At 57.0% G+C, this 137,982-nt stretch overlaps 3 protein-coding genes across 3 annotated transcripts in view; 1 reads left to right on the forward strand and 2 right to left on the reverse strand.

The window, feature by feature from the left end:
* Positions 1–7,130, reverse strand: part of LOC113425179 (putative cation-transporting ATPase 13A5) — a 30,324-nt gene extending 23,194 nt beyond the window's left edge. The window contains exon 1 of the mRNA XM_087965694.1: positions 7,083–7,130. Within this exon, the coding sequence (XP_087821820.1) occupies positions 7,083–7,130 (48 nt within the window). The remainder of the gene's footprint in view (positions 1–7,082) is intronic.
* A 4,313-nt stretch (positions 7,131–11,443) lies between these two features.
* On the reverse strand, positions 11,444–51,427 carry LOC113425180 (putative cation-transporting ATPase 13A4). The gene is given in 34 exon segments (XM_087965640.1): positions 11,444–12,653; positions 13,322–13,386; positions 13,389–13,401; positions 14,180–14,268; positions 14,867–14,896; positions 14,899–15,041; positions 15,807–15,978; positions 16,388–16,460; positions 16,844–16,940; positions 17,463–17,514; positions 17,517–17,571; positions 17,912–17,954; positions 18,056–18,135; positions 18,247–18,333; positions 18,714–18,880; positions 19,381–19,505; positions 19,784–19,889; positions 19,892–19,894; positions 20,470–20,623; positions 21,370–21,447; positions 22,044–22,194; positions 23,005–23,066; positions 24,779–24,967; positions 25,981–26,138; positions 26,595–26,768; positions 27,612–27,743; positions 40,802–40,874; positions 41,643–41,777; positions 43,074–43,143; positions 44,045–44,125; positions 44,223–44,293; positions 45,157–45,288; positions 46,306–46,479; positions 51,297–51,427. Coding segments are annotated over 34 exon segments (3,528 nt in total). The 5' UTR covers positions 51,360–51,427; the 3' UTR covers positions 11,444–12,422.
* A 2,554-nt stretch (positions 51,428–53,981) lies between these two features.
* On the forward strand, positions 53,982–109,158 carry OPA1 (OPA1 mitochondrial dynamin like GTPase). The gene is made up of 31 exons (XM_087965641.1): positions 53,982–54,101; positions 56,014–56,332; positions 59,043–59,139; positions 61,110–61,217; positions 62,340–62,390; positions 69,299–69,366; positions 72,500–72,625; positions 77,596–77,649; positions 79,160–79,264; positions 79,567–79,653; positions 80,465–80,578; positions 80,695–80,775; positions 81,819–81,893; positions 81,988–82,059; positions 83,807–83,906; positions 84,075–84,205; positions 85,477–85,549; positions 85,846–85,918; positions 87,767–87,885; positions 89,868–89,932; positions 91,265–91,341; positions 95,068–95,233; positions 95,612–95,764; positions 95,844–95,952; positions 99,406–99,485; positions 99,875–100,015; positions 100,715–100,831; positions 101,938–102,031; positions 102,722–102,832; positions 107,797–107,876; positions 108,786–109,158. Exons 1-30 carry the CDS (start codon positions 54,067–54,069, stop codon positions 107,862–107,864), a joined length of 3,069 nt encoding a protein of 1,022 aa, XP_087821767.1. The 5' UTR covers positions 53,982–54,066; the 3' UTR covers positions 107,865–107,876; positions 108,786–109,158.
* Positions 109,159–137,982: the final 28,824 nt, after the last annotated feature.

Below are 137,982 nucleotides of genomic sequence, written 5' to 3' on the forward strand. Positions count from 1 at the left end.
AGGAAACTTTCAAGACACTCTGCAAAAATGGGGAGAATTTTCATGTGGAAATCACAGAATTCACTTAAAACCGGCCATTGGACTGGATTCGTACAATACACGACAGCACCAAACCTAATCTTAACCAGGGTTAAGATTAATCCAGCATTGCATGAGAAAGCCAGAGGGGGCCACGGTCCGAGAATGTGACTCCAACTCTGTTATTTTGTTATTCTATTCTTCAGGTGCAAGATTGTTGGACGGGTTGTTCTCAGAAACCAAATTCTTTCCCTTGGGGTGCGAAAATTACCCGGTGTCCTACTTTCCATCTCTACTGTTCTGCCATTATGTCTACCAAAGGTCAAGGCTGGGATTACCACAGCTCCCCCCTCCGCTGGGACAATCCGGGCTAGTGGCCCCTGGCTTGTTCCCAGGGCCCCCTGAAATCTCTGCATCACAAGCAGTTCCAGGTGGACAATATGAAGCTGTTTTGGCCTTGGCTGCTGTCCAGTAAATGACCCTGGAGCCGCCTCTTTCCTGCCTGAGCTGAATCCCAGGTGAAACTGCTCCGATTGGCACCTGGGGTGCGCTGGCCACGGTATTTGCTAACAAGGATTGCCAAGGACAGCAGTTAAGCTGAGATTCCTTTGGGTGACTGTGATTAGCCAACCGACCGTGAGTCTGAACTCAGATACCACTCAGCAGCTTAATTCACTCCGGGAACCTGGGAGAGGAAGTGAAGATCAAGCTAGCAATGGATACGGCCACCCAACCGGCTTGGCCAGGTGAGTGAAACCGCAAACTTCAAGTCAGGCTTTTATGGGGCTTAATCAATTAATCAGCCTTTCATTACGGTCACAGACCAGAATTAGAGGTTTAGTGTTTTGTGCAAATCCTGCCTGGTTGGTTAGTTTTGGATTTCTGCGTCCCGGAAAGTTATCAGCACAGCAACTCCCAAATGTGCTTTTTCAAAAGGCAATTAGACTTTGTTTTTCCTTGAAGATATTTCGCTTCTTCAGTTCAGCTTCTTCAGAATAGCAATAGCCCTTAAATGCTGCTTCACACTGCTGGCCAGTCCTCTCTGGGCGGTTTACAGAGTCAGCCTTTTGCCCCCCAACCATCTGGGTCCTCGTTTTATCGACCTCAGAAAGAGGGAAGGCTGAGTCAACCTTGAGTCTGGTGAGATTCGAACTGCAGGCAGTCAACAGAATTCACCTGCAATACTGCAATGTAACCACTGCGCCACCATGGCTCTCAGGTGGCTTTCGCTGCATATTTGAGATGGGTTTGTGGGGTAGGGGTCGCCTCCAGAAGGAAAACACCCAAGAAAGTCCAGTTTTCTTTGGGGGGGGGAAGTACCTTTGGGACAACCCTGATCTTGGAGGATGGACAATCTCCACAGACATGAGGACAAATTGGCACCAGGTCAAGGAAGGGCGCAGCGCCACCGATGGGTAATCGGGAGGGAGAAACGCAGGATCCCCTGGAGACCTGGATGGGATCCACTCCCCCCCACAGCAGAAAGAGGCGGAGAGGGTTCGCCTGCCAGCCCCAGAGGCTCCAAGGAACCCGAACTCCCCACTTCAGCATCTCAGAGGAGCCAGGAAGAGAGGGAGGAGGTGGCTCCCTAAACCAGGGGACTGTGGACGAGATCGGGGCTCCCATTTAAGAGCACATTGTCCTCCGTGAAGCTAAGAGGTGGGGTGGGCTTTGAGCCAAACTTTTATGGTGGCAGGAAAGGCAGGACCTGAGACTTTCCCCACCAGGCCACAACCGGATCTCAATCAAGCCAGTTGAGAAGCAGAGGGAAGCTCGATGACCCCTGACCCGTTGGGTCCTCATTTCAGAGGCAGCTCCTTACCAAAACAGATCGACAGGGTGGCCACGGGCAACGGAAGCAGGAAAGGGAAGCCTCCCCGTGGAGTTTCCTTGGGGGAAGCTGGCAGACGGAAAGTCCATGGGGAAACTGGCGAGGGGGGGGGGCACAAGTTGCTCTAGTAACGTCTGTGCACTTTCATTTGCACACTCCTGAGCAGCCTCACTCACTCACTCAATCAGACTCGAGCTGGAAGGGAGCTCGGAGGTCTTCTAGTCCAGCCCAATGCTCAAACAGGAGACCCTGTCCCATCCCAGACCAGAGGCCGTCCAGCCTCTTCTTCAGAGCCTCCGGGGTTGATGAAGCCCCCACAACTTCTGAAGGCAAAGCCGTCCCACTGATGGACGGTTCTCCCTGTCAGGAAACTCCTCCTAAATTCCCAGCTGCTTCTCTCCTTGATCAGTTTCCACCCGTTGCTTCTTGCCCTGCCCTCAGGTGCTTTGGGGAACAGGTGGACCCCCTCCTCCTCTCTGGGGCAGCCCCTCAAACACTGGAAGGTGCTATCACGTCGCCCCGGCCCTTCTTTTCATGAAACTGGACATACGCAGTTCCTGCAACCCTTCTTCTTCGTATCCTTTAGTCTCCAGGCCCTTCATTGTCCTAGTTGCCCTCCTCCGCCCTTTTCCCCTCCCTGGCCCCCATCCTGACACTCCCTGGGCAGCCCCCTCATGAGCCTCCTGTGACCCTCCCCACCTCCTTCAGGGACCCCCCTCCCCCCCCTCGTACTCTCTCCCTGCCCTACGCCCTGCCTCCTGCACACCCTTCCCAACCCTCATCACGGCTCATGCGCCTCCTTGCTCTCCGCCCCTTCGACCCAGCAGCAGCCGCTCATTCACCTGGGGGCTTCGGGGCGTGCAACTCCTGCCAGTTTCCATGCTGATTTTGCTGGGGGGAAGCTGTCAGCGAGCATGGAAGTGACAACCCATGGCCAGAGCTGACGGGGGCAGTGCAGGGACACAGCGGCACTGAAGAGCCACCATCTTCCCAAATTTCAGTCCCAAGGAAATAAGAAGTCCCGAATTTTTGGCACCTTCTGAAAATTAGCCCCCTTGAAGGACTTTGGTTCAGACGTTGCTGCCCTGTTTATGCACCATTTTGCTCGGCTGAAGACGACAGACGGACAAGCGAGAGTTTCAGCAGCAAGTGGCCCACAAGGCAGGAGGAACAGGAGCTCCTTCCAGAAAGCGGACAGAAGTCGCCAGGAAGGGGAATATTTGAGAGTCACTGTGGGAGGGATGGCAGCGAGGCAAAGGAGGAGAAAGGAAAGGTTTCTTTTAAAGGAGTGGAATCTTTTACAAACAGGATTGTAGGCTGGCAAACTTTTCTGGGGAAAATCATATTTAAGAACAATTTCAATCAACTGAAAGGGAAACAAAACACGTCAGCCCTGGCTAAACTAAGAAGAGCCAACAGACGCCAGCCTAGAGATTCTAGCCCTTGGTGACTTACAGACGATCAGAGTTGGAAGGGACCTGGGAGATCATCTAGTCCAATCCCCACCCACCCAAACGGGAGACCCCACACCATTTCTGACAGATGGGAGTCCAGCCTCTTCTTGAAAGCCTCCAGGGATGAAGCTCCCACAACTTCCGAAGGCAACTTCTCTTCCATGGGTTGATTGCTTTCACTGTCAGAAAGTTTCTCCTTATTTCCAGGTTGAATCTCTCCTTGTCTGGTTTCCATCCATCGTTCCTTGTCTGGCCTTCAGTTGCCTTGGAGAATAGCCTGACCCCCCCCCCCCTCCTCTCTGGGGCAGCCCCTCCTCAAATATTGGCACTGTGCCTGTGCTGCAGACCCAGGATGCACAAAGGGCCACAGGAAAGCAGCTTCTAAAGCATGTGCTGACTGGGGAATTCTGGGGGCTGAAGTCCGCATGCCTTCAAGGGGCCACAGTTGGTGACCCCGGTTCTAAAGGAAGCCAAGATCTGGCTCCTCCCACTCGCATTTCTGGGGCAGCCCACATCCTCCCCTCCCAGGCAGGGGGCTGCGTTCTGAGTGAGGCTTGAAGGAGCAAAACCAGCCAAGACCTCCAAGCTGGCAAAGCCTCTGAACCAGTGCTGGGATTCCAATGGTTCTAGCCCTGGTTTGGTGGGCGTGGCTTGCCGGCTTGCCTCAAACTGGGGAGGGAAAAGAAAATATGGAATAGAATGGAATTGAATAGAGAATAAATAGAATAGAGAATAGAGAATAGAATAGAAAATGGAATTGAAAATAAGGAATAGAATGGAATAGAACAGAGAACAGAATAAAGATTAGAATAGAATCTGGAAGGGACCTTGGAGGTCTTCTAGTCCAACCCCCTTCTATACCATTTCAGACACGTGGCTGTCCAGCCTCTTCTTAAGAGCCTCCAGTGTTGGAGCAACCAGGATTCCCTGGATCGTGGCTGCCTCTGGGCTGTGATCCAGGCATGGCACCCGGTGGGCAGAATACAGACAGTCCTCGACTTACAACCGTTCATTTAGCAACAGCTCTGAAGAAAGGGACTTATGACCGGTTTTCACACTTACGACTGCAGCAGCCTCCCTGTGATCCCGTGATCAAAATTCAGACCCTCAACAACTGGCTCCTAGTTAGGACGGTGGCTGTGTCCCGGGGTCACATGACCCCCTTTTGCGGCCTTCCAACAAGCAATGGGGAAGCCAGATTCACTTAACGACCGTGGCAAGCAAGACTGTAAACTGGCTTCCTGTCCATCCCCCTTTCTTCTCCCTTCCCTCCCGGAGGGACCAGGCGGGTTCAAGGCCTCCACCCAAGGGGGGCAGCGCAGCCTTGCGATGGGCTTGGGAGGCCAGGCACTCGGGACCCGTCCAGTCGCATTCCAGCCAGGACAGGACCTCCAGGGGAAGAGCAGCGGCCGGCCTGTCATTAAGGGCCACGGAGCTCAGGGCCAAAAGGGAGATTGCAGGCAAAGCGAAATGGGAAAACTTTCCACTGGGCTCTTGGCCTGGCAGCCTCCCCAGCCGCCCTCATCACAACGGAAAGGAAGGTTTCCCCGGAAGCCCTCCTGCTCGCCGAGGCCCTGCTGCTACGCTTTGCACTCTCCCTATGCTCAGGAGCTCCGTTCTAAGGCGTGTGATAAGAGTCAGACTGCTTCCTTTCTGCCCTGGGACACCATGCAAAAGTGGAGTTCTTCCGCAACAAGAAGAGACCAGTTTTTGTGCAACAGAAATCAAAATCCTCAGGGTGGGGCCTGGGGGGAGGGGAGAGCTGGAGAGCAGCCCCTGGTTGAAGGAGGAGGGGCAGAGATCACCTGGACTGCAGAGAGAAGCGAGCCAGTCCTTCACAGAGGGCATCGAATTGCAGGAACTGCCAACGGCTTACTCGATGAGTAAAGGAAGGGTGTAAATCCTGACAGACACACTGTCCTGATGCCAGATGGGCTTATTCAGCAAAGGAGATTTTATCCATTTTTAAATACAAAGCGCAACAGAGAACCAACAACTTGATTCACACGACCCAATTCCTGCAGCCGTAGAGCCTGGCCAATCCAAACCACCCAACGCAAACTCTGTTCTAAACTTAGCAAGACGGCCCGAAAAGAAAAATAGAAAAATGTGGGATAGTAAATAGCATCACCACCAGGTGGACTCGCAACTGGCTGGCAAGCCGTACTCAAGGACTCTTCCACATCTTCATCAATGACTCAGGTGAGGGAATAGAAGGGGAACGCATCGAGTTTGCGGGTGACGCTAAGCTGGCAGGGATAAATGGTTGGTTGGCGCTTCCTTGTTGAGACTGTTCCTTAGTGCTTAAATTGTGTGTCTGGGTTGGCAACTCCCAGATTAGCAGGAATCAACATCTGGCAAACAATCAAACGATAAACATAATGACCTAATCCAGGAATTACCAACTCAAACGACCCAGGAACCAGCCAGGAGCCTCCCACCAATTCTGACGGGGCAAATGACGACGGAAGCAACAGGTCGTCCTCAACCTATGACCACAACTGGGATCGGAATTTCCATTGCTAAGCAAGGCAGTCGTTAGGTGAGTCACGCCGGATTTTGGAACCTTCTTTTGCCATGCTTGTTAAGCCACCCCCTGCTGTTGTGAAGTGTACCCCAAGGTCGTTAAGTGAATCCAGCTTCCCCTGGATAGACGTTGCTTGACAGAAGCCGCCCAGGAAGGTTTGCAAAGGGTGCAGGACGCAGGGAGCCCGGAAGCGGCAGCCGTCGCAAAGAGACACCGGCTGCCAAGCGCCCACCTCGTGATCGCGTGACCCGGGGGCTGCTGCCATGATCAGGGCCGGGGGGAACTGCGCTGGGGGTCTTTTTTTCCAGGGCCTTTGAAGGGTTACGAAGCAAATGAGAAGCTCCCTGTAAACCCCTCTTCTTTCTAGCATTGGTGATGTTATCTGGTTGGGTCATGAAACGTCTGCAAGAAAACCATCCAGCTCAGAGAGCACCAGGGACCCCCAAGTCCTCTTCCTCTTCCTCTCTGCAAATCTCACTCCCTTCTAGCCCTGATGATGTTACCTAGAAGGGTCAGAAAATGTCTGCAAGAGAACAGTCCTGTCCAGGGAGCCCTGAAGCCCCCCCTCGTTCATCCCTGAGCTGCTGAGGTTCCCTTCCCCTGCTCCAATCGACCCGTCTGGGCCTTCGTACGCAGAGGCTCCAGAATGAGCCTCTTTTCCATCCCAATGATGCCCTCCCTGTCACCGACCTAGAAGAGGGAGAACTTGTGCTGTGGGAACTCACCTCCAGCTGCAGAAAAGCCACCATCCCCCCCCATGGACTCAGGCACGGACCACCCCAGGGGCAGAATCTCCCCCCCCCCCAAAAGTTGCTTCCGGCAGCTGCAAGGGGGCAGGAAGGGGTTTTCAAGAACCCAAAAGAGCCTTGGTGTAGCTGATCGGCAGCAAATGGGGATTTGGGGGGGGGGGGGATTTTTGAAGGATTTGCCCCAACGCTGAGCAGCCTGAAGCAGTGAAACGAAGGGAAGAGGCCCGGGGTGGGATTTGCTTGGAGAGGAGGCCAGGCCTGGATGGTGCCAACTTCTCCCATCCCTCCCCATCGCCATCCCCACCCAACCCCTGACAAAGAGACCTGCCAGCCTTCCTGCTGTGGAGGGGGGGGGGGAGAGGGGGGTGCCCACGCGTCCCTTAACAGAGGCCCCTGACCTTGAGCTGCTTTCCTCAAGGGGGGTCCAGTGGGCTGTGGGGTGGCCGGCGTCAGGCTAGCAGAAGCCAGGGGGCAGCTTCGGGGGTGACCCTCCCTGCCCTTACCATCTCATCGTCCTCTCCCTCGTTGAGCAGGGCGTGTTGGGAGTCCATTGGAGGCTTCCTCCCCATCAAAGCTGGCCTTCCTTCCTGCCTCAGGGGGAGGAAAGCCGGCGGCCACTTCAGGTGCCAAAACTTGATCTCCGGACAGGATCACCTCCTCGCACCAAATGTGGCTCCCGGAGTTGTGGAATGCACACTTTCTATTTTTGCAATCACCTGAGCTGAGAAAACCTGTTCCGATCAGCCGGCCTCCAGATGTTATATAAGCCCTTAAATGTTTGTGTGTGGGTGTGGGTGGGTGTGTGCGTGAGGGCAGGCGCAGACCAGAGTCACATGTGGGAATGGGACTACCAAGTTTCAACAAGTGGATGCCTTTGCCAATCCGCCATTCGGGGCTCCACATGTCCTGCTCCCACTTGGGAAAACTTTACAGAAGAGCAGCTATGACCTCAAATGGACACCTAACATCAAAAACATCATCAAAAAAGCACCACAAAGAATGTTCTTTCTGCGCCAACTCAGGAAGCTCGAACTGCCCAAGGAGCTGCTGATCCAGTTCTACAGAGGAATTATTAAATTTGTCATCTGCACCTCTATAACTGTCTGGTTCGGTTCTGCAACCCAACAGGACAGACACAGACTTCAGAGGATAATTGGGAATGCAGAAAAAGCAATTACTACCCACCTGCCTTCAATCGAGGACCTGTATCTTGCGAGTCAAAAAGAGGGCTGTGAAAATATCTACACACCCCTCACATCCCGGACATAAACTGTTTCAACTCCTGCCCTCAAAATGACGCTATGGAGCCCTGCACACCAGAACCACTAGACACAAGGACAGTTTTTTTCCCCAAAAGCCATCACTCTGCTAAACAAATAATTCCCTCAACACTGTTCAACTATTTACTAAGTCTGCACTACTATTACTATCAATCTTCTCATCACTCCTTATCACCCATCCCCTCCCATTTGTGATTGTAGGACTGTAACTTTGTTGCTTGTATCCATATGATTTATATTGACTGTTTCCTAGTATGATTTGATTGTACCCGATGACTATCATTAAGTGTTGTATGTTATGATTGATTCTTAACAAATGTACCTTTTCTTTATGTACACTGAGAGTATTTGCACCAAGACAAATTCCTTGTGTGTCCAATCACACTTGGCCAATAAAGCTATTCTATTCTATTCTATTCTATTCTATTCTATTCTATTCTATTCTATTCTATTCTAGTCTAGTCTAGTCTAGTCTAAGGGGATCAAAGGCCTGGAGACTAAAACATAGGAAGGACGGCTGCAGGTTTGAGGTTTGGCTGGTCTAAAGAAAAGAAGAATTAGGGGTGACATGGCAGCAGCAGTCCAGTATTTGAGGGGCTGCCCCAAAGAAGAAGAGGGGGGGTCAACTTATTCTCCAAAGCCCCAGAAGGCAGGACAAGAAGCAACGGATGGAAACTCATCCAGGAGAGAAGCAACCCGGAATTAAGGAGAAATTTCCTGCCAGTGAGGACAATGAACCAGTGGAACTGCTTGCCACTAGAAATGCTCCATCACTGGAGGTTTTTAAGAAGAGACTGGACAGTCACTTGTCTGAAATAGTATAGGTTCTCCTGCTTGAGCAGGAGGCTGGACTAGAAGACCTTTAAGGTCCATTCTATTCTATTCTATTTTCTATTCTGGAAAGAAGGGGACGGTGCTGATTGGCTGACCTTCCTTGAACAATGTTACAGCTCAAGGATGTCTAATGCCTAAGACTTACGGATTTCAACTTCCAGAATTCCCCAGCCAGTCATGCTGTCCTGTCAGGTTTCCTGGGTTAATTGAGCTCCCCCCCCCCAAAAAAAAATATTTACATTATCACACCAATAAGGGCAGGTTTCCCGTCTTACTCAACCCAGAACCAGGGCCCAACTCCCGCCTTGTTCCTCCCCTAATGCTGGCAAGGATCAACCCCTGAGTCACCCAGGCTGGGATGGTGCCTGTGTGGGCAGAGGCCCTGCCACCCTTCACGCCCGGCACTCCCTCCCATGATGGGCAGACTCTCCCTCCAGGTGTTGGGCACAGAAGGCCCTTCATCCCACCAAGGCCTCTTCCTCCTCTTTCCCAAGGGTCTCCCCTGCCTGGGCCAACCCCTTGGAATCCACCAGATCATGTACAATTCCAGACAAGCAGCTGTCCAGTCTCTTCTTTAAAACCTCCAGGGACGGAGGTACCCACAACTTCTAGTGGCAGGCTGTTCCACTGGTTAATTGTCCTCCCTGTCAGGGAGTTTCTCCTCCGTTCGAGGCTGCTTCTCTTTCCATCCGTGGCGTCTTATCCCGCCTCCTGGTGCTGTTGGAGGATAAGGGGAGGAGGAGTCTTCCTTTCGTCTGGCGTCTCCATCCCCTGAACGCTGGAGCTGGGCACTCGCCACCTTCAGCTGCCAGCCAACGTGGCCTCAGCAGGTTCTTTCCCCGACGGGAGTAAGAGGGAGGATGCGGCACTTCCCGGGGTGTGGAAAAGGCAGAGCTAGGCCTGCAGGTGTCGAGTGGCTGCCTCCGAAATCTCCCTCTCCGGAGCTGCAGAGCTGGAGACCAGCCCTGGCCTGGAAACCGCCCGGCTTTCCTTCCCTCCGGCTGCCTCAGCCAGGAATTGTCGAGCGGGTTGCAGACGTTGCGCCCTGATAGGTGGGTGTGGCGGAAGCAGCTCTGCCCACCCAGAAAGTGGCTGCGTCAAGCAAGCTGCCTTGCTGTTGCCCAACCGGGTAGCCAAACTGCTCAGAAACTTAACCGGTTCTCCCGAAGTGGTGCAAACTGGCCGAATCCCACCACTGGTCGGGGGTCTCTGCTGGCTGCTTCACGCCTAGGTTCCTGCCACTAGGTTCTCTGAGAAGCCCCCCCTCCTCCTCTGAGGGCCTGGCTCCCCATGGTTCCCCCTTGAGCAGAGCCACCTGGGACCCTCCCCCGTGCCCACCCGGAGTCCTCCGCGTACAAACTGCCCACTAGCCAGGAATTCTTTGGGCTCCTGGCCATTGGAGGGCAGACCCAATCCGGGTTCCTGGGTGGGATTTCAGGTGCAGAGTTTGATCTGTAAAGCTGGTTTGGGGCCCAAATCCCTGCAGAACCAGCCTGGCTGAGTTGGTGGACACGAAGAAACAGCTGGGGACATTCGGGGGAACTGGAGGGGGCTGAGGCTTTTAAGAAGAGATTGGACTGCCATTTGTCAGAACTGGTGTAGGGTCTCCTGCTTGGGCGGGGGGTTGGACTAGATGACCTATAAGGTCCCTTCCAAGTCTGATTATCTGTTAAATCTGTTATCTGACGTGGGCAGGCGCTGCTTTCCTGTTAGAGCGCCCATGTACACACACACACACACACACACACACACACACTGTGAAAGATCCTGGCCGAAGTTTTGAAAACTTGTCTTCCAGGGAGTGTCCTTTCATGCCATGTCGTTAGCTTTTATTCTCCGTTTATTGTTCGTTTCTTGGTGGGGTTTTTATTTCTACTTGTGACATGTGGGGGTATTTTTAGAAGCTACCATGGACGCTTCCATTCTCTGTTTGAATTCCCTCTAAGCTGCCCGAATGTGGTGCACAAGAGATGCGTTTGATAAACGAATGAATGAATAACCCAACCACTTTTATCTCTCCACCCCCTTTTCAAAAAATCTGGTTAGGGGGGTTGCGTAGGGCCTGGCTGTTCCATCCCACCCTTGGTGGCTGTTCCAGGTTCACTTCTTCCTTTGCTAACTGTGACAGGCGTGAATAGAGAGGGTGGGGGGGTCTCCAAAGCCCCCGAGGGCAGGAGAAGAAGCAACGGATGGAAACTCATCAAGGAGAGAAGCAGCCTGGAATTCAGGGGGAATTTCCTAATGATGAGAACCATTAGAAGTTGTGGGTGCTCCAACACTGGAGGTTTTTAAGAAGAGGCCGGACCACCATTGGTCTGAAATGGCATAGGGTCTCTTGATTGAACAGGGGGCTGGACTAGAAGACCTCCAAGGTCCCATCCAATTCCTTATTCTAGCCTATTCTGTTCATTATTCTCTCCTCTTCTATCCTGTTCTACATAAGAAGGTCCTTTTCCGGGATGGCCTTTGAAATGTTGTGTTGCGGGTGATTGCTAAGACTTGTCCTCTGGGTTCTTTGTGGGCTCAGCCTTTTTCCAGCTGCTCAGCTCCAGGCTGGGGAGGACTGGAGTCACACACACACACACACACACACACACACACACACCGAGTTGCCAGTTGGTGCAGCTGAGGTGGTCCTGGGCAAAAGAGCCCCAGGGCGGGCTTCACCCCCACCTTCTCCCGGGGCCCAAAGAGCCTGTGCAAAGGCTACAACTTTCCATAGGATCACGGGGAAAACATGTACGGACTGCAAGGGTCTCCGATGCATTTAATTCAACATCATTTTTCTCTGATGTTCCCGGAACAGGAAATGTTATTGGAAGATGAATTTCTGCCCAAAGGCCAGGATGGCAGCCCCTGAGCTGCTCCTTTAAGCAGACCACTATGCCATTGCCCTCCTCCTCCTCCTCCTCCTCCTCCTCAATGCAGGCCCCCACTGGACCCCAACATTGAACAAAAATCAGTTTAAATAAAAGAGCAGCAGCCCTCCGGATTTCAGCCCCTCCCCTGCAATGCCCAAGGGAGCCACCGGGGTCCCCAGAGCACAGGTAAAGTCTGACCCCTGCTGGCCACCGAAGGGGCCACCCATAAGTGCAGCCTGTGATAGGTGTGGAGGTTCCCGAGACACCCAAGAGGGGAAGGGGGGCCCTTCCTGGCAGGAGAGACGCTTGCTGGGAACAATGAGACGGAGACAAAGGACCCCGGATGGGGAAAGGAGCAGGAAGGTGGGTGAGATCCAAGGAGGGAGGGGCTGGCGGAGGACCTGCCTTCACGCCTGACCCTTTGGCAGCCTCAGCATCTGGGGGGCAGGAGGGCAAGGGTGTCCCAGGGCTGGCAGGGGACCTGGAGCAGCTGCATCCCCTCCTAGCACCAGCTAGAAACGGAGCTCCTTTGGCCCAGGGCTGCCCAACGGAAGCGTCTAGAGACCAGGCCCACCCAGGAGGTGGGGCACCCTTGTGCCTTAGCAGGGAAGACCCCTAGGGACCCTCCCTCCCTCTCACCCCCTGTCCTTTGGCACCATCCCTCCAGCAGGGCAGGTGGATTCGCTGCCTCCCACCCAGGCTCCCACTGGGGCCTCCCTCCCCCCTCCTGCCCCCCCGCTGACCCCCAGGTTAGTCGTCTCCCAGCTGGTCTCCGTTGCCCCCAAGGCCCACAGGGCGGGGGGTGGGAGGGCATCCAGGGCCGGTGCCCCGAGTTCAGGCCCGCCGTGCTGCCAGTTGAGACCCGGCCTCAGCCTTGGTGGCAGGGCTGCTCATGGCTCACGAAGGCCGGGTTGGTGTAGGTGGGGCCTGGCCCTTCGAGGGGGACGGCCAGGGAGCCCGAGAAGTCGGTCCTGTCGCTGGGGGGCCATGCCGGGTCCTGCCGCAGGGCCCGCTGGAGCTGCTTGTAGCGGCTGCTGGACTGGTACCCCATGGCCCCCTTCAGCCACCGCCAGAGCGCCCGGTTCTCTATCACCCATTCCTGCGGGGGGGGGGAAAGGGGGAGGAGGTCAGCAGGGGGCCGAGCAGGGCACAAGGTCCCCATCCCCCACCCCTCTGGGCTGCCAGGCCTGGAGGCAGTGCAGGAGACCACACGCAGGGTGGCCTGTGGAACAGGGGGGGCTGGGGGGCCCCTCAGGAGAGGAACTGCATGACGGTTTGTCCTCGACTTATGAGCCCAACATTTCCACTGCTAAGCAAAGCAGTTGTTAAGTGAGTCACAGCCCACTTCACGACCTTTCTTGCCACCGTTGCTAAGTGAATCGCTGCAGTTGTTAAACCAGTCCCACAGTTGTTAAGTGAATCTGGCTTCCCCATTGATTTTGCTGGTCGCAAAAAGGGATCAGGGGACTCTGCTACCATCGTAAGTCTGTGCCAGTTGCCAAGCCTCTGAGTCTGGGTCACGTGACTTCCGGGGTGGCCGCACTGGCCCAAGTCTGAGATCCGTCCCCCGTCCCTATTTTCGGTGCCCTTGGGACTCTGGGTGGCAACCGGGTCACACTGGTTCAGGAGAACCGGCTGTTAACTGTCTGAGCCATTTGGGGAACTGGTTGTTGGAAGAAACCAGGAGGAGGGAGGGGTGGAATCCCACCAATGAGAGCCCATCCTGGGGGGGCTTCCGGCTGGGGGGCAGAGCAGGACCCCACTCACCTCCACAGCGAAGGAGGCGATGAAGGCCCCCAGCAGCAGCCCCAGCAGCCAAACTCTCCAGAGGGGGGCGTGCACACCAGCTGTGGGCGGGAGAGACGGCAGGGGGTCGTCAGAGGGGGGCTGCACCTTGCTCCCACCCTATCCCACCACCCCCCAGGCCCGGCCAAAGACTCTCTGCCTCCCCTGGGAAGCGACTGACCGGCTATCAGCTCACTCCCTCCACACACCCCCAGCCCCTGCAAGGGGTCAGCCCGGCCCTCTTGGGGTACGTCTCTGCCAACCTGGAGCCCCCCAATGGGCTGGACTGACTCCCATCATGCACTGCCAGCCCCGTCTTGGATCCGGGATTGCAAGCATGCACGAGAGGCCCAGGCTGTGGGGTGGGGGTGGGGGGTCCGAGAGGGATTTGCACCCCCCACTTGACCACAGGTGAAATCCCTGGTCCTTGGAGTAGAAGCATGGACAGGACCCAATACAGGGGGGGCAAGCTTGGCTGCAGGCCGGGGGGGTCAAGCCTGGGAGACGGCAGACAACAGACAAGCGGCTGTTGGAATTCAGCCTACACACACACACACACACACACACACACACACACACACACACACTTTTTTTCCATTGCTGCTGAAAGCTGAGCTACACAACTGACTGGCTGCTGCTGTGAGCCTCCACACCTGCAGCTCCGTCTGGAGGGGCCACGAGAGGATTCGCACACACACCTCATGCGTCCCTCCCAGGCCACCGGTTGCCCCTGAGGGTCAGCGCAAGGCCGGCCCCACCACAGCCAGGCTGAGAAAGGGGTCACCCTCCAGCCCCCTCTGGCCAGTCCTGCCCCCCACCCCCAGCCCCGGTCCTGCTTACATCCATCTGGGCGTAGAGTCCGTCTACGTTGGCAAAGAGGAAGAAGAGGCAGACGGACAGCTGCACCGCCAGGACCACAGCAAAGACGTCTGGAGGGGCAAAAGAGTCAGCCCGGGATGCGAATGGTGCGTGTGAGTGTGCGTGTGTAGATGGGGGAGGGTGCAAGAGGCCCAGGGGGCTCATTTCTCGCCCCCTCCGGAGAGAGCCACGCCCAACCTCTCTCGCCCTGCTGGCTTTGGGGCCTGGCACTTGGGCTTGCCAGGCAGAAGGAGCCCCCTTCCACCAGCCGAGCTGCCTCAGGCCGGCCTCTCGCTCTGGCTCAGGGCAGGAGAAGCCGCAGGGCCAGAGCTGAGCCTGCAGCCGGCGGCCAAACACCAAGCAGACCGAAGGGAAGTCCAGCTCCCCTGGCCAGAAGGCCCAAACCTGAAGGCCGCCCCCCCAGTTGCCTTGGCAAGGGACACAAAGGTGGCCGCCCCCCGCCCCTGGCCAGAGGGGGAGGGGAGGGTGCTCCCCTTTGCAGGAGAAGGGGAGGTGCCCCCTCTGTCCTGGTGGGACAAGCAGAACTTCAGACGGGGGAGGGGGGACAGAGTGGCCTCCAAGCCATCTCTCCAGGCACCCAGTGGGGACTTGTGGTCACCCAGCCCCCGGGAAGGCCCCTCCCCCTCCCTCCGGGCTTGTCCCCCTTACAGTTCTTGTAGAGGGGCTCCCGGAAGGGCCTCCCTTGGAGAAGACCAGGGCCGCCGTCAGGCAGTTGAGGGTGCAGAGGAGCCACACGCTGGTGTTCTCGTAGCTCTGGAAGCCCTCCCTGGGCAGGGGAGTTCGGGGCCCGGGGCCCTGGCTGCTGTTCCCGGGGGAGCAGGCGCTGGAAGGAAGCGGGGAGGGGAGACCCCCAATTGCTTACTGTGGGTGCATAGACTCCTGGGGCTGGAAGCAGGGAGGGGGGGCTGCTGGGGGTTCCCAGGGGTTCGGGGGAGCCCCTAGCTAAGATGCTGCGTGGTTCGGAGAACCCCCCAAATCCCACCTTAGGCTGGCCCCGCCCACCCTGCCCCACCCCTCCCAGGAGTCTCCCTGCTGCCTATTTGGGATGGCAGGTAACTACAGTCCCTGCGAAAAATGGGCCTCCCAGGAGTTCTGGAAGGGCAGAAACAGGCCCGTTTCCGCTTTCATGGAGGCTCGAGGGAAGCCTCCGGAGCCCGGGGAGGGCGAAGGCTGACTAGGCCACACCGAACCCCCCTGCTGTGGTGCAGAAGGCTGACTAGGCCACACCCACCCAGAATCCGGGCAGAGAACCGGTTGCTCACATTTTTGAAGCCCATCCCTGGCTGGAAGGGACCTCAGAGGCCTTCTAGCCCACCCCACTCCTGCTCAAGGCAGGAGACGTGACAGCCTCCTGGTCAAAGGGTCGCCCAACCCAGCAACCAACGCCCCCTCCCGCACTGTCTCCCCGTGTTCCTGGCGTTGGAGCTTTGCCGTTACCTTGAACGCTTTTGAGCCCTTGAAAGCTGCTCGGGGGCTCTGGGTCAAGTGGGGCGGGCGGCCCACACAAAAGGGGCAGCCATCTTGGCCAATGCAGCCCCCCGGCATCCCCTCACTCTATGGGGGGAAGAGGGGTCTCCAGGCCGCCTACCTGTGGATGTCGCTGGGCGAGTACCAGGGCTGCCGCTGCACCAGGAGGAAGCCGCAGAGCTGCACCGCCAGGCTGAAGAGCAGGTTCAGCACCACGGAGAGCAGCAGCGGGGGCGATCAGCTGCGTGGGGGCCGGTAGGGGGCCAGCTTGGGGTGGGGCCCATTCAGGCTCACTGCACCAGGGGGATGGGGGGTGGGGGTCAGATGAGGCAGCCCTGGCCAGGCGCCCCTGGGCCAGAGCAGCTCCAGGGGGCCAAGTGCCCCCTGAACCCCCAACCCGTGCAGGGAGGTTTCTCACAGGGGGTGAAGGGTGCCGGCTTTCCTCCCCTGGAGGCCAGGAGGGAGCAGGGCTGGAGGGTCTGCCTCACCCCGGACCAAGCCAGCTTAGCCCAGGGAGGGTGGCTGGGGCCTCTCTTGAGCCATTCCGCCCGTTGCTTGGCAGACCAGAGGGGGCCCCCCCTCCATGCAGAGCCGGCCCTCAGCTCTGTGTGTGTGGGGGGGGCTCCTTCCTGGGTCTTCCTGGAAGGCCCTGACCAGCTTTCCTGGCAGGAAGGGCCGCCTCTCCTCCCGGGGGCAGCTTACTTGTCATCCCAATCACGGTGGTGATGGCCAGGTCTAGGAAGAGGAACTGGTAATTCCCAAAGGAGTTGAGTTGCTGAAAAGAAGAAGGCCCACTTGAGCCCTTGAGCCCCTGGTCCCTCCTCCCCAGCCCCAGCCCTTCTGGCGGGGGGGGGGGAGGGAGAGGGAAAGGGGTGGGGGCTTCAGCTGCCTCCCCCCAACAGGAGAACCCAGCCGTCTCATGGCAGCAGCTGCCTGGGTCAGGACCCCGAGGCCCCCCAGCGGCCTTCCCTTGCTGAGGCTGGTCTGAACTGCTGGCCCCTTAAGGCCCCCTCCCCCCAGGCCCCTCCCAGGTGCAAAGAGAGAGGCCCAGGCCTGGAGGTCCAGAGGACAGGAGCCCCCAAGGCTGGCCCTGGTGTGGGACCGGTCCCTGCAGCGCCCCCTCCCCCTCAGGTCCCCACAGAGGAAAAGGCCACCTACCCAGTAGAGCAGGAGGACCCCAATGTAGCTGGCCAGGCTGAAGAGGGCCATGTACTTGAACATGCAGAAGGAGGTCACCAGGGCAGCCCGGCCGTGCCTGGGGGGCAGGAGGGGAGCGTTAGAGAGGAGCGTGGGGGGGCTTTGGGGCCCACTCAAGGGACCAGGCTGGTGAGGGAGGGGGAGATGGGGGAATTGCTGCAAGGAGAAGGAGGTAAAAACTGGGGGCCCCACAGAGGTTTCCCCACTCCGCCAAAGACCAAGCCCAGTGGGGGCCGGGGGGGGCCTTGACCCCCACTGGAGATGGCCCTCCCTGCCACAGGCTCCTCCTCCTCTGGAGACCCTCCGGGCTGCTCTGGGGGCACCTGGATGGAGGCTCCTTTCCCACCTGTACCAGCAGGCCCCCAACTTTCAGTGGCCCCTGAGAGGATAAAGGGCCTCGCCCCCCCCGAACGTGTGTGAGGGGTCCATCAGCAGCCCCCTCCCAGTAATGAGGGTTTCCCTCTTTGCAAAACCTGCCCCTCCCCACTTAGTGACCCCAGAGCCCCCGAGGCCTGGGGTGCAGCCGGGCATTGCACCCAGGGCCCCTCTGGCAGCCCCGCCCCACCCCTTCCCTGCCCACCTGATCAGCTCCGGCACACACTCTATGGTGGGCACCTTGGAGGTGAAGGGGAGGCCACCGAGGCGTCCTGCTCCGAGAGGGAGACCCCTGCGTGGGCTTCCTTCAGGGCCTGCAAGGGGAGGGGGTAACGGTGAGAGAGGGGAGGAGGCGGGGGAGGGGAAGGCGGTAGAGGGGCCCCCTCCCCACGGAAGAAAAGCTGGCCTGGACTGGGAGCCGTTCCAAAGAGGGCCAGAAGCTCCTGGCTGGGTCAGCCTGCTTGGCCCGATTCCATGCCAGCCTCGCCCAGCAGCCTCTCCTGTCCTTGTGAAGGTGCCCTCGCCCTGAGCAGGGCAGGGGAGAGCCAGGCCTCTTGGCCCAGCCATGCCCAAAGGGGGCCACCACCCACTGACTCTGCCCTGCCCATCGGCCAGGGGACTCCTGCCACCCCCCAGCCGCGTCGCGAGCCTCACCCCGCAGTCGTTGGCCCCATCTCCGCACATGCCCACATAGTAGCTGGAAGAGAGAGAAGATGGCGCCCTCCGTGAGCCCCAGGCAGCCCAGCGGCTCCTTCCTGCCCAATTCCCTCTTGGGGGTCCCCGGGGCCCCTCACTCACTCCAGACGCTGGAACTGTTGCACCAGGTGGGCCTTCTGGGCCGGAGACATCCGGGCGAAGACCGTGCCGTTTAGCAGCAGCTGCAGGGAGAGACCCCGGCTTCAGACCCCCAGGGGGAGGAGGAGGGGGCCGGGGGAGGCCGGCTGGCCGAACTCCTTCCCCTCCCTCCGGGCTGGGCTCCCTGCACTCACCTGCGGGAGGAGGTGCCCAAAGTGCTGGCTGAGCACCTCGTAGGAGCCCCCAGTGAGGCAGAAGTGGAAGCCACGGCCTCCCCCAGGCTCCCCCAGGACCACCTGCGAAGGAGAAAGGGGGGGCGGGGGGGGCAAACCGGGGGTGGGGGCAGGCTAAGTTTCATCCTCACAACCCCTGAATCTCGTTTTCCCAGGAAGGGCGGGGAGGACGTTGGGACCACCTGAGGTTCTACTGACGGGCCTGGGTGCATCGTTTCCCCTCCTGTCTGCCAGGGAGATTCCTGAGTGCATCTCCTTGTTTATGAGGTGGGGGCGTCTCCCCCCCCCCAGCACTGCTGTCTGGGAAACCCTGCCGGGAGGGGGCCTTGGTCGTTGGCTTCGGCTCCTGTGTTGGGGCGCCCAGAGGGCACAGAGGCAGCCACTGGGGGAGGGGGGTGCCCAGAGCAGCCCCAGCCCCTCCCTCTCACCTCTGGTCGGCTGCCGCCTTCCTGGCTGGGCTCCTCCAGCTCCTCCCAGCTGACGGAGGCCGAGGGCTGGCCTGGCCGGGCAGAGGCTTCCACCAGAATCACCCGGCTGCCCTGGGGGATCATGCCCGCATTTCTGGCCACAGTGATGCCAGTCTGAAGGTTGTCACCTGGGAGGCCGAGAAGGGGCACCGCCAACTGAGCCCGGAGCCTGGGGGGGGGCATGCCGGAGTCCAGGGCCCCACCCCAAGCCTGGCCCTTAGCAGCTGGGCTGGCGAAGCCGGGCAGGAGGGGGGCCCTCGGGGGCCAGAGGGAGGCCTGTTCCCCCCCGTTGCCTTGCACGGAAGGGGAGGCCTCTGACGTGGTTTTCTGGTTTTGCTACCCCGAAGTTCACCATCCCCCGTGCGGCTTCCTTGGTCGTCAGGCAGTCGTGAAGGAAGGGAAGCATGGGATATGTGGTGGTAAAGAAAGAAGCCCGCGAGGAAGGGAAGGGAATCCCTGCGTAGGGGGCCTGGTTTTGCCCAGGACAGCAGCCCCCCCCGCCCCCAGCGTCCCTGGCTCACGGACCGGACTCTGCCCAGGGATGTGGAGGCTGGCTGGGCGGCCTCCCCTGTGGCCCAGCCAGGGGCTCCTCCTGCTCCCGGCTGCCTGGCCAGAAAGGCCGACTCACCTGTGACCATCACGCTCCGGATGCGGGCCTGGCGGAGCTCCTGCAGGACCGGCCGGGTCTCGCTCTTCAGGCGGTTCTCCATGACCAGCAGGCCCAGGAAGGTCAGGCCGGACTCCAGCTCCTCCCTGGACAGAGGGAAGGGACAGGTGGCAAGGCCTTCTGCCCAGGGGATGCCCCCCTGCCTCCGCCCCCAAAGTCCGGGCAAGGCTGCTTGACCTCAGGGGGCTCAGGAGGGACCCCCTCCCTCTCCTCTGGGCTGCTTGACACCCCCCGCAGCTGAAGGGGGCTTCCCTCTAGCACTGCTTGGGAAGCCGGGCAGGGCTGCCTCCAGGGCCAGCTGAGGCCCGTCCCCAGGAGACCCAGCCCCCTCCCACCACCCCTGCTGGGGGCCCCACACCCTTACCTGGTCAGGGAGGCGGCCAGTTGTCCCTCCTGCAGGCGTTTGTGGGCCAGCGCAATCACTCGGAAGCCCTGGGAAGTGCAGCCCTGGAGTTCGCGGGCAAAGCTGGGGGCACTGGGGGAGGGGAGAGGGTTAGCCCCCCAGGGGAAGGACAAGCAGGGAGCCCCCTGCGCAATTGCTCCCAGGCAGGAGAAGGAGCAGGCCCTAAACTGCCTGTAGCCCTCCCTTGGGACCCTCCCACTAATTTAGGGGTCCCACCCAGAAAGACCCCCACTCAGATCCTCCAGAGCCCCCTCTCCTCTCCCAACAGCCGGGCAGGAGCAGAGCCCCAAACAACAGAACGAGGGAGTTGGAAGGGGCCCCGGAGGCCCAGCCCCTGCTCAAGCCGCAGGCCTCAGGCCCCCCAGGACCAGGGGCTGCCCGGCCTCTTCTGGAAGGCCTCCAGGGTTGGTGGAGCCCCCAAAGCTCCTGGAGGGAGGCAGCTCCACTGACCGTCCTCCTTAGGGAAGTTTCCATCCGGTGCCTCCTATCCCGCTGCCTTCGGGGGCTTTGGGGGAGAGGCTGACCCCCCCTCCTCTCTGGGGCAGCCCCTCAGATATTGGACATTGCCATGGTGCCTCCCCTCCGCAGCCCCCACCGCATTCCCAGCGGGCAAAGGGGGTGCTGGGCAAGGCCAGCCGAGGGCTCACCTGTCTCTGGCTGGCAGAAACCGGCCACCATCTCTGGGGCTCCCTTCATGAAGACCTGGCCGTCCCCGGGGAGCTCCTGGGCCACCACCGTCATCCGTTGCAGGGCCGAAGAGAAGGGGAACTGCCGGAGGACAGCCAGGCCCTTCAGGGGCACCTGGGGGGGAGACGGGGGGGCTGAGCTGACTGCCCAGGCACAGCAGGGGGGAGGGAGGGGTTTCCCTGCACCCAGAGCCGTTCCTGGCCTGTTTGTGTTAATGAGGCATTGACAGGCCATGGGAGCCAGTCTGGCACCTCCTTAGCAGGCTCTCCGAACCGGGCCAAGAATCCGAGGGCACCAGTCACAGGAGGCAGCCCCAAAGCGGAGTTGGCATCCCAGCCGCCCAGTTGTGCTCCCCACTTTGCCCCCTGGAAGCAACTGGAGGAACAACCGTCCCTGCTCGGGGGTGGGGGGAGACAGACGGAGGCTTTGCCCCCCCGCTTATTCAGAGGAGGCACCATGAGCACAGTGGGGGGGTCAGTGGGCACAGCAGAAGGCCCCTGCCAGGAGCGCCAGGAGGGGGGCCTAAGCGAAGGCCACCCTCTCGCTCACTCGCTCCACCCCTTGGGCCGCAAGCAAGTCCCGCAGACGCAGCGGGCACCGGTTGCCCTCCCTTGCAGGCGCCCAGAGGGAAGCGGTGCCACTTCGAGGCTTCCTGCTCTGAGCAACTCGTGGGCAGCGCCAGGACCAGGAAGGATGCCCAGGCTCGGTCCCTGAGCTCCGCCCGGGGCCCACCTGACCCCTCCCTGGGATGGGCGCAGGCCAAGGGCTGTGTCGATGCCAGTCTGAGCAGGTGGATGAGCAAAGGCCCAAGGGAAGCGAAGAGAGACCCTTCTCTGCCAGGGGCTGCCCAGGGCACTCACCTCCGCAGCTTCGGGCCCTGGCCGGACCACCAGCACGTCAGCCGGTCCTCCTTCCCCGCCAGCGGAGTCCACCAGGTCCTGTTGTTTCCAACAGAAGGGAAAGTTACCCTGCGCCACGAGGTCTGGGCCCACGTCCCTCGGAAAGGGGGAGGGGAGGGAAAGAGGCGCTCCAAGGAGAGACTGTCCTGCCAAAGGTCAAACCGACGGAGAGGAACCCAGGCCTGTCGGTGGCCGTAGGGCAACCAAGGGCCCTTTTCCATCGGTGGACTTCAACTCCCAGAATTCCTAAGCCGGACAAGGGGGGGATGCATCGTGACATCATCAATATGCAAATGAGGCAACAATGTGATTCGCATCGATTGAGTGATGACATCACCACCTACGTGGCCAGGTGCCCCCTCCCCTCGGGGGTCTCGAACTAACAGGGGGGAAGCAAATGGCATGTTTGGTGGCCTGCCAGGGCTTGGGGAAGAGACTGGGGGGGGCTGCCCGGCTGCCCCAAGGAGGCGAGGTGGATACATTGGCATTTGAGGAAAGGGGGCACCCCAGGGACGTCAGGGCTCCCCTCTCCATCCATTCTCCCAGCGAGACTCCCTCCGGGTGCCACCTGGGGGCATCTGGCAGGGCCAACCCCGGAGTTAGGCGGGTTCCCAGAGGACAAGACGGAGCTTCACCCAGTGAGTCGCCTCAAACATCTTGAGGTCCAGCGGATCCCCCTGCACCTTCCCGTCCAGGACCATCAGGGAGTGGCAGCAGGCCATGGCTGCAGACGCCGGGCCCCAGGGCATGGGGGGGCCAGAGGAGAAGCGATGGGCCTCCTGGAAACTGGGGGAGACAATCATCACACGCTTTGGCACAAGCACCTCAGGTGCCCCACAGGGCAAGACCGACCCCCGGGGGCCCCGTCCAGAGGCTGCCCTGAGTTTGGGGCTCCTGAGCCCCCACCCAGGAACCGTGTTGCAGCTCTGGCTATTCTCCCACGAGACCCGGGACCCCCCTTCTTTGCAAGCATTGTTGGGCAGTCATCCTGAAAGAGATGGCCGGGGGGCAGTCTAGCTGCTCGGAGCCCCTCCAGGAGGCAAGGAGGCCTTGTGACCACCGGATGGGACACAGCAAAGACCCTCCCGGCTTTAGCCGGGGGAAATGGCTCTGGAAGCGGCCCAGAGCTCCTGGGGGAAAGGGGCGAGATCCCCCTTCTGGGAAGACGCAGGTCTTCCTCCGATGGGGTTTCCCACCACTGAACTCCCGAGGGGCAAGGCAGACGCACGCCACTCGGGCTGGACGCCACACAAGCCTCCCTCCAGGTTTTGGCCAGTGACCGTTGCAGCATCCCAGGGTCATCCCAGGGTCACGTGACACCCCCCCCCCATTCTCAGGGGTCAAAGGGGGAAACTGGATTCACTTAACAACCGCTGCAAAGGAGGGTTTTAAAGCTGGACATGGCTCCTTTGGGGGTAAAGGGGGCAGCTGGGCCAGGACTCCCACGCCTAAGCAATGCGATTGTTCGACGGCCTCGCTCAGCCGTGGGAACTCTGGCGCCCACTGTGGCCGTAAGCCAAGGACTGCCTCCGTGCTCCCCTTCTCCAGTGCAGCCGTTCAGGGGACAAGGGTAAGCAGGACCGGAGAGCTGGATACCTCTGTCCTTCAGCCAAGAGGACGCCCCACAGGTCCAGCCCGTCCTCCGTGAGGGTGCCCGTCTGCAGGTGGGTCCACGGTGCCAGAGCCCAGGAGGGAAGAAAACAAGGGGGCACGGTCAGGAAGCAGGCAAAGGGGGAGGGGTGCCTCAAGACACCCCCACCCCCGTCCCTTCCTGACCTTTCTTGGGGTTCAGCGGGCCACAGACCTACCTCGGCCCCTCTTGGCTAAGGAGCTCCTGGGTTACGGAGCAGCCTTTGCAATCCGGGGAGGCTCCATTTGAGGAAGCCATGAGCCCAACGGGAGCAGCAGAAGCCCCTGGGAGGGCTGGAGAGCATGGACCCCCGCCCCCCTCCCCAACTCCACCCCTGGGGTAGAAAGGGGGGGAGGGGAGGTTTGCAAGGTTACTAGAGCCTCCTCCTCTTCCTCCTCCACAGGCCCTCCTCTTCCTCTGAACTCAGTTTCCCGGCCTGCCTCCCTCTGAATGGCTGGCAGGTCTTACCGGCTGGGTGTGATGGGAATTGTAGTTCGACAACCCAGACTGTCCTTGGAAAGCCAGAGCTCAAATACTTTGACTCCCAGGGGAGGAGAGAGAAGGCCCTGATCTTGGGGAAAATGGGAGGCAGGAGGAGGAGAGGAGGGCAGAGGAGGAGATGCGCAGGCAGGGTCAGGGACACAATCAAGGTGGGTGTGGGCAAACTCTGGGCGTCAGTGGAGGATGGGGGGGCTGGCGTGCTGCGGACCATGGGCTTGCGAGGAGTCAGGCAAGACTTAGTGACCGAATAGCTACCAGGAGGACAGCACAGTCCAGGTCAAAATCAGCACCCCGAGGACTCCGGGGGACCCCTTGTTGACTCAACATTTATGGCTGCCTAGCTTCTGCTCTCTCCCAGGTTAGCAAACTCCAAACAGCTCTCCTAAAGTCTTAAAAAGTAATTCCCTAAAAGTGTCGAATTTAAAACAGGTTTTTTAAAAAGACTTCGGCGATTCCTTAAGCCTGAAATACTTGGCCGAAAACTGGGGTACAGAGAGACAACTGGTGCATAATCTGGGGCCCTCCTGGATTCTGGGCTCCTGCCCAGGGACAGTGGGCAGCATTGCGCTGGTCGTTCCTATGCACCTGCTGTGTCCATTCCTGTCCTGGGCTGTCTGCTCACCACCAATCCCACTTGACTGCAAGGCCCTCCACATGGGGCTGCCGTTGAAGACTGCAGAATGGGGCAGAATCAGGGATGGGCTGCTACGGGTTCGCCTCATGTTATGGCCGGTTCAGCAAACCACCAAATCCCACCCCTGGCGGTCCCTGCCCCCCCCACCAGCAGCCTCAAAGGACACCTCCCCTCTTGTCCTTTCCCAAGTGGTTACTCTTCTCCTGTCAAGCACAGGAAATCGGGAGTCCAGGCGGTTCAAATGAATACAGGCTTATGACACGCTAAAGCTCTCGACAAGAATCTGAACTACTAATGGTCAAAGCAAGCAAGCGGCAGACAAGAGCCAAGGGAATTCAAGCTGGGCTGGACTTGTGAGCACGAAGGGACTCAGGGCTGATGGTGCCCTTGACCCCTCAGGCCCAGCCTGGTCATCTCCTCCTTTAGACACGGCCCCTGGGGGACAGAGAGTCTTCCCCGCCAGTCCTCCACCCCTCCGACCACTAAGCCAAGGACAGGAAGAGCTTTGACCCACAAGCCCTCGGCAACCGGTGGCATCAACCGCTTTTGTCTCCCAGCCCCGTCAAACTGAAACTCGTGGCTCCCTCGGGAGTGAAGATGCTCGCCTTGTCGAAGCAGACGAGGTTCAGCTGGCCACACACGTTGATCCTCTGGGGGCTGATGCAGAAAATCCCCTTTTTCTTCAGCCTCCTCTGGGTGTAGATGATCCCCGTGGTCAGGGCAGCGGGCAGAGCTGGAGGCACCGCGATGGTGATGACATCCAGGGCTTTCTTCACCACCTCTCCGGCCTCTTGCTAACGGACAGGAGGAAGGAAGGAGGGAGGCAGTCAGCAGGAACAGGCAGGAGAGCCATGCCAAGAGGCCAACGGATGTGGGCATCCTCACGCCAGGGAACCCCTTGGCCAGAAGGTTCTCCGAAAGGCCAGCTTCCCAGGAAGACCCAGGAGGCCACCAGCTGCCTTCCAGGTGTTTTGGACTGTAACTTTCCTCAGCCCAAGCCAGCATGGCCCTCCGCATGGGATGGTGGGACTGGCCCTTTGACACTCCAAGGGTCCCAGGGGAGGGGAACCAATCAGGATCATCCTTCACATACCAGAATCAGGATGGGAAGATTTTGTCTGTTTGTTAGATTGTTTGTGGGGTGCCTTTGGGTCGATTCCTGGCAATTGCCCAGATCAACCAGCCCTGCAATTTCCTTGGCAACTTTGAATGTGGAGCACAACTCTGGGTAGTTCGTAACAGTATTAAAATCAATCATCAAAACAATATTTAAAAAACCAAGATGAATCAGGCACCTCACACCCACTCATCTGCACAGTCCCCCAGGCATCCACTTCACTGGGGGGGGGAGGGAAGGAGGCCATTTTTGATGGCTTTCCGGAAGATCAAGAGGGCTACTAGATCCCCAGAGGGCAGGGGCTGCTATGGAAAGGGCACCTTCCCAGGCCCCACTCAACGTTTAACTTCGGGTGGACAGACCTTAGCCGTAGTCCAGATCATTCTAAACCAGGGGGCCTCCAACCTGGGCCTCTTTAAGACCCCTGGGCTTCAATTCCAGGGCCAGCTGGGGGATGCTGGGGGTTGAGGTCCACAAGTCTTGCAGTGGCCACGGTTGGAAGCCCCCCGTGCTAGACTAAAGCTATGAGATGGCTGCAGCCCTTATGGATTCCGAACTGCTGCTTGAGCCACAGTGGATTTGTGTGTGGAGCCTCCTGCAGGCCTAACTGAGCAAGGGAGGAGCTTCCCTATTTGCCCCTCCCCCCCACAGGAGCCCCTGGGCAGCCTCTGCCCCTCCCCCATCACTCACCCCATTGATTACAAAGACACAGATGGCGTAGACCATCCCGATGCCAGCCGCCACCACGAGACACAGGAGGAACTGCATGGCGTCCCTGTAGAGCCGGAAGTTCATGGGCTTGGGATACAGAATGGATCTCACCAGGTCTCCCTTGGCCGTGTTGAAGCCTGAGGTGGGGAAGTGGGGGAGGGAGGAGCAGTGACCCTGAGGTGCCTCCCGAGGCTGGGAGGGGAGGGGAGGCAGGTGGGGCTGGCAGGTTGATGGCTGACTCCCTGCAGAGTCCAGCGGGAGGCAAGGTGGAGGAAGAGGAAGGCGGCACACCAGAGTCCAGCCTGAAGGACGGAGACTTCCCACCCCGCCCGGAAGGTGCTTTCTGGACACGACCCAGAGCTGCCTTGGGAGCTGGAATCACTCAGGGCCTCTGAGACTGAAAGCCAGAAGACACCCCGAGGACATCCAGAGGGAGACCTCCTCACCGGCCCTCCCCCCACCCCCCTGACCACAAGGATCCAGGATCAGGCAGCTTAATGAAGGGGGTGAAGAGGAGGCCCCTCCAGGTGTTGGGGGAGAGGGAGAGATCCGCCTTACAACCTTCACACCACGCGAGATGCCCCTTCACCCACCGGTCCGCAGCACGATGGCTCTTGCTGGCCCTGCATTGCCTCCCCTGGCCTGGATGACGTCCGTCCCGCAGAAGAGAAGGTGCCTCCTGCTGTCCTCGGAGGAGCCCAGGTGCCACGGCTGGCTGCTCTTGCACTCCTGGGGCAGGGCGGTCTTGGTGACGGGAAGGCTTTCCCCTAGAGGAGGTGGGAAAGGGAGGCTCAGCCCTGACCCCCCCCCGGGCCCTTTTGACCATGGGGGGGGCTCCAAAGGATGAGGGATGGGCTGCTCTTGGCGTGTCCCCCTCAACCTCGTTATCAGTGAAGTCTGTGTGGCACATTCAGGGCGAGAAAATAACATGGTGAGAAGCGGAGTGAACTCTCCCTGAAGCCGAAGCAGCGAAAGGTGAGCCAGGCCTCGTCATGGGGGCCCGTGACATGCTGCAATTGCAAGGCAAGAATAACTGAGGGGGCCTCAGAGGTCTTCTAGTCCAACCCCTTGCTCAAGCAGGAGACCCTCAAGCATTTCAGACAAATGGCTCTCCGGTCTCCTTTTGAAGGCCTCCAGCGATGCAGCTCCCACAATTGGTCTGGAGGCAACTTCTGCTCCGCTGGATAATCGCGCAGAGGCTTTTAGCAATGAATCCGTTTAGCTGAACCTTCGTTTGTGGGCCTGGTCTTTGGCACCCGACAATTCCTCACAATATCACACACCCAGCACTACAACCACCCTTCGGTTTTGCACGCTGTTTGTGCATGAAATACAAGACAGTTCAAAATGTTCACAGCAACGTTCAGGCTTCTCTGGGCTTAATCCCCAGGGCCTGGCCGGTTTCTTCTGCTTACTCTCCCACTCCCCCCGCCCGGATCCTAACCAAGCAGGCTGCACGTAGCTGCCATGGGGGGGGGGGCTGGTGGTGTAACGCCCTCTCCTGAGCCAGAACTCTCCCCCCTCCCCCCAAAAAACCTGGGAAGCTGCTCCCTCCCTTTGTGTGCTGAGGCTTTGGGCCGAGCAGTGGGAGAGGCCGTCCCGCCACTTACCGGTCAGCATGCCTTCATTCACGACGCACTGGCCGCTGAGCAGGAGGGCATCGCAGGACATCAAGCTTCTGCCCTCGCCCAGGACCAGGATGTCTCCGGGCACCAGATGGCGAGATTCCACCTCCTGGGCTCCTGTGGGGAAGGAGAGCCTTTGAGGGGGGGACTTTCTGCAAGAGGCAACCGTCGCCTTGCAGCCCTTTGGGTCTCTTGGGGGGGGGGGAATGGGACTCCCCAAGGAAGGCCCTGGTTCACCTCCTTTGCCTGCTCTGTGCCCCCCCCCCGTCTAGCTCCTGCCTTTGGGGTGCTGCCTCTCCCAGGCCGGCCCCTCGCCCACAGCTCTGCAGCTACTGAGGGGGTCCAGCAAGTTCCGGTTCTGGCCCCGTGCCTCCTTGCTATCTATTGTATGTTTTATACTATGGATAGGTGACAAATGTGACGCACGATGTATAATGCGCACTAGAATAAGTCATGAGTAGAGTGGGCCCGTGTGACAACCTTAAATAGTCCATTCGTGAACCCACCAGGAAACTCCTGTTGCTGGAATGCGTGTCTCTCTAGTCCTGGGTATGTGCATGGAGGTGGATTATTGCTGAGGAGACCAAGTGGAACATTAGTGGGCACAAGGAATGCCATGGGTGGCATTTTCCACAGAGTCACAGAGCAAGGAGTGGGAAGGTGGGTGTCAGCTTTGGAATCCCTGTTAAAAGCTGCCACACAGCTACGGAGGATGGAAGGGGGCGCTATTGTTGTTTGAGTAGTTTTCAGTAGACATAATAGATATGTAAGACTGCCAAGGTCATTCTCTATGGCGCAGCAAGAATTGTAGTTGAAGGGTGATTGGTTCACGTGATATACAATGTGGAAAAAAAGAGGTGGGTGTTGATTGAGTATTGTGGGAAGGCTGGGAGGAAACTTTAGTTTCAGAATCTCACAGACGTGCCAAGTTTCTGTTTCTACTAAAGCACTTTGAGAATATGTCTGTCTGCTCCCTCCCCCTGTCTCCTCTCCTCCCTTTGTTCCTTCTCCATTTCCACTGCCATTTCTGCTCGTATTTTAAGTTCCTCTTCTCTTGCTCTCTCATCTTCTGATCCTCCAAAGAATTCATCATAGAATAATTCTGCACTCTCCACCGAGTCAATTCTGTGTCTTTGTTCTTGCCAAATAAATGTCAAACCTTCCGGAATCAACCATCTATAGTTAATTTCTTTTTTTATTAACATCTTTGTCAAGAATTGATACTCTCTTCTTAAATCTCTCACTTTTCTTGGTATTTGATACAGATAATCAGAGTTGGAAAGGACCTTGTAGGTCATCTAGTCCAACCCCCCGCCCAAGCAGGAGACCCTACACCATTTCTGACAAATGGCAGTCCAGTCTCTTCTTGAGTCTCAAGCTATAATGTTTTTTCCCTTGTACTTCAATAGATTGTCTCTTGCCTCCTGCAGTATCTCAGTTCTTATTGTTTTCTTGGTAAATCTCACATGTACTTCTCTGGGTAATTTGTTTCTCATTGCATATCTAGTAAATACTTGATATATTTCATCCATTCCATCCATCACCTTTTCTTTGGTCATCTCCAAAGGTTCCGCTAGTATTTCTGTCATCATTTCTTTAAGGTTTTCTCCCTTTTCTTCCTCAATATTTCTTTCCCAAGTGTTACGAGGGAAGAGGAAATTGCCCAGAGGCCAGTTGGAGAGGCCCAGCATGACAGCCCACGGTGACCAGAGGTGCTGGCTACAAGAGGTATGTGGCAACCTCCAAGTCCTCCTCCCCAACACCCTGAAAGACGTTTGCCCCCTGAAGAGAGTATCCCTCCAGGGTGGGGGTTTTATCCAGGCCAGGGGTGGATTCAGTGCCAGTGGACGCCAGCACCAACCAAGCCCTGGTCCAAAGAGGAGTCAGCAATCCTTGACGCACAAGGGGCTCTGCCCATACAGCAGACAGCCGTCACTCCCCCTCCACCCAGGCAGAGAATGAGGCAATACCCACCACCCTCATGGCAACCACCCATTCAACCCCCACTTGGAGCAACCCTGCAGAGGCCCCTCTCACAGAGAGACACACCCCAGCCAGGCCTCAGAAGACCTGCCCAGTCTAGATGCACACCTCGTCAGGTTCCTTTCATTCCAGCTCAACCTGCAGCTGCCAGGCCAGTACCACCACCTCCCCGACCCACGACCCAGACCAGACCAGACCAGATACAGTGGAAGGCCGTTTTTGACAGGCACCGTAAGCATTTTTCTTACTTCCTCACTTGAATCTGGTCCCACATAGACCAATTTGGAGACCAATATGTGACAGAGTGCGATTTGGTTACTGCAATAACAGATGGGATGAATGAAGGGGATGCTTCTGACTGGGTGGCCCAGCTACACGACGAACAAGCCCCAGAATTACATGATGTCAATGGGTTTATTCTATTATTGAGACTCAGATTTGAAAATCCAGACAGGGTGGCAGAAAACGAAGAGAAGTTAATGGAAATGAAACAGGGCAAACGACCCTTATCAGACTTTATTTGGGACTTCAGAACGGTCGCGAGCCATCTCAGGGATTGGCCTGAAAGAACGACCTTACACTAGTTTAAGAACACCATTGACCCAGAAGTAAAGAAGACCTGTAATATTAGGAGAATACCAGAGACTCCGCAAGCATAGTATGCCGCCACGCTCAGACTAGACCACGATATCAACCCCCATAAAAAACCCCTTCCGGAAGGCCTGCCTAAGAGAACAGTGACCAGACGACCACTGACCAAACCTGCTGAAGCTACCCACATCGGACCCAACAGAATAATAAAATGTTACCGTTGTAGCCAAGATGGCCATAGAGCAGCTGACTGTCTGGCTCCCGCACCGGTTCCACAAGCACCACAACCAAAGTCTACCACAGCTGTCAGAGGTCAAAAAATTAAAGGGAAACCTCCTGACACTAGCCGATTTGCTAAGCACATCCTGGAAGGTCCTCTCTATGCAGAAGGGAGAAACAAACTTCCAGACCAACACCACCTCCCCGAGAACCTGACCGACGAAGATGACCCAATGGTGAGTGCTCCCATCATACCTTTTACTGTCAAAGTCAAGTTAGTGGTACCTAACACAGGGAGGCAGGGGAGTTAGAAGCTGTCACTGATACTGGATGCTCTAGATGTCTTATTGGGCTTCCCATCGTTGAACAATTGGGCATAAAGACTAACCCACTAAGACCCCCAATCAGATTTGAACAAGTGGGTGGGACATTAATTGGGGGAACCCCAGCAACCCAATTGACAGAGTTGGTCAAAATGGAAATGGGTCCTCACCGCGAACTCATATGCTTTATAGTGGCTCCGAGAATGTCAGAATCGATCATATTGGGACTTGCTTGGCTAGATAAATGGGCCCCTACCATCAAGTGGGAGGATGGATTCAGGAAAATCATTATTGGGGTGGGCCCACTGCCCCCCCTTCCTCCCACAAAAAACCACCACCCGACTCGAATCCAAAACCTGAAACAGCAGCCACAGCCTCGAACTTTCTCCCAGGTACTCCCCAAATACCCAGAGGATACAGAGACTTGGCTGAAGCATTCGGTGAAGAGGAATGTAGTGTTTTACCTCCACATCGAGCAACTGATTGCGCCATAGAATTAGAACCTGGGGCAAAACTACCCAAACCAAAGATGTATTCTATGACACCAGCTGAAATGACCAAACTGAGGAAATATATCGATAACAATTTGGACAGAGGTTTTATTGAACATGCCAAATCAAGGTTAGCTGCCCCCATGCTGTTCAAGGAAAAGAAAGATGGCGGGTTGATATTATGTGTCGACTTTAGGGGCATAAACGCTGCGTGCATCAAAAACATGTACTCTCTCCCCCTCATGAAAGACTTATTAAACCACCTGTCAAAAGGCAAGATGGAGCTGAGGGAGGCATACTACAGAGTCCATATAAAAGAAGGAGATGAATGGAAAACAGCCTTCAACTGCCCTTTAGATAGTTTCCAATTCGGAGTCATGCCTTTTGGACTCCAAGGAGGCCCCGCAGTATTTATACAACTCATCAATGAAGTGTTACATCCGCACTTGTACAAGGGGGTCCTAGTCTACCTGAGTGACATCCTTATATTCAGCAAAACCATCAAAGAACACATTAAATTGGTCAGGCAAGTGCTGAAAAACCTTCTAGCTGCCAAGTTATTCGTAAAACTATCAAAATGCGAATTCCACAAGGAGTCGTTGGATTACCTGGGTTACCGAATATCCAACCAGAGAATTGAAATGGATCTGGAAAAAGTGAAAGCCGTACTGGATTGGCAACCCCCCAAAACACGCAAGCAACTTCAAAGTTTTTTGGGTTTTGCCAATTTTTATAGATAATTCATTCCTTCTTTTGCTGAGTTTGCTTTCCCTTTGATGGATTTGTTAAAAATGGGGCCTTCCCCCCTCAACCCAAAACCCAGCCAACCCCGTGCTTGGACAATGGACTGTCAGAAAGCTTTTGAAACTCTAAAACGCCTTTTTGCAGCTGAACCCATTCTTCAACACCCAGACCCGACCAAACCTTTTATAGTCCAAGCTGATGCTAGTCATGTGGCAGTAGTGGCCATTCTGCTACAAAAGGACTCTCAGAACCAACTGATGCCTTGAGCTTCTGTGTCCAAAAAGCTAATGGACACAGAGCGAAGATGGGCGGTCTGGGAGAAAGAAGCATTTGTAGTAAGATGGGCTTTGTTGACTGGGAGGCAATTCCTAGAAGGGGTGAAGGAGCTATTTGAGGTATGGGCTGATCACAAAAAACTAGAAGTGCTAAAGACACTTCGGAAACTATCCCCTAAACCAGGGGTTCCCAACCTGGGGTGCGAGACGATATTCCAGGGGGTGTGAGAAAAGTCCAGGTAAATAATAGGATATTGGCTATATGTTGGCATTTTTATTTATTATGCAATGGATTAACTTTGTTTTCATTTTAGAGTTAAGTATCGTTATTTAGTGGCCGTCACATACATAGCTGAAAAGATTCAATCCTACCATATATTTAACGCGTTCAGTAGTTCCTAAAGCCTAAATTTCAGGGGGTGCGAGGTTCGAGTGAAATTTCTTTAGAGGTGCGGGGCGAAAAAAAGGTTGGGAACCACTGCCCTAAACAAATCCGCTGGGCTCAGTATTTCAAACGATTCAACTTCAACCTGAAATATATCCCCAGAGGGAAAAACATATGGGCAGATGCCCTGTCCAGGAAACCCCAGTTTGACAGTTACCGAGATGAAATAGTACAGGCTTTGATATCAGAACCTCAATTGGCAGGCCAAGTAACCACTCGAGGCAACCCCAAACACCTGGAAGACAAACTGACCACAGAATTGAAAGCAGCCCTATTGACCGATCCCTGGTTTGTGGAACATCAACCCGAATTAACAATCAATGAAGAACTGGCTTGGAAAGGGACTAAACTGTATGTACCCACAACCCTAAGACTAATGGTACTAAAACGTAGCCATGACTTGCGGTTGGGGGGACATTTCTGGTTCTTAAAAACCCCACATTTAGTCAGAAGACAGTTCTGGTGGCCAAAAATGAAACCTGACATCGAGGACTATGTAAAAAGTTGCTCAATTTGTCCACGATGGAACACAGAACTGAAAAAAACCCCGGTCTCCTCCAACAAGTAGCTAAACCAACACAGCCATGGGAAGAAATCGCAATGGACTTTATCGTAGAATTACCTGAGAGTGGAGGGAATACAATCATTTGGACTGTGATTGACTTATTCTCTAAGCAGGCCCACTTTATAGCCTGTAAAGGGCTTCCATCTGCAAAAAAGCTTGCAAAACTGTTCATGAAGCATATTTATAGACTACACGGAGTACCTCATAGAATAATATCAGACAGAGGGGTACAATTCATTGCTAAATTTTGGAGGGAGTTTTTAAAAAGTCTATTGGGTCCTCCCAAGGGTTATTCCATCCAGCCTGCAACAGAGCAGCAGAGAGGATGAATGCCATGGTGGAACAAGACATTAGATGCTGTTGTGATTCCGGCATCTGCTACAGGTTTTTTGAATGACAGCTCCAGCGAGGAGGACTTATATGAATCAGCAAGTTCTAACGATGAGGAGGAGATGAATGCATTTGATTTGCAAGATCGGCTTGAACCTTCAAACTCCTCCACCCTTCAATTAGGTGGTCAGCCGGGAACGGGTGATAATGAGGAACAAATGTTATCTTCAGGTGAAGAAGATGATAATTTGGATGATTGCTGGGTAGATGTCAGGACAAGACGTCTCCTGACAAGGAGGAACCAACGAGGATACAGTAGGAGAGCAGACCAGCAATTAGACTAATTAGTTACTCTATAAAGGGAGAGATATGACTTTGCACTTTGTCCGGAACAAAGTGTCTATTTGCAAGAGAGAACTGAAGAGCACAGTTTGGAGGATTTTGATCTGAAATATCTTGTTGGGATTTGGATTTAATTCGTTGGAACTTCTACTTATTGGAATTATTTTGTGAAGGATTTTGATCTGAAGAATCTTGTTGAGTCTTGGATTTAGTTCGTTGGAACTTTTACTTATTGGAGCTATCTGTGAAAATTCCTGTTTGCTGCCTTTCTTTACAAGGACTGCTGCTTTCAGCCTTAACTGTTTATTTTAGAAGGTGGGACATAACATTTTTGTTCCGGACCTAACAGACCATCTTTGCAACGATGGATTCAACTCAAATGCAACAATTGGTGGAGCAGCAACAGATGCAAATAAATCAATTACTCCAGAGCAACGTATCCCTTCAAAATCAGGTAACACAATTATTATCGTTCGTTGCCAATTCTCAAACTGTTTCAGCTGCAGCTGGAGTTCCCCTGCACCCCCTGTGAGAAAAATTCGATAGCTATGCCAGATAAATTTTCTGGGCAAACGGACATGTTTTCAACATTTTTGGGTCAGTGCCAATTGTATTTTTCTGTGAGGCCGGAGGATTTTCCAACCGATCGAGTTAAAATTGGCTTTATTATTAGTTTGTTAACCGGGCAGGCTGCCAAATGGGCTACTCCCTTATTAGTACAAGATAGTCCATTACTGGACGATTTCCAGGGTTTATTCAACAGATGAACGTTATGTTTGAGAATCCAATTAAATCTCAAACTGTGGACAGAAAATTGAGGGATATTATTCAAGGTAAACACTCATTGCAAGAATACGTTGCAGAATTTCGCTTGTTGTGTATGGACTCCACCTGGAATGAACCAGCTCACATGGCAGCATTCCAAGAGGGTTTGTCCGACATTATCAAGGATGAACTAATTCATGCAGAGCGTGCTTCAACTTTGGACACATTGATTACTCAATGCTTACGTATTGAAGCTCGCCTACAACATCGTGGGTGTAAACGGACCGTTGCAGAGCCACCTGTGTTTCCTCGTTCACGCACCCCGTCTATGAGGGTTTTCCAATCCAGAATTCCAGCAGAGGAGCCGATGGAGATAGGCGCACTCCGCCCTCGTTTAACAGTTCAGGAACGATCGAGAAGATTTCAGGAAGGTTTGTGCCTTTATTGCGGGGTTCGGGACATTTTGCAAATTCCTGCACTCGGAAGGGGACTCGTGGACCTGTATCAAAACCCATTGCTGGTCCGTCGGGAAACGGGGTAGGCCCGACCTCAGGGAAAACCCTAGGTCGGGCACAGTATTCACTTTCATCTCAAATTGCTGAAGTTAATTCTGGCCCTCCTCGACATTTACTTTTGGACACTCGCATATTCTTGCAATCTCGGAAGGAGGGAATCCCTGCCGTGGCACTGGTGGATTCAGGGGCTACGACTAGCTTTATGGATTATGATTTCGTAAAACATTTCAAAGTTCCTTTAGTGCCTGTGAATCCCCCCATGCAGGTGGAAACCGTAGATGGGCGCGAACTCAAGTCGGGACCTATTCGCTTTGCCACCCAACCACTGCGTATGCGTATTGGGGATCACGAGGAGGCGATAAGTTTTTATATCACTTCGAACCTCCATCTTCCTTTGGTGCTCGGAGTATCCTGGCTGCGTCTACACGATCCGTTGGTGGCTTGGGCGCAGAACGCTGTTTCTTTTCCAAGCTTGCAATGTGTGGACCACCTGAGACATGTCTGCGCAGGCCAACATATTGTCGCTTCTGCTGCCTCGATTCCTTCAGAGCTGTCGGATTTCCCGATGTTTTCAGTGAACAGGAGGCAGATCAATTACCACCACATCGTGTTTATGACTGTCCCGTGGATTTGATACCGGACGCTCCATTACCAAAGGGGAGGTTGTATTCTTTGTCTGAGCCTGAACTAGTTGCACTTCAAGAATTTTTTGAATAAAAATCTAGCTCGGGGATTTATTCGACCTTCGTCATCCCCTCTTTCAGCACCCGTTCTCTTTGTCAAGAAGAAGTCGGAGAACTTCGTCTTTGTTGTGACTATAGACGCTTAAATGCTATCACTGTGAGAAATAGCTATCCTTTACCGCTCATCTCCGAATTGTTGGAGCGGTTACGGGAAGCTACAATTTTCACGAAACTTGACTTACGTGGAGCTTACAATTTGGTTCGGATGCGTAAGGGAGACGAGTGGAAGACGGCTTTTGGCACTCGTTATGGTCATTTCGAGTACACCGTTATGCCATTTGGTTTGACCAACGCTCCTGCTGTATTTCAACATTTAATGAACGATATCTTTCGAGACATGTTGGATAAGTTTGTTGTCATATATTTGGACGACATTTTGATTTATTCAAAATCTAAAGAGCAACATCTTCAGCAGGTGCGTCAAGTGCTTCAGCGTCTTCGGGAACATAAACTTTATGCTAAATTAGAAAAATGTTTCTTTTTCAGTCGTCTATCGAATTCTTGGGACACATTATTTCTCCTGTGGGCATTGCTATGGACCCCAAAAAGGTTGAGGCGTTGTGTAGTTGGGAAGCTCCTCGTCGGGTTAAAGATGTGCAACGACTTTTAGGATTTGCCAACTATTATCGGACTTTCATTCCAGGTTTTGCGAAGATAATGGATCCCATAACCCAGCTTCTTTGTAAGAAGGTTCCATTTGTGTGGGGGCCTCCACAACAACAGGCTTTTGACACTTTGAAAAAAGCATTTATAACTGAACCCATATTGAAGCATCCTGATCCGAATCGCCCATTTGTGGTCGAGACAGATGCTTCTAATGTCGCTATCGGAGCAGTGCTGTTACAAGCTTCGGAGGATGGCGCTCTTTTGTTTCCTTGCGCTTATTATTCTAGGAAGCTTACAGCTTCGGAACGCAACTATACCATTTGGGAAAAAGAGTTGTTAGCTATTAAGGTTGCTTTTGAGACTTGGAGACATCATTTGGAGGGAGCTCGACACAAGGTGGAGGTTCGGACAGATCATAGGAACCTGGAACATTTGACCACGGCTAGGAAATTGAATCAAAGGCAGATTCGTTGGTCGTTATTTTTTGCCAGATTTAATTTCTCGGTTACTTACGTTCCAAGTGGTCAGAACCGGAGGGCGGATGCATTATCTCGGAAACCGGAGTATACTTATGCCGAAGATCCTCTTCCTTTACGGACAGTGTTACCACCGGAATCTCTAGCCGTACTGCAGGAACCGGTAGATTTACGGGCCCAACTACGAGAGGCGCAACGTTTGGATGTGTGGACGCAGCAGAGACGGGAGGACATTGGCCCAACTTCTCCATGGTCTTTTGAAGACGATCTGCTTCGATATCGGGGTTTATTATATGTGCCTACCAGACCGTTGAGGGCTCTCATCATGACACAATGTCATGATAACCCAGCCGCTGGTCATTTTGGATTACACAAGACCTTGCATTTGGTCACTCGGACTTTTTGGTGGCCTCGAGTTCGTCATGATGTGTCTTCTTACGTCGCTTCTTGCGTTCAATGTAGGCAAGCGAAAGCAGCATCCGGTGCACCTCCTGGACTTTTGCAACCCTTGCCGACTCCAAGTAGACCATGGGGAGCGATCTCTATGGACTTTCTGACACATTTACCGTCTTCATCGGGGTTCACAACAGTGCTTGTGGTAGTGGATATGTTGACTAAAATGGCCCATTTCATTCCCTGTCGGAAATTACCATCGTCCCGCACTACGGCTCAGTTATTTTTGCAACATATCTTCCGTCTACATGGACTGCCTGATAGAGTGGTTTCTGATCGTGGGGTCCAGTTTACGGCAGAATTTTGGAAACAGTTAATGGCGGCTTTGCAAGTGAAAGTATGTTTAGCGTCAGCGCACCATCCGAAACTGATGGCGGGACGGAGAAGGTGATTGGGATTCTTACTCAATATTTGAGATGTTTTGTTAATTTGCGACAAAACGATTGGGTGAAATACCTCCCGTTAGCAGAATTCGCGTTTAACAACTCGCAGCATACCTCCACCCGTGTCACACCATTTTTTGCAAATATGGGTTATCATCCGCGTTTCTTCCCATTAACTATGATGGATTCCCCGGTTCCTGAGACCCGAGAGTTTTTGGAAGAACTACACGCAGTTCGCCGTCTACTGATACAACAATTGAACAAGGCAAAAGAAGATTATAAGCGGTTTGCAGATCGGTCCCGTCGAGATACACCTCCGTTAGTTGTGGGTGATAAAGTGTGGCTATCTACAAAACATCTGAAGGTCGATCGCCCTATTAGAAAACTTGATCATCGGTTTATTGGTCCGTTCCCGATTGAGGCAGTTATTAATCCCGTGGCATACCGCCTCACTTTGCCACGATCCATGCGTATTCACCCGTCTTTCATCGATCTCTTTTGATTCCTGATTCTTCTGTTTGTCGATTACGTGATTCTGCTGAACCGGGTCCGTTATCATTGCCTTCTGAGGAGCCTGCTGTTGACGATACGGTGGTCGGCGTCCTTGATTCCCGTTGGCTCAAAGGTCGCTTCCAGTATTTGGTCAGGAGGAGGGTAGATGACTCGGAGGTTTGTTCCCGGACGGATGCGTCTACACTTCATGCTTCGGATCTGCTTCGAGACTTTCATGCACGCTTCCCTTCGAAACCGCATCCGGATCGCCAGACCCGGGGAAGGGCCCTGCGGTGAGGATAGTGTTGTGATTCCGCCATCTGCTACAGGTTTTTGAATGACAGCTCCAGCGAGGAGGACTTATATGAATCAGCAAGTTCTAACGATGAGGAGGAGATGAATGCATTTGATTTGCAAGATCGGCTTGAACCTTCAAACTCCTCCACCCTTCAATTAGGTGGTCAGCCGGGAACGGGTGATAATGAGGAACAAATGTTATCTTCAGGTGAAGAAGATGATAATTTGGATGATTGCTGGGTAGATGTCAGGACAAGACGTCTCCTGACAAGGAGGAACCAACGAGGATACAGTAGGAGAGCAGACCAGCAATTAGACTAATTAGTTACTCTATAAAGGGAGAGATATGACTTTGCACTTTGTCCGGAACAAAGTGTCTATTTGCAAGAGAGAACTGAAGAGCACAGTTTGGAGGATTTTGATCTGAAATATCTTGTTGGGATTTGGATTTAATTCGTTGGAACTTCTACTTATTGGAATTATTTTGTGAAGGATTTTGATCTGAAGAATCTTGTTGAGTTTTGGATTTAGTTCGTTGGAACTTTTACTTATTGGAGCTATCTGTGAAAATTCCTGTTTGCTGCCTTTCTTTACAAGGACTGCTGCTTTCAGCCTTAACTGTTTATTTTAGAAGGTGGGACATAACAAGATGCTATGTAAATTATCAACAGGAAAACTGGGCTGAATTATTACCATTTGCAGAGGTTGCTTATAATAATGCAGTACATAGCAGCGTAGGGTTGACTCCATTCCAAATCAACACTGGGATGGAATTTGTCAAAAATTACCTGGAGAACCTCCTACATCCATGTCTGTAACAGAATGGATGAACTCATTAAAAAAAGGTTGGGAGAACATGAAAAAAGCTTTGACTGAAGCCACAAAAGATTACAAAAAGCAAGCGGACCTAAATTCTCCCAATTTCGGAAATAATCAATCCGATCACGGTCCAACTAACTCTTCCCCGGCTATTAGGAAAAATTCACCCAGTGTTCCATAGTAGTTTATTAAAACCAGCTAGTACATCAATGATAATATGATGGACTATGATATACGATGTGGAAAAAAAGAGGTGGGTGTTGATTGAGTATTGTGGGAAGGCTGGGAGGAAACTTTAGTTTCAGGATCTCACAGACGTGCCAAGTTTCTGTTTCTAATAAAGCAGTTTGAGAATCTGTTTGTCTCAGAGTTACTGATTGAAACGGACAATTTCTGGAACCCTGACGGTGGGGTCCCTGATGTGGCCCCTACGCGTGAATTCAGAGTAACCAAGCTGGGGACAAAGAGAAGACTGGAAGGAGGAACCCAGGTCCCTGTGAAGTGCAAGGCAACGCTTGTGGGAGCCGGGGAGGCCCCGAGTCAGCGTCCCAGCCCTCTCGAACGCACCCTGATCGCCTGTGTGAGAGTGAAGGTGGGCATTGTAGCTGCCAACCGTCCCTCTGGCCTTTGCAGGAAAAGAAACTCCTGGGACATAATTCTACCAAGAGGGTCACTTTACGGATGGATCCATCGAGGCACAGAAGAACCAAAGCCAATAATTCTAAAGGTTCCCTTGGGAAGCAGCGCAGGTAAATCCCCCTTCCCACCCACCCTGCCCGTTGCCCAACAATCCAACACATGGCTGGTGTTTTGGGAAACCGCCTGCGCCATTGGAAAAGTTCTCCCAACAAGACCTTGAAGTGTAGGAACTTTCTCAGGCTCAGCTGGATCCCTTGGGTCCCTCAGCCCCCCTCCCCCAACTCCCCCAGGAACTCTACCCCTCCCTTCTTTTTCTGTTGCCAAGCTGAGAATCCGAGTCAGCCTTGACAGGGGCCCAGCTGGGCAGCAACACTTAGAGCAACTTGAGTAGCCTTGATGGGTACAACTTCTCAATAGCCTAGTTGGGTGTGGCTTATTGTAGTAAGCTGACTTTGAAATCAGACAAACAATAAACACAGATATATTGTATATGTATAACTATAAAGGAACCAGTTAAGCTTCATTGCACACCTGCCTTGCTTTTTGTTTGAATAACACCCAAGAACTATTGGAAAATTCTGTTATGCGTCGCTTGAACTCAGTTTTGTAACCTCCTCAGGGCTCTCTCTCATCCCTGGCTCAGACACACAGACAAAAGGAACCTCTTGAGCTGCCTTACCTGTCTCTTTCCTGAACACCTTGACCAGGACACTATTATGGGATTCCACCAGCTGGTGCAACTTCACAGATTGCTGTGTTGGGAGGAAAGGAAGAATCGGGTCAGGAAAGAGAAGGACAGGAGGACATGCCAACCAATGGGCAGGTGGGCAAGGCCTCTGCCGGGCAGTTAGAAAGGTGCCAGCAGCTAACAGGTCATGGTCTTTTGGAATATCCTGGAGAGATCAGAGTGGGAAGAGACTCGGCCAGGGCGATGGCCAGATAAGAGAGACCCCAGCCCACAGAAGGAATGGGGTGTGGGAAGAATCTCTGAAGGGATCTTCTCTAGTTCCTGGAAAATAAAGGCAAGGGAATAGAAGGAAGGGGTAGGAGAAGGAAAAAGGAGGGAGGAGGAGGAGGAGGAAGAGGAGAAGAAGGAGAAGAAGAAGGAGAAAGAGGAGAAGGAGAAGGAGAAGGAGGAGAAGTCATCTCTTGGTCTACCCACGATTTGTGCTTTGGAGCCATTTTGTTGAACCCAGATCACCCCCTGTCCCTAGGAGGCCGCCAGAAACTGCCCCACAAATGTTGGGAGACTCCTGAAACAGTTGGCCACATTCATCCAGATGCAGGAGGCACCTGAGGGGCAGCCCAGGGCTCCAACCCAGCAGAAGCCCCACGAATTTGAGCTCTTGCAGGGCTGAGTCAACCCTGGGTGGCAGCATCGGGAGGGGCAGCTGTCCAGGAAGGTGAGACAGAACCTCTTGGGCAGCCACTGAGGAACGACCTGACCGGCTCCTTCTCAACGCCTAAGGCTGGTGGGGAGAAGAGATTTGGTGAACAGAGTAGGACAGGTAGGTGCTCACCTTTCTGAGGTCATACACAGTGAGTGAGATGGAAAGGAGGGACATGATGATTATGGCCACAGCATACTCAGTGTAACTCTCTGCAAACCACAGGCAGACACTGAAGGCCTGGAAGATGTAAAACGGGTGGAGCACCTGGGGAAGAAAGGAAGGCACCCCCGGGGGTTAGGCCAGGCCACCACCATACCCAAAAAGAGGCTGGGAACCCAGAAAGCCCGCAGAGAAGAGCAACCAAGGTGAGTGGGGGACTGGAGACTAACACAATATGAAGAACAGCTGCAGGAATTGGAGAAGTCTAGCTAGAGAAGAGAGGGATCTATCAGGAAAATGGTGAAAATATTAGGAATTATCTGTCAGTGAGAACCATCAGCCAGAGGGACAGAGGTTGCCTCCAGACCACGTTTGAACGGTGCACCGTCCTTGACTCTTTGCCCAGCCAAAAGGCATCTCCCAGCATCTCCCAGTAGAGGCAGCCCCCTCTTGCACCTGCAGCTGTGACCAAGGCACGGGGCCTTCGGACAGCCCCCCCCCCCAAGCATGGCTGAGTGCAGGGCGGTGCCCCTCCCTTCACCTCCTCCCCCCTTTGGTAAGCAGAATTTTAACTAAGATTAAACGCCTTGAGCGGGTTCAGAAAACCGTCACAGGAATTGCTCAGAAACAAGACCGGCTGCTGCAGGGAAGACAGAACATCCTGGGTGAATAAACCCTTTGTTGATTGAGCTGCTAATCTGGCTCTCAGAAAGCAGCAGGAAATGTAGCTTTGCCATGATTACGCCGGGGCTCCTCCACACGGCTGCTCAGGGGGGTTGGCACCTACGCAGGTGGTGCCCATAAGGGAATCTCCTCTGGCTGAGCCGAATGGGTAGGAGCCCCCTGCCCCTCGGGCCCACCCAAGTCCTCCCAGTTCCTCTCGGCCACGAGGTCGCTGGCAAAGGGCATAAAGCGGGATGGGAGACCTCGGGGCAGAGATCACCTGAGCCCCTTCCGGGAAGGTGCATCAATCCCTGCAGGGCTGAAAATTCATTGGCCCCAATGGTGGGGGTGACTGTCCACGGAAGGCTGGAGGTCAAGCTGCTCCCCCAAATGCCCAGAGGCAGCACAAGAAGCAGCGGGTGGAAACTGATCGTGGAGAGGAGCAACCTGGAATTAAGGAGGAATTTCCTAACAGGGAGGACGCATAACCAGTGGAACAGAAGTGGCCCCCAGAAGTTGTGGGAGCTCGATCGCTGGAGGCTCTTAAGAAGAGAATGGACAGCCATTGGTCTGAACTGGTTTCTTGCTTGAGCAGCGGGCTGGACTAGACGACCTCCAAGGTCCCTTCCAGCTCTATTCTATTCGGGTGCAGAAGGACAAGGAGGTCCTTTCTGCGCGGGGATGAAAGGGAGGCCCAAGACAGCCACTCTCTGCCTTGACCCACAGAAAGAGAAGTACCTCCTTGACCAGCAGCTTCCAGACCGGAGTGACTTCGATGTCGATGGCGTTGGGGCCACAGATTTCTCTCCTGTGGATATGGAAGAGGGAGGGGTGACCTCGGGATCCCCTTCAAGGCCAACACCAAAGCCACTTCGGAGCCTGCAGGTGGCCGGAGCCCCTTTGGCTCTGGGAAGACCCCCGAGGTTGCCTAGCGGCTCCTCCCAAAGGGTGGAGTTGGCTTGGGGCAGCTTCTGCTGTCGGGGGTGCAGCTGCTTGGGTTTCCTGGAGCGGAGCCTGGCCTTGGAAGGCCTGGAGGAGGAGAGCACCCGCTCCCTCCCAAATTAGGCCTGCCCTCCCCCGCCCCTGGAAGCAGGGAGCTGCCCCCTCACTTCCTTTACCCGCCCGTGTTTTTATAGCCCAGCCCAAATGCTGCTCCAGGACCTGTCAGCAGGTGACACCTCAAACGCGAGGGGTCCTTGGTGCCCGCGGAGCTTGGGTGGCTTTTTGCAGACGTTTCATGGCCCAGCTGGGTAATATTTTTGGTGAGGTTCCTAGCACCGATGTGGTTCCCTAGTTGGGTCCTGAAACATCTGCAAGAAAACCTCCCAGCTCAGAGGGCGCCAAGGACCCCCCAGTTCAACCCTGAGCTACACCTCGAATGACTTCAACGGGAACCTGCAGATCAAAACACATCAACACGAATCCTCACTAAGTGGAAGACGCCCCCTGGAACGCTCCTTCAACCCAGCAGAGGCTGCAGAAGCTGAGCGGGCGGCTCGGGAAGGGCCCCCGTGTCTGGCCGAGGCCTCGGCCTGGGAGGGGAAGCCCACCGGGATGGTGTTCCCCTAAAGAGCCACGGCAGGCTCCTCCCCTGGCTGGGCCTCGTGTGCAAAGACATTCCCCACACCTGGGGCGCCAGGTGAGTCCTGGACCCCAGCAGGGCTTCCTGCCTGACCAGGTGCGCTGCTGGCCCTGCTGAGCAGGAATACCTGAGCTCCTGCTGGGGGCTCGTCAGCCCTGCCCCAAACCTGGCATGGATCTCCAGGGAGCTGTAGTGGTCCTCCAGGGCCCTGGAAGAGAAGAGGCCCCAGGGGGTGGTGGGGGTGGAGGAGGAGGCCGGCCCCCTTCGGCTGAGCCTCCTTCCCCGGCGGCCAAAGCCGGACTCACCCCACTTTCCGAAACTCTCGAGCAGAGAAGTCCCAGGCGTACCGGATCTTCTGCACCTGGAGGGATCGCACCTGTGGAGCCAACAAGGGCAGCAGGCACGGTGAGGGCGGGGCGGGGGGAACCACAGCAAACTTTGCACTTAAGGGAGAGGTGAAGCAGCTGGGGAGGGGCTGGGAGGGGAAGGAAAACCATGACAGATGCTCCTCACTTAATGACCACTCGAACTCACAACAGACTTGTGGGCAGCTGTACTTCCAAACATGAATAAGCTGTGAAGCCCGCGGGTCACGCGGCCACATTTGGGCCCCGGGCAGCCTGACTGCATTTATGGCTGATTGCAACATCCGGTGGTCACAAGAAGAAGAATTTGAAAGGTCCGTTGGGGAAAAAGAGACCTTTTCCGAAAGGCAACTGGACTTTCTTGGGGGTTCCTCGACAACGTTCCGCTTCTTTCTCGCCCCAGAAGCTTCTCTTAAAGGCCTCCAGGCCCCTTAAAGCCACCCGCTAACCCTGAGAAGCAAGTCAGGCCTCGTCCAGCCCTCCGTGGGGCCAGGTGGGCCCACCTCCTCCAACCGGGCTCCCGCCAAGGGGTGGAACACGAGGGCAGCCTCCCCCCGCTGGGATGCCTGTGGCTGACGGGCGCTGGGGGTCCGAGGGAGGGAGAGCCTCGGGGGAATTTCTGCCCTGCTGTCCTGGCTTCACCTCCCAGAGCTCCCGGGAGAAGCCCGGCCGGGCCCCCCTCCCTCGGCTGAGCCCGCTAAGAGGATTAAAGGCTTGGCTCTGGCCCGCTCCAGCCAGGACCAGCCGCTCTCCAGGCCTGGGAGGGTGGCTGAGTGGGCAGAGCAACCCACCAGCTTTGTATCTCTCGTCCCGTCCTTCGGTCCTTCTTGAAGGCTTCTAGAGCCCCCACAAGACGGCGAGAGTCCAGGATTACCTTGAACCCTGGCTTCTCAAGGACCCTGTTCGGGAGCGACTCCTCGTCCTCCGTGGCAAGAGAGCTGGGCTGCAGGTGGGTGGACAGAGGGATCCAGGTCACCTTTTTCCGGGTGCAAATCTGAAATTCATCCTGAAGAAACAGAGCCGAAATTGTGGAGGAACACAACGCAGGCCAGGAGAGCAGGAGGAACCCCTCCCCAGAGCCCTCCAGCCAGGCCCTCTTCTGAGGCCAGGTGGAGTGGCCCCCTTCCCTGCCAGGTGCGCCAGAGGAGGGCTGCTTGCAGTCGGACCCAGGGCCGGCCTTGCGGACCAGCAGCCACCCACTCTCCTGAGCGTCTTCTTCGCAGGAGCCCCTCCTGGGTGGCATTAACGCCCGTCTAGGCCAGGGGGCCTCAAACATGGCAATTTTAGGGCTCATTCTGGGCGTTGAAGACCACAACTCTTCCAGGGGCCAAGTGTGGGGACCTCTGGTCTAGGTCAGCGCTTCCCAACCTTCTCCATTTTAAGGTGGGTGGACTTCAACTCCCAGACTACTCCAGCCAGTGTGGGCGGCTGGGGTATTCTGGGAGTGGAAGTCCACACACTGTTCTAGATTTTCAGCTCAAGGTTGCGATGAAACTTTCCCTGCCCAAAATCTAATATGCTAATACACAAATGATCCCGGCCCTCCACCCCTCAGTTCTTTGAAGTCCTTTCGGTTCTTTCTATCTTTCTCTCCAACTGGACCCGTTTTTGCTGGAAACCCTTCGTGGGTCTTTTCCTGGACAGCCCTCCGTGGCTGAAAGAAGGCAACGCTGATGGAGTCCGGTGAGGAGAGGAGACTGGATCCAGGAAGAATGAGGTTCCAGATTGAAAGCGAGATCCACCCAGGTTTCAAAACCCCAATAATTTTTCAGGATTGCAAAACTGCAATTCCTTCCTCTGTTTTTCTTTCATTTCCTCCCCCTCTTTGGCAGCTAAGCACGATGAGCACTGATGGCGTCACCTACTTTGGGTAACAAAACGTCTGCAAGGAAACAGCCAAGCTCAGAGAGCACCAGGGACCCCTCACTGTACCCGCACCCCCCACCCCACCCCCCAAGCTACAAATCTTCTCCTTTGGAGAGCAAGAGCCCACGAGGAGGGAGGAAGGGAGGGAGGCACCTACCGTGCTCCTGAGCAGCACCACGTCGGCCTCTTCCAAGCTGCAGGGCTGGCAGTTGGCCCAGACGTCCCACTCGGGCTTCCAGTGGAAGAGAAGTAGGAGGCCTCCGCAGGACAGGATGTAGCCAGCCAGGCACAGGGCCCTCCGGAAGCCCCCGGTCTTGTAGCCAAAGACCTCCTGGGAAGAAAGACTTGGCCGTGAAGGGAGCCCTTCCCCCTCAGTCTGCGCCAAGGCTCAACCCTCCCGAAAACCCGTCTTGTGGCTATTCTCAAAGCAGCCAACAAGCAGCAGGAGAGACGGCGGAACTTGGGGGTGGAGGGAAAAGCGGAATCAGCCTAGAATCCCTACGTAGCCACGAGTGACACACGGCAGATCCCGGATCCAATGTTGGCATCCGCAAGTCAGAGGGAAACGGGGCTGCTGCCTGGGGAAGAAGCTCTGGCTCTGGGGCTCCAGGGAGGTATTTGCCAAGCATCACAGCAGGACGAGCAGGAGGAGCAGGGCTGAGGGGTCCTTGGTGCCCCTGAGCTGGGCGGCTGTCTTGCAGGTGTTTCATGACCGAACTAGGAGACATCATCGGTGCTGGAAGGGAGGAGGAGGAAGGGTGTCCCTATCAATCAAGGAAGTTTTTATGATGCTTCCTCTTGGAAGGAGGTGGCAATCTCTGCTGGATGGAAAAAAATGGGGATCCTTCTGTAGACACCTGTTTGTTGACTTTTGAGCTGCAGCAACTCTTTTGCTGGCTCCCCTGGCAAGAGGTGAGCAGGAAATCCATTTTTGGGAAACCCACGCAGGCTGCGTCCACGAGAGGCGGGGAGCAAGGAGACGTTGGGGTGGGCAGAGTGAGTTTGGGCTCAGGCTGCTTGTGGGGACGGGTTCTTCGGAGACCCCTCGGGGCCGGTCCTCCTAGCCCCCTGGCCAGCTCTGCTTTGGGCACAAGGACATCTGGCAGCCGGGGGCCTGGAGCGCAGAAGGGGGCCTGAAGGGGAGCCGACAACGAAGGGAATTCACGGGGATCCCTGCGGTTCCTTTCCAGGAGATCAGGGGCCCAGGTGGTGTCTGGATGCCTTCAAACCAGCCAAAAAGACCTCGACTATGTATCTGAATGGTCAAACAAATGGCAACTTCAAATCTCAACAAATAAATGCTCTGTCCTACATATTGGCAAAAAAAAAATCAGAAAATAAAATACAGGCTGAATAGTCAAGACCTTGTTGATGATCCAAGCTCTGTAAAGGACCTTGGAGGACTCATCTCTAATGATCTAAGTACTAGAGCCCACTGAAACTACGTAGCCAAAAAGGCATAACCTAATTTTATGTAGGTTTTTCTCTGGTAATATCACACTACTAACAAAGCATACAAAACATTTGCTAGACCAATACTCGAATACAGCTCATCAGTCTGGAAACCACATTACGTATCTGATATTAGTACAGTTGAGAAAGTCCAGAAGTATTTCACAAGAAGAGTTCTCCACTCCTCTACTCGTTGCAGAATACCTTATGCCACCAGACTTGAAATTCTAGAACTAGAAAACCTTGAATTACGCCGTCTTCGGTCTGACTTAAGCATGGTATATAAAATCATACATTGCAATGTCCTACCTGTCAATGAATACTTCAGCTTCAACCACAACAACACAAGAGCAAACAATAGATACAAACTCAAGGTTAACCGCACCAAACTTGATGGCAGGAAATACGACTTCAGCCACAGAGTGGTCAATGTCTGGAATCCTCTACCTGACTCTGTGGTTTCTTCCCCAAACCCCAAAAACTTTAACCTTAGACTGTCTACTATTGACCTCACCCCTTTCCTAAGAGGTCTGTAGGGGTGTGTGCATAAGCGCACCAACGTGCCTACCGTCCCTGTCCTATTGTTTCTTTTATTTTTCTTATATGTATCCATGTATTCATAACTATACCTATTACTTATACCTATACCTATTATTTTACTTATACCTATTATCTTATAATTGCTTGATAAATAAATAAATAAATAAATAAAAAATAAATAAAAAAATTCCACCCAGTTTAGGGAAGGGAAACTTCAGGCAAAGCGGTGGGCAAGGGGCTTCTACAGGCAGTCCTCGACCTCCGACCACAACTGAGCCCCAAACGTATGTTGTTAAGTGAGACAGTTAGGTGATTTGTGCCCCAATTAACGACCTTTCTTGCTGCAGCCATTAAGTTAATCACTGCAGCTGTTAAATTAGTAACACGGCCATTAAGTGAATCCGGCTCTTCCATGGACTCTGCCTGTCAGAAGGTCCCAAAAGGGGATCATGTGACCCTGGGACATGGCGGCCGTCATAAATGCGAGTCAGCTGATAAGCATCCGAATGTAAATCGCATGACTCTGGGGCTGCTGCAACGGTCATAATGTGGAAAACGGTCACAAGTCACTTTCTTCAGTGCCGTCGTGACTTCAAACGGTCACTAAGCGAAGTGCTGTGAGTGGGGCTTCCCCTTCCTGCCCTCTTGCCATCCCAGCTTCACCCGAGGGGTCGCTCCAGAAAAGCTGCAGGTCACCTGCATCCTCCCTCCCTCCCTCCCCCAGGCTGCCCTGGGTGCTACGGGTCCAGGCCCAGGAGGATGGGAATTGAGGTCCAGCCTTGCCGCAGCTCTGAGGAGCCCGAGGTCTGTGCAAGGAATCTGGCAGCCGACGTCAGCCGGCGGCCCAGCGAATTCCCTCCCAGCTAGGCAGGAAGTGACCGGTTCTCCCGGGTGGGGCCTCCTCTCTGGGGCTCTCCCCGGTTTTTCATCTCTGGGGTTTAATTGCTTTAATCGCTGCTGTAATTGCTGGTCCTGCATTTCTTTTAATTGCCGGCTTTTTCTTCTGCCTGGGACGGTGGTGACTCTGGCCTATTTTCTGTCAGGCGTCTCCGAACCCAAAGACCGGCAGGGCCTCAGGGGCGCAGGGCTGGCCTCGGTCTCCAGCCACCAGGGGACTGGGCCGAGGGTGGCAGGAGGTGGCCCATCCCCAGTCCGGGGAGGCTCCAAGTCTGGGCCTCTGGGGGAGGGTGAGCCCAAGTGAAGGCATCCACGGGGGGCAGCTGGATCCTGGAGAGGCTCATCGTAGACCCTGGGCCTGCAAGAGATGTCCCGGGGGGGTCTTGGGACGGTCCACACCCCCGTCTCAGTCTCCCAGAAAGAAGCACCTCCGCAGCAGAGGCTCAGCTGGGAAAGAGGCCCCTCTGGGGGAGGAATGGGGGGTTCTGCAGCTGGGCCGCCCAATGGCCGCCCAGGAGCCCCTTGCGCAACCCTTCAATGGGCTCCTCCTGGGTGTCTTGGCCACAGGTGGCCTCCAGATCCGGAGCCTCCTGGGCTGCTGCTCCTGCCTGCCTTTCTCTGCCGCTTGGCTGCTTCTGTAGCAGGACAACCTCCCAGGAGGAAAGCGAAGGTAGGGCAGGGCTGAGACTTGCAGGGACTGTCCAAGGGGGAAGGGCCAGAAGGGGGCAGGGCGGGCTGGGCATCCAGTCTAAACTTCAGCACTCAGAACAGGGGAGCCCGCAGGGAACCGTCCGAGACCAGGGTGGCTGCAGTGACATACACCTGTTAGTCACACTGTGGCAGCCCTTTTGACCACACCCTGTGGAGACCCTCCCTCATACCTGCACCTTTGCTGGATATCTGACCTGATGAAACAAGCTGCCCTCAGTCCCTTGCCGGCAAGGTGGGTGGCATATAAAATTAGTTAAATTAGTTTCAATTAACCTTAATAACCTTTATCGTATACTAATTAAATTAAATTTTATATTTATTATAAATTAGATTAATTTAATATAAAATTAAATGCAATATGGTGGGTTTCTCTTGAGTCCTTGGCATTGCTAAGTGCTGAAAATGAAAGTGAAATGTATCCCTTTGAAAGTGTGCCTGTCCTCTGGGGCAGGCAGAGAGACTGGGCACCTTCGCCGCCGCCGCCCCCTCCCGAAAAAGGGCCTGCGGTGCCCCCCCGCCTCTGCCCCCCACCCCCCAACAGGGCCCCTGCGCCGCTTCCGAAGGGCCGCGAGGCGGGCTGCCTCCGGGCGGAGAGAAGGCGAGGCGAGCGAGAGGCTGGCGCCGGGCTTCGGCTGGGACGCTCCCCGCTCGGCCCGAACAGAGCAGCCGGAGGCCGGGGAAGCTGGGCTGCGCGCGAGGTTTCCCGACGACGCCGGCCGACCCTTCCTGGCAACTGTTCCGCGGAGCGACTGGCCGGCAGAAGAGGCCGCCGGAAGCCCCCAGCCCAGCCCAGCCAGGCGTTAGGGCAGGGCGGGCCCCGCAGTTGGACCCCCCGCCCCGCGGAGCTCCAGGTAGGACAGAGGCGGCTGGTCGCCCCGGAGGCAAGCGGGCTGCGGGGCTGGCAGGAGATGCTGGCCGGGGCAGCAGAGCAGAGGGGAAGGCGGCGGGCGGGCGGGCGGGCGGGACTGGCCAGGAAGCCGCCTGGCAGCCTCTCCGCTCCAGCCGGGACGGCGAAGGGCAGCGGCTGGGACAGCGCCTCCCTGCCATCCCGGCCGCCCCCACCCCACCCAGCCGGAGCCGGCGGGCAGAAGCGGCGCAGCAGCCGCTGCCGGGCTTCGCGGGTTCAGCCCGGATTGGGCTACAGCTCGGGGGCGCCGCCGTTGCGCCTGCAGGGCACTCTTCGCACCGGGCCGCTTCTTGAGCGCAGGTGGTGATGAAGGCACTAGAGGAGGCCGGGAAGACCCCCGACGGGCCCTCCTGGGTGGGGTGGGGCCCTTCCCAGCGCAGCCCCCTCCCAGCAAGCGCTGCCTCGTGCTCGGCACTGCCAGGGCCACGGAGGGCTTGGCGGTGCAGAGGGAGCTGCTGCTGCCGTTCAGCCCCTTTCCTTGGGGCGCCTTCCCCTCCCCACCGCCCGTCCTCTCTGCCCACATGGCCAGAGCTTCTGCGGCTGCCCAGAGGGCGCTTGGGGGGCAGCCCTGCAGGAACAGCCCTCCCTCAGAGCGGGGGGCTGCCTCCCAGGCAACAGGGGGCAATGTGGGGCAGACTCACCGTTTCAGCCTCCTCTCCCTCGTTGAGCAGGGCCCGGTGGCCCCCGCCATGCTTCTCCTCCATGGTCCCGGTGGGTCTCTGGAGGCTTCCCAACAGCCCTTCCTGGGCCGGCAGGGATGGAGCAGCTTATATACCAGGCTGACCTGGAGGGCCACACCTTCCCCCTGCTAGGCTCCTGCTGCCAAGGGACAGCTCCTCCCTGGAGCTCCAGGTGGAAACACCTTTCCTAGCCCTCCTTTCCCTGGGCTCCTCCTGATGGGGCCACTCCAGAGAGCAGCGGTTCCAGGCAGGTTCCAGGCCTGGCAGGGGGAGGGGAGGGGCTCCCTGCAGAGATTAGGAGATGTATGGGGGGGCCACTGGTTGTGGGAGAGGCACCACTTGGGTCAGAGGAGGCCTGGAGGTGCTTCCTCGCCTCCTTCCTTTTCGTGCCCCGGCGAGGGCCCCCCCCCAAATCCTTCCCTCTTCTGCTTTGCATCCTGGCAGGGCAGAGGAAAGTCTGTGGCGCTCTGGCCTCTGGTTCACGGCAAAACAAACGTTTGTTTTCTGAACTGAAAAGGCTGAGCTATTTTCTGGCTCTTTGGAACTCACTGGGGCCTTTTTCAGAGAAACTCCACCTCAAATGGAGCCGGGCCCCCGGGACACCACAGGAAGGTCCCCGGAAAGCTGGAGTTGCTGCAACCAGGAGCTCCTTTCCCCAAGAACCAGGCAGGCATGAGCCCCTCTCCCTCCAGATGCTCGGCCGATGGCTGCGGGGGGGTTGTAAGCAGGTGGAGGGAAGAGAGGACCCGGCCATCCCCAACCGTGGCTCTCGGCCTGCCACCCTAGTGAGTCAAGGCCACTGCTGACAGCTGCGCTGCCCAGACTCAGTGCTGTTTCTCCTCGGTCTTCTTCGTGGAGCCACTCCTTTCAACATTCAAACATCCATTTTAACAACCACTCCTCCTGGTTAGGTAGAGGAAGCCACCCAGGGATGAGGCCTCCTGCAGCTGTGACTAACACTGGAGGCTCTCCTTAAAGAGGGGGGGGCACGTCACAGATGAAGCAAAACAGCCGATCCTGGGCTTTTCTGGGGGTTCAGCTTCTCCCTCTGCAGAGCAGGAAACTAGGAAGGGGGGCAGAGGCTTTGGAATCCCAATCCCAGGGAACAATCAACCCCTGGAACAGAAGTTGCCCTCAGAAGTTGTGGGAGCTTCATCCCTGGAGGCTTTCAAGAAGAGGCTGGACTGCCCTCTGTCAGGAATGGTGTAGGGTCTCCTGCTTGGGCGGGGGGTTGGACTAGATGACCTACAGAGTCCCTTCCAAGTCTGATTATCTGTTATCTCTTATCTGTTAAATGCAGAATTACCAATATAGCAGGGGAGGGGGTGTTTACTATTTGTGGGCGCCATAAATGCGAAGAATCAACCAGTGGAACAGAAGTTGCCTTCAGGAGTTGTGGATGCTCTGTCACTGGAGTTTTTCAAGAACAGACTGTCAGAAATGGTGTAAGGTCTCCCGCTTGGGCAAGGGGGTTGCACTAGATGACCTCCAAGGTCCCTTCCAGCTCTGTTATTCTAAGTCAAGTCAAGATGCTCGGACCTCAGGTGGTACACATCACAGAAAAAAGAAAAACAACAAACACGATCCACGGAACCAAAGTAAAAGAAGTGTCAGTGCCCCATCCACCATGGATGCAAAGATCTGCCGGGCCAAATTATCTTCATATCCCTTCGAGATAAGACGGGAGTTGGGAGAAAAAGGCCCCTTGGCATCTTCTGCCTCCAAGAGGCCTTTCATTCCGGGAGGGAGGGAGGGAGGGAATGATCACAGCCCCAGAAGCAACTGGATTTCCAAGGGGAGAAGAAAGAAGCCAAATGGACATTGCCTCCAGGAGTTGTGGGTGGAGGATTTTAAGGATGTGGGAAAGCCATTTGTCTGAAGTGGTACAGGATCTCCTGCTTCAGCACGGGGTTGGACTAGAAGACCTCCAAGGCCCCTTCTGTTCATTTAGAGTGCAAATACAAGGCCAGGGGCAAAACAGAAGGGGCACAAGACTTCGGACCAACTATTTACAGGTGGATCCGCTTTTCAGGTGGGATGGAGGTCCAGATGCCATGGGGGGGGGGCACAGGTGTTTCAGAGGCTGCCCTCTGTGGGGCTGGCAGAGAAAGCGCCCCCAGTGCCCTGCTGCCTTTCTGGCTCCGCAGTCGGTGGTGCTTTGCCCTCAAAAGAGGGAGGCAGTGGGGGCCTTGGGGGCAAACAGGCCTGAGCGGCCCCCTTGCCAACTTTTCCCCCTCGTGTCTTGAGTGGCTGAATTGGGCTCTTGGGTGCCGCTGAACGGATAAAAGCAGCAGACCGGCTGGGAGGGAGGAGCTGGGCTTGGCAGGAGATTCTGGGAGTTGGAGTCCGCCCATCTCAGAGTTGCAGAGCTTGAGAAAGGCCGATCTGCGGTCTAGGGCTGCCCGGGCAGGAGCGTCGCGGGGACACCGAGGAAGATCCATTGAGGAGCCCGTCTCCGTCCAGGCAGCGCCGGAGCCTCCCGGGCAGCGACCGAGGGCGGCGGGAGCGAACAAGGGACCCGAGACCGAGCGGGAGCGGCTTAGCGCGACCCCTCTTGAACTTTCGTGAGTCTACGACGCAGGGCGTACGCCCAATCGCGTCCCCGCCCGGAACCTGGCGCGCAGGCGCAGCGCTTCGGCGGACGCTCGGCCGGCGGGCCGGAAGCGGAAGCGGTTGAAGGGCGAGGAGGCGGCGGCGGCGGCGAAGGACCGGCTGGGCCGGGCGGCGAAGGATGTGGAGGGCCCGCGCGGCGGCGGCGGCTGCCTGGTCAGTGCGGGGCGCCTCCACAGACCCGGGGCCGCGATGCCCGGTGGCCGACGGGGCTGTGGGGCCCGGGGCGGGGCGGTGGTTGGCGGGACCGGGATCCGCGTTGCTCCCGGGCGCAGCTCTCCCTCCGGCGGCCAGACTCGCCTGGCTCGGCCCGGAGCGGGGAGTCAGCCGAGGCGCCTCCCGAGGCTGCCTGTCCCGGATCCCCTCCCCGCGGTGTTCCCGCGTGGAAGATCCGAGGCCGGGGCCGCGTCTCCCGCCCGCCCGTTCCTGGCGCTGCCCCTCCCCGCCTTCCAGCTGGGGATTGCCAAGATACCGGGGGAGGGAGGGGAGGAAAGCTCTGCGGGCCGCCGGTCTGTCCCCGTTGTAGGAAGGGAGCGGTGATACCCGCGGGAACCGAGGCCCCAAAGGCCGCCTCCCTCCCTCGGAACTGGAGAAGCTCCTTGGATGGGAAGGGAAACGTTTTCCAGGGAAACCAAAAAAAAAATCCCCAGGAAGCCTTTTGGAAGAAGTTCCTTTGCGACCCCCGGGGCCTCGGAGGAGGACGGAGAACCCCCCATGGACCCCAGGGGAAGAGGAGGAGCATCTCCCTCCAAGAAGGGAGCCGGGTCTGCTGTTCACCTCCATCCTCCGAGGCCCCAGAGGGGGTCCCAAGGGCGCTTCTCCCAAAAGGAATCTGGGCTTTCTTGGTGTGTTTTTCCTTGGGAGCATTTCGCTTCTCATCCTGAACTGAAGAAGCTCCTTGGACGAGAAGCAAAAGGTTTTCAAGGGGGGGAGAAACGAAAGTCCAGTTGCCTCTTGGAAAAAGCGCCTTTGGGGCAACCAGGACCTAGAGGAGGGAGCGCCTCCCAGAGACACCAGGAGAATCTCCCTCCAAGGGATATGGATCCCGTGGGAAACCCAGAGAAGGTCTGATGTTGTGGCTCTAAGGCCCCAGGAGGCCAGGAGTTGAGACTAGCACTCCTCCGAATGTTGGAGCCTCTTGGCTCTTGGTAATAGCAAAGCCCATTTAAGATGCCACTCTCCTTTTTGGATTCATTATTTAGAAGCTTAATGTGCAATCTTATGCAAGGAAATTCTATTCAATAAAAACAAATTAAAACTGACCAAACCCAGAAGAGCGGGTGCCTATATTAAATTGAATTAATATTACTACTACTAGTACGGTAATAACAACCCCCTATAGCCCCAACCACAGCACTGCAACAGGCACTAAACTTTTCTTACTCTTACATTTGCTGGCCTCCCTTCTAGCCTAGCCCAAGATCTTCACAGCAATTTTGAAAGCTAAACAGAGAGGGGATCCAAATGTGGAATGCATAATTCCGTCCCCAAAGGTGCTTTTTAAAAGGCAACTGAAAGCACCTTTGGGACAATCACGACCTGGATGACTGAGAATCTCCATAGACCCAGAGGGATCCATGCTGTGGAAAGCTAGGGCCTAAAGACTGAATCGCTAGGAAATAATGTGTTCTTTTATTCACCAATGATTTAGGAGAGGTACCATTTGCATGCAAGCAAATATTCTCCAGGGGGCCCACAGTCCCTATGGTTGTGTTGGTTGTGATCGTTTTGTGAGACCTCTAACCACAAACCTCTGCCCCCCAAAAGCAAGCAGAGAATGGTTGCAGCACAGATTTGATGTTTTTTTTTAAGTCAGTGACTGTTCCAGGCTGCCTGCAGCTATTTTTCAAGCCTGCCTCAAAGTGCACCACAGAATCCTCCGCTGAAGGTTGCCCACAGCCTCCTGGGAAATAGCGGTTGATGGTGGGGGTGGTTGGGGCAGGGGGGGGGGGGTTAACTGCAAAAACTCCACGTGAAATGTTCCCAGTCAGTGACTTTGAACTGCTGGTACTCACGACTCTGAGAATCCTGCGCGAATAATCCAGAATCCGTGTTTCCTTCCCTCTAGCGCTGCCTGTCAGGACCTGGCCAATGGGACCCCCAGAGCGAGAGGGAAGCTGCCGCTGCAGAAGCTGCATTTTATCTCACAAAAAACTCATCATTCCGGGGCCCCCATGTCCAGGTTACCAAGGCTTCGGTCACGGACCTCGGCCCAGCAGTACTCCACCCTCGGTCGCCTTCCCTTGCGCAACTCCAGGCTGCTGCTTGTAAAGTTCGGCCTCCAGCCCTCCAGGAACTTCTGGCTCGCCCGGGTGGCCTCCAGGCTGCTGCGGCTGCGCTACCTCGTGCTGGGCTCTGCGGTGGGGGGTGGCTACACGGCCCAAAAGGTACTGGCTCCCTGCCCTCGAGGGCGGCTTGGGGTTGAAACGCAGGTAGTCCTGGAAGGGGGAGGGGGAGTGGGCAGAACATGGTTCTCTCAGTTCAGCAGGACGTTTTAGATTTGTTCGTCGGCTGGGGCTGAAGCATCCACTTCATTGGATTGTCCTTTACAAACAGAAGGACTCTAAGCATTAAACCTTTATCGCTTCAAGAACAGCGTTTCTTCCCTAACGAGTTGAACGTAGTTGAACACAGGCAGTCCCCGACTTACAACAGTTTGTTTAGTGACCATTCAAGGTTACAGCGGCACTGAAAAAAGTGACTGATGACCGTTTTTCACAGCTATGGCCTTTGCGGCATCCTCATGGTCACGTGATCAAAATTCAGGCGCTTGGCACCTGGTTCATATGACGGTCACAGTCTCCCGGGGGGGGTGTGTCACCTGATCCAACCTTCTGACCAGGAAGGTCAGAAAAGGGGAAGCCGGATTCACTTTACGACCAGGTTACTAATTTATCCTCTGCAGTGATTCACTTAACAACTGTGGCAAGAAAGGTTGTAAAATGGGGCAAAGCTCACTTAACAATGGAAATTTTGGGCTCAATTGTGGTTGTAAATTGAGGATTATATGTATAAATAAATCATTTCCTCTCATTAAAAAAAAAATCCTCACCAGTTTAAGTCAAATTGTGAACCTCAGTCTCTATTTGGCAGCTCTTTCTTCTGATATGCCTATAGTGAAAGTCCCACCTTGTTACTGGGTCAGTGGCAATTTTTCTCTCTCCGGATACCTTTAATTCACAAGTTTGCAGTGTGAAATAAATTCCTCCTAGATCTTGCTGAAGTTGGTTTGGGTTTTCCTTCCTGCCTGTAAGATCCGTGGCAAAATGAACACTTTTTAGAGCAAGCTGCAGCAAACGCTTGTCTTCCTTGATGGGCACGTGGCATTTTTAAACAATCGTTCGTTTTTCATAAAATGAAAAGCAATACTAGATTATCTCTCGGGTCCATTCCAGTCCCACAGTTCCTTGTCCTGACTTCTATATGAATCTGTGCAAATATTATATTCCCCCACCCCTCAGTCTTCTGTTCTCAGGGCTAAACACATCTGGGTCCTTTAATCTCTCTCTCAGAACTTAATTGGCAAGCATTGCTTGTAAAGTGATATTTTTTTTATCACCGTTGTGTATTTGCAAATGGTCGCTGACCCAGGTAGTTTGCTAAACAAGGAGGGGCTGTGTGAATACCCTCTAAGATGTCCCTGTGTGTTTGATTTTCTAAGTGGTGGGTTTTTCTGCTGTCTCTGTTAAATTTCATCCTGTTAAAGACACGTTAAGCCTGGCGTATCCTAAGCTCCTTAGGGATGCCCTTACAGCTATAATAAGCATTTACCCAGCTCTCAATGGCTGCTGTAATTAGGTTTAATGCAGTTCTGAAGCCTGCCAGGTGGAGTCAGGTGGCCAAACGGCAGCCCACTCCAAACAGCAGCTGGACCCACCCCAGGTCCTCCTCCTGAACCTGAAGCCAGAGCAGAAGCCCCCTCTTGCAGGCCACCCATTGGGAAGGCATCCCAGTTGGGAAAGGGGCCTCTTTCTGTGGAGGTTGCTTCACGCAGGGCAGGTAGTCCTCGCTTAACAGCCACTTAGCAACCATTTGAAATTAACGACAGACCTGCCCAAAATGACGCATGGCCCTGTGGTCACGTGACTATGACTGACCCTTGGGTTTTGTTGGTTTCTGGCAAAAAACGCCCATAGGTTGGATTGATTTGCTTAATGACCACTGCAGAAAAGTCATAAAATCCTCTCCAGTCACGTGAGTGACGTAGGACCATCGTCAATTATGATGGAAATTCTGGATTCCTTTACGGTTGTAAGTCAGGGACTATCTGGATATGAGCTTGACCCTCATCCTGATGTATCAGCCCTTCGTCCAAAACTGAGTTTTGCTTGGTTGTGAGCCACCTGAATTCGCCTCTTGGCAAGACGGGAGGTGCATAACATTTAAAAAATAAAAGCCAACTTTTGCATTTCACCAGCAGCCATTTTCCAGTAGACCGATTGGGCTTCGTAAACTGATTTGTATGGGGGGGGGGATATTTCGTCTTGTGGGTGGCAGTTTGATAGTCAGAAGGCCTCACCTCAGGTGCCGTCCTGCCAGCCCCTTCAGTCTGCCTCTGCCTCTGCCTCTGTGCTGCTGCTGTGCCATCTTTCCAGTCTTGGAGAGGCGTTCAGTGGGTTGAAACTTAAATCAGTGGGTTTATTCACACGTCAGAACTAGCTGATCAGGGCCGGGTTTTCTGGAATACGGGTAAGTCCTCGACTTACAACCCAAAGTGAGCCCAAAATGTCTGTTGTGAAGGGAGACTGAGCTTTGCCCCATTTTTGCAACCTTTCTTGCCACCGTTGTTAAGCAAATTGCTGCAGTTGGTCAGTGACTAACCCGGTCGTTAAGTGAATCCGGCTTCCCCGTTGACTTTGCTTGCCAGAAGGTCACAAAAGGGGATGACATGGACACGGCAGTGGTCATAAGTATGGACCAATTGCCAAGCGCCTGGATTTGGACCATGTGACCATGGGGAGGCTGCAAAGATCGTAACGGTGAAACATGGTCATAAGGCATTTTTTCCCAATGACGTCGTAACTTTGAACTTTGTCAAGACGTTCTGTTTCTGTTATGAATGCCAAAACGTGATGCCCTTTTTCTGGCTTACTCTAGACCTACACCCAATGGAAGGACTCCTTGCCGGACCTGAGTGAATACAAGTGGATCGTTCCTGACTTCCTTTGGGAAATCGACGAGTACATCGACTTCGGTTGGTGCTTCATTCCCCCGTCGCTCCCGGCCAAGTTCTGGCCCAGCCTGATTCCAGGCACTTCTTGTTCACCAAATCCAGCTTTTGGGGTCTTCATGGGTGTTGTGATGGTAACCTGGGGCTCATAGTTATTGCAAACCTTGTTTTCTTCAGGATTTAGTTCTCCTTTTCCGAAGAGTTTGCTTATTGACCTTATGGAGCCCTTGTGACTCTGGGCAGTGTGCACAATTAAAAGGAAGAACCGAACCATCGACATAATTCCCCCATTGCCCTGCTCGCTTTTGGCCCTGTGGCAGTGGAAGCGTGGTAGACAAACGCCCCCGCCCTTTGTATCCTCTTCTGTCTTGTTAGTAACGCACACAAGACACGTAAGCTCCTTTCTTTATGCAGGGAAAGTCTATTTTCTGCTGGCTTTACTCATCTACTTTTCCTGGCTGGAACCCTCCTTCAGAGCCATCAAGGTTTTTGCCTAGTGTGGCTGCACAACCGTTGCGTTCTCTCTCTTTCTGTGGGGATTTTATTTATTACTAAGGAAAGTAATATCCTATTCAACAGGCTGAGTAACTCGGGTATCATTGTCAGCAAACACATAACAGATAAATAAGCCTAAACTAAAGCTACAATTACAGTTACTTTAAAAAAAAATTAAAAACTGGAGCATTAGGGCTTAAAAAAGTAATTCGGTGGATTACTTTCGCTTTTATATTACTGCTTATCGAAGCGTATCTGTATGTCTCAACATTTTACTTTAGGTTCCTTCTTAGCATTTTGTTCTGGTGAAGGCAATAAAACACAAATAACTGAGGGAGGAGGAAACACATCGGAACAGCTGCCACTCCGCTGGGAGCCTGGCTAGATTTTGACTTCATTTTGCTGTAATCTTCTATAAATTTGCTTTTTTTAAATTGTAGGCTGCCTTGCGTACAGGTAGTTCTCGGCTTTCGACCACAATTGGGCCCAGAATTTCGGTTGTTCAGCAGGACGGTCGTTGAGGGAGTTTTGCTCCATTTTACGACCTTCCTTGCCACCGTTGTTCAATGGATCCCTGCAATTGCTAAGTCAGCAGCGCGGTTGTTAAGTGAGTCTGCCTCCCCCACTGACTTGGCTTGCCAGAAGGGGGATCACGTGACCTCCCCCGGGTCGCAGCAACCGTCAAAAACATGAAGCCGCTGCCTGGCGTTTGATCACCTGATCACCAGGAGGCCCCGAACATGGCCGCAAGTCACATTTTTCGGTGCCGTTGTAACTTTGAACAGGTCACTAAATGAATCATTGTAAGTCGAGGACTACCTGTATTTACATTCTTTATCTGTTTATGTATTAAATTGGCCCGCTTCCCGTCTCGCTGTTGGGCCGACTCTCACAGGGGTCATGTGTGACCAAAACGCGATGAGTAAAACATCCCATTTCTGGGGTGGTAATCAGGTTTTGTCAAGCTCCCCCTCCACCCCAAATTCTCACCATTAAAGAGGCGGCCGCTCTTAGCCCCTCTCCTAGGAGCAGAGCCCCGTGGCTGGCAGCGGGATCGGATCCTTCCAGGGCCTCAGCTGCCGCGTTTGCAAGAACTCGGGACCTGCCTGGTTTCAGGGGGTCTTTGGTGGAAAGGCTGGGCGCTTGTCTGCAGCTGGAGGCCAGGCAGCCAGATGCCCCCCCCCTCCCCAGCAGTGACCTTGTGGCAGAGGGCGAGAGTTGCCCTGCCCTCCCATGGGCTGAAGTCTTCCCCGCGTGGGCAGGGGCCGTCCGGAGAACCATGGAGCCGTTTATTCTGGGTCTCCTGGGAGCTCAGGCCTGCCGGTGCTGGTAGACCCCGAGGGTGGAGACCGCAAACAAGGGGGGCTTCTTCACCCCCCGAAGACCCCGTTGGAAGGGAGGGGGAGAGTCAGTCAGAGTTGATAGCGGCACTGCCTGAAAGGCTCTGCAGATGCAGCCAAGGAAACTTGGCTTTGACTCCTTTTCCCGTCTGTTCCTAGAGAGGCTGAAGAAGGCCCTCCCGGATTCCGAAGAGCTGGGCAAGCTCATGCCCGACTTCCACAAGATCAGCGAGACCTTCAGCTCCTTCTCCGGTTTCTTCACACCTGGTAAGGGGGTTGTTTTCTCCCAAAGGGGAGCAAGGAGGAGCTGGGAAGGAAACCCTTGCGCGTTTCTTAGCGTGTCTTTGGATCTGAAACTCTTGGGCGGAGGGGTGAGGCCTGGGCCCCGTAGGCCCCGCGGGAGGCAGCCGGGCCTGCTCTCCCCCTGCAGACAGCCTGACTTCCGAGATCTCCCCCTCCCCCCAGGTCTCTTTAGGCCTAGACAGCCCAGGAAGGGGGTCCCGCCTGGAAGAGGCCACCTGTCCGGGGGAGGTGAGGGTGGGAATAGCAGCAGCACTGAGACTTATAGACCGCTTCACAGTGCTTTTTCAGCCCTCCTCCATTTGGGTCCCCATTTTACCCACCTGGGAAGGACGGAAGACTGAGTCAGTCTCAGGCCGGTCAGGATTGAACTCCCGGCTGTGGGCAGAGTTTGCCTGCAATGCCGCCCTTAACAGTTGTGCCACTTTGGGCTCTTCCGGGTCACAGGCCCGGGGGGTTTCTTTCGTCTGGGAGACCCTGGGAGGGTTGGTTTTTGCTGGGTCCCTGCCACAGTTAATCCCTGGTCTGGCTCTGCCCTGACCTCCTCCTCCTCTTCCAAGAGCTCTGTGTCTGTGGAGGCCGACTCGAGCGCTGGCCTAACAATGCCCGTCAGCAGGTGCTGGGATTCTGGGAAGGGGAGGGCGTGCAGAAGGGAAGGCAGGTGCTGGATTGAGGGAAAGAAAGGCGGCTGCCTCTGCTGGAAATCTTGGGTGCCCTGGCTTTGCAGGCTGGGGGGTTGGCGGGGGGGTGTTTAGGGTTGGGGGGACTGGGACTGAGTGGTGAGAAAGCTCAGGTTTTCGAAGTTTCAAGTTCTGAAACGATGTGGAGAAATTCAGGGCCAGTAGATGAGACCCTCCTATGCACTTCTGATTTTGGAAATTGGACCGGCCCCCTTCCCTTCGTGGCAGTTCATTTATTAACCCCCCCTCCCCCCCTTGTCGATACCTCCTCTTGGTGTGCCATCCCCGAGGAAGTTGTGGTTGTGTCTGTATGGCCCTTGTCGTGGATCCTCCCACGTGGTACTGCCTTTCCTTTGCCATTTGTAAGTGTTTATAATTTTCTTCCCCTCCGTCTGCTGGTTTCTCACAGGTTACAATTTGGTTAATGAAGTCATAGGAGCTTCTGATCTACTCTTGTTAGGTGTGTAAAATGCACTTTTCTTTACTCTCATTTAAATAATCCTCCCTTTTTCAAAAACTGTAATGACAAACTGCTTGCAGGAATCGGAGACCGTTAACGTGGAGTGTTTTGGGTTTGCTCCTGTTTTTAATTCTTAAGACTTGGGGATGCTTAAGAGGGCCAGTCTTGGTTAGCTCCAGTCAGGCTGGTAGAATTGCCTTTCCTCGAGGGTATAAATTGAGTTCCTCAGTTTTAGAAAACAATTTTTAAGAAAAAGTAAAACAAAATCAATGCCTGAAAATTCAGGGCCTTTTGAAAAAAAATATATTTTAATTTGACCCTGGGATAAGTAAAAATGGCCAGTGAAGCAGAAGGGGAAGGTTAGTAAATTTTATACTGACATAATATATAAGATCTCGTGATGAGTCCAGGATGCTCTTTCCTTTCAGATAAACAGAAACAAGCAAAGCAATTTGGGTGAATTTAGTGAAATGTAAATTGCAAGTCTGTGGTTGCTGAAAGCATTTATTTTATAAAAGGTCTTGTTAATCATGGAGAATCTGGGCAGATACTGTATCGTTTAAAATATGTAGATGTTCACTGTTGCCATCTCGAATACTCGATACTTTTCAGATGTGGCTGTAGGTTTACATTACAAACATTGCAGCAATTAGTATTTTGTCATTTCATTATTGGAATATTGAATATCGTGATCAAATTCTTCTGATTTTTAATGAAGGTTAGACCCTCTTAAATCACAATAGAATCATCTTTAACCCCCTTGTTCGCTCACGGAGGGGCTGAAATGATTTCTGACTCTGGGCGCCTGAACCAAAACCCAGCCCTGCACCCCCTCATTTGGCCCCCCCGGATGCCCTGGACCCAGACTTTTGTCAAACTGTGTTTTCCGGTGGTGCCCAGTTTTGTGGCCCCTCCTGTGCTGAGAGTGCACCCCCCTCCCCACTCTGTGGCTGAAGCCGAGGAGCAGTTTGAATTATTCCTGAATCTTCCCTTTGTGGGGTCCCCCCCCCCCAACCCGGTGGTTCTGATTCATAGGCTCAGCAGCTGCCGGCGCTGGGAACGGCCCCTCAGGATGTGCTGAAGATCAATTGGTGCTTCAAGTGCAGATTTCCTTTCTCTGCAGCTCAGTGTCCGCCATTTGCCTTTCTTACCCTTTCGGTCCTAGGTGGTCTTAACAGGGTGAACGTTTCAGATCTCTGAAGCCCAGGCCGTCATCCTTCCTCTTACTCATTTTGCTCACGTTCACTTTTTGTTTATTTGGTTTTATTACGTAAACTGAGCCCTGCCTGTCTGTTATGCCAACGTTAAGACAGCCTACAGCAATAGAACCAGAGCACAAAAGCCAATTAAAATCAGAATTCAGATTAGTCCTGATAGTATAATTTAGCCACTGAAAGCTTGCCAAGTTTGGAGGTGCCTGCTTGAAAGGAACCCAGCCTGGCTGGCAAGAGCCTTTTTCCTCTCGGGAGAGGCTGCCCCGGGGATCCAGGAGAGAAGCAACCGGGAACCGAGGAGAAACTTCCTAACAGTGGAACTGCTCGCCACCAGACGTCGTGGCTGCTCCGTCACTGGAGGCTGTTCAGGAGAGCCTGGGCGGCCCCTTGTCTGGGATGGATCAGGGGGCTGGACTAGGAGGCCCACGGGGTCCCTCCAGCTCTGTTCTGATGCTGATGCGCTAAGCTAGCCGTGGGGGCTCTTCAGAAGGGTCTGTGCAGAGACCTGGGGATTTCCAGTTCCTGGACCAAGGCTCTTGTATCCTTGCTCTCGGGAGGCCGTTGTTCCTCCTGCGTAAGTGGGGCGAGTGTTCGGGAGCAGGCCTGCTAATCCAGTCCCATTCCGATAAGGTCAAGCCTCCTTGTTCAAGAATGTGCGAAGGACAATTTCCAGCAATGACTCCGTCCCCAGTGATAGGTCCCAATGTCCCAGGAAAAGCAAAGCAGGAGCCCATCAGCCTGAGAGAGCAGGCAGTGGTGCTGGTCTGGGGGCAGCTCCCTTCGCTCTGGGTCTCCAGGAGGCAACATCCTGTGTGCGTTTGCACTGTCCGGTGCAAGTAACCTGAACCACTGGTGAATGGTACCAAGCAGAAGCTTCATTGCTTGGCTTCCCACGTTACAAGGATCTCTCCAGGCTATCAGTAAGATGAGGCTTCAGGGTTTCTGGGGGAAGTCAGGCCTTGTGCCGCTTTCTGCACTGCAAGGACTCCAGGCTAGGGCCCCTCTTAACACTCCCCCCCCCCAGCCTCCCTGGAGATTCCCCCACATCCACAAAGATCATATAAGCTGCTCCGTATGCTGACAAGTCTCACTCGAGGTTTCAGCCTTTAAAGGCAACCTGTCCTACCTTCCCTTCCATCTGCTTACTAAGCTCATGGACGCAGTTGTTGATAAATGAGATAATAACACATAGAATTACATCCAAATCCAGCCGCTATTTTATCCCTCAGATCTGTAGGGCAGTGGCCCCCAACCTTTCCGGCTCTGGACCACCAGCAGCAGTGGGGAAGGGGATGGCTTCACGCATGTACCTTCCGCTTGCGTGGCCCAGTTCCCAGCGGGCCACGGACCACGGGGTCGGGGGACTCCTGCTGCAGGGCCTTCCAGGAAGAAGGGCTGGCATGCTCATGAGATTCCGGTGGAGAATCTGACCGGCTCCCTCAATGCAGAGGCCGCTGCATTGGTCTTGGATTCCCTCGGCCCTTTGGCCTATAAAACGGCGTGGCGCAGGTGAGCATACCTGATCTACCTGCGGGGAACGGAGTGGAGAAGCCCATTCATTTTGCTTTTTGCCCAGAGAAAGTACTCTAGATAGCTGTAATGTCACCATTACTAAGCACGATATAATTAGGGCTAAATTGCTCCACAAATAGGCAAGACCAGATAAGAGATAACAGAGCCTTTTTCATTGTTTATTTTAATTGCTGCATTATCTCCCAGAAGGGCGATAAGCCTCTGATCCCGTGTTTCCCTTTCCCAGTCTGGACAGTCATTTGTGGTCCAGAAAGTGTTTTATTTCTTTTTAAATTGGTGCTTCCTGGTCTTCCCCAGAGCATTTCCCTTCGGCTGTGCATAGGAGCTGGGAAAGAGGAAAAGCTCATATGCTCATACTCTCACGCTTTAGCTGATCCCAGAATATACGATCCAGCCCCCAGTCCTTACTCTCTCTCGATTCCCAAGCCCAATTCCTTTGTCTCTGGGCAACTTTCACATCAGGGCAGTGGAGGAGCTGGGTGACCTGTGTTTAGGGAGGAAAAAAATAGGGTCTATTGGTATATTTTTATTGGAGAAATGTTTAGCAAAATAAAAGCAATGCCAATATTAGAAAACAAAGGAAATAAATAAAACTAGTGTAAAATTAAGAAAGAAAATAGAAATATTTATGCATCAAATTTGTATGACTACCCATATCCCAAAAAGCAATTCTGGACAATGTACAACAATGCAGACAAATTTATATCTTATAAAACATCACATATATAAAATAAACTGTAAAAAAAAATACGAATCAGTTTTAAAACAAGTATTAAGCAAAATGCACAAACCTCATTGATAGGAAAAAAAATAGAAGTTAAAGAAGCAGCTTCTGTTCTTTTTACACAGGTTATATTTATATTATATTTATATTTTGCTCTAAAATTGCATCATAAGCTCCGTCTTTCGTAAACTACTCTTTCTAATCATCAGATCCATAAATCACAAATTCCTTCCCCCCCCCCCTTTTTTTAAGCAAAAAGTCCATAGGGGGTTCCTAGTCACTAATAAATGTACCAAGTTACTTTTTGCTGTCTTCTCCTTGCCTTTCCATTTCCGTGCCTATAATAGTCTCGTAGCAATAATCCCATATAAAAATAGCCTTCCGTGGCCCTTTTCTAGGCCTCTGTCCATCCATCCCAAGAAGGAAGGCTGTGGTTTCACTGGAATCAAAGTCTTTGGAATCCTTTGTATTGGCATAAGTATTTCAATCCAGAATGTTCTGGCTTTTTAACAAGTCTGCCAGGCATGATAAAATTATGTTTCCCATGTTTCCAGCATAAATTTGAAGTACCTTTATGCACTCTATAGATGGTTTTTCTGGAGTTGTATAGAAAGGAACATTTTAGACTCTTTTAAATCTTCAATACATACGCTGCAGAGATTCAATGGATAACCAGCCTTAAGCACTACAGTACAATCATACAATTAAGAGAAAGACAATTGGAAAAGGGAATCTCGTCTATGGAGATTCTCCCACCGCCCAAGGTCATGGTTGGCCCAAAGCTTTTTTTCGAAAGGCAGCTGGACTTCCTTGGTTTTTCCCTTGAAAACATTTCACGCCTCACCCAGAACTGATGAAGCTTCTTGTTTGAGAAGCAACATGTTTTCAGAGGGGAAAAAACCAAGAAAAGTCCAGAAAAAGTACTTTTGGAAAAAGGAATTTTGTGATAGATCTCACCCTCTTTTTCCATTCAAGCTGCAAGAAACAAAACAATTGCAGGTAAGTAAAATGTGCATTGCTGGCACATTGATAACGCAATAATAGAAGGTCCCTCAGAGGAGAGGAACTTAAGCTTGTAAGTGGGTGTGTGTGTGTGTGTGTGTGTGTGTGCCTACAGTGTATAAAAAAATGCAGCTCTCTTTAGGCTACCTGAAGGATTTCTGGTTCCTTGTTAGTGGACTCTTGGATTTTAAATGGTTTAAATGAGCTGAGAGGCGCCTTGAGCTGGGGAGGGGGCTGGCCTTTCCCTCTCCTTTGGGCCCTTTTCAGTCCCGGCGAGGCCAGGAGGCAAAGCCAGCTCCCCTTGCACCATCCCAGAGAGAGGGTTTCGCCTTTGTCCTTAGAATCAGAGAATCCTAGGGCTGGAAGGGGCCTCAGAGGTCTCCTAGTCCAGCCCCCAGCCCAAGGCCGGAGTCCTTCTGCTGACTGTCCAGGCTTTCCTTGAAAACCTCCAGCAATGGAGCCCCCCCCCCCCCACTCTGGGAGGCAAGCTAGTCCATTGGCCCATTGCTTCAATTAACCAGGGGAAAAGGGTCTCGATTGCACCCGGAGGCTCTCCCCCCTCCCCACCCCAGTAGCTCTGGTGGGGGTGGGAGGGAGACCCTCCATGGGCAGGAACAGACTTTCTGGGCCTCTGAAATAAACTGCAGCCTCAGGGTAGATTCTGGGGGGCTAATGCAAGTCTGCCTGCCTGCATTTCTCCCCCCTCCCTCCCTCCTCTAGCAAATCCTTTTGTGGTTCTGTCAGCCGCTTTGCAGAGCTAACCTTCCAGATCGGGCCTTCCCGGCTTTCCTCTTGCAGCTTCCTCATCTCCTCCTGCCCTCTGCCCTCCCCAGGAGGATCCCTCTTGGTCTCCACCTCTGCCCCACAGGATCAGGAAGAACTGGAGGTGCTCAGTCACCCAGGTCAAAGGTGCTTTTTCAAGAGGCCCCTGGACTGTTTTTTCCTCAAGGAAGAAGAGGAGGAAGGAGGAAGAGGAGGAGGAGGAGAAGACTCTTCGCTCCTCATCCAAGGAGCTTCGTCAGTTTTGATGGTGGGGAGGCCTTGCATCCCTCACCCCCCTTGCCATCAGAACGGACAGAACTTCTTGGATGAGGAGCGAAACGTTTGAAAAAGCCCCTTGGAGGCCTGTGTGTGGATCAGCCCGATCAGGGGAGTCAGTCCCAAGGGGGCTTCTCCCAAGAGGCAATTGGACTTTCTGGTTTTGCTTTGAAGACGTTTCGCTTCTCATCCAAGAGGCATCTGAAGAGCTGAAGAAGCTTCTTGGATGAGAAGCGAAACGTCTTCAAAGCAAAACCAGAAAGTCCAGTTGCCTCTTGGAAAAAGCACCTTTGGGACAACCAGGACCTGGAGGGCTGAGAGTCTCCATAAGGGAGGTTTGAGGGGAAAGGGTGGTTCAGAAATATAAAATATAAAAGTGAGCGAGTGAATGAATGAATGAAGAAGCGCAATTTCCTCCCTGCCATCTAACCGGAATGGCTTGAGGCCGGTCTGCTCCTTCATGCAAAAAGCCCGCCCTCTACCTTTAAGCTAGCTGGAAAGAGATAAACCGGGCTCGGTTAATACATTTCTAGATTATTAATCTGAGTTTTGCAAGAGCCGCTAATTGTTTTATTATTGCTCTTAAGCAACTGCTCTTTCCACATAATTAGACGAGGGAAATGGATGTCCGCACTGCGACAGCCTTTGTGTAACAGCTACGAACCCAGTTCAGTTCTGATCATATCAAAAACTTGCGGCCTCCCTGGCTGGCCAAAGGTGCCTCTTTCCCAAGTCCCCTTTGGCAGTGCAGCCTCCCCCATTCCGTTCGTTGCTTCAGCAGCCCTTGAACTTGCTCCCATTTTAGTTTGATTTTATTTATTTATTGCACTTATTTGTATGCTGCCCGGCCAACCCTCAAGCGACGCTTCGCGTTGCCCCCGGGCCCGGAAACCGGGTCCGAAAGGCTCCAGGCATTTTAAGGGTCCAGCCAGAGGAGCCTAATCAGGTGGGGTGGCCCCAGACGCCCCCAGCGGCCAGCACTGGCATCTCGGCAGCTCTGCTAGGCCCAGCCTTCTCCTTGGCCTGAGGGGGAATCCAGGGGCAGCCGACGTGGCTGCACTGGAGGGCCCTCAACTACCTGGAGACATTTGCATGAGGGTTTGACCCTCCCCGGGTGCATTTTAAAATGGGGGGGGGTAACAAATAACCCTGGGAGAAGGTCCTGTGGGCGGACTTTTCTTCTACAAGGATGGCCTTTCTCCAAGGAGCTCCCCCACTGCTGCAGAATAGCTCCCCCTCCACACCCCCAGGATTGACCGTCTGGGGAGCAGGGCCCAGGCAGGAACGAAGGAACCAGCCAAGGAGAGCAGACGGGTTCTGAAATGGTGCGGTTTATCTGGTTTCTTCTGCAACGGGCTGCCACGTGACGGGACCCCTTCCTCCCTTTCCCTTCCCAGGTTCTTCAGGGGACTCGGCCTTCAGAGCCACCGACCAGGGAGGCGAGAGTGACAAGCAGCACAAGAAGGTGAGCTGGGAAGGCGCAGAGCCAACTCCGGGGGAGGGAGGGGGGGGGATCTGCAGGCCAGGGCATCCCGGCCACAGGGGCTTTTTCTCAACCAGAGTTGGGTGGCCGAAATGAGCGCTCCCAAATCCAGACACGTCGTCCTGATGAGCCATTGCTAGCCAGGTGACAAAACACCTTTATTTTGCGTAATTTTGGGTTTCCGGAATGTTTTGCTTTGGAATGGGCAGCTAGGTGTGAAAGTGCAATTGAACAAAATAACAATTGTTTGAAATCCTCAGCAGGGGTGAGTTGAAATTGCTCTCCCCACTTTTGCCTGCGTTAGTCAATGACAGGGTGACCCTTGAGGACTAGCAGAGAATCCCAGAGTTAGCCTCCCCCCTGTTTCCCTTCGCGCTCTGGGCATTTGGATGGGCAGAGGATGCGGTGGGCGGAGGCCGAGCCGCTGGGCCCTCCGAGGGGTGGCTTGGAAGGAAGGAAGGCCCAAACCCTCGGGGGGGGGGGCTCAGCACGGAGCCTGCGGGAGGAGGGGTGGCATTTGCTCCCCGTGTTCCTACTGCAGGGGGAAGCCCTAAGGGAAGCCCAGAAAAGCCCGGTGGAGGTCAGAGGGAGGGGGGGAAGTATCGGGTATGGTTTGCGCAGCCCCTCCCTCTGGTTCCGGGTGGGGCCCAGCTCTTGGGCTGGCCAGGCCAGGCCAAGGGTCAGTGGGCTAATATTGTGCGTCCACAAAGGAGAATCTTTCCAGCTCAGGGTGGAGACGGGGGCCCCTAGGCGCTCTCTGAGCACGGCTGTCTTCTTGCAGACCTTCCATGACCCCGTTGGGTAACACCATCAGTGCAGAAGAGGGGGGGGGTGCAAGTGAGCACTGACGATGTCCCTCGTTTGGGTCATGAAGCGTCTGCAGGAAGACAGCCAAGCTCAGACAGCTCCCAGGAGCCCTCGGGGTTTTGCACACTGGACACTCAGCAGCAGTCGTGGCCGTTGCGGAGGGTCTGCGGAGACCCCCTCCTCAGCCCAGGAGTGCCCGTTGCTTTGGTGAAGCTCCTGGCCCGAACGGGCTGCTCTCCTTTTGCCTCCCCGTTTTGGGCAAGGAAGGGCAAAGGGAGGCTGTTGCTACCCTCACCCTCCGATCCGATGGTTAGGATGCCGCCTTGTGAGGTCCCATCGGAGACAGGATTCCCCCCCCCCCGGCCGTGCAGTAACAGTGCCTGCCGTAGTGCTGGGCAGAGGCTCTGGGCCAGCCTGGCAAGGAAGCTGGTGCCCAACGGATGTACTGGAGAGGGAGGAGGGCACACAGACGCCCTCTCGCCCAGGAGTCTTGGCAGAAGGAGGCCACCCCAGGATTCTGTGGGGTAGCCCCCTCCCAGCTGAACTGCTGCACCCCATCCTCCCTTCCGGCTTGGCTGCCCCCCTGCAGCTCCCTGGGTGATTGGCAGAAGGGGGAGGGCTGTCAGCCAAAGCGAGAGAGTCCCAGGGTTGGTGCTGGGGGATGCAGTTGGGGAAGGGGTGCCATATAATCCTGCCTTCAGCTGCAGGAGGAAACCTCCCCGTCCGTGATTCCGCCGTCCTTCCGGAGATGGTTCACGGGGGGGCCTGGTGGGCCTGTCTCTGAGTTCTCAGCAGGGAGACCCTTGGAGCTCGGGGCTGAGAGGAGCTGGGTCCTTGTCGCTCTCCGAGCTGGGTTGGGGGCCGCTTCTTCTCCTTCAGCCGGACCCTGTGCAGGGCTGGTGCTCTGGGAGGAGACCCTTAAAGGGGGCCGAAAGGTTAAGGTTCACTCAGCCCCCCAGAACCGAAGAAGGTCCCAGTTCCATCGGCAGGAGGGGAGGGGGGGGAGCCTCGCACGAGGTGAAGCAGCCCCTCCCCTCATGCGCTGGGCCCGGGTCTTGCACCAGCAAGCCTTTCCTTCGTGGCAGCAGCAGCAGCAGCAGGGGGGTCCGCGAGGGTCTTGGGACTCTGAAGGGGAGGGGGACGAACCAGGAAGGAAGCGCCACAAGGGGGCCACCCTCCGTTCTGGGGGTCTGTACTGATCACGCTGCATGCTGTGCTCGGGCCTGACTTGAGAACATATGGCCACTGGGGGTGCCGTCGGTTGCTGACCCCAGCAGAGCCCCACCCCCACCCCCCACCCCAAAAAGGAAGCAGGAGTGGACTGGGAGACCACGTGGGGCTGGGTTTCCATAGGCAGAAACCTCGGGGGGTGGACTCAGTGGAAGGAGGTTTAGCTTTTGACAAGGGTGGTTTCACTGCAGTGAGACCCCCATTGGAGCAGTGCCCCTGGCTGGGATTGCAAAGGGAGGGAGGGGCCTCCCAGTCTATCCTGGACCGGCCAAAGTGGAGAATGCTGCCTTCCCGGAGAAAAGCCGCCTTGGAGGCTGGTGGAGCCAACTCTGCAGGCATCCAGGGGAGGCTCCTGTCTGGGGGAAGGGAGGCCTTCCTGCCCTCCCTCCTCCCCTGATTAACACCCCCCCGTGGTTTCCCCTGCCCTCCGACCCACAAGGATGCCTGTGACAGGCCTTCTGAGGGCTTCCAGGGTGGGTGGAGTATATTGACCAGTGGCTCCCCTCCCCCAGACACCAGACCTGCCCGAGGCTACGGCTGCTCTTCCCCCCGAGCATCCCTTGGAAAGGGGCCTCTCCGGCCGTGGGGCTAGAAAAGGGCGCCCAGGCAAAGGGAAGCTGCCCACATGGGCCGAGGTCAGGTCGGCTGGGCGGGTGTGACACGTCCACCTCCGGCAGGTGGGGAATCCGCCAGGGTGGGATTCAGTTTCCCCTTTGGACTCTTCCGACCAGCGGCCTCCAACCTCGGCCCTTTTAAGCCAGCTGGGGAATCCTGGGAGTTGAAGTCCTCCAGGCTGGAAGGGGCCGAGGTTGGAGGCCGCTGCTCCATCCAGAGGTCGCCCGTTTTCCTGGAGGATGAAACCCTGAACGCGCTCGGCCTCTCCCGGCCGTCCCTGGAAGGAGGCTCCTCTCATCCATCCTTTTACGTTCAGCTCCTCCGCCGCCGTCGCCGCCAGTGTGTGTGTGTGTGTGTGTGTGCCGTCCTGTCTTTGTGTTGCACCTTTTGGTTTGACATCATTGCCCCCCTCACCTCCATTTTCTTTCTCCTCCTCCCCCCTCTCCACCTCCGTGTGTGGCAGGGTCTCCTGGGCGAGCTCATTCTCTTGCAGCAGCAAATCCAGCAGCACGAAGAGGATGTCCGCAGGGCCGCTGACCAATTGGGGCCAGGCTCCTCCTCCTCCTCCTCCTCCCAGCAGAAGCGCAAGGTGACTGCTCTCAGATAGACCAGGCGGGCCTGGGGGGGCTCCTGCCCTCCCCCCTTCACTGTCAACCAATCAGACCCTTGGCAGTGATTGAGCTCTGGCGGCTGGGCTTTCTGCTCTGGAGGCGCCCCTGGTCCCTTGGCTCCTGGTTCATCCGGGGGGATTCCTGCCTCTCTAATTGTCACAAGGGGGGCTCTAATTTCCCTGGGGAAACCCCCTCCTCGCATCCACTTTTGGAGGCCGGTGGGTGCCGGTGGGGACAGAGACGGTGGTGGCCTCTGGGCTCCCCGGAGATCAGCAGCACCGAGGAGGGGAATCCTCTTTCAGATCCTATGAGGGGGCGGCTGCTGGAATCCTGACACTGGACCTGACGGGCTCTTCCGCTCCAGGGGATTTCTGAAGAACGTTCGCCCCGGCAGATGAGGGGACTCCAACTCTGGGGACAGCAGGGGGAGCTCGGAAAGAGGCCAGGCAGCCGGAGAGGCCTCCAATGGAGCCCAGCCCACACCCTCAAGACGGAGGCGGCCTGGGAGGACTGTGAGGCTCAGCCGGAGGAGGAGACGGTGGGGCGTTTCCCTCTTCCTCCTCCTCCTCCTCCTCCTCCTCCTCCTCCTCGACAAATGACGAAAACCCCTTTTAATGTTTAACGCTTCCTGTGCTTTTAATGGCTGCACAGTCACCGGAGATAAGCTTTTTTTTTTTTTTTTTAATTTGTACTTTACTCCTGGATGGCGATTATTGCTTTAATCTGCTTTCGGTGAGGCAAGGAACAGGGCCTAACAGGATCTCCTATTCCAGATACAGGCCGTGGTCATCGTTACCTTGGGTTTTATTACAGCCCAGAAATCTCCTTTTCTTGGGGAGGAATGGACTAGCCCACAGGCAAAACCACCTGGGTTTTTTTTCATCCCTCCCCCAACCTGTTCCCTGCTCTAGGGAAGGGTCAGAGGCTGCCAGCCGCTCCGGCCCCCTCCGCTTCCTTCCCCTTGTGGAGAAGGCGTAGAACCCGACTCCTTCCGCTGGAGGTGGCCTTCCTGGCCATAAGATCCGGCCAGCTCCACTCAGGGCCTCCCACAGTGGTGGCTCTGCTCCAGCAGCCCTGAGCAGCGCTGCCCCACGAGGAGGGGAGAAGCCTTCTGGCCCCCTGGCTCCTGCCCTCCAGAGGAGCCGCTCGGGTCCTTGGAAGGCGTCTGCCATCTTTCTCTGGGCTGAGTTGCACGGAGATCGGACTCTGCTTCCAGCCCCTCAGCACAGGAATCCTCCGTGGTCAGCACAGTGCCCAGAACTGAATGTGAATGGGGGTCCACCCCACAGATGGGGTTGAGAGTGGACTAGACCAAAGCGTGGCGCCTGCATGGACGGCGTTTGTGGCCATGCCAGCTGCAAGGGAGCAGCGTGGGGGGGGAATGGGGAGGGAAAGGCCTCCTGGTCTGTTTCCAGGGTCTTTCACATCTGTCTGCCATGTCTTAGGCCGAGGAATGTCCAACCTTGGCAACCTTAGTTGAAGTTGTGGACTTCAACTCCCAGAATTCCCCAGCCCAGCGAGCCATGCAGCGACTTGCCTCCACCCGTCAAAGTTCAGTTTTGAGCATCCAGCTGACAAACAGGAGGAGGAGTTGAAGTTGAGGCTGGACGCTCCTGTCTTAGACCGAAGGGCTCTTGCTTGACAAAACAGGACATCTTCAGTCACATGTTTAAATAAAGGAGACCCTTTTTGTTTTTCCCTCCTGATTTCTTGCCCACGGCCAGTTGTCCATAGAGCAAAGAAGAAGGCGGCATCATAGTTGGCCAACGGTTCGGTGATTGTTCTGGGGAAGCAGGAGGTGCCGAAAGCAGAAACCTTTTGCACAGCCGGCGGATTATTTATTCTGGGAGCTTCTCAGCCAGGCTGGAAAATCTGCCAAAGTCACTTTGGAGTGTAAGGGGGAGGCTGAGGTGAGGCCAGCTTTATTGCTTTGGCCTTGTCCTTCGCCCAAGTCTCCCTCACAGCCAGTGGGCCTTCGCTCCTCCGGCAGCTGCTGCCCAGGGATGGCAGTTGAGGCTCCTCTCCCCGCGGAAGGCCTGCAAGCCCCCTGCCCAGAGGAGAGTCCGTCCTTCATGCAGGTGTAGACCATTCTGAGGTAGAAAGAAAGAGACCCTTTTTTTCCTCCTCAATTTATTTTGACCATTAGAATAGATGCACCCGGTGGGGGGGGGGCTGTGCCTAGCTGAAGCTTTTCGAGGCACAATTAGTGGTGTGAAATTCATGGAAGAGATATTAATGGGTATAAAGCAATTTTTTTCTCCAAGTCGTAAAACCAAGGCCTAGTAGGTATCGTTTTTAGAAACCTCTTTATGAATAGCTTGGCTTATTTTATTTTATTTTATTTTTTAAATTTTATTTGAGTTTTCACAAAGAGAAAAAAAAATACAAATAAAACATCTCTTTTGAAAGTAGCGTAATCCCGGGTTACATTTCTTCGTACAGACACAAATTCAGGTTCATGCTCATTTTTATATTCTATTCCATAACTTATTACTATTTTACATTTTCTGCATAGCTTCTCCCCTCTCTTAATTTTCTCAATTTTATTTTAATTATCTCATCTCAATTCAAATCATTGTATTTATATTTTTTGTCTGTCCTGTTTCAGTTATCTATTATCTTTTCTCATTAAACAAAATTTCTCCTGTGGTTACTGAGTATAAATGGAGTATGACGCCTTTATATTCAATATAATACATAACTTCCATTCGGATTCTGCTTGGTACATTCTTAAAATACACACTGTATTCTTAACTTTTTTTTTATAAATATATATAATTAAAACAACATTCCATTCCAATTCAATTCTATCATTAATATTAATATTCATTAAAGTCTTACTTTTCAATTAAATATCATACTTCTATGGAAGCAATTATAATCTTTCCATAGTTAATTCCCCTCCCCCTTCACTTATATTTTATAAAACATTAACTAATTAAAATGTTTCCGTTTTTTCCTAATTCAATTTTCTCATTCATTTTATTTCATTTTATTCACAAACATTTCACTAAATTACACTATTTTATCCCTCATTTTAATCATACGTTGTTTCCAATTTTCTAAAGTTATTTGTATTACTAATATAACAATACAATCTTACGTACCTTTACAGAATCCCTTTTTCAGTTAGATTTTTACCCATTATCTCTAAATAGGTCCTGTTTCTCTATATCTTGCTCCAGTCCTTTGTAACTTCTCTTCCTTTCCTTCTTCCCTTTCTTCTTCTCTCTCCCCTTTTTACCCCCTTGTCTCTCTACCTCTATTTCTCTCTTCTGTATTCTCCTCTTCTGTTGCTTTGCAGTATTATACTTATTTTTCGAATTATTTTCCTTTTCTTTGGTTGTTTTTTTAAGTCTTAAATTCTCCATTCTCTTTCCCTCCTTTCCTTTTTCTTCCCCACATAAAATTGCTTGTTCATTAAAGATGGCTTCTTCTTTGTCCCAGTCTTCTTGTTTTGCAGTCTTTTCTTGTTGTTTCTCATAGTTCCAAATCTCCATTTCTAAGAATTGAAAAATGAAGCCAAAAGAACCCTTCCCTTCTTGTGCATCTTCTTTGTACTTTTTAAGTTCCATTTCAATTCATCCAGAAGTGATGCCATTGTATAAATTTTTAAACAACCACCCGATTGATTTTAGTCATTCAAATATAATAACCAAGAATCCAAAGATCACCAAATAATCCAAATACATGCAAGCTGTTTCTTTTTTGCTCTTTTTTTTCACTTTCTCTTCCTGGGGTTACTATTTAGTTGCAAAGTTTCAGTTAAAATGTATCTTTTAGAAGTCTTGTTGAAGTTTTACTGTAGATTCTTTTTAATTCCAGGCAGTCTCCTCCCTCTTCCAGATCCTGCCCTTATTCTTTTTCTCTCCCTTCCTGCTTATGAAAAAGAAAAAATTTAATGTCCAGAAATCTTTATTATCCCTTTGGCATTTTGTTTTATTTTCAGCTTAATTGCCTATTGATGTCAAAGCGGATTTTTTCGATTTCTTATTTAAGTCTCTTAGTTGTCAGTATAGGGAAGGAGAGAGAAGGAAAAAAAAGCCAAACCTTTCCCTTTTCGCTTTCCTTCACTGCTTCCGACTCTTCTTTGGGAGCGATGTTATTTTTTGTAAGTTTAAATTCCAGGGTACCTTAGTTGTCGCTTTTACAATTTAACCCGGTCAGCCAAAACTTTCACTTCTTATCTTCCTCCTGCACATTCTTTTCCGGTTGAGTTCTTCTTTGTGGTGGCCATTTCTGACCACCACTCCAACCGCCTTCGGGAAAGGGAGTAATGGCCAGCTGAGGAGGGGAGATGTGGCTCTCCTTGACCCTGCTGGCAGTCTCCCCCCTCTTCACCACCTCTACGGGGTGGCTTAGCCCCGAAACCAGCCAGCTCAGGGCGCTCCAGCGGCGAGCCCAGACAGAAACCGCGCACGATCGCGGATTTCTGTCTGTTGCCGAAGCCCTTCAAACCGGAAGTCCTTGGCTTATTTTTTTTGAGCAGAGATGGATGGAATTGGAGAAATCAACTGTATTATTATTATTGCGTACTTGAAAGGTCTTTTCATTTAGAAAAACACAGTTCCCGAGGTTAGCAGCTTTCTCGAGCTGCAGTGCTAATAAATCCACAGCGGCTTTTAGAAATAAGGCACCTGAGTAAAAGCATAGCAGCCATTAATTATAGCCAAATGCTGTTAGGAATGAGTTTGCTTTCAAGTCCAAGCTGTCAGATTTGACCCTATTCTTGTAAAACAATGACTCTTACAGCTTATGATCTCTTGCATCTGAAATATATATTTTTTAATTTATAATTTCAACTTGTACAGCCACCCACTCCTACAAGACTCGTCAGTCTAACAAAGATCGAAACAATAAAAGGCTAAATCAATTTTTATCCCGCGATACAGACATGGGTAACATCTGAAATGCCCACCATGCGTTCTGTGTCCTTTTTCTGTTGCAGGTTTCTGATAAAGAAAAGGTTGATCAGCTCCAGGAAGAATTACTACGAACGCAGGTAAGGGGAAGGCTGTGGTGGTTGAGAGGCCAGAATCTTATTTGGCCAGATGAGCTGCGGGGAGAAAAAAAAAAAACAAGGCCAGATCAGTGTAGCCCTCACTGAACTCTCGATCCCCTGGGGATCCTGCTGCTCTCTGGGAGAGATCCCCCCCCCCGCCCTGTAGAACCAGCGGAGAGCCAGATTGGCCAGGCTTGGGGGGGGGGGCAGGGGGCAGGGGGCATGAAGCCAGAGATCCAGATGGGTAGAACTTAGTTTGGGGTCTCCCTTCCAGAGGATGAAGAGGCAGCAGACCTTGAGGGGTCCGGTGGGCAGGAAGAAAGCAAGGACAGACCTTCCCTAGCAATTCACAGGGGGTGTCGTCTATGGTCATTGCAGACAGTTGCTTTAGTCCGGCAAGATTCTGTCTGTAGGCAAATGGAAATAAAGGAACTACTCAGAAGGAACTTCGTATGTTGTTGGTTCTTTAGACCTGGCAGAAAGTCTTCTGGGATATTTTAAATATCTCTTCAGTTCTAACCCTCTGCATTTTATTTTGCCATTGAAGTTTGTGGAGTGGGGGAAATGCCATTTAATATAACATTTATCTGCACATTCGTACTAATTGGGATATTTCTGTCAGTCTCAAAAAAAAAAAAAAAATCCTAAACCAGAGGTATCCAATTTTTGCACTTTAACCAAACAGGTGGACTTCCAGAATTTGGGAGGGTTGAAGTCCACCAGTCTTAGAGTTGTCACGGTTAACTACTTCTATCCTAAATATTAAGCATGTGGCTCCCTCTTCAATTGTGGGGGCCACCTGCATTACCAGCGATTTTGGCTTCCCAGAAGGGGGTTTTTGACAGCCATGTGACCCCCCCCCCTTTGGGCACTGTGGGAGGCCCAGGCTGCCCACCCAGGTGAGAGCCAGTTTGTAACCATGAAGCTACGGCGGGTTTTCCATCCCCATGAATGGCCCCGGTTAATTTCCCCTTCCAGAAGATGGAACGGTTCTGGGGAAAGGCCAGGTCAGGGTTGAGGGGGACCCCAGCTACCTCTTAAAAGTACCAACTATTCCACCTTTCCTGGGAAGCAAAGCACAATGTTGTGGAGAAAGGAATCCAAGATCTTTTGGACAAGAAGCGATGGATGGAAACTAAACAAGGAAAGATCCAACCTGGAACCATGGATGAATTTCCTGGGAGTGAAGACAAATAACCAGTGGAACGACTTGCCTTCGGACGTTGTAGGTGCTCCATCACTGGAGGTTTTCAAGAAGAGTTTGGACAGCCACTTGTCTGACACCATATAGGGTCTCCTCCTGGAGCAGCGGGTTGGACTAGATGACCTCCGTGGTCCTTTCCAACTCTGCTATTCTGTTTTACTTGCTACGTTATTGTTCGTCATTGGGCTGAGTCAGAGAGAGCAGCAGCAGCAGCAGCCTGATTCCTCCCCCTGCCTCCTGCCTCCTCCTCCTCCTCTCCTCCTGCCCTCCCCTCCCTTCACCTTCCCCACTTGGGTTTCTTTGCAGCTGAAATACCAGCGGATGCTGGAGCGCCTGGAGAAGGAGAACAAAGAGCTGAGGAAGATAGTCCTGCAGAAGGACGAGAAGGGCATTCATCAGAGGAAGGTGAAGGTAAGGGAGGCAAGGGGGGGTGGGGGGGAGTGGCTGCTCCTGCGCTATTCCTCGTGGCGGTTTTCGCTTGGCTAAAAGCACCCCCTCCCGTGGGTGGCCGTGGCGGGGAAGCCCCTCCGCCTAGACCCCACCGGTCAGAGTCCTTCGGGCGACCGGGGCCACAACCTCCCTTCCTTCCCACTCCAGCCCCTCAACGGCTGCTCTGCGCTGCACTGGCGCTCAGCGTGGATCTCTGATTGGGGTAACCTTCCTCCTTTCCTGGGCTTCGGCTTCCCTCCCTGAGTTCACTGTTCCTCCCCTAGAAATCTTTGATTGACATGTACTCCGAAGTCCTGGATACTCTGTCAGACTACGATGCCAGCTACAATACACACGACCATTTGCCTCGGGTGAGTCGGAGATGAGCCTCTGCGTCCACACTTCCCTTCATTCTGGTCAGAAGCATCAGGACGATACAGGCAGCTGTCACTCAGCCCTGAGGATCGGTGGAGGTTCTCCGTCCTCCAGGCCCTGGTTGTCCCAAGGGGGCTTTTTCCCCCAAAGGCAACTGGACTCTCTTGATTTTGCTTTTAAGGCGTTTCGCTTGGCAATTTCCATGCAGGCCGGGGTGGCTCTTGGCCAGGCGTCAGACGATCGTGGGGCTGGCATTTGCAGTCAGGGTGTGAAAGTGGGTAGCTTTAACGTCTTCCATTTGAGCTGTGGGGGAAAGGAAGGATGCTACGAGCCGTGGTGGCGCAGGGGTTAGAGTGCAGGACTGCGGGCTCCTTCTGCTGACTTGTCGGCTGCCAGCAATTGGGCAGTTCGAATCCCACCAGGCTCAAGGTTGACTCAGCCTTCCGTCCTTCCGAGGTGGGTCAAAGGAGGACCCGGCTGGTTAGGGGCAAATAATGCTGGTTCTGTCAACCGCTGAGAGAGGCCAGTCAAAGCACCGTAAAGCGGTGTCTATAGTGGGAAAAGCCCAGACTGTTAGGGTAGGCAATAACTGGCTGCTTTGGGGGCATCCCAAGTAGACTGTCTCTGGGTGGAATTTTGTCTCTCCTGACGTCATTGGAGCGTCTCTAGTGGCACTTTTGAAACGCCCTGCTGTGCCCTTCAGGGATCTGCCTGGCGTAGAAGCAGGATTCTGGCGCCCCCCTTGTCCCACCTCAGGAGAAACCCTCTTGTCTCTGTGGGAAACAAACCCCAGCACTTGCCTTTCAGGTGGTTGTGGTGGGAGACCAGAGTGCTGGCAAAACCAGCGTGCTGGAAATGGTGGCTCAGGCCCGGATCTTCCCCCGGGGCTCCGGAGAAATGATGACACGCTCACCGGTCAAGGTAGGGGCACTGCGGTCCACCAAACAGTGGGCTTTCCAGGAGGAGAGCCTGCCCCCCGGAGATCCACTCGGGTGTTTTAACCCTTTCCCCTTTTCTGAATCCCCTTTGGGCCTCAGGTGACCCTCAGCGAAGGCCCCCACCACGTGGCCGTGTTCAAGGACAGCTCTCGGGAGTTCGATTTGAACAAGGAGGAAGACGTGAGTTTCAAGGAACAGGACGCTGCCCGGAGGGTTTGCGCTGGGCTTTGTTTGGGCTTTCAATCATCCCCCACCATCCCTGTAGGGTGGGCGATCTGCCAGGAAGTCCAGTCGGTCCGTGCCAGGAGAAGCCGGCTCCCTCCAGAAGGGGCCCCGGCCGGAGGCTTCCTTGCGGGAGGGGCCACGTCTGTGTGGCTGGAAGAGGCTGCGGTGCCCCTCCCTCCCTTCTAGGGCCTTGGAGCGCCTGGCGCTTCTAGGGGATTCTAGCTCTGTCTCCCAGTTCCCCTTCTTGGGAGAAGTTGGTGAGGGGGAAACGTCTGGAGCCTTTTCCCCGTGAATTCGGACCATGGCACGGTGTCAAGGGCCAGAGATCAGCTGCCCACACGGAGGTCCAGTTCAAGTGATTCGTTGCCAAGCAGCCTCTTCTCAGTGAACAGAATTGGCCCAGTTGCAGAGGAAGTGGGCAGGCCCAGGGTCATTTCAGGGGTTCTCTAGATGGGTCTGCTTATGGGTAAAGACCCCACCCCCGAATCCATATAAACTCCCCCGTAAGCCTGCTGGGTGCCTCTCCTGTCCATTCCTTAAGTTACAAACTCAGTTGGGACCGGAACTTCCAGGACAAATCAGACCCCATTTTATGATCATTTTTGGCCCTGGGATTAAGGGAATCCCCCAGTTGTTAAGCGAAGCGGCTCCCTCCACTGGCTTCGCCTGTGGGAAGCCGGCTGGGAAGGTTGCCGAGGGCGGTCGCATTTGACGTTGCACACGGAGGTTGCTAAACACTTGGATTTTGATCGCGTGGCCACTGGGACAGTCCTAACGGCAAGGACCAGTCGTAAGTCGCCTTTTTCGGTGCCATCATAGCTTTGAGCGGTCATTAAATGCAGGGTCGTAAGTCAAGGACTACCGGCAGCCTGATTGCTCTCTTCCTGGTGGCCGTGTCCTGGGGTGCCTTCCCCTGGGCCCCTCGGGCCCCCTTCCAGTTCCTACAGCCCCTCCCTCCCTCCCTCTGACTCCGCCCCTTTCTGCTTCCGCTGAAACAGCTGGCGGCCCTGCGGCACGAGATCGAGATCCGGATGAAGAAGAGCGTGGGCAGCGGCTGCACCGTCAGCTCGGAGGTGAGGCCCCGGAGCCCCCTCCCACTTCCACGGGGGCCTTTCCAGAAACGCCCCGGGCTCTGCTCTCGCTCAAGCTGCGCTGTTTCCCTTGCAGACCATCTCGCTCAGCGTCAAGGGTCCTGGCCTGCAGAGGATGGTGCTGGTCGATTTGCCCGGGGTCATCAGTGTGAGTGTCCGGAGGGGGCTGGAGGGGGGGTCGTTGCAACGCGGGGGCCGAGGGGACGGGGGCTGGGGGGGCTTCGTTCCCTCAGCCTCACTTCCCTGCGTCCGACCTGCCACAAGCTTCGGCCTCTAAGTGTGGCGCTTCTCGGCCATCCGGTTCCTGGTTGTCCCAAAGGTGCTTTTTCAAGAGGCACCTGGATTTTCTTTGGTTCTCTTTGAGGACGTTTTCATATCAGTCCTTCCCTTCCCCACCATCCAGTCAGAACTGAAGAAGCTTCTGGGATGAGAAGCAAAACGTCTTCAAAGGAAAAACCAGAAAGTCCAGGTGCCTCTAGAAAAAAAAGCACCTGCAGTCATGCAGAGCCGGAACTGAGATGCGCCTGCCCAAATCCCTACGTTATCCTTTTTCCTCTTTGACTGCCTTTCATTTCCCACCCCAAGGAAACCAATTAAAATCTTGCAAGATGTTTTCATAACGGTCGGTTCCAGGGTGCTCTGCTACGCCGCTCCCTCCTTCTTCCAGTTAGGCGACCTTGAAGCAGCTTCTCCAGAAGGCATAACCTCTACTTTCAATTTCCCAAACATTCCCCCCTTCGTCCCCCTTCTCCATAGTTCACGACAGGCCGTCACTACATCACAACGAAGCATAGGCAAGTGTGAGGTGGCAGCTGACACTCTGCAAAATGGTGGTGCTGCCATCCATCTGGCACTGGATGAAAGACGCGCACGCACACACACACACACACACACACACACACACACACGGGGTTTTTTGGAAGGAAAGCAGAGCAGCATTATGGGCAGAGTTGGATCCACATTCAGGTCCACGCTCAGCGGTGGAAGCCCAGGGACAATTTGGAGCAGAGCCATTTCTCTCAACCCAGGGGGCGTTGTGCGCACCAAGGGCAGGGGGGCTTTTCCAGGCTGGGGCGCTGCTGCAGTATTTAAAATACATTTTAAATGTCTTTATTCTAAAGAAATGTGTGTTTTAAATTAAAATGGCCAAAATCAGACCTAGAGTTCTGCCTTTTGCTTAGCTCTCAAGATTTTAGCTCTAAGGTCGTTTGTTTGTAGCTCAAACAGAAACTGGGTCCAGGGGAAGCCCCAGATTCTGCCCCAGCGCTGATCCCATTGAGGGGATGGAAAGTTTCCAGAAGCCTTAAAACCCCCCCAACCTCTTGGGTCTTGCCAGGTGGAACTGAAGCCAGTTCTTCCCCATCCGGAAGGCAGCTGCAGAGAAGCTGAGTGCAGAGAACATGACATACAGCATCCAGTTTTGGTCACCACATTCCAAAAAAGATTTTTGAGACTCTGGAAAGTGTGCAGAGAAGAGCAACCAGGAGGATGAGGGGGCTGGAGGCTGAAACATACGAGGAAGGCTTGCAGGAACTGGGCCTGGCTGGCCTAGAGAAGGACTAGGGGTGACATGATAGCAGCCTTCCAGTATCCGAGGGGCTGCCCCAAAGAAGAGGAGGGGGTCCACCTGTTCTCCAAAGCACCTGAAGGCAGGTGAAGAAGCAACGGGTGGAAACTAATCAAGGAGAGAAGAAGCAACCTGGAACTTGGGAGGAATTTCACTCCTAGAATGACTTGCCTGCAGAAGTTGTGGGAGCTCCGTCACTGGGCGGCCATTTGTAATGAAATAGGGTTTCCTGCTTGATCAGGGGCTGGACTGGAAGACCTCCAAGGTCCCTTCCAGCCCTGCAGATTGAAACATCCAAGGCATGAAAAGCCAGCCTCTCTTTCCACAGACGGTGACCTCGGGGATGGCGGCAAACACGAAGGACCTCATCTTCAGCATCAGCAAGGCCTACATGCAGAACCCCAACGCCATCATCCTCTGCATCCAAGGTGAGGAGGAAGCAGGGAGGAGTCTTGGGCTGGTGGGTGGGGGGACCCCTGGGGCGGGAGGGGGAGGCAGGGCAGACAGCCGGCCCTCCTCCACCTCCGCCGGCTGTTTGAGGTCGAGTCACGGTGCCCCCCTTCCCTCCCGGACCGTCTCTCTGCTCTCCTTCCCAGATGGGTCCGTAGATGCAGAACGCAGCATCGTCACCGACCTGGTCAGCCAGATGGACCCCCAGGGCAAGAGGACCATCTTCGTGCTGACCAAAGTGGACCTGGCGGAGAAGAACGTGGCCAGTCCCAGCAGGGTGAGGGAGGGAGGGAGGGAGGGAGTGTGTGTGTGTGTGTGTAAGGGGGCTTCACGGAGCAGAGGTTCCTCCGCCAGCGGAAGGGAAAATCCCCCTGTTCCCAAGGGAAGCAGCTCCTGCTTGTTAACCGTTAGGAATAACTGGGGGAGTTCTGGCCCAATTTACCAGGAAGATTCTGTGATTTGGGGTCTGTCATTTTGCCACCTTGACTAGGGGAGATTTTTTTCTTCTGTGGGAAGTTGGTCCCTTCTCTGAGGTGGGCAACGGTTCTATGTCTTCTGGGTGCATCTTCCCCTCCGTGTAACTCTGAAGCTGTAGGAAAAATGGGCCTCGTGGCCGGTGTGCTGACAGGGAAGGGCCCACAGAGCAGGGCTCTCCCATCTTGGCCCCTTTAAGGCTTGTGGACCTCGCCTCCCGGAGTTCCCCAGCCAGCCGGGCATTCTGGGAGTTGAAGTCCAGGAGTCTTCAAGGGGCCGAGCTTGGAGTCCCCTGCCCCGGGCAAAACGCCCTGGGCATGCAGCTGGGGTCTGGGGGCATCCCTGAGGCTTTGCCCTCCACTTTGGACACAGCCAGGTGGCGCAGAAGGTCACAGATTCCTCCTGGCTGTGCCGGGGGCCACTTTCACCCTCCCTGGCTCCAGGCTGCCACTTGAGGCCTCTGCCCCAATGCCTGGGCTGCGGAGGAGAGGGTGTGGCCAGGCCCTCCACCCTGAAAGGGGTGGACAGCGAGCCTTGGGCCGGGATGCTTTACAGGTAGGCCTTACAACTGCTTGCTTAACGACCACTCAGAGTTATGCTGGACCCCTCCAAAAGCTACTTACGATCCATTTTTGAAATTACAGCGCACACACACACACACACACACACACACACACACACACAGAGCCACAGGATTGCATGTTGGGCCCTCGATGACCAACTCCCTGTATGACTCTTAACAGCATCCCTCAATCCCGTGATTGCAATTTGAGGTGTTATTTGCAGGTTTCTGGCATTTAGTTCCAGTTTGTGGCATTTCCATTTGGGAAAAGTGATTTGCTTAACGATGCAAAAATGTCCCCAAAAAAGCCCAGGTCCAACCATGCGATGCCTCCACTTACAGCCTCCGGGCTCAGCTCTGTTTGTCAGTGGAGCTGCTGTTGGCCCTTGTCCTGAGCAGAGGGCGGAGCTGGGCCAGATCTCAAGGGCGCCTTGTGACGGTGGAGGGTTTTGCCCAAGGGAGTCCAGGACCCCCTAACCCAGCATCCTGAGCTGCTGCTCTCCCCCCTGCAGATTCAGCAGATCATCGAAGGCAAGCTCTTCCCCATGAAGGCTCTCGGGTATTTTGCCGTGGTTACTGGGAAAGGTCGGTGAAACATGGCATGGGATGGAAAGGTGGGGGAGGGGAGGGGAGGCAATATTTGGCCAAGTGTGATTAAACACACAAAGAATTTGTCTCTGTTGCAGAAGCTCTCGGGGTGCATGCAAAGCAACAGAGCAACAATCACCCCAATATGATACCATTCGTGGTAGGGGGAAATGAGGAGGATAATGGCAATGCAGCCCTACCCCAGGGGTCAACGTGTAGGCGGGCGTTTGTCCAGCCGCGGGCCCTTCTTTCCCCCATGGCCTGGTCTCAGTGGCTTTTTTCTCTTTCTCTAGGAAACAGCAGTGAAAGCATCGAATCTATTAGGGACTATGAAGAGGAATTTTTCCAAAACTCCAAGCTATTGAAGTAGGCTTTGACTTGGTTTTCTAAAGATTGCCTTCCTGGTCTGGAGGGCATAGCTCGGAATGGTTGAGGCTGTGAAGCCTTTCGTTGGCCGGGCAGTATCTCGCTTGGCAAGGCAGGCAGAGAATTGAGTGTCTGGAGGATTCAGGGGAAGGAGATGTCATTGATGTGAATTTGGTCCAACCCCAGGAGACACTGGGGGACGGGGATCTGGCGAGCCCTGGGATCCCAGAGAGTCTGGCGCAACTTGGCACCAGCAAAAGCCTCCGTCCACCTGCCCCTGCTCCCTTCCGCACAACGACGTTTCCAGCCGCCCTCCGGCTTCTCTGGGTTTTGCCCAGCCTTCTCAGCCTCTGTGGGGGTTCCTTGGTTTTGTTACGCTTAAAACCAAAGGAAGAGGAAAACCTTGAGTCGCAGTGGACGAGTAGGGGGCTATATAAATTCAACGAATGAATGAATGAATGAATACAACCAGCACCCCAGGAAGAGGACAAAGTGCCAGAAGGAAACGCAGAGCAGCCCCCACCCCACCCCACCCCCTTGGCCCCAGTTATCTCCAGCCAGGGGCGAGGCAGAGGCCTTTCTTGCATGAGGTTGAGTTTCCAAAAGGCTTTGAGCTCTGAGGCGCTGAAGGGACCGGTTGGTTGTCCTGCCCAATCATGGCTCTTCATGTCTGGGCCGTCTTGGGAGAACTGGGGAACCTGAGCCTGGGGGAACGTTCTGGAAGGAGATGATGAAGGAGTGGAGGGGGGAGCACCTGGAAACCAAGGCGGGAATGGCCAGGAGCCGCTCTGGGTTGGCTGGGCTGATCTCTCCTGTTTGGACTGGAGGTGGTGGAAAGGCTGCAGACATCGTGTTCCTTCTGCGGAGCCTGTGACAGAATATTCTGCAAATCCTGATTAGCATGCTGGTTAAATGTGGGTCACGTGGGAGAAACCTGGACCACAGGTAGTCCCTGACTCAACAGCCATTCATTTAGGGGGGCAACCTTGGCCCCTTCAAGACTTCGGACTTCAGCTCCCACAATTCCTCAGCCAGCAAAGCTGTCTGGGCAATTCTGGGGGTTGAAGTGCCCAAGGCTGGAGACACCTGGCCAGTCGAAGTTACAGCAGCATGGAATAAAGTGACCTATGGCCGTTTTTCACACTTAATGCCCGTTGCAGCGGCGTCCCCAGGGTCACATGATCCAAGCTTGGATGTTTGGCAACTTGACAACCGTCGTATTTATGACAGTTTGCAGCGTCCCCCGGGAGGGGGGGGTGTTCACATCATCCCCTTTTGTGACCTTCTGACAAGCACAGTCAGCGAGGAAGAGGCCAGATTCATTGAACGACCGTGTTGCTAACTTCACAACGGCCGTGGTTCACTTAACGACGCTGGCAGGAAAGGTCATAAAATTCCATACCTGTCCCACATAGCAACAACATTTTTTGGCCTCAGTTGTGGTCGTAAGTCGAGGGCTCCCTGTTTGTACATATCTGAGTGGCCATCAGATCCTGCCAGGCTTGTGAGCGTCCTGCTCCTCCGTCCCTCGTCCGTGACATGGGCGAAGGTGTGGAAGGAAGCTCATGGTTGCGGGTCATATAAAATTGGGGGGTGGGGGGTGTTAACTGTCCCAAGGCGGAAAGTCAGAAGGGGCCCCAGCAGGTGCGGAGGAGAGGTGGGGCACCTGCAGCAGCCTCGGGGCTCTCAAAAGCACAGCTGGCTCAGGAGTCCTGGGAGTTGGAAGTCCACAGGTCCCGAAGCTGCCCTGGCTGCCCCACCCTGGGGGGCCACAGAAACGGGCTGGAAGGGGTCCCGGGAAGGTGGTGGGAGACAGGAGGCCCTGACCCTGAGTCCTCCTTCCCCCAGGAACTGCATGCTGCTGAAACCCCACCAGGTGACCACGCGGAACCTCAGCCTAGCCGTGTCCGACTGTTTTTGGAAAATGGTGCGGGAGTCTGTGGAGCAGCAGGCGGATGCTTTCAAAGGTGAGGGGGCCGCTTGTTCAGTGGGGGGGGCTGGGACCAGACTGGGGTCGGGGGCTTGGTGTGAAGCGGCCCCAGGCCGGCTTGTTGCTCCTCTGCCTCTGGGTGCAGAAAAGGGGCTCTAGATATCTCAGGAGGTCTTGGGTAACCCTTTGGGTGGACAGGATCTGCACTCAGGGCTCGGCTGAGCTCATTCGCGGCTCTGTCACGGCTGCAGTCGACTTGGGGAAGCCCCTCGGAGCCAGAGGGAAAGCAGAGAATCGAGTGACACTCCCCCTCCGACCAAACGCTCTGGAGGCCAAAGGCAGGAGAGGCCTTGCAGGGCAGGGCTGCCCTCCCTCTGGGGCACCTGGAGATTTGGGGCATTCCCAGGGCAGGGTGAGCATGATCCAGGGCCAAAACGTTGGCTCAGGGGAAAGGACGTCCCCTCAGTGCCCCGGGCCGTTCCCAGGCACGAGGGGCGGGAGAAAAGGGAACCCCCCCACTCCTTGGATGGCCCAGGGAATAGCCATAGCCCCGGCCCTTAGACTTCAGTGCCGCTTCACGGGGCTTTCCAGCCCTCTGCGGGCCCCACCCCCATTTCACCCACCTCGGAAGGACAAAAGGCTAAATCAACCTTCCAGGGGGAGAGCAGGCGTGGACCCCCCCTCAGCCGCCAAAAACCTGGCCGGGCAGCTGTCCAAGGGAGCCTCTCCAGCCACAGAGGGGTCGGCTTCGTGGCTCTCAGACCGTGGGGAGGGCAGGAAGGGCTGCTCCCAGTTAAAACTGCCCGTCTCTGGTGGCTAATTAACCGTCACGGTTTTCCCATTTCAATTTAACGTCTATTTTTGTCCTGTGCTCTAGGAGTGTGGTTGAGGTCATTCCCCGTTAGGAGAATGAGCGCACACAGGGAGACGTAGTGAGAGTAGTGAAGAATAACACACAGCCAGCACACAGATCCACTGTATAGCAAAACGGAGCCAGTATTCAGTCCAGGGATAATCCCATAACAAAAGTCCAGTACCATAAACAGTTCAGTAAAAGACTCGCATCAAATCCAAGAATAAGGACAACCGGCAGCAGTCAGTAGGGAAATGCAGGAAAGGCAACACTCGGAAACCAGGTTTCTGGCTCCATCTTATGGCTGTTTGAGGAACCACACCCAATTACAATTTGAGCATTCCCTTGAAGAGACAGTATTAAAATTTCTATCCTGCCTTCTATATTTCCAACCCAACTGTGAAGCGACTTACGTTCCTAACAAGTGTTATTTCTTTTCCCGTTACTATTCCTAATTGATTATTTGACCTTAATGATGCTGCTTACGGATACTTTCATGGGTTATGTTACGATATGTACAAAATAACCCTTGAGTAACAAGGATATGCGCATGAAGACGTTTATGAGAGTAGTTATAATTATTCAGCCACACACAGATACACTAAATCGAGTTAAGGTTTACTTTAAGAAATAGCACAGTCCAATAAACGGTCCAGGTCATATACCTTTAACAGTCCCAAGAATATCCAATTACAAAATCTTCTTGCCAACCGGTTGCCTTTCTCATTTCCAGTAAACAAAGATATCGAAGTATAAGCACAACAGAGAACCTTAGATAGCAACAGAATGTCAGCGAGAGCAAGCCATGATCTCCAGCTCCCTCTTATGGCAATTCACAATACAATCAACCAATCGGAACATAGGACAGATCAATACAGTAACTTTGTCTTAAAGCTACAAACATACATTGTTGGTTTATATATTGCCAGCCCAACCAATTGGTGGACAGATTCCTAAGAGGTTGGATGTCCTGGGTGGGCTGCCTTAAAGCGTCCCCAGGGTTCATTGGGTTGCCAGAATATGCCAGTGGAATACAGCTTTTGAAGAGGAAGGCGGCCTTATTTCCCAGCCCTATCCTGCAGCCGAAGGGCCCGGTCAGGGGGAAAGTGGGCTAGCAAGCAGGGAGGTGTGGCTCTCGCTGCTAGGAACCCTCTCTTCTTTCCCAGCAACCCGCTTTAATCTGGAAACCGAGTGGAAGAACAACTACCCCCGCTTGCGAGAGCTGGACCGGGTGAGTTCCCGTCTGCCTCAAAGCCTCTTGAATGTCTCTTCTGGGCCTCGGGAGTGTCAGTGGCTCCCCTGGATGGCTGACCTTGGCCCCTTTCAGACCCGTGGACTTCAACTCCCAGAATTCCCCAGCCAACTGAAGTCCTCAAGTCTTAAAGTGGCCATGGTTGAGAAACCCTGGGCTGGGGGATTCTGGGAGTTGAAGTCCACAGGTCTGAAAGGGGCCAAGGTTGGAGACCCCCGGTGTAGACCTTCCACAATTACAGGTAGGTCTCAACTTATATCCAGTTTCTCAATGACTGTTTGAAGTTTTGATGGAGTTCCCCGGGGCTGCTTGAGGGATCTGGGCGGGGGAAAGGCTTAGATCTGATCGTGCAGGGGCTCACTCTGGAGCCAGGCATTTTGGGGTGGGGTGGAGGGTCAAAAGCCTGCTCCAGACGGAGCCCAGCACTGACCTCAGTCCCGGACGAGAGGCGGCTGTCTGGCCTCCTCCTCTCTCCCTGCAAAGTTAAAACGCCCTGATCGGTTGGTTGAATTCACTTGCCACCACGGTTGTGTACCACAAAATTAAAGCTTGCACAGTATAATTAATTCATCAGACTTGAGGGGTCCTTGATGCTCTCTGAGCTTGGTTGTTTTCTTGCAGACGTTTTATTATCCAGCTAGGTAACATTATCTGTGCTAGTAAGGAGTGGGGTTGGGGTTAGGGAAACTCTGCTGCTTCTTAGCACAGATGATGTTCCCTAGCTGGGTCATGAAACGTCTGCAAGAAAAGCACCAAGCTCAGAGAAGCCCCCAGGAGCCCCCATCTCAGCCCTGAGCTAGAAAGATTTTCCTTCATTAATCAAACTGGCACAGAAAGTCTGAAGTTGGAAGAGAGATCAGCACTAGCCTCTCCTTCCCCCATAATAGCCCGAAGGGGGGGAATCTTGGCCCCAGCTGCCTTGGGACCCCTGGGAAGTTTAGCCACTGCAGCCCTTGGCCTTTCCCACCAGGGAGGAAAGGAGTGGTAGTTACACACACACACACACACACACACACACACCCTTTACAGGCGCCTGCATGGAGGGGGTCTGCTCTGGAAGGAGCAGGTGCCGGGTGAGGCCAGGTCGGGGGGTGGAGAGGCAGGGCTCTTGGTGCTGCCGGCCTTTGCCCTGCCTAAAGGAGGCGCTTGGGGGGGGGAGGCGCCCAATTCAGGGCCCCCAGTGGAGGACCTAAGTCCCCAGGAGAGGCTGGTGTCTCCACTCCACTCCAGGGATCGTCCCCCTCACCTCTTCCGGCACCTGATTCGTTCCCCCTTCCCACGTTCGCTAACTCTCTGCCTCTCTCCGCCCAGAACGAGCTGTTTGAAAAAGCCAAGAACGAAATCCTGGACGAAGTCATAAGCCTGAGCCAGGTGACCCCCAAGCACTGGTACCGTACTTGATTTCTCCCCTTTGGGGTAGGGACGTAGCCCCTGGGGGTGGGGGGGGGGAAAGGGGGGGCTGAGCTTAGGATGGGCTGCTTCATACGCTCCCTTGGGACCGTCCAGCGTTGATGGGCCTCCACGTCTAAGTCAGTCGGGAGGCCCCACAACTCTTCCCCCCCCCCCCAGGCTGTTCTGCTGAGGCTTGGCAGTTTTGCAGCCCCTCCCTCCCCTCCCCTCCCCTCCCCGGGAGAAAACACAGCGGGCGCGGAGGGTCTTCAGCCCAAGACTGAGTGAAACCAGCCGCAGAGGGGAGGGTCCCCGGGGCAGCAGTGGAGGAGAAGCGGTTGTGGGAAGCTGTAAATACTCTAAATGGAACCCAGGTGGGCCTGGCCGCCCAAAGAACTTGCGCCCCCTGTCAGCGTGCAGAGCCTCCCCAAGCGCCTCCCCCAGGGCCGTATGGGAGCCAGATGCTGCGGGAGGGAGGCCGGATTGGGAGCCCTGGGTGGGACGTGCCTCCTGGTCTCGGGACCCCCTGCCATGGGCTGCTGAGGTCTCAGGGGGACAGGCTGGTGATTTTGAGGGAGGGGAGGATTGCTTGGGCTTTTTGGGCTCTGGCTTTTATAGAACAGAATAACAGAGTTGGAAGGGACCTTGGAGGTCTTCTAGTCCAGCCCCCTGCTCAAGCAGGAGACCCTAGACCAGGGGTCCCCAACCCTGGCAAACTGAAGACTTGTGGAGTTGAACCCTGGGAGTTGAAGTCTACAAGTCTTAAAAGTTGCCAAGTTTGGAGGCTTCTGCCTGAGACCGTTTCTGGCTGTGATGGAGCATCCCTCACCTCTGGGGGCAACTTCTCCTCCTCCCTGCTGGGAAATTCCTCCTTATTTTCTCCCAGGTTGCTTCTCTCCTGGGTTAGTTTCCCTCTGTGATTTCTCGTCCTGCCTTCTGGGGCTTTGGAGAAGAGGTGGACTTCTCCTTGTCTACGAACAGCCCCTCCAATATGGGGACACACTGCTGTCGTGTCACCCCGGTTCTTCTTCTCATGAAAATGTTTCGCTTTCCTTTCTCCCTGGGAGATTTTGTTCCTAGCAATGCCAAAAAGTTACGAAAGTTACAAGACGCCCGACATACTTTGGACTTGCCTCTTGGATGGTGTGTGTGTGTGTGTGTGTGTGTGTGTGTGTGTGTGTTTGTGGGGCTGCTGTTGAGCAGATGAGCCTGGTTTGGCAGGAGCATCTTTTGGCCCAAGACGAGAGGAATGTCTGCTTTCAGTTTCCAGGCCTTTTCCATTTTTATTCTCTAAACGCTTCGTGCCCTTTTAAAGTTCTCATAAATAACTTTCCCAAAGCCGGTTGGAGCCCCTCTTCCCTCCCCTCCTTGGCGCGACTCCAGCGGGGTCTCAGAGCTTTCGAGAGGCACCCCGGGGAGGAGCCACCTTCCGGCAAGAAAACCGTTTTCCTCTCTTCCGCCCCTCGCCCTCCTTTCCCTTCCTCAGAAGCAGCTGCTCAGGCTCAGGGTGTTACCTGCCGACTCTCGTTTTCCCCCCTTCGGACCATCGACCTGCCATTCCCACCATATCCATTTCCCATCTCACTGATCTAGAGCTAATTCCGAATTCCTTGTGTTCAGAATTCTGTCTTCCTGCCTTGCCCTCTTGAGTGTGATCGATCCTCTCGGACTGGGGTTGTGCCTTACTCCAAATGAGAGCCTCCAATCTTGGCCACAAAGCTGGCTGAGTTGAAGTCCACCCGTCTTAAAGTGGCCAAGGTTGGAGGCCCCTGCTCCAAATCCTCACCCCCAATCCGCAGCCACCACTGCTGCGTTCCCAGAACGTGTGCGGCATCCACACGTGTTGCACTAGTGCTTCCTGTGACAGCCGAGTTCACGTAGTCAAGAGAAACGGGTTGGATTCTCACAACGTGTGGAATCGCACACAAACCCCCACCCAGCGCCGTTCCTTTCCTCGGTTTTTTCGCGGAGGGCGCAGGAAGTGGCAGCCGCCTTGGGGGCTTCTGAGTCATGGATACATTCCTGCCCGTTCCCCCAAAAGGGTTCAAGGCTGCTGGAGTCCACGTGGATAGTTAGGTTTACACCAGGGGTCCCCAACCACCGGGCCGCGGACCGGTACCGGGCCGTGGAGCACTCTCTACCGGGCCGCAAAGAATTTTTTTAAAAAAATGGCGGCTTTCTTCACCTTCGGTGAATGCTGCTGGGATCGGGATCAAGGACACAAATGAAAGAAGGGGAGGGAGGAAGCAACCGAAGCCTGTCCTTCTCTCTGGGTCAGCTCTCTCAGTCGCTCTCTCGCTCCTCCACCAGCCCAGGAAGAAACTGCTTCAAGAGGCGCGGGGGGCTTTTCCTGTTGCCAGCGCCTCCGAAGCGCCCGTTTCACCCCCACCCCACCCGCCCGCCCGCCGCGCTGGGTTCAACCCAGTGCTCCGTTCTGCCTGCCTGCCTGCCTTCGTTAATGGTTGAATCGGAACAGCTTCGGCTGAGTAAAAGAGGCGAATAGTTATTATTCTCAGCCGAAGCTGCTCCCAAACAACCAGAAACTAAGGCAGGCAGGCAGGCAGGCAGGCAGAACGGGACACTGTGGATTGAAGCGCGTGGGCGGGCGGGGGGGGGGTGGGGGTGAAACGGCACTTCGGAATAGCTGCGGCGACAGGAAAAGCCCCGCTTCTTTGAAGCAGTTTCTTCCTGGGCTGGTGGAGGAGCGAGAGAGCAACCTCCTTCTCTTCTCTCTTCCCCCGGGTCCTTGCAAAATTTTTCTGCTTGAAACCGGTCCCTGGTACAAAAAAGGTTGGGGACCACTGGTTTACACTGCAGGGATGTTAATTTTGTTCGTCAAAGTGGCCATTTAAGCGGAAAGGTGGGCTTATACCGGGGCAGGAGGAGTTTGGTTCACTAGTTGAAATTTCATTTACTGGTTCCGAGTTTCAGGTGAGAGTCGTAACAAATGACTGAGAAAATGAAGCGAGGTTGCCCTTCACAGCTTTTTTAACGCCATACGGTTTTCTGTTTTTTAAATCATTTTTTTTATTGTATGCAAAAGATTAAAAGACAAAATCAGAAAGGAGAAACGAACAGAGAGAAAACAAAGCTAGACAGGAACATTTTAAAAAGGGAATTAAAAGGAACAAAAGACAAAAGCGTCCCCTACATCCTGCCCCTCCAGTCGCATGCCGACCAATTTATGGCGAGAATAATGATGAAGGGAGTAAGGTTGCCCCCCAGATCCCTTCAGGGTGACTAGGACGCGTGTCGTTGAGCGACCTCCTCGGCCTGCCTGGAGCTGCCGCCGTAGAGTCTCTTTTGGAAGCAGAAGGCAGGCAGGAGTCAACATTACAAGGGCACTGAAAAAAGGGACTTACGACCGTGGCTGCACCCCCCGCCCCCTTTTGGTCACATGGTCCAAATCCAGAGGCTCGGCCACTTACTCATACTTACGACAGTCCAGGGATAATGTGATCCCCTTTGCGACCATTTGAGCAGCAAAGTCCATGGCGGAAGCCAGATTCACTTTAAGGACCGCAGTGATCTGCTTAATAACCAGGTCATAGAGCGGGGCCAAGCTCTCTTGGCGATTGCCTCCCTTAGCGGCGGAGAGGCTGGGCTCCATGAGGGCCGTGACTCAGGCTCTGCTGCTGGCTGTGCTGCACCCTGGGCAGCCGGGGGGGGGGGGCTTCTCCCTGGCGCCGCTTTCCCCACCTCCTCCTGCGCTTCCCTCCCCCCAGGGAGGAGATCCTGCAGAAGACCCTGTGGGAGAGAGTCTCCACCCACGTGATCGAGAACATCTACCTTCCAGCCGCCCAGTCCCTGAACGCCGGCACCTTCAACACCACCGTGGACATCCGGCTGAAGCAGTGGACGGACAAGCAGCTGCCCAACAAGGCCGTAGAGGTGAGTGGCGGCCAGCCTCTCCTCCTCCTCCCTCCCCCCCGGCTCCCCAGTGAGACCCCTAAGCCGAGGAGCGAGTCCGCTTGCCCTTCTGGGCCCGTTGGGTCACTTGGGGAAAGAGGAGCCTCCGGGCCCTTTTGGAGTGGAAGACGTCCTTCGCACTAAGGCCAAGGGGTGGCAAGGCAGGAAAAGGCAGGCCTGAGGGGGTTCTGGGAGCGGAAGGCGGCAAGTCTGAGCGACCGAGAGAGAATCCCCTCCTCCTGCCCCTTCCCCTTCCCAGGAGGGAAGAGAGCCCCCTCCCCTCTCCCTCTCCTGCCCCTGTGGCCCTCAGGGGCAGGGCAGGGGTGCCTCGCCTGCCGTCGCTTATCGTGCCCTTGGCAGGTGGCCTGGGAGACCCTGCAGGAGGAGTTTTCCCGCTTCATGACGGAGCAGAAGGGCAAGGAGCACGACGACATCTTCGACAAGCTGAAGCAGGCGGTGAAGGAGGAGAGCATCAAGCGGCACAAGTGGAACGAGCGGGCAGAGGACAGCCTGGTAAGGCCTCCCCCTCCCTTGGGACGGGGCGGGAGGGTGAAAGGGGGCCCCTCCTGACGCCCGTGCTCTCCCTGGGCAGAGGGTGATCCAGCACAACGCCCTGGAGGACCGCTCCATCTCGGACAAGCAGCAGTGGGACGCCGCCATCCAGTTCATGGAGGAGACCCTGCAGAGCCGCCTGAAGGACAGTGAGTGGCCCCCCTCCCTTTCTTCCTTTCTTCCTTCTCATTCCCTCCCTCCCTCCCTTTCTTCCTTCTCATTCCCTCCCTCCCTCCCTTTCTTCCTTCTCATTCCCCCCCTCCCTCCCTCCCTCCCTCCCTCCCTTTCTTCCTTCTCATTCCCTCCCTCCCTCCCTCCCTCCCTTCCTTCTCATTCCCTCCCTCCCTCCCTCCCTTTCTTCCTTCTCATTCCCCTCCCTCCCTCCCTCCCTCCCTTCCTTCTCATTCCCTCCCTCCCTTTCTTCCTTCTCATTCCCCCCTCCCTCCCTTTCTTCCTTCTCATTCCCTCCCTCCCTTTCTTCCTTCTCATTCCCTCCCTCCCTCCCTCCCTCCCTTCCTTCTCATTCCCTCCCTCCCTTTCTTCCTTCTCATTCCCCCTCCCTCCCTCCCTCCCTTCCTTCTCATTCCCTCCCTCCCTCCCTCCCTTTCTTCCTTCTCATTCCCTCCCTCCCTCCCTCCCTCCCTTCCTTCTCATTCCCTCCCTCCCTTTCTTCCTTCTCATTCCCCCCTCCCTCCCTTCTCTTCCTTCTCATTCCCTCCCTCCCTTTCTTCCTTCTCATTCCCTCCCTCCCTCCCTCCCTCCCTTCCTTCTCATTCCCTCCCTCCCTTTCTTCCTTCTCATTCCCCCCTCCCTCCCTCCCTCCCTTCCTTCTCATTCCCTCCCTCCCTTTCTTCCTTCTCATTCCCCCTCCCTCCCTCCCTCCCTTCCTTCTCATTCCCTCCCTCCCTTTCTTCCTTCTCATTCCCCCTCCCTCCCTCCCTCCCTTCCTTCTCATTCCCTCCCTCCCTCCCTCCTTTCTTCCTTCTCATTCCCTCCCTCCCTCCCTCCCTCCCTTCCTTCTCATTCCCTCCCTCCCTTTCTTCCTTCTCATTCCCCCCTCCCTCCCTCCCTCCCTTCCTTCTCATTCCCTCCCTCCCTCCCTCCCTTTCTTCCTTCTCATTCCCTCCCTCCCTCCCTCCCTCCCTTCCTTCTCATTCCCTCCCTCCCTTTCTTCCTTCTCATTCCCCCCTCCCTCCCTCCCTTCCTTCTCATTCCCTCCCTCCCTCCCTCCCTTTCTTCCTTCTCATTCCCTCCCTCCCTCCCTCCCTCCCTCCCTCCCTTTCTTCCTTCTCATTCCCTCCCTCCCTCCCTTTCTTCCTTCTCATTCCCTCCCTCCCTCCCTCCCTTTCTTCCTTCTCATTCCCTCCCTCCCCTCCCTTTCTTCCTTCTCATTCCCTCCCTCCCTCCCTCCCTTTCTTCCTTCTCATTCCCTCCCTCCCTCCCTTTCTTCCTTCTCATTCCCCCCTCCCTCCCTCCCTTTCTTCCTTCTCATTCCCTCCCTCCCTCCCTTTCTTCCTTCTCATTCCCTCCCTCCCTCCCTCCCTTTCTTCCTTCTCATTCCCTCCCTCCCTCCCTCCCTTTCTTCCTTCTCATTCCCTCCCTCCCTCCCTTTCTTCCTTCTCATTCCCCCCCTCCCTCCCTCCCTTTCTTCCTTCTCATTCCCCCCTCCCTCCCTCCCTCCCTCCCTCCCTTTCTTCCTTCTCATTCCCTCCCTCCCTCCCTTTCTTCCTTCTCATTCCCTCCCTCCCTCCCTCCCTTTCTTCCTTCTCATTCCCTCCCTCCCTCCCTCCCTTTCTTCCTTCTCATTCCCTCCCTCCCTCCCTCCCTTCCTTCTCATTCCCTCCCTCCCTCCCTCCCTTTCTTCCTTCTCATTCCCTCCCTCCCTCCCTCCCTCCCTTCCTTCTCATTCCCCCCCTCCCTCCCTTTCTTCCTTCTCATTCCCTCCCTCCCTTTCTTCCTTCTCATTCCCTCCCTCCCTCCCTCCCTCCCTTCCTTCTCATTCCCTCCCTCCCTTTCTTCCTTCTCATTCCCCCCTCCCTCCCTCCCTCCCTTCCTTCTCATTCCCTCCCTCCCTTTCTTCCTTCTCATTCCCTCCCTCCCTCCCTTCCTTCTCATTCCCTCCCTCCCTCCCTTCCTTCTCATTCCCTCCCTCCCTCCCTCCCTTTCTTCCTTCTCATTCCCTCCCTCCCTCCCTCCCTCCCTTCCTTCTCATTCCCTCCCTCCCTTTCTTCCTTCTCATTCCCCCTCCCTCCCTCCCTCCCTTCCTTCTCATTCCCTCCCTCCCTTTCTTCCTTCTCATTCCCTCCCTCCCTCCCTCCCTCCCTTCCTTCTCATTCCCTCCCTCCCTTTCTTCCTTCTCATTCCCCCCTCCCTCCCTCCCTTCCTTCTCATTCCCTCCCTCCCTCCCTCCCTTTCTTCCTTCTCATTCCCTCCCTCCCTCCCTCCCTCCCTTCCTTCTCATTCCCTCCCTCCCTCCCTCCCTTTCTTCCTTCTCATTCCCTCCCTCCCTCCCTCCCTTTCTTCCTTCTCATTCCCTCCCTCCCTCCCTCCCTTTCTTCCTTCTCATTCCCTCCCTCCCTCCCTTTCTTCCTTCTCATTCCCCCTCCCTCCCTCCCTTTCTTCCTTCTCATTCCCTCCCTCCCTCCCTTTCTTCCTTCTCATTCCCCCCTCCCTCCCTCCCTCCCTTCCTTCTCATTCCCTCCCTCCCTCCCTCCCTTTCTTCCTTCTCATTCCCTCCCTCCCTCCCTCCCTTTCTTCCTTCTCATTCCCTCCCTCCCTCCCTCCCTTTCTTCCTTCTCATTCCCTCCCTCCCTCCCTCCCTTCCTTCTCATTCCCTCCCTCCCTCCCTCCCTTTCTTCCTTCTCATTCCCTCCCTCCCTCCCTTTCTTCCTTCTCATTTCCCTCCCTCCCTCCCTCCCTTTCTTCCTTCTCATTCCCTCCCTCCCTCCCTTTCTTCCTTCTCATTCCCCCCTCCCTCCCTCCTTCCCTTCCTTCTCATTCCCTCCCTCCCTCCCTCCCTTTCTTCCTTCTCATTCCCTCCCTCCCTCCCTCCCTTTCTTCCTTCTCATTCCCTCCCTCCCTCCCTTTCTTCCTTCTCATTCCCTCCCTCCCTCCCTTTCTTCCTTCTCATTCCCCCCTCCCTCCCTCCCTTTCTTCCTTCTCATTCCCCCCTCCCTCCCTCCCTCCCTCCCTCCCTTTCTTCCTTCTCATTCCCTCCCTCCCTCCCTTTCTTCCTTCTCATTCCCTCCCTCCCTCCCTCCCTTTCTTCCTTCTCATTCCCTCCCTCCCTCCCTTTCTTCCTTCTCATTCCCTCCCTCCCTCCCTCCCTTTCTTCCTTCTCATTCCCTCCCTCCCTCCCTTTCTTCCTTCTCATTCCCTCCCTCCCTCCCTCCCTGGGGCCTCCGGCCTCCCTGGGCCACCTCATGGCTGCTGCTCGGAAGGCCCAGCCGGAGCGGCTTCCTGAGCAAAAGAGGGGAGCGGTTCCTGGGTCAGAGGCTCGGGAGGGGGGAGCCCCCTCTGGGACGGGGCTGTGCGCCCCTGCTCTCTCCGGCAAGGCTCCTCCCTGGGGACTGAGGAGGGCCGCGTGTCTCGCTTCTCCCCAGCGGAATCCGTCATTGAGGACATGGTGGGCCCGGACTGGAGGAAGAGGTGGCTGTACTGGGTGAAGCGCTCCAAAGAGCAGGTACAGGCGCTCGGCTCTTCCTCCTGGGGGTCTCCCCCAGCCGTGGCCGGCTGCAGAGCCTTGGGGAGTCCGGCTGTGGGAGTCCGGCGTCTCGGAGGGCGGCCTTCCCTCCGGCTCCTGGCCCTTCGGGAACCTGCTTCCCAGCCGCGTCTCCTCGCCATTCCTTGCGTCCCACTCCAGGTGGGGCCTGGGCGCCTTTGGGGTCTCCCCCTGCCTCCCTCGGTGCGGCACAGGGCACGTTCCTCCTCCAGCGGGGGGCTGCCCCAGGGCTATGGAGGCTCCCTGGAGGCCTCTGGGCTCCTGCCGCCTCCTCTGACCCCCGGGAAAGCCCGGGGTCTGGAGGGGCCCGTCTGGAGCGGCCAAAAGCTCTTCTGTCTCCTGCCTGCCAGACGATCCGCAGCGAGACCAAAAGCGAGCTGGAGAAGATGATGAAGTGCAACGAAGAGCATCCGGCTTACCTGGCCAACGATGAGGTCACCACCGTCCGGAAGAACCTCGAGGCCCGCGGGGTGGCCGTGGACCCCTGCTTGGTGAGGCCCCTCGCTCTGCCACTGTTCGGGGAGGGGCCCTGAGAGAGCGGGAAGGGGGCGGACACGGCTGGGCAGGGAAACCTTGGCTGTGGCCCTTTGGATACAGAAGCAGCCGTGATCAGGAACAGAGGTGGAGGTCCTGGTCCATCACTGGAAATGCTTCAGAAGAGACTGGGCAGCCATGAGCAGGGGGTTGGACTACAAGACCTCCCAGGTCCCTTCCAACTCTGGTGACCCAGACTGGCTTCCCTTGGATCCTGCCAGCCAAGGGGAAACGGGGGGCTCCCATGGCCTTAGGAGGAGGGTCTCTGGGCTCCTCTCCTGGCCCCTGGAAGCCCCCCCGGGGTCTTCCTCCCCCTCAGAGGAATGTCTCCGTGGGGCTCAGGGCCATCCGCCCCCTCCAGGACCCTCCCAGCCCCGAAGGCCCCCTGCTCCCCCAGGAGGGCTCCGGGGACAAAGGCTTCAGTCCCAGGAGGGCCCTGGAGGCCAGGCAGGAGGAGGAGGAAAGGCAAATGGCCGTAGCTGCGCCCCCTCCTTTTGCTCCGGGCGAAGGCCGGGTCCCCAGGGAGAAGAGGAAGCGGTCCTGCACCCAGGACGGAGGGGCGGGCAGCCTGCGGTTTGCCTTCTGCTCAGGGCTGGGGCCTCGGGAGGGGGAGGGGCCTTCCGCAGCCCAGGACTGACCCCCCCGCCTGCCCCCAGATCAAGGACACCTGGCACCAGGTCTACAGGCAGCACTTCCTGAAAGCCGCCCTGGGCCACTGCAACCTCTGCCGGAGGGGCTTCTACTACTACCAGAGGCACTTTGTGGACTCGGAGGTAAGCGGGGTGGGGGGGCTCTCCCCCTGCCCAGCCAGCAGGATGTGCTGGGGGTGGCGCTCTCGTGTAGTCCCACTAGGTGGCAGCCTTGCACTGAACCTCTGGCCCAGCTGTTCTTGTCTCTTGCCAAGCGCTGGGCTGCCCAGGCCCCCTCCTTTCCTGCCTCCCTCCCGACCCTCAATCCTCAGGGACCTTCGAAGGCCAGCGTTGTGCTCCACTCAGCGTCCAGGACCCCCAACCGCCTGGGGACTCTGGGGAGCCCCAGGAAAGGAGAAGCCTCGGGGGCCCTTGAGCTGAGCAGCCCTTCCTGCTCCCCGAGTTGGGGGCTTCCTTTGCAGGCGTCCCACGACCCCACTAGGCCACGTCATCCGTGCTGGTGTCCTAATGACCTGGGCGACCTAGTTTGGGTCACGGGACGCCTGCAAGAAACCCCCAACTCGGGGAGCAGGGAGGGCCCCTGGGCAAGCCTCCTCCTCCTCCTCCTGCCAGGTAGGGTGAGCAGAGGAAGGCTCAAGGCCCAGGGGGTCCCCAAACTAGGCCATGCTGCGGGAGAATTCTGGGGGTCCAGAAGCCTTCAAGCGGCCAAGTTTGGTGTCCCAACGGGGTGGCCTGGAAAAGCCACGTGGCCCCTCTCTAGTGGCGGCTCGAAGGATTCTGGGCTGGCCTGGGTCCCTTAGGGGCGTTTTGTTGCTGTTTTCTTTGGGATGTGTGGCTCTTTTTCTAATCCCGTGGGGGGCCCTGTTGCCATTTATATGCAGACCGATGAACGCCACCACACACACACACACACACACACACACACACACACACACCCTGTGGAAAGAGAAGCTCCCTTTGTGTAGGGGAGCCGGAAGGCGGCTTTAGTTCAGCAGGTTGCAGGGGAATTTTAATAGTTTTCTCGCATTTTAACGTAGTTGTAATTCGGTGGTGGAATCCGTGCGGCAGAGCCATCTCCCCGGCGGCTGCGTCTACTGCTCTCCTGGACTCAGCCCCCCACTCGCCTGCTGGGCTGGGCTGGGTTTGCAGCCCCCTCCTCACACCCCCACACACACTGCCATGAGCAGGTTCCGGGCCTGACCGCTGTGGTTCTCCCTCTGGTATTCCAGCTGGAGTGCAACGACGTGGTTCTCTTCTGGCGCATCCAGCGCATGCTGGCCATCACCGCCAACACCCTGAGGCAGCAGCTGGCCAACACCGAAGGTAGGAGCCCCTCCCTTCTTCTCTCTGGACTTCTGGCGGGGGGGGGGGGGACAGGGAGGGAGGGATGTGGGAGGCCCAGCGGCCCGCTGCTTCAGCCTTGCTCGATCTCGGAGGCCCCTCCAGGAGCTGGGAAGCCTCCCCTCCCCACCGGCTGCTTGGCCTCGGCGGCTCCATTCCTGCCAGGTGCTGAGCCCCGAAGGCCGAAGGGCACCTTCTCTGCATCCGGGGGCTCCAACCTTGGGACTTCAACACCCAGAATTCCTCAGCCAGCTGCCTGGGGAACTCTGGGCGTTGAAGTCCCCAAGTGGCCAAGGTTGGAGTCCCCGAGTGCTGTAGGACTCCAACCCCTGGGTCCCTCCGGAGGTGCCCTCTGGCCCCCTGGGTCCCTCTCTGCTGAGCCCCTTTGACGTCCTGCGGACGGGTCTTCTTGTCCCCAAGGTGGCTCTTTGTCCCTTGGAGAGGTTTCGCTTCTCATCCGGATGTCAGAGCTCAGGAAGCTTCCTGGATGAGAAGCGAAACATCTTCAAGGGAACCCAAGGAAGTCCAGTCGCCTCCTGCAGGAGGGGAAAGAAAGAAAAGCACCTTTGGGGCCTGGAGGACAAACCCCGGCTGCCTTTCAGGGTGGGGGGATACCGGACCGTGCCCCCCTCCCCCCGCAGGAGCCGCTTTGCTAACCCCGCCCCCCCGCAGTCAGGCGCCTGGAGAAGAACGTCAAGGAAGTGCTGGAGGACTTTGCGGAGGACGGTGGGAAGAAGGTGACGCTCCTGACGGGGAAGCGAGTGCAGCTGGCCGAGGACCTCAGTGAGTAGCCCCGGCTCCAGTCCTGGGCCCTTCCTGCGGGGGTGGGGCTTGGCCCAGGAAGCCCCTCCCGCCTCGCCTGAGCCAGCCTCCCCTGGGAGCCTTCCTGGTCCCGGGGCTCCTCCAGCCGGGGAGGAGGGCGGGGGGGTGTCCTTGGGGCTCTCTGGGCCTGGCGGTTTTCCTGCAGGCCTTTCCCGGCCCAACCAGGGGAAAGCCTCCACGCTGGGAGGGAGGAGGAGGGGGCGTCTGTGGGGTCCTTGGGGCTCTCTCCCTTACGGACGTTTCATTGCCCAACTATGGAACCTCGTCAGTGCTCGAAGGCCGAGGGGTTGGCTAGGAGGAGGAGGAGGATCGCGGGGTCCCTTGGGGCTCTTTGGGCGGTGTTCCCACAGGCGCTTCGTTACCCGACTGGAGAACCTCATCAGGGCTGGAAGGGAGGGGGCCCTGCTCTCTGCCCATGGGGGGCTTGCCCTCTCGGGGGTGTCCTTGAGTTCCTCCTCGTCAGCACCCTAACCCAGGACACGGGGTGCTCTCCACTCGGCTCCCCTTCCGACCAGCCCTTCCCAGGGTTCCCTCCTGCAGGCAGCGGGGAAAGGGGGAAGTCCATGGCTGCGGGGGGTCTCCTTCGCCAGCTGCTGTGTTTGCCCCCTCCCCAAAAGAAAGGCGGGTGCCTTCTGGGTGGGGAGGGCGGCCAGGTTCCTGCCAGGCCAGGCAAAGGGCGGGGGGAGAACCTCCGTGGGGGTTGTGCTGGCTGGAGGAGCGTTTCCTGGCCCAGCCAGAGCCTCCCCAGCCGGGGGTCTTGGCTCTGCAGAGGCTGCCCTGGAAGGGGGGAGGTGCTGCCACCCCCAGCCTGCCCAGGCCCCCTCCAGGCGCAGCTTCCTCTCTGCCACAGGAGGGTCTCGGCCAGACCGAATCCTCCCGGTGCCTGAAAGCCCCGGGGAGGCCTTGGAGCCTTTCTGGCTCTCGGGGTCTTCGGCTGAGCAGAAACCACGCACAGGGAGGCCTCACTTAACAACGGTTCCTTTAGTGACTGTTCAAAGTTACGACAGTGAGAAAAAAGTGACTTAGGGCCATTTTCCACACTTACAACCATTGCAGCCTCTCCCTGGTCCCGCGATTGACATTCGGACATTGCACAACTGACTCGTACTTACGACGGCTGCCGTGTCCCTGGGTCACATGGCCCACTTTTGGGGCCTCCTGACAAGCCGAGTCGAGGGGAGAAATCCCTTCCCAGCCGGGGGGCTGTTGTGACCCCCCCAGGGATCCACTCAACACGCCTGGCAGGAAAAGCCGCCCAAAGGGACAAAACGCACCAAACTCCTGTCCCTCTGAGCAACCGGCCTCCTGGGCTCAAGTGGGGCCGTAGGTCGAGGACTGTAAGGCAGTCGGTCTTTGTGGCGGGAGGAGCCCTGGGAAGCGGGCAGCCGTGGCCCCCTCTGGCCTTGAGACGGGGGGGGGGTCAGCGCAGAGCATCAGCCTGTTGAAAGCGGCCATGGAGCCCCCTCTGGTCATGGCATGTGGGGGTCTTCCTACCTGCCCTCACTGATCCTCCCAAATCTGCTCATGGTCCCTGGGAGGGAATTGGGGGAGGGGGGGTCAAGGGCTTTCCGTGGCACCCTGATCAGCCCCCTCAGCTGCTTCATAAAAGTAGCAATCAAAGATCATCTAGTTGGTCTCCAAAGTGTCACCTGGCTCTTCCTCTGGGGACTACAGGGCTGCTCCTCCTCCCTTGGGGATCCCCCCAGAAAGCATCCTGGCAGCTCCAGGTACTTCTACACACACACACACACACCCCTCCCTCCCTGGGCGAGAGCGGAGATCTCCTTTCGCCAGGAATCCCCCCCCCCCACAGCTTCCTACTTGTTGAAACCGACCTCTAAGCGCAGGGACTAGCAGAGGCCTGGAGGGGAGAGGAAAGGGGCTGGTTGCAGCCCCCACCCCACCCCCAGGAGCCCCTCAACCCCTTGCCTGGGAGCCTTGGGGAAGTGCCGGCAAGTGCCCCTCCTGGGGCTGGAGCTGCGGGGGAGGTTGGTTGGGTTCAGCTCTCCGCTTCCCCTCCCCTGGCATCCCTGGGGCGGTGGGCAGGGACTCGGGGGCACCTTCTGGGCTCCCCCTCCGCCCTGGCAGGGGGACCCCTCCTCTCTCTGACCCAGACCCTCCTCCCGGGAAAGCCCCAGTTTCCCCTCCGTTCTGGCAGCTGGCCCTGGGATTCCTTCGGCCGCTGGGGGGGGTGTGGTCGGGTCTTAAAGGTTGCCAGGCTGGGAGAGGGAGGGAGCTGCTCCGTCTCCTCCAAGCTTGGCCCGGACCCCCATTGGTGGGAGCCTGTCCTGGCCCGGAGCGAGCAGGGTGTGCAAGGCCCGTGGGGAGGGGCCCCCACTCCGTGTCCGCCCCAGAGGCTGCCCGGGGTGCTTCCCGTGGCTCCAGCTGGGCCGGACTGGGGGGCCTTTGGAGGCTCTGGGTGCCCCCTCGCCCTGGCTCTCCCTGGGCTGCTGCCCCTCCCGCTCCAAGGGCTTCTCCCCCCGGGGGTGGAGGCTGGAGGAGGAAGACCACAAGGCCTCTCGGGGAATCCCAGGCGGGGGGCAGAGCCTGGACCAGCCCCTCTTTCTCCCGCCCGTCAGGGGGACGTCGAACAGGGACAGGGCCGGCCTTTGTGGCCCAGCCGAGAAAGGCCCCCTCCCCCGTTTCCGTCTTGACCGCTTTCTCTGCTGGCAGCACAAAGGCCTCCGACGGGCGTCCCTCCCGCCTTGCCCTGACCCTCCGCCTGCCCCCTCCACCCCCATCTGGTTTCCAGCCTGGGAGGGAGGGGCGGGGGAGGCGCTGCCCATCAATCTCCCTGCTGGTGATGGATGGGGTCCTGCCTCCACCCCCCTTTGGCCTTTTCCTCTGGGCCGAGCCCAAGGGGGGCCTTCCTGTCACGCAGCCATTCAGATCGCTCCACTCCAGGGGTCCTCCCTGTGGCGCAGCAGCCAAGGCAGGGTCCCAGGGAGGGGGGTCTCGGCTGGTGGTCCTGGGGGGATTGGCGGTTGAGGGCCTGCAGCCTCCCTGGGTGCCTTTAACAGGGGTTTCGTGGGTGCCCCCGTCTTCCTGGAGGGCATTTCAGCTGCACCCCCTGCCCACTTCGCTTGGGGAAAGGGCCGAGGACACTCAAAGGCCTGGAGACTATGTGAAGAACGGTTGCAGGGCCTGGAGAGTTTGGCTGGCCTAGGGAAGGGAAGGACCAGGAGAGCATCTCCCGGTATTCGAGGGCTGCCCCAGAGAGGAGGAGGAGGGGGCTCCAAAGCGCCTGAAGGCAGGAGGAGAAACAACAGGGTCGTCCAGGGGAGAAGAAACTTCCTAACTGGGAGGACGATTATCCGGCTTCGTCTTCAGGGGATGTGGGAGCTGCATCCCTGGAGGTTTTTAAGAAGAGACCGGACAGCCACTGGAGTCAAGTAGTGTAGGGTCTAGAAGACCTCCAGGGTCCCTCCCAGCTGTATTCTGACGGATTGGTCCTGAGGGCCAAGATGCCCACGGCTGCATTTTGCGAGGCCCGGCTGGTGCCCCCGGCTGATCCCGAAGGCCCCTTCCCACCGTGAGCGGAGCAGCCCCCCTCGGCCCCGTGGGGCAGGGTCTCCCTGTGTGTTCAGACCCTCATTACAGCTCAATTAGCCTGTGGCTGAGCCCGGATCAGCGGATTAATGCCCAGGAGGCGAGTGGCCCACGGATGCCGTTTCATGTGGGGGACAAAGCGGGGCTGCAGGGATGAAAGGCCCTCTGAAGCCGCTGAATGGCAGCCTTGGGAGGGAGGATTATGGGGATATCCGTGACCCGGGGAGGGCCTGGGACGGCTCATCTCTTGAGCAAACACCCAGTCAATGGCGGGAGCCGGGCATTCGGCTGCTGCGGGGGCCTGCGCCTTGTGGCTGGGACGGGGGCTTGGTGCCTCGGGGGTGGGGGGCCTTGTGTTGGGAGAACCAGGGTGTTCCTCTCCCGCCCTCCCCGGGGGGCATTGCCTGGCGTCCTTCCTCGACCTCTGGAGGAGCAAGAGGGGGGCAGAGAGTTGCCTTGGGACAAGGTGGGCAGCCGATACTTATAACAGGCAGGCCCGAACGACTGGCAAAGCAGGGGTAGGGCTCCAGGTTGGCACAGAATCCAGATCGGCAGATCTCCAGGTGCCCCTGAGGAAAGAATAAGGCCGGGGCTGCACCTGGCCAGCTGGGCACCTCGCTGCCTCCCAGGTCCAGAATCTGCCCTGGCTCTCCCGGTTCCTGGCCCTGCCAGGGAGACAGGGCTGGGTGGCTGCTTGTCTCGGCAGCCCTTCTGCCCAGGGCACCAATCTTGGCCTCTGGCAGGTCGTCCTTCTGTGTTTTGACGGGCGAGGAGCGCCGCCTGGATTCCCACACTGGATTCCCGCATTGCTCCTCCTTTTCCTGGGGGTCCCCCGTGGTCAGAGTTCAAGGCCTTTGGCACATCCCGCCTGCTGGAGAAGCACTGGGGGGGGCACCTTTCGGAGAGGGCCCGGCTTCCCTGCTGGGGGGAGGCAGGATTTGGCTCACACCCCCATCCTCAATTTTCACGCGTTTGAATTGTACTTCTGGGAGTTTCCGGAAACGAAGATAACTGATAACATGCTATGGAAGACAATTGTGCAAACTCCTTTTTTTCCCTAAGTGATGAATTTAAATGAAAACTCTACTAAATGAAATTCGAGGTGTCCCAAGTTTAAGCTCTTGCCGGCTTTCTGTCCAGCCCCCCCCCCTCCCCCCCCCAGATCAGCAGCCTCCAACTGGCTGGGGAATTCTGGGAGTTGAAGTCCACAAGCCTTAGAGGAGCCAGGTTTGGAGAGCCCCCAGGAAGTGGGTGGGAGGAAGCAGGTCAGGGAGCTCGGCTACGGTGGGGCCTGCAGTCGGTCCTCCAATGACCGCGGAGGAATCGGAGACCCTGCCCGGACTCCCTTAAGGCAGGGACTGGATTTCTTTCCCCAGAAAAAGTCCGGGAGATCCAGGAGAAGCTGGAAGTCTTCATCGAAGCCCTTCATCAGGAGGAGAAGTGACGGCTTCCCCAGGTGAGGCTGCTGAGCTGCTTGGATGAAAGGACTCAGGTTGGCCTGGCCACACGTTGCCTCTCCCGCTCTCCAGCCGGGACCTCCTGGGCTGCAGCGGGGGGGTCTGAAATGGATCCTCCTGATTAAGAAGGACCAGGGGGGACGGGATGGCGCTCGTCCGGTGCTTGAGGGGCTGCCCCAAGGAAGAGGGGGGTCCACCTGTTCCCCAAGGCACCGGAAGGCCAGAATGATGGGTGGAAGCCGCCGAGAGCGAAGGAGGAATTTCCTGCCTGGGGGCTCCAACCCTGGAGGCTTTTAAGGAGAGATTGGACGGCCGTTTGTCTGGGACGGTAGAGAGTCTCCTACCTGAGCAGGGGGTTGGACTAGAAGACCTCCAGGGTCCCTCCCAACTTTGCTCTTTATTGTCTTAAAGGTGCTTTTGCCCAAAGGCAACCGGACCGTTTTTCCCCTTGGGAGGAGGAGGAGGAGGAGGAAGACCTTTTGCTTCTTCCCCTGCGGGGAGGGGAGGAATGCCAGATGCCAGGACCACCGAGGAGGCTTCTTGGGTGAGAAGCGGAGCCTCGTCCTCCTCCAGGAGAAGCCGCAGTCCGGCTGCCTTTGGGAGAAAGCGCCTTTGAGGGAGCCGAGGCCGGGATGGCTGCAGTTCGGTTTATTCTCCTGGCACCCCCAGGGTTGGGCCTGCCAATCGGGGTCCCAGCGGCCTCTGAGGCCGGCACCCTTTCTTTGAAGCCCCTTCAGTCCCTGCCTGGGAACTCCTGGGGTGGCTTGGACCCAGAACTCGGGGGAGCAGAGGAGGGGCTGAGTCTGGCCAGAAGCGGAAGGGAGAGGGCAGCTGCCCGCCTGGATGGCCGCTTTGTCTTTCCTTCCCCGGGTCAGTGGGACGCCTCTTGTTTTCCCGTGGGAAGGAAGGAAGGAAGGAAGGAAGGAAGGAAGGAAGGAAAAGCTCCCGGGAGGGCGGAACAGCTGCTCTGCGGTTTGTGGTGGTGAGCGTCCCTCTGCTGAACCGTTTTGGACTCTGCCGGAATGTTCCAGAAGGAGGTGCTGCTCTTAGGAGGAGGTGGCCGCTTCATCGATGCTCTTCGGAAGGAGAAGCAAAGCGAGGAACCGGGACTTTCTGTGGCGTCCTTGAAGTGGCCGCTTGTGGGTGGGGTCCAGATGGTGCAATTCTGTTTTTACTTGGAAGAAGGCGGGATAAGCAGGAGGGAGGGGCTTCCGTCCTCCCCCTTCATCCCCAACTGCGTGTAAACCAAGGAGCTTAAAATAATAAAATGTTGGCCTCTGTTACGTCTGTCTGTAGCCCCTCCGGAGGGAGGCTGGGCCTGTGGGCACAGTGGGCTGAGGTCTTCCACACACCCACCCACCCGGGGAACAGTCCTGTAACTCTGGCAGAGCGATTCCAGGCGGGCCGGAGGGCACCTGAGGACGGCAGAGGCAGCCCCAGCGATGGTCCCCACGGGTTGGCAGAGGGGGCTCCTCCTGCAAACTGCGTGCGCTCGCCGCTTGTTTGGATGCCGCTGTCAGGTGGAGCCGCAGAGCTTCCCATCTTTCTGGAAACCGGATCATGGGTTGAAAGGGCCACCTGGCCAGGGGGCTAGCAGAGGAACACGGGGGGGGGGCTCAGCCATCCAGGGTGATGCGTGACCCTGGGAGAACCACTCGGGAGTTTCTCCTCCTCCCTGGGGGCTGCCTGAGCCCCCAAATTAAAGGCTTCCGGCCTCTGCAAATGGCCCCGCTTGGCCCAGGGCAAAAGTGGCCTGTGCCATTGGTGGAAGGAGGAGGAATTGACCCCTGAGGGGTCCTGAACTTCTTGCCTTCAGAAGGGGTGGGAGCTTGACCACTGGAGGCTTCCAAGAAGAGACTGGACTGCCCTCGGTCAGAAATAGTGCAGGGTCTCCTGCTTGGGTGGGGGGTTGGGCTAGATGACCTCCCAGGTCCCTTCCAACTCTGTCAATCTGTGAAACTTCAAAGACCCCACGGAAACAGCAGCGGCCTTTTCCACCCTCCCGAGTGAGCAACTCGCTTTTGCCCTCCCTCTGTTCCCATAGAGGTCATCTAGTCTGCCGTGTAATCCCCCCTGTGCCCAAAGCAGGAGGCCTTATCCGTGCACCCTGGTCTGGTGGTTGTCCAGTCTGACTTTTGGAAGGCCCACAACTCCAGGAGGCCCTGATTGAGATTTCTCTGCGTTTCCCAGCTTCCTCTTCTCCTGCTTGCCTGCCTGGCCAAGGGAGGCCCCTCCTGAGGGTGGATCCTTTCAGCTCTGAAGCCAGGCCCAGGCCCGGCCCGGCTGCTCCTCCAGGGCCTGCCTGGCATGTCCCGGGCTGCAGCATCTCTTCGGCCTGCTGCTGAGACCCCGGAAGGCTCCCTAGGCCAGGGGTCTCCAACTGGGGCCCCTTGAAGACTTCAACTCCCAGGATTCCTCCGCCAGCAAAGCTGAGGAAAGGAATTCTGGGAGTTGGTCTTAAAGTGGCCCCAGGCAGCCGCTGACCGTCTCCATTGTCCCGGAAGGCAGGTGGCCTTCCTGATGCCAGAGCTTCCAAGAGAGCAAAGAGGAGGAGGAGGAATCTGTTAAAAGACCCAGAGGGAGAAGGAGAGGCGGCCTTGCATCGTCGCTGTAAGGAGCAGCAGCATGTCGGCTTCTCCCTCCCTCTCGTGGCCTCCTTGGTTACAAACCTCCCCTGCTGATCCGTGTCTTCAGGCCACGTCCCTCTGAAAGCGATCCTGGAATGCAGGGGCCACGAAGGGAAGAAGAAGAAGAAGGAAAAGGCAGGTGTTGAGCACACACACACACACCACCACCACCACCCCATCCTTCCTGTCCCAAGGAGGCGGGGGGGGGTCCCTCTCCGCACCCAGAGGGGGCTCAGCCAGCAGGAGAGGCTGGGCGGGGCCCTTCCAGCCAACACCTGTGGGGAGAGGGAGCCCTGCCCCCCCCACACTAGGGCGGGGGGGGGTGGGAGCAGCGGCTGGGTTTCCTCCTCTGGTTTAAGGAAGAGGCCCAGCTTGTCCCAGCCTCTCCCTGCATCCCCTCCTCCCGGAGTCCTGCATCTCCTCCCGCTTTGGGTTGGTTTGTAAACTTTACCCCGCCCCCCATCGTACCCCAGGGGGACTCTGGGAGGCTTCCAGCATTGACAAGGCGACTTAATACAGGCAGAGTCCTCAACTTACAGCCACAATTGAGCCCAACATTTCTGTTGCTAAGTGAGAAACGGAAGTGAGTTTTCCCCCGTCTTCCGCCTTTTCTTGCCACGTTTCTTGAATGGATCACTGCAGCTGTTAAATCAGCCACGCGGTCGTTAAGTGAATTGGCTTGGCTTGCCGGAAGGTCGCCAAAGGGGGATCGCGTGACCCGGGGACGCTGCGGCCGTCATAACCGTGAGACAGTTGCTGACTGTCTGAATTTCCATCCCTTGACCCTGGGGAGTCTGCAAGGGTCACGATGTGGGAAACGGCCAAAGGTCTCAATTCAGCACCCTTGTAACTTCAAACGGCCGCTAAGCGAACTGTTGTACGTCGAGGACTGCCCATATACAAAACCTATAGATGATATATAAATAAAATACTATGAAGCCCCAAGTGCTCAGCCCCAACTAGAAGATGCGGAAGGAAGGAGGAGGATGAGAACGGGGGGGGGGCATTAATAACTAGCTGAATAAGGGACCCCACCTCCTCCCCCTCCTCCCTCCCTCAACCTCCCCCCCCCCCAATGTGAAGCCCTAACCCTGCAAGTTTCCCCTCTCCCTGGAGGAGCCAGAGCGGCCTTGCTGAGCCTCCCAGGCCCCCCACCTCCCCCGGGGCTGCTTGCCATGGGGAGGACCCAGCTCTCCCTTCCCCCCAAAGAGGGGGCTTTTTCTGGGGCCTTGGACTTCACAGCCCGGAAGGTGCTTTCATTACAACGGGCAATTGGAAGGGATCCTCCCCTCCCCACCGTCCAGTCAGAACTGAAGAAGCTTCTTGGATGGGAAGGGAAACGCCTGCAAGGAAAGACCAAGGAAGCCTCATTGAAAAAAGCACTTTGGGGACCGAGGATCACAGACCCTCTTCCGTCACTGAGAACGATGGTGAGCCGACACGATCCCTGGGTTGTATCAAGAGAGGCATCGGAGGAAGATCACGCGAAGGGTGAGCACCGCTGTATAAAGCCTCCGTAAGGCCACACCTGGAATCCTTGCCTCCCGTTTTGGTCACCACCGTACAGAAAAGACGTTTGGAAAAAGTGCAGAGAAGAGCGACTCAGGCCTGGAGACTAAAACATGCGAAGAAGGCTTGTGGGTACTGGATATGCCTGGCTTAATTCAAAGCAGGCCTAGAGGTGGCGTGACAGCAGCATTCCAGGATCTGAGGGGCTGCCCCAAGGAAGAGGAGGGGGTCAGCCTCTTCTCCAAAGCGCCGCCCCCCGAGGGCAGGACAAGAAACAACGGATGGAAACTCACCCAGGAGAGAAGCAACCTGGAACTAAAGAGAGGAAATTCCTAACAGGGAGGACAACCAGGGCAACAGCTTCCCTGCAGAGGTTGTGGCTGCTCCATCACGGGAGGCTCTGAAGAAGAGACGAGCCAGTCCCTTGTCTGGAATGGTAGAGGGCTGGACTAGAAGACCTCCAAGGTCCCTTCCAACTCTATTATTCCATGTTCTGTGACTGAGAATCTCCATAGACGCTCTTATATCACTGATAATGAAGAGCCAGGATGATGCCAGGGCTTGACTCTTCTGATGCTGGTGCACAAGGAAAGAAAATTGAAATTAGTAAGCAGGTCGGAGGAGTTACTCGCTGCTCTCTCATGGGGGGAGGAAGAAATGTTATTCTACAAATCCAAGCTTAAAAAACGTCTTCTGCCTTCGGTCTTTCTGTACAGTGCTAACCCCCCCTCCCCCTTCTTTAATTAGCAGGGATGGATTCCTTGGGTAAAACACGGAGGGGGGGATTTTATGGCAGTCCCTAAGTGCAAAGAAAATGGATTTTTATTTTAATTACTCAAGCCAGCTACATTCTACATAAAAGAGAATTAAAATTATCCTCATTATTCTACACTTTATTTTAATACAGAACCTGCAGTGTCTCACTGGTCTGTTGATTGATCCATGCCCAATTTTTTTGCCAATAGGATATTTAGGCAGAAATTTAATTGGAGAGAGGGAGAAGGGAGAGGAAAACCGGGGGGGCGGGGGGCTTTTCTTGGACCGAGCCTTAAAAGGCACCACTCCGATATTTCAGGGTGAAGATTTGAAAAAGGGGTCTTGATCCTTCCCTGGATTTAGGCCCACCAGAGAGGCCCCCCAAGGCCCCCAAATGGAAGGAATCCAAAGGTAAAAAGAAGGGCTCACTAAATAAATAAAAACACAGAGAGGTTGTGCTTGTGGTCGTCTTCCATTGATCAGACCGGGGTCCCTTCTTCTCTGCCACTGGGGGGGCATGACTTTTAGGGTTGGCCAGGGAGGGGGACACTGGCAAAGGGCCATTTTTCTTCCAGGCTCCCTGACTGAGGCCCCGGCCCCTTGCCTGCCCAGCACTGGGGAGGCCCATGGATGGACGTGGGTGGGGGCCTCTGCAGCCCCACGTTGCCCAGCCAAGGGCCACCAGGTCCAGTGGTTGAACAGGCCACTGTCTTCTAAGGGGGTTTGACCCCCCCCCCACACACACACACAAGGCCTTGGGGGTTCCCCTTAGAGCCAAACTCGGGGAGCTCCTCCCCTGCCTCCCCCAGCCCCAATTCCTCTCCCTCCTGCCAGCATCAGCGACCAGGAAGCCAGGAAGACGTTTTGCATTTGCAAAGGCTCAGTTCCATCCCTGCTGCACTGGAGGGGGGGGTCTCACCCCCCCAGCACACACACACCCTCCTTTTTATGCCTATTATGTGGCAACAAAGGGCCGGCAGGGCAGGCAGGCGGAGGCCAGTCCAATCTTGCCTTGTAACAGGCGACCCCCAGAGCGACATTCCCCCCCCCCGCCCCGCCCTCTCCCTGAATGGGCTCTGAGGTAGGTAAATTAATTCAGGCGGGGGGGGGGCAGCCCTTTGTGCCGGGGTTCCTGCCCTGTTTGTTGGCCGCCTTGTCAGGGGCTGAGTGGCATCTCCGGCCTTTTGTTTCTCATGAGTTTTGCATGAGGGGAGTTAATGCCCACCTTGTCTGCGCCCACCGGAGCAGAAAGAGCCCGAGGTGTCAACACACACACACACACCGGCCCTCCCCCCCTTGCAAGGAAAGGCCAGGGGAGGGGAGGGGAGAGTGCAGGGCAGCCCCCAGCGCCAGCTCAGGTGGGACAAGCGCTCCTCGCTCTCTCGGTTGCACGCCTGCCCTGCAGCAGAGCCTCGTGCAAGGGGGCGAGCGGGGCAGGTGAGGCCTCCAGGCCCCTGGAAGGAAGGAGTCTCTGTGCCCCACACACTGCACGCCCACCACCACCAAGGGAGCCCCAGGCCGGCAGCAGTGGAGGGAGCCCCGGTCCGAGGGCAGGTGGGACTTTCGGACTGCGCTGGGTGAAGGGCAGCCCGGTGGCAGCAGGGAGACCAGGCTGAAGGCCCCCAAGATGTGCCAGGCCCTGGGGACTCGGGGCTCCCAGCTGGGGAATTGTCTCCATGGATTACAGACGGGGCTCCCCTTGAAGGCAGCCTGGAAGCTGCCACCAGTGCTGAAGGGCTTAGGGGGAGCCCCCACCCCCAGCCGCAAGGCTCCTCTCCCCATGTCCTGCCTCCCCCTCCTTGCTAAATCAGCCGGTCAGGCTCTGCTTCTGCCCTGGGGGGGCATCCAGCCATGCAGAGGGAGGCCTGGTGGGCAGGAGGAGACGCCCGCTGCCTCTTTCCTCACGCCAAGCCTCCCCCCTTCAGATGTTTACTTTTGACACCTGCACTTTTTAGGATAGGAGAGGTTGCCAAGTTGCTTTTATTGGGGGCTCTTCTGTCTGCTCCCTCTGGAGAAGAAATGGAGAAAAACCCATGGAAGAAAGGATGGGGCAAGGCCGTCCCGCCCATCCTCTTTTGGGTCACAGGAAATCGTCCAGTAACAACCACTTACTGACCATTCAAAGGTACGACCTACCTCAAAAGGGGGACTTACAACCCAGACCCAAAGTTCCAATCCTCGGACCCTCGTCCCGCAATCCAGGGACTTCGGCTCTTTTGCAGCCCTTTGCGATGTCCGGCGGACCCTTTGCTGAAAACAGGCACTTACTTCTGATTTCTGGCAAAGCCAAGCCATAGCGAATGGGTTTGCTTAACAACCACGACATTTATTGAAGGACTGCAGAGTTCACAAAACTGCCTTATGTTTGGGTAAATGTACGGCAGTGACCAGCTGGGCTGCAAATCTCCGGGTGGTCACTGGGTGGCAACAAAGGGCTCAGTGCTTGGTCTCTCTCTCTCTCTCTCTCTCTCTCTCCCCCTCTAGTGGCTGGGTAGCTCTCTCTCTCTCTCTTGCCTTTGGGGTGCTGAGCTGCTGCGCAAGGGGAAGAGGGTGCAAGGGGGCCAGGGAAGAACTAGGCAAATGCCAGCTGCTTCCTCCCTCCTCCTCCTCCTCCTCCTCCGGCAGAGGCTTGGACGAGCAGATGGACAGTGCTCAGTTCAGGCTATGCCAGGAGGGCAAGCGAAGGGATCCTTCCTCCTGCCTGAGGCTCGCTCAGCTTCCTCGGGCCAAATATTGGACTAACAGCTTGAGCTCAAGGGCCCCAACAAGCCCCACGGCCGCCTTTTGTCCCCCTGAAGTGCGGCTTCACGAGGGGCTCTGAGTTTTATGGCTCTGAGTATAAACAGCCCCAATGGCTGTGGGAGTCCCTGTTTGCTCTCCCTCGAGCCCTCGGCCTGCTGCCCCGAAGCCAAGAGCACCTCAGGACACAGGAGCCCCTGGAGCAGTGGGGTGCTGGCATCTCTCCCTCCTGGGCAGGGAGTCCCCCCCACTAAGCGGAGCCCTTCCTGGTCGGCTCATCCAGGCTGATGGGCCGGCCAGCCTTTACCCTCCCTTGCAACTTCATTCCACCGGTTAATTGTCTTCGCTGTCAGGACGTTTCTTCTCTCCTTGGTGAGTTTCCACCCGTTGCTGCTTCTCCTGCCTTTGGGTGCTTTGGGGAAGAGCTTGGCTCCCTCTTCTGTGGGGCAGCCCCTCAAGTATTGGAAGGCGGCTCTCCTGCCTCCCCTGGTCCTTCCTCCTCTTCCCGAGACGAGCCAGGCCCGGTTCCTGCAACCGCTCATCATCCATTTTAGCCTCCAGCCCCCTCGACATCCTGGTTGCTCTTCCCTGCTCTCCTTCCAGAGCCTCAACCTCTTATAGCAGGACAACCAAAACAGGAAGCAGGATTCCAAGTGTGATCTTACCAGGCCTCGTAAAGCGGTCCTAATACTTGACATGATCTTAATGCTGCCCCTCTGTTGATGCAGCATAGAGCTGCCTTGGCCTTTTTGGCAGCTGCCACACAGGTGTGGCTGGCTCCTATTGCCCAAGGGGGCCCTTTCCTTGGAGCAGGAGACCCGGTGTGGCTGCCTCCTCCTCCTCCTCCTCCTCCTCCTCCTCCTTCCTCCTCGCTTGTGCCACAGCCCCATTTTCCTGCTCGGCTGCCCCAGGGCCAGGATGCGGGGCTTCCCCTGCTGCTTCCCTCTTGAGCAGGTGGGCGGAGGGAGCAAAGGGGCCTTGTTCAGGTGAAGCCACCTGGAATCCTTTTCCAGGGATTCGGATTTCCTGGCTCTGCTTCCCCCCGCCTTCTTGCACCCTGCCCAAGGCCTTCCCCCAAGCCCCTTCTCTGAGGGGAGCAGCTTCTGGCTCTGTTCCTTCCCTCCTCCTCCCACTGGGGGCCACAACTGGTGCCCCCCTTGGTCACCCTGGGGCTGCCGCCTTCTGGGCCATGAGAGGGTCTCCTGGAAAGGGGGCCTGGCAGCACTCTAAATGCTCCAGGGCTTTGCTTGCCTTTTGGGGCCCCTTCCCCAGCTGTCCTGTCTGGCTGTGGGACTCCCCCAAACCAGGGCATGTTTGGAGTCCCTCCCCCAAGGAAACCCCAGCCCCGACACTCTTTAAACACCCCGGAAGCCCAGCAAGCAGGCCTGCTTGGACGAAGGGCTCGAGGAGAGCCCTCATTTGATACTTTCCCGGCTCCAAAATGCAACTTTATTCCAGCTTGGCGTCCTTCACGGGGCGTGTGAGGGATGCGCCCATTTAGTGCCCCTTAGCACCGTTTCCTCGGCCAGCGGCCGCTCCAAAGCCCCAAAGGAGGCGGACCCCTAAGGCTTCTGGTGGGAAATATTCCGCTCTCCGCGCGGGGATCGGGCGTTTCCCGCTGGAGGGCCGCCCGGCGCGGGTCTCAGAAGGCAGCCCGGGCCCTTCTCCAAACCCTCCAGCCGCAGCTCTGCCTGGCAAGGAGAAGGGCAGCCGCGGCCGGTTGGTCTTGGTCCTCGCCTGTCCGTCCTGTAAGCCGCCTGCCGGCTCCTCTCCCAGGCGGGTCTCGGCTTTTGCTCCGCTTCTCTGCTGCCCGCCAGCACTTCTGCCCCGCTCCCTCCCTTCCCCGGAACGGGCAGAATCCGCCAGCGGCCCCGGCTCGGCTGCCCGCCCAGTGGCCGGGGGCGCGTGGGGTGGGCTGAGGCTGCCCTCCGGGTCCGGAGAAGGGCGAACTCGTCTTTCCGGGCTGGGCAGCGGTTGGCCGGTGGAGGCTGCCTCCCGATGGGCCCCTTCTGGCTGCAGGATCCGGACTGCCGCGAGGAGGCAGGCCGGCCAGCTGGGGCCGAGGCGGCGCGGCTGGGGGGTTGCGGCTGGCGGGTCCCCGCTCGCGCCCTGCCGGCGGCCAAGGAAGGCGCGGCCTTGTCCTGCGGGGAGTCCGACCACCGGCCGCCCACGCGTCCCAGGCCGCCCGCAGAGGGCGCGCGTGACCCGCGGGAGGCCCGCCGCCGCCTCGAGCCGGACGGCTGCGCAACGATCGGCGACCTTTGCATAGGCGCCGTTGTGCGGCCGGCCAGGCTCCGCGATGCTAATGCCCGCCGGGCAGCTCCGCTGCGGGGCTCCTGCCATGCCTGACCGGAGGGTGTTTCTGGCCAGAGGCAGCCCTGCTCGGCCGCTCCTGCCTGCCTGCCTATGTGGCATCTCCTTGCAAGACGTGCCTGGTCGCATCGCTTGTGGTGCTGTTGAGAAGCCCAACTCACCGCTCCCTCCGTGCCAGCCAGGGGCAGAGAGGAGGATTTCTCAAAAACCCCCTCTCCCGTGCACCAGCCTGTCCTCCTGTGGCAGGGGAGGGGGTTGCCTGCCTTCCCAGCTTCGTTCAAGATGGGCACGGGAGGGGGAGATTCTCTCGGCTGCCTGGCAAGGCCCAATCAGCCAAGGAAGCCCCTTGCAGCCCCTTCCTCAGAGGCAAAGCCAGCTGGCGGTCACTTCGTGGCAGCAGGGGGCCGCAGTGTGAAGCGGTGCCTCTTCTCCCCCAGAAAGAGTCAGGGGACCCTCTCCCCGGCAGGGTCCCAGCAGATGGGTTGCCCGGGGAGGGAAGCAAGGGAGGGTAAAGGTACCCCCGAGGGACTCCCCCAAGTGCGCTTCCAGGCTCACTGGAGTCCAGAGGTTTGGCTAGCGGAGGAGGAGGGTGGGCTCTGCCTCCGGGGGAGCGGGGGCCTTCTTGCCCCCCCGCCTCCTTCCAACCATCAAGGGCCACAAGGCAAGCAGAACCTCTGGGGTTCGGCCGTGTGGCTGGGGAAGCACAGCGGCTGGGGGCCTCCAGCCTGGGGGAAGGGGGGGCAGGAGGCAGATTTGGGGGTCTTTCCCAATGGCCAAAAGCTGCTGCCAGGGCTGGGCCAGATGGGCTCCTGGCCACTGTTAATGCTGCTGCTGCTGCTGCTGCTGCTGGAAGCGTCTCCTTGCCAGAAGGGAGGAAATAATAATCCCAAAATAATGTTTGGCCCAGAGTGAGATTCCAGAGCTGCTTGGAGGGCGGCTGCTTTCGTGGGCCTGGGAAGGCCTGGGCTGCTTCCCCCAACCAGCTGCTTTGCCTCCAGCACCCCACCCCCTCCCCTGGCCCAGGAAGCCACCCCCTCCCCCACACACACTGCTGCACAACAACACCCCAGCCTTTCCGTCATGGCTGTCTGACACCCGAGGAGGCAGGATCTGCCTCTCCTCCCCCGCCCAGAGCGGAGCGATGGATAACAGCAGTGGGATAAGAAAACAGCACAGAGGAAGAGAGACGCTGGAAAGGCTCTTTGGAAGAAATGATTGAAACAGGAGGATTCAGGGCTGTTAATTCAGTGATTTAATCCCTCGGACATTCCCTTCGGTTGCTGGGTTTCCCCAGAGAGAAAGCAGCCATGTTGGTCTTTGGCCACCAGCCAAAACTTGGGGGGTTTCCCCCTTCAGGGTGCACCTTGGTGGAGCATCAAGGCTGCCAGTGCCAGCCAAGGGGGGCAGATTCTGGTTCTAACTCCTTCGGCCTTCAAAGAGGTTCAAGTAACGCAGGAGACGTGATTTCCTCTGGGCGGTGGGGGGGCGCAATGGAAATAAGACCACTTGTTCCCAAAAGCCCCAAGGCAGGACGAGAAGCAACCTGGAACTGAGGAGAATAACTGAGCCAGTGGAGCAGAAGTTGTGGGGTCTCCTGCTTGAGCAGGGGGCTGGACTAGAAGACCTCTGAGGTCCCTTCCAGTTCTACTCTGATTAATGACTCCTGGGGGCCCCTTGAATGCATCCACCGGTGCCGTTTCTGCTCCAAAGGCACCAGGTGCAGATCTCCCCAGGAGCCTGTCCTGGCCGATGCCTCCAGGGTGGGCGTGTCCTGGCCTGGGGGTGTGTGTGTCTCAGGGGCTTCATGGAAGAGGCCCCCTCTGCCCTCCCCCTATGCTGCAACCGATGCCAAAGAAATGAGAGAGGCTCTGCGTTCTGGCCGGGCCTTCAGGAGGGCCAGGCTGGCAGCCCCTCACAAACCCCTCTGCCCGCCCCCCACTAAAGCCCGAAGGGAAGGCCGCTTCAGAGCAGGAGAGGCGCACTGGCAGGGCTGGCCACTCCTGCTTACTCTGCCCCCTCCCCTTGTTGCTTCCTGGCTGCTTGGATGGGGAGGGACCTGGTCAATATTGACTCTCTGAAGGGGCTGCAGGAGCAGCAGCCTCGGCTGGGCTGGGCTTGTTGCCAGAGGCGGCTGCAAAAGCATTGGGGGATCTGGCTGGGGGGTTACTTGGCTGGCGGAGCCCGGAGTTTCCTGACTCAAGCCAGAGTTTTCTGCTGGCTGCCGCGGGGGGCTGGCTGGTTTGGCCACGCAGCTTCTCCTGTGGGACACTTCTGGGGATGATGGGCTGCGTTATCCGAGCGGCAGAATGGCTGCCCCTGCCAGAGGGAGGTTGAGCCAGTCCTGGCCTCTTGCCAAGCGGGCGGCTGGAGGGCCGGAGAGGCGCTGTGGGCGGGGGGAGACCGAGGGGGCTCGGTCAGTTTCCAGGCCTTCCGCCCCTTGGCCCGAGCTCCGTGGCAACCAAGCCCGACGGCTGCTGAACAGGCCCTGCTGGAGGCCGCCGAGCGGGGGGCGGGGGCGGGCAGGGAAAGGAGGCCTCCGCCCCTTCGCCAGGGATGCCCCGGCCGGCTGGCCCCGCCTTTGTCCTCGCTGCCCAGGACCCCGAGGCTGGCCGTCCCGCCCCTGGCGCTGCTGGCCCGCCCTGCCGGCCGGGGAAGCCCGCTCAGCCCCGGGAGGGATCTCGGGGGCGGGAGGAGGGGGTTGGCCCCGGGCTCCGAGACGGCGGGACTCCGGAGAGCTCCGGGCGCGAGACGGCCAGCCCAGCGCGCCTCTTGGCCTGGGAAGAGCGGCGAGTCCCCGCTGCGCTGCGCTTTGAAGAGACGCGCCGGAGGGAGATCAAAGCGGAAGGCCGCCTGCTCGCCTTCCCGGCTGAACCTGCCGCTTCGGCCCTTCCGCCTTCGCAGCGTCGGCGGCTTCAGCCGCTTTGTTTCCTCTGTTCAGGCGGAGATCAAACGGGCCGAATCCCTCTCGCGGGGCGGGGAGAGGCGGGAAGGGGCCGCACGGGGGCAGGCGGGGCAAAGGCCTTCCGGGCCCCGATCCCCGCCCCTGACCGAGGGGGCCTCTGCGCTGCCCGAGGGGAGCGTCCTCTGGCCAGGGAGGCCCACGGGGAGGTCAGACAAGTCAAGGTGGCGGCCAGACTAGGCCACGCCCGGGGGCTTCTGGGCATCGCCTCTCAAACGGGGGCTTCGCTGGCGCCTTGGCGGCCGCCATCTTGACTCTTTTGACCCTCTGAGCCGATCCCCTCCTGGACCCCCAGGATGCCGAGGGCAGCGGGCCAGAATCCCCAGACCCTCAGCACATTTCAACTGGAAGATGCTGTCGTTGGGATTCAGGCTTCTGTGTGGTATACCTGCCAGATTTTTTGGGGGAGTTATTGCAGCTGGGCTGGCTCTCCACAGGCAAGAAAAGGCCAGACTTTGCTGGGGGAGGGGGCACGAAGACGCAAGGCTGCCCCTCCTCCTTTGATGCCCTCCACCCCTTCACATTCCTTTCGTCTTTCGCCACCTTAAAAAGCCAAGATAATCCCTGAATAATCCAGAGGTGCTAATCTCAACATCCTTCACAACCCCCACTTGGCACCCTGCCCCAAAATTTGGATGAAAAAGGGGAAGGGAAGGCCCACTCCATCCTTCGCCCTTTCAGCCTTTCTCCGTACGGGGGAGGGGAGGGGAGGGAGAACGAAGGGGTTCCCTCAACCCTCCACAGGCCTGCAAAGCATAACCTGGCCTTGTCCAAGGAGGAGGAGACCCCCCTGCCTGACTGAACCAGGAGCGAAGGAAGCCAGGCGCTGGCATAGGGGAGGGGAGGGGTCTCCTCCCCAGTCCAGACCTGATGCAGAGGGCAGCCCCCCTCCTCCAGTGGGGCGGTGGGTGCAGTGGCCCAGGAAAACCGATGGGACACTGCCAACCAACAGCCAGGCCCGGGAAGGGGCTCGGAGACCCTCCTCCCACCTCTGTCTCTCAGGCTTTGGGGGGCAAGGCTGCTCTCCTTCCCCTGCAGGGACCGGCTCCACCTCCTTGACTGACAGGTTTCTTAGCCTGCAAACCGAACTTAGAGCATCGGGTTCGGGTTCTGTGGTCTCCAGCTTTTCAGCCGATGGGAAGCAGGTTAAGTTACCAGGTCCCCCAACTCCCGTTGCAAGTGGCTTCTTCGAAGCTTGCAAGCTGCTCCTTTGGAAAAGAGGCCCGAGGGGCAGGACTCCTGTGCCGGTAAGTCCTCAGCTGTGTTTAGTGACCGTTTGAAGCCGACACAGATGGCACTGAAAAAAGGAGCGTTTTTCACACTCGGAACCGTTGAAGCAGCTCTGTGGCCGAGGGGTCCAAATTCGGGCGCTTAGTGGCCGACTTGCCTTTGAGAGGCAGAATATTTGCTGCTCAGGGTTGAAATGATGAGGTCGCCTAGTTTGGCTGCAAGAAAGTGACCACGCCCAGAGAGCACCAAGGAACCCTTACTCGCACTTACGACAGCCGCCATGTCCCCCTTTTGCGACCTTCTGAGAAGCAGAGTCAGTGGGACGGACAGATTCCCTTGCAATCATGTCGCTCACTCAGCCGCAGCAGTGAGTCACTCAGCAACCGTGGCAAGAAAGGCCGTGAAATGGGGACAGACCCCCTTAACTCCCCCTCTGGGCAACAGAAATGCTGGGCTCAACTGTGGGCGTAAGTCGAGGACTGCCTGTACATGAGAGGGCCCAAGAGGGAGGGGGAGGAGCACCAACCCGCGGTCCCGGACCTGCCCAGGTGCGAGGGGCTCTCTGGGGCGGGGGCCCCTTTCCTCCACCTGTTCAGCAGGGACAGGAGGCCAAGAGCCAAGCCCAGAGCGGGAGCCATTTCACATCATCTCGCCAGATGTTCCTCGCCTCCCTGCAAACACCGGGAACATCTGGCTGCAGAGTTTTCCTGGCCAGGTTGGGAGGAGAGCCTCCCTCGTCCTTCAGACTTCCAACCGCTTCCTTGGAAGGAGGTAGAAGCCGGAAAAAACGGGCCAGAGGCCCCCGCTGCAGGGGAGGGAGAGCGGCAGAGGCGGCCTTGGATGGTTCTTCTCTGCTTCCCGGGGCTCTTCCCCCTCCCCACACGGATCCCTCCAGGACGCCTCACTCCAAGCAGTCGGGGGGAATGGCGGGGGCCTTTTCGGGGCAGGCAGCCGATCCCTGGTGGAGGCGGAGCCCTTAGGTGGCCATCACGGACCCCCAGGAGGAGGAAGAGGGGGGGTCTGCCCTGTTCCTGGCAAGGAAGGCTGGGGGTCTCTGGGGCAATCTTGCCTCTGCCCTCTGGTAGGGCCTTGCACCCGAGCCCTGCCCCCAACCCCCCCAGCCTTCCTTGCCAGCTCCGAGAGTTTCCTTCCAGATCTTTCTCACTGGCTGGAGAAGGCGGCTCTGGGCCATGGCGGCCTCAGGTGTGATCCTCCAGGCCAGGTGTCTCCAAACTGGGCAACTGTAAGGCTGGGGGTCTTCAACTCCCAGAGTTCCCCAGCCCCCCTTCGGTGAGAGCCCTGAAGTGGGTCCAGCAGAGACCTGCCAGGCCAGCTCCTACCTTAGGAAGCATCCTTAGGATCCCCCCCTTCCTAATGCGCTCGGTTGTACAGAGAGAGAAAATGGGGTTTTAGCCAGCAGGTTGGAGCCCGTGAACCACCCGGTCACTAAGAACCCAGGCCGGGGGGGCAGGGGGCATTCTGGCACTTGGGGGCTGATGGAGCCCGTGAACCACCCGGTCACTAAGAACCCAGGCCGGGGGGCAGGGGGCATTCTGGCACTTGGGGGCCTCATTCCTGCTTAGCTGGCAGGCTGAACGGAAGACCCAGCGGGGGGAGGGGGAGCTGGTGGCAGAGGGAGCTCAGCGCCCCTTCGGCTGTGCCAGTCCTTCCCCTTCCTCACCAGCCTGCTGAGGTGGCACAACTGCAGGCCCCCTCAGGATTAGTCCCCGGTTACGAGTCACCCTCCGTCGTGTCCTCAGGTTCCCCCCACCCCTCCTGTCTGGAGCAGACCAGCCCCCTCCCCTCTTTCCTCCTGGGGGTCCGTGGTAGCCCAGAGGAAGCCACTCTTGGCTCTGCCTTCTCTCCCCAAGGGAGGCTCTTCTGCTCTGGGGCTGGACCCCCCTCGGCACAAACAGGGTGAGGGTCCTTTCCATGCACTGCCAAGGAGCCCTCTCTGGGCCCCCCCCACCCCCCAGTCCCTCACTGAGCATAAAGGCTCTTTGCTCCAAACATGGTTTCCACCAGGGCGAAAAGTGTGTCCGGTTGCATTGTCCGGAGCAGCCGGCCGGGGGAGAGGGAGGGCTGACCCACTGACCGGCACAAAGCCTTCCCCAGCCTCTGGTTGCCCCTTGAAGGGAAACTTCAGCCAAAGGGGATCGGCCGACTATTAGCACTGAAGCCCTCCAGGGTCTGGATCCCTCCAACTTCTGACCCAAACCCCCTCCTGCCCAACCCCTCCTCCCTGCCCTCCCCACATGGCCAGCCAGGCCAAGGGCTTCCCTGCCTGGGAATAGCCATCCATCTGGGGGCAGCACAGCAGGAATTGCATGGCGGGGTGGGCTTCGTGGCCTCAAGGGCTCCATCAGCAAAATCTCTGGAAGCAGGGGAGGGAGGATGAGGCAGGGTCCCCGGAGCAGGAACAGAACAGAATAACAAGAGTTGGAAGGGACCTTGGAGGTCACCTAGTCCACACACCCCCAAGCAGGAGACCCTACACCATTTCTGACCGATGGCAGTCCAATCTCTTCTTGAAAGCCTCCAGGGATGAAGCTCCCACAACTTCTGAAGGCAACTTCTGTTCCAGGGGTGGATTGTTCTCCCTGTGGGGAAATTTCTTCTTATTTCCAGGTTGAATCTCTCTCCTTGTTCAGTTTCCATCCATGACTCCTTGTCTGGCCTTCAGGTGCCTTGGAGAATAGCCCGACCCCCCCTCCTCCTCTCTGGGGCAGCCCCTCAAACATTGGAAGATGCTCTCCTGCCTCCCCTGGTCCTTCTCTTCCCCAGGTCCTGCAACCGTTCATGGTCTGTTTTAGCCTCCAGTCCCCTCATCTTGGTTGCTCTTCCCAGCCTGTCTCCCTCCCCTTCCCTGTCCCTGGAATGTGGGCATGGCTGGCCGAAGGGGGTCATGGAGAGGAAGGGGTTTCACGGGGGCTCCCCACCCAGAGGCTGCCTGGTGGGACCAGGAGGTTGCGGCTAAGGACCCCCAGCCAGAATGGCCGGCTCCGGCCTAGTCTTGGTCCCCCCAGGCTCCCTCGGACTAGGCCAAAGACCTGGCCACTGGCCGGGCCCCTCTCTGCTCGCCCCCCTTTCCCATTCAGCCCAGCCCAGGACTTCACCCGGGTCAGGCCTTCCCAGCCCCTCTCACCTTGGCTCTGGTGGGGGGAGGGCAGTGCACAGTGCCTGAAGAAGGAACCCCCCCACGGCTGACTCTGCAGCTGGCTCCGAGCAGAGCTGGGGTGGGTCTTTTGGTCCTTTACATGCAGCAGGGTCCGGGTGGGGGGCTCCCAGGGAGGGGGAGGGCAGAGTTTGGCTGCCTGGCAGAGGGGAAACCCCCGGGAGGAGGGGGAGCCCCTTTTCTTGAGCCAGCAGAGGAAGGTTAATTCTTCCGGGGCACCCCTGGCCCAGGAAGATCCCTTGGCCCCCGGCACAGAGGGGGCCACTTTCCCCAAAGCCAGACTGGCACCTCCCCGGCCTTGACCCCCTGCCGTGTCCAATCCCCCCCCCCACACCCAAAGCTCTGACTTCCCCAGGTGTGGGGGAGGCCTTGGCCCTTTGCCCCAAGCCAGCAACCCCCTCCCCTTTCTCTTTCCAGGGGGGCTGAAGGGGGCAAAGGGCTTCTGAATCAAAGGGCAGGCAGGCAGAGCAGAGGAGGATGGGTCTCCGTGGCATCTTCGGGCTGGTGCTCCTGGAGGGGGAGCCAGCCTGGCACAGCTCTGGGCACAGCCTGCCCTGGAGGAGGGGGGGCTGGCTCCCCCCACTGCCTGGGCTGCTCCCCCTCACCTTCCCCACTGCCGGACCGGGGGCGCAGCTGGTTTCCTGGAATGGGCCCCCAATTCTTGGCTTGGTTTCTGCCCTGCCTTTATTTCGTGCGTCTCCAGGCGGCGCCCACAGTTCTCCCTCCTTTTTACCCCCACAAAACCCCTGGGAGGGGGTCAGGCAGAGGGGGGGGCAGCCCAGAGCTGCTTGATCACCTCAAAGACCCTCGGAGCCCCCGAAATGAGGGGAGGATTAGCCAGCCCAAGGAAGAGCGGCTGGCGCCCCAGCCCCTCCCCTCCCCTCCCCTCCAGGCTCGGAGGGGGCGTCTTGGCCCCTCTTCACCCCACGGGCAGCTTGGGGCCCGTGGACAGGGCCACTTCCTTCGCCTGGGCAGGCAGATGGACTCGGTTGCACACTCCGTCAACCTGGGCAAACAGATTCCGGGTGGGTGGGTGACTTTGCCCCCACTGGCCTTCAAGCCAGCCTGCCGGAGGCAGAGACGATGACTCAGAAGTGCTAAGTGGCGGCGGCGGGGGGAAGGGGGCTGGAGCTCTTGGCCCCGGAACAGGTTGCCCCCCCGCATTCCAAGAGCCTCACAATGCCCGGAGCCCTGCAGTGAATGAGTGCTGAGATGGGGGCGGGGGGCAGATTCTCCCAGAGATTACAAGCCTCCTGCCAGACAAGGCGGCCCTGGACCCGGGGAGAGGGGGTACCCAGATAGTCATGGGGGAGGGAGGAGGAAGATCATCAGTGGGAAACCCACCCTTAGAGCCCAGCCCCTCATCTGTTCCCTGCAGTGGCCAGGCCTGAGGGAGGGAGATCTGCCTGGCCGGGCTGGACGAGGGACAACCTGTGAATGATTTGACAGCAGGCTAAATGAAATGGCTCCCCTAAAACTACCCCCCCTTGTCCCCACCCCACCCCCCAGCACTTAGGGCCTGTTAGCAGGGAAGGACTTGGCCCCCCTTCTGCTAATGAGCGTGATGGGGGGGCTCTGGGGAGAGGGGACTTCCTTGGAAGTGATTTGAAGTCCGGGAGGGAGTGTGGGGGTCTGCAGGTGGCCTCCCCCTCCCCTTTAAGCTCTTGGCAGAGGCCCCTTCCTCGGTGGCCCCTGGGGCCACCTCCCCTCCCTCCCTCCCTCCTCTGAACGGCCTCTTCCCATGTCCAGCGGTCCAGCTGAGGAAACCCTGGGGAAAGCATCCGGATTGGGTCAGAGCCGGGAAGTTGCAAGGGGCAGTTAACTCACCGTGAAGTTGATGGCTGTGAGGACACATCTGGGAGAGACATTTCCAGGGGCCGTCCAGATGTGCCCCAGTTCCGCTCTTGAATTCCTCCCCTGCAGTGTGGGAGTTTCTTTGGGGCTGACCCCCCCAAAGTCTGCTGCAGGAAAGAGGGCCTGGAAAACGCCGGCCGGGCAGAAGACCCCCAGGCTCCTCCGGGCAGCCCCCCAAGAGTAGCCCCCGGAGCCCCCTTCCTCCCAATGGAGCAGAGCCACCTTCCTGCCGTCTCTCCTCCTCCTTGCGGCTGGGAAGTTTTTCCCGTGTAGAGGAGGCCCCTGGGAGGTCTGACCAGCAGGGAGTGAGGGGTCCCCGGTCTGAGGGGCTGCCCCACGGCCTGAGCAAGTCCTGGGAGGGGCAGGTCCTCAAGGCGCCCCCCCCCCCTGTGCACACACTGCCTTTGGCAGCCCAGAGGACAGGACGCCACGTGCAGCCGCTCCGGGCAGGGGCAAAGATGGCGGGGGGGGTCCCTCTCCTGGCCGGGAACCTGGTGGGCCTCCTGTAGCTGAAGGACCCCAAGAAGAGCCCACAAATTCAGGAGGAGCCGGGCAGCCCCTTCCCAGGCCAACCAACAACTGAAGCCTGCTTGGCCAGGGAGCCCCCATGGGCCGGAAGTGCCAGCTCCCTCCTTGTCTGGGGGCTGCGAGGGGGGGGTGATCGACCTCACCAAAGCTCCTCTGGAGTCAACCAAGGCAGGCAACCCGGCGGTGGCTGAACCCGCCCGGGGCTTTCTTTGCCACTGGACGGAGACCAAACGGGGGCTGGATCCCCTGAGCTTGACCGGAGCAGATGAGCCGCCCCAAGGCCTCTGGGCTAAGGCTGACTGGGCCTGAGGCCTGGGAGGGGGCTGGGTTCCAAGCAAGGCCCCACTGACCAGCTCGGCCCTGCAGAAGCCACCCAGCCTGGCGGGGGTGGGGGCAGAGAGGAGCAAAGGGGGTCAGGAAAACAAGGCAGCGGTGGGGGGGCAACTTGAAGGTGGGGTGAAAAGGGCCCCCTGCTGCTGTGGGGCTGCTGGACGTGCAGAGCCTCCCTTGGAAGCCGAGGGCAGCCAAGGGCTCTGAGGCATCGCCCCCCGGCCTTGGCACAGGGAAGGGGCTCTCAATAATCCCGCCATTGTTAGGGGGACAAAATGGCTTTTCATGGGCAGCAAAGAGGCCGGCTGGTCCCTTCGCAGCCTTTGATGTTTACACTCTGGATGGCCTGGAAAATGTGACGGCTGCAAAGCCCCCCCACAAAGCGGCCACTTCCTCTCCAGCCCAGCTCATGGGTGGACCCCGAGCCCCTCCTCCCTTGCGCTCCCTCCCTCGGGGCCCTTCCAAGAAGCCGGGACTGACCCCCAGAGCCCTCCGGGACAGGCCGGGGGGCATCACGAGGCCCTGGATGCCAGCCAGAGCCAGGGCAGTTCCCAGCCATGGGGAGCCCAAGGGAAGGGAGCCCAGGCCTTTGGGGCAGGGTCCCTGGGGGAGGGAGGGAGGGGGAGAGGGACCCCTTCCCCAGAGCCGCCTTGAGGAGGGACCACAGGAAGGGATCTCGGGGGCGAGATGGCCTCTGAGCTGCATTCAACCCCTCAAATCTTGGCCTTCTGGCAGTGGGCAAAGGAAGACCCCCTCCATTTCCTAAGATTTCTGGGCTGGCTTTGAAAAGAAGGAGGGGGGGCTGCCCTGGGGTGCCACAGGCACAAGTGGGGGTCACACCCGCCCAGCCTCGGCTCCCCCACCGGAGGAGACCGGGGAGAAGTCCGTCAGGAAATTCCCTCACGGGGCAGGGAGGTTGCACCTCCTGAGGGGGCTGGGGGGCCCTTCGTGGTGCTGGGGCTGCCCTTGACTCCTGTCTCCCTGCTGGGGCTGCCAGTCGTAGGATCTCAATGGAGCCCAAAAGTTTGGTCCCACTTTATGACCTCCCTTGCCCCAGCTGTTAAGTGGGTCACTGCCGCTGCTAAGGGAGGAGCGTGGGTGTTAAGGCTTCCCCATTGACTTGGCTTGTCCAGAGGTGGCTGGGGGGGGGGGTTGTGGCGAGGCCCCCCGGGAGGCTGCAACCCTCAGTTGGAAGCGCCTGGATTTTGATCCCTGGGATCCTGCAATGGCCACAAGTCTGGAAAATGATCCCAAGTCGCTTTTTCAGTGCCGTTGTAACTTCACACAGTCACTAAACGAAGCGTTGCAAGTCGAGAACTACCTGTCTTCCCCTCCCTTCCTCCTTCAGTAGAGCCGGCGCCGGCCAGAGGTGCAGCTGCTCGCTTGCCAGCAGCAGCAGCAGCAGCAGAGGCCCTGGCTGTGGCCCCAGGGGGATGACCGGCTGGGGGGCCCTTTGGCTGGGGAGGCTGATGCCCTTCAGGGGCCCTGAAGACCCCCCCCCCAGCCCTTCGGGGGCCCTGAAGACCCCCGCCCCAGCCCTTCAGGGGCCCAGGCGGGAAGGGACGCTGCCCTGGATGGGCCCCTTCCAGCCACCTCTGCGCCTTCCCACTCAGGGCCCAACTGGGCCGCTCAGAGGCTTTCTGGGGGCCAAAGTTGGGGGCTTCATTTTAGCCCAGGCATTGGCTGCCCCCCCCCCCCGCCGGGCAGAGCTCTGTCTGGCCTGTGGTGAGGCGAGAAGCGGCCCTGAGGAGCTCAGCCTGTCACGGAGCAAGAGGAGCCATCGGGCGTCTGTGTTGGTTTTCCCAAAGTCTTTTGCTTTTTCCTTCCCTCTTTTACCCCGTTTACCCAGCTGCCCGTCTCCCAGAGGCCTCCCACGGCCGGGCGAGGGCGTGTCGCAAAAGGGAAGGAGGCCTCCTTTGATATTGGAGCTTAAGGCCCTTTTCTCCTAAAATCTCCCTTGGGCTATTTGTTTGGATTGCGCCTTATAAAGGGGACCGAGGAGGAAACCTGTCCAGCCAGGAGGCCGGAAGAAAGGAAGCGAAGCTCCCCATCGGCCTGGCTAGAGGGCTGGCATGGAGGGGCTGCTTCCTGGGGGGAGAGGGACCAGCACTGCTGCAACACACACCCCCCAATCAGCCCCAGGCAGGGGGAGATGTGAGCCAGTGACCCCTTGTTCAGCTCACCCCGGCCTGCCTTTCCTTTGCTTTGGGTCCTTGCTAAAAAAAAAAACCTTCCTGCAAATGGGGACCGGATTGACTGGGGGCAGCAGCTGACCCCCCCACCCCCCACCCCTTTGCCTGCCTCTCCCCACCCCCGCCCCTGGGCTCAGGGCTCCCCTCTTTCCTTCCTTCCTTCCTTCCTTCCTTCCTTCCTTCCTTCCTTCCTTCCTTCCTTCCTTCCTTCCTTCCGCATTGCCCCAGGGAGGGTCCAGGCTGAAGGATTTTACCCCCCTCCTCCTTTAATCCTGGGGGGTGGGGGGGTGGCAGTACTTCCCCCCCCTCAGCCCTTTTCTCCCTCTTGAGGAAGCAGGTCCGGGCCTGCCCGAAAGAGGGACTGGGGGCTGGCACTTCAGAGCCCGTGAAGAAAAGAGAGGAGCCCCCCCACCTGCCCCCTCCCCCGCAGAGGGAAGAAGGCAGCAGGGCAGGGGTCACGGGGGGGGGGGGGCCTTTCCCATCCTCCTGAGTTTAACAGGCTTTCGGTAAGGAATGTTTTGCGTTTATGGGCGTCGTTGGCCCTTGGCACATTTAGGGCAAGAAAGATATGGACAAATCTGAGTTTACCAAGAAAGGAGAATCTTTGCAGCTCAGGGCCGAAGCCAGAGCTGCCCCCCCCCACCCCCCACCCCCACCCCCCCCCGAGCTTGGATCTTTCCTTGCAGACATTGGACCTTCCAGCCCTGGAGACGCTTCCGACCTGGGCAATTAAGCTTTTTCTGCAAGAAAAGGTCCAAGCTCAGAGAGCACCGGGGACCCCAGTCCTCCTCCTCCTCCTCCTCCTCCCCACAAACCCGACTCCCTTCTAGCACGGATGCTATTAGCTAGGTGGGTGCAAGAAAGCACCAGGGGCCTCCCAAACGACGGTTTCTGAGGTTTGGTTTCCTCCTGCTCCGAGTATCAGAGGGGAAGCTGCTAAATCCCAGGTTCGGGGGGAGCTGCCCTGCTCTCCCTTCCTCCCCACCCACCCAGGAAGGCCCCCTCCGTGGCCACCCTCCTTCTTCCAGGCCTGCTTCCTGAATGGGGTGGTCTTTGGGGGTGGGGGGGCTTTGGGAGGAGAGGTGGCTCCCCACCATTGGGGGTCTCCCTCCCCAAATGCTCTTCCAGCTGCAAGGCTTGTCACTCTAGTGCCCCTCCCTCCCCGGGACCTGCGCTGCCCACCCTTTTTCTGCCAGCAGGGCACTTGGCCAGGGAGAGCGGTGCAGCTAAAGCGCCCGAGCCAGGAATGCCAATGGCCGGAGTGCTCGGACGCATCTGGTCCAGGGTGGCCCTGGCCCTCAGCGTGGCCTTCGCGTCGAGGCCCCCGGGGGCAGCTGGGCACCGCCTGGCAGGGGCACCTCAGCCTATGATTGGGGTGGGGGGACAGTTCTGGCTCAGGCCACGGGCATCAGGCCTGTGCCTGGGAGGGAGGGCAGCCAAGTCCACGGCCCTTCCGGGGCTCTGCCTGGGGACGCAATGAGGGTCTCTGCCCTGGAGGCCCAGATGCAGCCCCCCACTGCCCCCCCTCCTGGCAGGTCCCGCATGCCCAAAGGAGCGGCAGAGCCAGAAATCCCGGTTTTATTTGCACACCGAAAGAAATCGGCTCGACATGCCCGGGCATCAACCCTCCCCCTGAGGTGTCGGAGGCAGAAGCCGGAGCCGTCCCAGGAACGAGGTGACTCCACCTGAGCTCCCCTCCATTGTTCTCTCCCCTTTGATGGCGCTGGGAGGGGCTCCTCCCCGGCTTTTGATGTGCGGCCAAGAGGCCCCCACGCCTGACCTGCCAAGCGCAGGCGAGGGAAGCAGGCCGGGCAGCCCAGCAGAGCCCCTGCCAAGGGCCTTTGGGGGCCGGGGGAAGACCTGCTGCCCGGGAGGGGTCCGGACAAGGAGGGCCAGGAGCAGGGCTGGCTGGGGGCTGATCTTCCCGGGGGTCAAGGGTCGGTTTGTCTCCTGGGGTTTCTGAGAGTCCCGACCTGACGCTCTCCAGGTGTGGAGGTTTCCCCCAGCAGGACTTCTGAGCCTCCCCCCGCAGGACACCTTGTGCTGCAACTCCCAGCAGCCAGGAGGATCGTGGCCATCCTAGCGCTCCTCAGGGCGGCTTTATTTGCGGGTGTGTCTGTAAGATCTGCAGATCCCCTTGATCCCCAAAGGCTCCCGGATGCCCTCTTGGCTGCAGGGGGACCCCTGGGGATCTGCGCAGCTCGGAGGACGCCTGGGAGTACGGCGAGTCCTCGAATTGTGACCACAATTGAGCCCAGAGCTTCTGTTGCTCAGAGAGGCCTTTCGTGCCCCAGTCATTAAGGGAGTCACACGGTTGTTAAGTGGATCCGGCTTCCCTGTTGGCTTTGCTAATGAGACTACAAAAGGGGATCACGTGCCCCCCCAGGGGCCCTGCGGCCGTCCTAACCCTGGGACAGTGGCCGGGGGCCTGAGTCTTGGTCCCTGGGCCACGGGGAGGCTGCCACAGCCGGAAGTGGGAAAACTCTCCTTTTTCCAGTGACCTTTGAACAGTCACTAAGTGACCTGTCGTAAGTGGAAGATGGCCCACCCTCAAAGGCCGCCTTGGAGCCCCGACTGGGGGGAGGGAGGGAGAAGGGCCTGGCCGGGCCCCTGCAGAGCCTTGGTCTAGGAGGGGCCCCCCTTCCCCAGCCGGCTGAGTGCTGCTGCCCCCTCCCAGGAAAGAGCAGCGCCCCCCAGGGGCCTCTTCGGCCAGGGGCCCCGTCAGAGGGCCAGAGCCGGGCTGGGCCGATTCAGCCGGTTGGGGGCAGGAGGGGGCGCTGGGCGGGGGGCCTCCAAGGGGAGCAGACCCCAGGCGTCCTGGCCTTTGCGGCTGGGCACTTTCTCCCGGCCAAGGACCACAGAGGCCGCCCAGCTGCAGCGCCTGGAGAGGGGAACCGGAGGGAGGGAGGGGGCCACGGGGTGGGGTGGGGGTCACAGGCAGCACCCACAGCAGGGAAGGCGGGGGGGCTCCCACTCTGAGCAGGGACCAGGATGGCTGGGATTACAGGCCAAAACTTGGGGGGTGTCTCCCAGGGGAGAGGCCAGTGTGGCCCAGGCGGCCTCCAGGCAGCAGCGCCCATAACAGGCTGCCTGTGGGGAGAATAAGGTAGGGAGATGCACACAACCCCCCAGGAGCCCCCTTGCCCTTTCCCCATGTTAAAATGTCATAAGTGAAGGCTGGCCATTCCCCCCTCCATCCCTCCCTCAGCTGAAGGGGGAGGGGATCTCGGCTGCCACAGGAACCCCTGGAAATTCCTGGGAGAGCCTTGCGACCCCATGGCAAGCAAAGCCTCTGCCCCTTCTGGGGCTCCCCTCCTCCTCCTCCTCCTGGGGACGTGAGAGAGAGACTTGGGGAGGGGGGTCTGCAGCCTCCACAGGATCCTTCAGGACTTCCTTCTCCATCCCCCTCCCAGCCAGGAGGGGCTTGTCCAGCCAGCCAGGTCTGGGAGCTGTTTGGGCCCTTCCTGAGCCCGGGGGCCCTCGTGGGGCAGACGGAAGGTCTCTTGGGCCCCAAGTTTTTAGGGCCAGGGGGCCTTGGGGGCCCACCCTCTACAAATGGAGAGCTGGGGATCGAGCTTCAAAAGCCTCCCCACAGGGTGAAGGAATAAGGCCAGAGGCCCCTGGCAAGGCCCAGGCTGAGCTGCCCCACAGAGGTTGGCTTGCTCCAGGCTGGCCTGTTCCCTGCCTGCCAGCTGTAGAGATCCCTAGCAATGGGGCAGGGCGAGAGTCCTGGGCCCACTTCTGGGCATCCTCCAGCAAGGAAGCGGCTTGGCAGTGTTTTCTCCCCTCCCCTAATGTTGGGTTTGGGGTTCGAGTCAAGGGCTTCAGGAGGCTGCCTTGCACGGCTCCACTTTCCTGAAGTTGGCTTTTTTGAGGGGGAGGAGGAGACCCTGGGGCTTAAAGTGAATCCACATCTGGCCCTTTCTTCCGCCAGGAACCGCCGGCTGCCCCTGGGCTCCCTCCCTCCCTCCGGCCCCTCTGGATTCCTGGGATGGGGAAGGGGGATGAATGCAGGGTGTGCAGCTCTCCAGAAAGGGGGCCCTTCTGCCCCCTCCCAGGGAGGGAAGCTGGGCCGGCTGGCTGGCTGGTGGGGGGTTTGGGCCTCTCTTTGATGCTCCTGCTGTGGCAGAGGCCTTCCTCCCCCCTCCCCAAACATCCCTGGAGGTGGCGAATGGGGAGAAAAAAAACCCCATTGCCTTGCATATGGGCACCCGCCCCTCAGCCTCCTGGTCTGAAGGGGGGCTGCCCTGCCCTTGCCACCTGCCCCAACCACAAAGAGTGGGGGGAGTGTCCCCCTCCAGGGGAAGAGGCCAGGGCTTTCTGCTGGGGGGGGGGCAGGGCAGGAGGTGGGGGGTCCTTTGCAAAGCCGGGCAGCTCCTAAGCTCTCCTGCTTGCTGTTAATGGCTGTTTCATCTAATAATTAACACCCCCCTGGATCCTTTTGAGCTGGAGGCTGGCAGGGCGTCTCCTGCTCTTTGCAGAGGCCCCTTCAAGTCCTGCACACCCACAAACACCCCCACCCCTCCCCTCCCCCCACACCCCCACTCCTCTGATAAGGCAGGGCTGGCAGGGGGGAGGTGGGCAGGAGTAGCGCCTGGAGCTGCACAAACAAAGCATCTGATAAGCAGCCCCCTCTTATCTCCCCAGCCTCGCAGCCCCTCTCCTCCATTCTTCCCACCCCGGGCCTGGGTTGCATCTGGTGGGCTCCTGAATCCTTCCAGGGTGGGAGGGGAGGGGAGGGGATCTGGCCCAGGATCAAGCCAGGCTCCAACTCATCTCCACTTCCAAACCCCTGGGAGGCTGATTCCCTGGTTCCCACCAAGAGGGGGGGGAGGCTGACTTAGGGGCTGCTTTCACGGGCTGCAGTTCATGCAACCTGCTGAACCAGGAAAAGAGCCAACGTGGAACCCACCCTCTGTTCTTTGCCTGCCCCAGTCAAGCGCCATGTACAAAGGCCAGCTCTCCCTGCAGGTTTTGCACACCTGGAAGCTTCATCCGAGAGCAGGAGCTGATGCCGAGGACAGCCGCCCAGGTGGACCTCGGTTCTCCCCTCCCCTCCCCCCTCCCCGCAGCCTGGGAACCTCCCCTGTGGAGGGACAGGTCAGCCAAGGCCCACCTAACTGGGCTCGGCTACACTCTCTTCGGGCACATCTGGTGCTGGGCAGCGCCAGGCCCCCAACCAGAGTCCCAGAAGCCAGTGGGGCTTCCAGATTAGGGGGGCGGGGGAGGCTTCCCCTTCTGGGCCCAAGGATCCAGTTAAGACAAGTAAGGAAAGTCCCTGGCCTGTCCCCAAGAGGGCTGCTCCAGGCATTCTCCTCCCACCCGCCTCCAAGCATGGGGAGGTGGGGGGGCTGATTTCTGTTCCTGAGCCCCCACCCTGGGAGGCCCAGAGGCTGAGCAGGTGCCATGTTGGCAGGGCTAGGCAAGGAGTGACCACCGAGATGGCACCTCCCTTCCCCCTCCCTCCCCCCACATCTTACAAAGCCTCCTTCCTGGACAGTGCAAGGGGTTTTCCAGGCAAGGCTGCCTTGGGCGATTAGGGACCCCTCGGGATAAGCCTCTCCTCCCTGTTGGCAGGGGGCTTGTGGCTGCCTTGCCATTCTCACCCTCTTGCGCAGATGATGGACACCATCCCACCCCGCAACCCCACGCAGGAAGGCCTCCTGTTGAGAGCCGCCAGCTGCCTGTGCAGAGGGCCCACAGCTCTCTTCCATAGCGGAGGAGAAACCTCTTCCTTCGGCACCAGCTCCCTCCAGAGTGGCCGACCAGGAAGGGGGTGAGCCAGAGGGCAGAGGAACTGCTACAACAGGGCACCAGCCGGGGAGAAAACCAGCCCGTTGACCCAAGAGGGGAGGCATTCCTGCCCCCTTTTAATCCAGGGGGAGGAAGAGCGTGAAGTCTCCCCTGAGTCTAGCTGACCCTGCTAAAAGGGCCCAGCCACCTTGGAAGCCTCCTGGGGAGTGGGCATGCTGGCCTTGGGATGGTGGGGGGGGCAGCTAAAGAGCTGGTGGAAGGAAGCCGGCAAGGAGAAGCCCTAGCCGACCAGTGCCAGCAGCCAGAAAAAGGGGGCGAAGAGCTGGCTGCTCCCCCAGCCCCTCTGCTGCTGCTGCTGCTGCTGGCTGCCCCCCTCCCCATTAACCCTCCTAAAAGATTAGCAGGAGTCCTGTTCAGCGGTGCCCCCCCCCACCCACCCAAGCAGCAGGAGCAGCAGAGGAAAAGGAGGCTCCTGTCCAGCTCTCGCTGGGGGGCTTCCTGGCCCTGGGACGCCCCGAGGTTCCACCGGCTTTTCCCGGGGAGCCTGCACCGGAGGCTGGCTGCCAGACGGAGACCCCGGAGCTCGCCTTCCCCCCCTCCCGCGGCCCCGCCGCCGCCTCGCTCTCCTGCCTCCCCCTCCGCCTCCTCGAGCCGAGCCAGGGCAGCCGCGGCGAGGGCAGCGGAGCAGCGCTTTCCCACCGTCTGCGGCGCGGCGGAGGGGCTGCGTTGGCTGGCGTCCCGCTGCCCGGCCTTGGCTCGCCGCGCGGCAGCAGCAGCGCCCGCTTGGGCCGCGGCCAGGCAGAAGTCGGCCCGGGCGCCCTTCCCAGAGCAGCCGGGCCGGCGAGGAAGGCGGCGCTGCGGGCGTTCAGGGGCGGTTCGCGCGGAGGATGCGGCAGCGCCCGCGGGCGCCTCTCCCTCCCTGCCCCCAAAGCCCCATCCAGCCCTTCTTGCCAAGCCACGCGATGCTCCCAGGAAGGCTCCGGGCATGAGGCTGGGAAACCGCCGCCGCCCACAGCTGGAAACATCCTTGGCATAAAGGGAAAACCACACACCCACACACACACACCTGGAGTAGCGGCTCTGCCATGGGTGTGTGTGTGTGTGCTGGGCACCATTTGCTCTTCAAGTGCCTCTCTGAGCAACACTTGACCAACTCCCCAATTGCGAGCCCTCGGCGGGGGCCCTCCTATTGGTTTGGGGGTGGTGTGTAGCCCCCAAGAGCCCAGGACTGAATAGTCCTCTGTATTCCCCCGACCTCTCCCCAGGTCAGGCCCACCATGGGAGGAAGTTCTCCTGGTCCTCTGCACCGGCTGCCCTAAGGGGAGGGGTGGGCAAGAGAGCAAGGGAGGTGGGACACAGGGGCCGTGTTCACACAACAAGCTCCACCCGACTTATTCCATCTTCCGAGTTTGCACAGTTGCCTGGGGGTTAAACCCATGTTTGCACAACTCAGGAACCCCCCCCAATACTTGCCAAGTTCAGAACCTGATCCGTTCTGGAGTGACTGGAGTGTTCCGCCCCTCTTCCTCAGGGAGGGGTTCTCCAGAGCTGCCGGACTACCATTCCCATCATCCCCATTGGGGAGCTATTCTTTCTGTAAAACTTTTGCAGCCCTTTTCTCAACTGCTCAGATGGTGACTGAGGGTGTGTGTGTGTGTGTGTGTGTGTGTGTGTGTGCGCTCCCCAGCCCAGTGCCTGCCCAGACCCGCACCCCCATCCCTTACCATCTGCATTGCCTGGGCCTGGACTACTTCGAGGATAAATGGTAAATTCTTCCCCAGTCACCAAGTTATTCCCCGGCTCCTCCTTGGAGGCTGTGCTGGGACGAGAGGCCCAAGGCAGCTGGGCAGCCCAGACCCTGCTGGTGAGGGGGGGATGAAGCTCTGGGGAGGCCGGAAGCAGCTTCCTTGCAAGCTGATACCTGTAGCACCATCGGTCACATGCCTGCGGTCACCAGGGCATGGGGGGGCCACCCCCCCAACATTTGCTCCTCCCCAGCTCAGCCAGGCAGGGCAGGGAGGGCTCCGGAGAAGGGGCTGCAGGAAGCTCTGGCGCAGGGCACGGGGTTCTCCCAAGGCCCCAGTGGGCAAAGAGGGTTGTGTGCCCAGGACTAAGAACTGGCATTTGCTGCTCCGCTGA

Source organism: Notechis scutatus, chromosome 4, assembly GCF_049901735.1.
Source record: "Notechis scutatus isolate UNSWTSFEM ecotype Mainland chromosome 4, rNotScu1.2, whole genome shotgun sequence".
NCBI classification, from domain to species: Eukaryota; Metazoa; Chordata; class Lepidosauria; order Squamata; family Elapidae; genus Notechis; species Notechis scutatus.

Coding starts and splice junctions, on each gene's coding strand:
- OPA1 (XM_087965641.1), top strand. CDS start 54,067: ATGTGGAGGGCCCGCGCGGCGGCGGCGGCTGCCTG. Junction 80,579..80,694: donor TGACACGCTCACCGGTCAAG/GTAGGGGCACTG, acceptor TTTGGGCCTCAG/GTGACCCTCAGCGAAGGCCC. Junction 99,486..99,874: donor TGAAGCGCTCCAAAGAGCAG/GTACAGGCGCTC, acceptor CCTGCCTGCCAG/ACGATCCGCAGCGAGACCAA.